General features: G+C 38.0%; 2 protein-coding genes across 2 annotated transcripts; one reads left to right on the top strand and one right to left on the bottom strand.

The window, feature by feature from the left end:
- Positions 1-3033: 3033 nt before the first annotated feature.
- On the top strand, positions 3034-18763 carry LOC106096377 (pre-mRNA-splicing regulator female-lethal(2)D). The gene is made up of 5 exons (XM_013264088.2): positions 3034-3143; positions 3601-4122; positions 13414-13538; positions 13603-13936; positions 16881-18763. Exons 2-5 carry the CDS (start codon positions 3657-3659, stop codon positions 17780-17782), a joined length of 1827 nt encoding a protein of 608 aa, XP_013119542.2. The 5' UTR covers positions 3034-3143; positions 3601-3656; the 3' UTR covers positions 17783-18763.
- A 10870-nt stretch (positions 18764-29633) lies between these two features.
- On the bottom strand, positions 29634-107830 carry LOC106096359 (pro-resilin). Its single transcript, XM_013264062.2, has 4 exons — positions 107285-107830; positions 51202-51315; positions 32257-32334; positions 29634-30207 (listed from the first exon to the last, which is right to left on the bottom strand). Exons 1-4 carry the CDS (start codon positions 107312-107314, stop codon positions 29947-29949), a joined length of 483 nt encoding a protein of 160 aa, XP_013119516.1. The 5' UTR covers positions 107315-107830; the 3' UTR covers positions 29634-29946.
- Between the last annotated feature and the right edge of the window lie 36349 nt (positions 107831-144179).

The following is a 144179-nucleotide window of genomic DNA, read 5'->3' as shown; positions in this document are numbered from 1 at the left end:
AATTGCACATGTGTTCTTCTTCTTCTTGATTGTCATTCAGTTAGAACTGATTACAAAAGTCAGTCAAAAAGTACTAAAACTTTAAATATATAACGCATAACGACTCTACCTTGTTTTTATTGGGTTGCCCAAAAAGTAATAAAGTAAATGCAAATTTAATAAAACTTAGAATGAACTTTAATCAAATATACTTTTTTTACACTTTTTTTCTAAAGCAATCTAAAAGTAACAGCTGATAACTGACAGAAGAATGAATGCAATTACAGAGTCACAAGCTGTGAAAAAATTTGTCAACGCCGACTATATGAAAAATCCGCAATTACTTTTTGCGCAACCCAATACATTATGGCCGGTACGTAGTTCTAGAGACATTCATCTTATTCTCAAAAGCTTAATGCAGATTTGAAATAGATTCATTTTTTTCTAAGAAATGTAGTTATTTATGCATTTGGCTCTCAAATGCTAGTTACCGAACTAGTAACAGGTTCTGCTGATAGGGGACAGTTTAAAAAAAAAAAAAATATTGCTTCTTGGCTGAGAGAAGAAATTTGCACCACCAAAAATTAACATGTCACAGATAGATTCGCAGGATTCACTGAATAAGGTTAAGTCAAGTGATCAGCCGATAAAAATTTTTTTTTAATCTTTTGGCAGTAATTGGTATTAAAGATGTCAACTTGTTCTCTTTTTACATTCATTCTTTGTTTACGTTTTCTCCTATTTGATGACATTTTCAATCGGCAGATTTGGCATCCTTAACGATGTTCATGGAGCCTATCCACTTTATGTTTCCGCAAAAGACCTAACCTTCTATTAGTGAATCCTCATAGATTCGCAAGCCCAGGTTCGAGTCCCCCGGCCAACAATTTTTTTTGATATTTTTTTAGAAAATTCGTCGTTGTTAGTATTAGTATTTTATGTATTTCTCATTTACAAATTTTTTTAAAGGTAATTTTTAAATTTAGTTTGAGAACTTAATGCGTTATTCCATCAAAGTGATGTCGGTAGGCGAGAGGATACTTGGAAGACTGCCAAACATAAGATGATGAGTTCAAATCTCATCACCGACCAATGACAAAATTACAAAATTGTTTAAGTAGAGAGTGACAAAGAAAAAACCGAGAGCAAGCACTGAAAGTAAACAAAAGTGGAATGAGTCCTGATTACTTTAGAGCTAGTGAATAAACAGGTTTAGAACTAGTGGCCTGGACTACTGGCTAGCCATAATGCACACACACAATCAAAATACGTTGACAGAGAATGTTCCTTGCGAGATTAAAATGTACTCAGCTGTTTGCTGTATACCCGAGCGGTATTCAAACTTTGCATTGATACAAGGCGGATATGAAAAGTTGGTCTCACGCGAACAACCGTTAAGAGCCGGCCAGGTTTGACGGTATTCAGATGTCAGACTTTTGTTTGTATTCTCTTTGTTATTATCTTCTTTCTCGCATATTCTTTGGTCACATAGGCACAATTTTTGCAAACACGCTAATTAATTTCTTTGTGTGTGTCGGCAAAACGTCGATGATGCATGATGACAAGATGGCGGATTGCACAATATGATTTGTGGTTGCTGTACAAATGAGACCACCTTTAATTGTTTCACCATGGCATTGATACATTTTGGAAGTCTGCCATAGTTGTGTAGACTACAAGATTGCGACAATCATCGATTTATAATTGTGTTATCAAGCCCTTGGCATTTAGATGTACAGTAAAATCAAATCACAAAAAAAAATTGTGCTTAGCTGTTCGCATGACCTCACCTTATAAGTGCATCCTGGTTTAAATATGGATTTAAACCGGGGTGAAAAAATTTGTAAAAGTATTAGTTTTCTTTCAATGAAACCGAAAAATATGCAAAAAAAATGGTACTCAGCTGTTTGCATGACCTTACCTTCTAAGTGCATCCTCACTAATGGCTGGTACTATGTTAGTTTTTCACCGTTGAAACCCCATTTTTCCGCGATTACTTTTTGAAATACTACACAAACACCAATGATAAATAAACAATTTTATTTAAATTTTACCATTAGTAATGAGGGAATGTCCTACTAAATGAAATCAGGAAATTGTTTTGATTTAAAATCTATTATCTAAAACAAGCAATCGGTGAAAAATGGCAATGGAAAAGTATGGCACACAGGTCAAGCAAATGTATCGTTTTTTTTTACCATGTAAAGGTAGGTATTCAGATCTTTCACTATTGTAGAAAACCTAAAAAAGCGTTTTCCAATAAAAGGATATATAGGTAACACCTCCCATCACATGATTTATTAAAATCATTTTTTGGAAAAATTTGTATTATCACGGAAAATAAAAATGAGAGAGCTATATTTACTAACAATTGTTATTTATATAAAAGAAAATGAACGAAAATGCAAAGCGAATTCGACGAAATTTCCTTTTTTCATGTTGGCCCAAGTTGAAAAACGTTTTATTCACGCTTTTAACGAGTGCTAAATTTTTACTCAATAAAAAACTTAGTACCACAAAAGAAATTGTTTTCACAGATTTTTTTTTCAATATTTGTTTTATATGGAGTTTCACTATAAAAACTGAATTTAATACCCACCTTGTTTGCTAAAGAAATTTCGCTCGTGCTGTGTGCGGGGCTTTATTCCTCAACTCTATTATTTCTCTAATTTTGATAATCGAATACTGAATACTGAATACTTGTTACTTATATCTCCATTTCACTTTGGGTTAACAGTCCAGTGTGAATGTTTCTTTTAAACAACTCTGGTTGCATTTCTATATCACGTACATTATACATATTTTAGCAACCAACAAAATCGTGTGTGTTTCCAATCCAGCCAAGCGAACGTGTATTTCTAACCAGCAGACATCCTAGGAACCCAGGAACCAAATGCCAGGGATCTCTTACTGCAGGAACTGCTGCTCATTATCGGTTTTACTAGGAAATTTGTCAATTTACCAACAAAAAAACTGGTAAAGGCGAAAAGGCCAAATCAGCAAATCACGTAACCTACACACCTACAAATAAAAGCTAAAAGTGAAGTGTATATAACTATATAACGCGTTATTGTGCATAAATCCTTGGGAAATCAGCATAAAAAGTGCCCAACACAAACATTTTAAGAAAAGGTGAAAGAAAATTTTGAAGAATTAAACCAAACGTAAGTGAAAATTGCGATTGAAAAAGTTGAGTGTTACTGTGTGTGTGTCTTGTTAACTCAACGAAAAAAAGACGAAGCATACATAGATATATGCACGAAACGAAAAAGAAGAAGAAGCAGGCAGATCAATAAATTAAAGAAAAAGTGGCTGACGACAACGAGAAAAAAAATCATTATACATATAATTTTTCCCAAAAAATAATATAAATGCAATACAAAGGCGTAATTGTATAAGGAAAGAAAGGCAATATCGAAAGAATATCGGCATCGACTTTTTCATGGAATATATATCTTCCAACGTCTTTGTTTGAGGGTTATAACATTTATATATAAATATATATATATACACATACATACATACACAAGAGAACGTACGTCGTCGCACGCACGCACGTACATACGTGCCCAAGAGAAAAAACAATCGAATCAAGCTAACAAGAAACTGTATTTTTTCAAGGCTTTTTGAATAAAACAAAATTTGGCCTTTATTAGAGAAAATTATTTCTTATTCTAATGAGTGTCGCTGCAATGACTATGGACGATCAGAGACCCTTGATGAATAATTACGATAAAATGTCCACAAAATATGAACAAAATTTGCATAATACCTCGTCGTCGGTTGGAGGCGTTGTTGGTGGTTTAGGTTCTTCAACATCGGGCGGCGGTGGTGGTCTGTTATCAGGTCCCGCCTCCCCCACCCCCTCAGTCAATGAGGAACCAACATCTTCACACCACACTGGAGGCCACCATCTCCATCACTCTAGTTATTCGCATCATCATCATCACCATCATCATCATCCGCATCACGTACATCATGCGGGCAATCAGCAGCAGCAACAACAGTTATCGGCCTCCTCAAGGCCCTCATCGCCGCCGATGTCGTCGGGCATATTACCACAATCCTCAGCACTTCACCAGGATGCAGTTGCTGCTGCTGCCATCATAGCCGCTGCTGAACAGCGCCAACGTCAACTCGAAGGTACTGAACTATTTTTATAATATAACTCGAAAAACAAGTTTTTCTTTTCAAAGCATAAAAAAGCAAATGTTCTTTTTTGTTTCATAAATTTAAAGTTACAAAGAAAAAAATTTATACAAAAACTATTAAGAGAAAAAAATTAAATTATGAACTGTGTTTTACTACTACCACTACTACTTACCACCTACCTACCATATATTTATGTGTGTGTTTTGTGCGCCGATTTCGAAATAAACGTAAACAGAAAATGCTTTTCAAATTGAAAAGAGTTCTTTGCCCCCCTTTCAGACTATCGGTATTAACGATTTTTAAGTCTAATGTACTTTTTTTTACAAACCATTGCAATAACAATTCTTAATCCTATGGGTGTTGTGGTTTTGTTTACTTTTTTAGTACTTTACTTTGTTTAGACTTTCATTTCAAAAATAATTATAAACACAACGATTTCATCGAAATATGAGACTCTCGAAAAAATGCAGTCAGCGAACACTCGAACGAACGAACACTCTCTTATTGACTCTTTAAGAACTTTCCTTAAAAACACAGAAATAAAGTTCAAAACTTTTAGGGCAACGAAGTTATCCTGGCCTTTAAAACACTACTCGTCTGAAAAAAAATCTAAAATAACAATAAAATAAAAAAACCCAGAAATAAAATAAAAATGTAAATACTTATTTTAAGTTTATATAATTCGGAAAGTGAAAAAGTGGCATTTAAGTGGAAGTAAATAAAAAATGGTACAAATCTCTATATGTTCTGAGCATAAAAAATCTTGTAAATGATTACCAAAAACGTTGAGAAAATTGAGCCCAAAAAATTTTAGTGCAAAGGACTTAAAAAATATAATCAAAATAAATAAAAAAAGTGTTCTAAGGACTAGCTACCTATATAAAATGTGTTGTTTAAAAACATTCAAAATGTTAAAAATAGTGAAAAAATCGATTTATTAAAAAAGACATTTAATATGTCAACCAGTGGAAAATGCTAAGAATTAGAGAAAAAAACTGAAAATAGAAAAATTAAAAAAATCATAGAAAGTGATAAATAAAAACATTAAAAACATTTTTCAGAAATAATAAATAAGTGAATGTTGAATAGAAAAAGAAAAGAAATCCACTGAACTTTCTCAGTTTTTCTTTCATATAAATGCCAGAAATTAAAAATGTATCTATTATCTTTAAACGATACAAAAATCTTAACCATTAACGGTATTTGTAATACGAAAAAAAGCCAAATATCACAAATAATAACAACAACACCACAATATATCATAATCTCGTCGTGTAATCATCCGCTGTCAACCACGCTCTCTCTCACTCTCTATATTAACTACTCCGTATCTCTTAAGTTCACACCATTCACAATGGTTTGTGTTTTGTCTGCGGTCTTTATTTCGTCGCCGTTACTGTTATTGTTTCTTATTTTTCTTTTTGCGCGCCCTATATATACACTCGCCCAGTAGTCTATCTACCGACTCCTCCGCCCCCCACTGGTCGTCGTATCGTACAAACGCGTTTAGTGCCCTCCCCTCACTCGACAAACGCCATAATGTTGTGTGTATAACAAGTTTTTACTACCATTTTGTTATTGTTTTTATTTTGATTTTCGACGTAAAAGAAAAATATACCGAAATGAGAATGAAATACACAAAATCCACAATAAAATAAATTGAAGAAATCTTGTCGAAGAAAAAGAAGATGAAGAAAAATATGTTGAAAATATGTATAACAAGCAAAAATACATAAAATAAAATAGTGCCACATACGTGATTTTTTCTGTTTCTTTTGTCGCTTTTTTTTTGTTGCCACAAAAATATGTTTTGTTATATTATATTATTATTAAATACATAATACATATTGGTTCAGTGATAATCACTTTATATAAGCACAGATCATTATCTATCATTTTACATGAACTGTGTACTGTACGACTATAACTTAAAAGGACGTTTTCTCAATGCACATAATTTTGTGCCATAAATAAGTGGGGGACACCAACAACGAATGTAAATAAGCAAAACAATTGAAATATTTGAATAACAGACATATGCATGTGTGATTGAATGTTGAGAGATTATCGAATAATATTTTTTTCAAATAGGTATTATTTTAATAATACTTAGTACGAATAATGTTATGCCGAGGTGTGTAGATCAGTATTCCCTTTTTTGTTATAATTTTTTTGTACTGGTAATTGATAGGTTTTATCAATATACAAATACCAATCGCAAGGGCTGCCGTCTCAGTGTACAAAAACACTAACAACAACAACAAGCAAGTTAATTTGTATAGGAATTTATTAAATTTTTTGAGAACGATCTGCAAAATTACTTCTGAATGCAATCCTATTCAAGTTTTATTTCAATGATATACATTTTTATGCTGAGCCCGAAAGCTTAGCGAAACCACTTGTTAGAGAAGTTTAATATTGCTGGATACACATATGCCAGCATTTTGTAAGTGAATAACCACCGATTAAAATTTTTTTCCGATGTTCGCGCTGGGATTTGAGCATATGCGAATATGCTAACAACTGCTCCTCTGTGTCCTCAGGTAGTACGTCCTATAAAATAGATATAGCCCTATCATAAACCGAGCTTCTTGGTCCCTGGTCCGCTCATTTTCCAAAACATTTAGCTGAATTTAGTAAGCCAACGGATATAGAATTTATAAAAATTTTATGGAAATCATACCATGCTCTGTGCAACAGACAATAGATTCTTATAGATGAAATTTCCCTCTCTGAAAAAATGGTAACTACGAACAACGATTGCCTTAATAATCCCATGGCAGCCGGTTGTACGTACCGAATTGACCCGATGGAGTTCTTCATTGGCAAGGGCTGCCGCTTCAATGTATAGCACTAAAAGATGAGTAAAAGGAATTGGGGGAACATAAAAACTGTAAAAGAACAAGTGAATTAAAAAAAATTAATCGAATATTGTTTTAGATACATTAACAAAAAAGGATTTTTTTAAAGTGTTTTTGTACCAGTAGTCTGCACCATTTTCCAATGTTCGGCCATATAATTTAAAAAATTAGATTTTTATATGTTCAAAACGTTAAATTGCGAGATCGATCTTTGTGCCAGCTTTACCAAAATATGATAAGATACAGACAAAAATTCAAATTTTGTCCATGAACATTCCACGAAGTAACAGGGGCAAACTTCTCACTTATCAATGAGTGCAGTCCGATTCAAGTATAAGCTCAATGATAAGAGGCCTCCTTTTTATAGCCGAGTCCGAACGGCGTGCCGCAGTGCGACACCTCTTTGGAGAGAAGTTTTACATGGCATAGTACCTCAAAAATGTTGTCAGCATTAGGAGGGGAAAACCAAATCTGAAAATTTTTTCTGATGGTCTCGCCAGGATTCGAACTCAGGCGTTCAGCGTCATAGGCGAACATGCTAACGTCTGCACTACGGTGGCCTCCAAGACCATTTTCGAAAAAAAGAAGATCAATACAAATTCCAACAGATGCACAAAAACGTGTGTAGTACGGAAGAAGTGTAATTTGACACAGAAAGAATGTCTGTCATTACACAAAAAATACATGCATTGGGAAAAAGTACTGCTAATAGGCAGGGTTGTCAAGCGTCCCATAGTGGTTGGTGTGTGTTGCTATCTTTGGCTTTCCATCTCTGATCATTGAGCTGGCTCGAACGAAAAACAAACGAAAATTGTAAAATTTAATGATATTGGCCCTAACAGGCAAAAAACTTGAAAAATGAAAAGTATTCGGCAGAGCCCGGCTGGGATTCGAACCTGGGCATACGGAGCAACAGCGAGAGCCGTTGTCTATTGTTCGAAGCCATCAATACAACTTCCAACAGATGCACAAAATCATATGTAGTACGGAAGAAGTGTAATTTGCCACAGAAAGAATGTCTGTCATTACACAAAAATACATGCATTGGGAAAAAGTACAGCTAATAGACAGGGTTGTTGATCGTGGTTAATGTGGTAATTGTATCAAAGATGCGTTTTCGCTATTAATACGATTCAAATACAACATACCAACGCACGACCCTTGAAGCCATCACACCTAGTATGGTTGAAAGACGAAACGCGTCCCATAGTGGTTGGTGTGGGTTGCTATCTTTGGCTTTCCTTTTCCATTTGCGTCTCTGATCATTGAGCTCGCCTCGAAAGAGAAACATACAAAAATTGTAAAATTTAATGATCTTCGCCCTAACATGCAAAAAACTTAAAAAATAAAAAGATCTAAAAAAATATTTCTTTTCTGAGCTGAAGACGATAAACAGGGTGATCATTTATATAGGGACTGCATAAAGATGTAGTTCGAAAATGGGCCTCTATAATCGAACTGAAACACACACGGGGTAAAAAAATAATCTTTACCAAATTTCAGCTCTTCATTTTTAGAGGCTGCAGCGTGCTTATATTTTTTAAGGGAAATATTTTCGTATTTTCTCGCCAGGATTCGAATCCGGAGTAACTTATGTGCCACGGAGGCCTCCAACTTAGCATAGATTACTAATTCGTCCAAGTTATTTCGAAGATAGGATACATCGGACAATATGTTGATACATCTTCCTCATATATCGATCTACCAATTAGATTTTTGAAGGGCGCAAAAGAACCGTTTTCCACAAGGAACTCAAATGCCGACCAGTAAAAAATGGAAAATTTTATGGCCTTTAATGGCGGCATCAAATAAAAAAAAAAAAAAACAAAAAAATATTTTTTATGACTAAAATTCCTTTGATTGCCCTTTCCTCGCTAAAAACTCTCCTTTTTTAATATCGTGTATCACATATACTCAATATTTAAGCAAGGACCTCTGCCGGCCGGCCCTCGCAGACTTTCCACTCGATATCACAGATTGTCCGCGACTGTAGTTACAGATACTCCAAATACAGATCCTTTGGGCTCAATAGTCCGACTTCGACTCCGGCCTCAAAAACCTGAATCCGCATCCCTGGTCCTTGCCCCATAGATCAGCACCCCTGCGGAAGTCTGTACCTTCTTGATCATCCTGCTGAGGGGACCGCTGTCCAGAGCCGTTTTCATATCAGATATCCATACGTGGGAATCTCCCGAACAACCGTAAACATTCAGTGCACCGTCCTTGGCCTAAGAACCCAACTCTTTCCTATCGAGTTTTGACAGTAGTAGATCGCATTCCATCCTCTTTTGACCCTCTTGACTTTCATTCTCCAGCCTAGTCTCTGGTCAAGGGTCACATCTGAGTACTTGGCCTCCGGAGAGGGCTGCAGTTCAATACTATCAAGGACTGCTCCTTCGGCACGGCATTACAGCATTACACCGGCTGGAACTTTGAGCTCTATTCTGTGGCGTCATATTCTCGCCTTTTTTCCTCATAGGACACGATGTTCGGAAAATCACCACCGACTCAGAGCAATAGTCAAGGCAAAAGTTGGTTATATCGAGTAAAAGTGAATAGATTCTGGAATTTAGATTACTTCCAAACGTATTTGTCTTTTGACTCATTTAAAATAGTCTTGGCAGTTTCTTCTAGTCTGGGAGCGTCTCAGGCCTCTTCCGTACTCCGGTATGACGAAAGGACAGTTTGTTTGCGGAAAATCTAGGCGCGAAAAATGTTCACGCGGCGGAGGTGGCTGAAATGATGTCCAACAGTCTCTAACTCTTTCCAACAATTTCAAGGGGCTGGGCAAAATCTTACGAAAGTTACAGTATTAAAGACAAATGGAAAGACATTGTTTGATCGACTTAGAATGTCTGATATCTATGGATATACAGTATCGGCCAAAACCTAAGCACCCCCTCAGCACATTTGTTTTTTAATAATAAAAGAAGTTAAAGTTAAAAAAACTATTTTAACTATAAGAGATATCCCATACATTGGGGCATTCTTTTGTAGGACTTCGTAGCCACTTTCAAACAGGATAGGTTGGTTTAGGTTTAAGTGACAGTCTGCCATCAGACTCACTTAGACGTTTTCGTCCATTGTGATACCACAAGAACAAAAGAAGGAAGATGCCTTCTAGTTCCTACCGTTGAACCACACAGATCGTTATAAAAATCCAAGAACTTGAGAATGTTCAAATCCACTGAATCGGACAGATTCTCATAGAAATCAGGATAGGTTGGTTTAGGTTTAAGTGACAGTCTGCCATCAGACTCACTTAGACGTTTTCGTCCATTGTGATACCACAAGAACAAAAGAAGGAAGATGCCTTCTAGTTCCTACCGTTGAACCACACAGATCGTTATAAAAATCCAAGAACTTGAGAAAGTTCAAATCCACTGAATCGGACAGATTCTCATAGAAATGAGAACCTAAAGAGGAACTCCTTCTGACTGCTAGTGCGGCACACACACACAGGTGTTCTATAGTCTCTTCTTCTTCGATGCCCTCACAGCCTCTGCAAAATTCGTTGCAGTCTGTCAGCATGTTTTCCGATTAGACAGTGACCTGTCATGACGGACACAATGACTGAGACATCTGTTCTAGCCATTGACAGCAAAGCGGTAGACCTCTTCAAGTCTAGATTAGGACACATAGTTTTGGAATGCTGACAGCCCCCTCTTTGTGACCATCTATCATTCGTTGTCCTTCGGGCAAGTTCCTGAAAACTTAGCTTACATGTCGCTAGAGGTGTAAGGTTTTTCCAGACTCGCAAGCTCGTCCGCTTTACAATTCCCTGGGATATTTCTGTGGTCCGGCACCCAAAACAGTTGGATTTTGAACAAATCAGCCATCACGATCAGAGATCTGCGACAGTCGAGGGCGGTTTTTGCAATAGTCGAGTGACCTTTTCGATATAACCAGTTCTAGATCTTAAGAGTACACCCCAAAGCCCACCTGGTCGTCTAGTTTGAAACCATCCGCATAGAAGTTTATGTAACTTCTAACGGTATGTAACGGTTGTATCAGGAATAGTGGTACAGTACTTTTTATTAAAAACTGTCTGGAACATCGGACATTGTATTATTGTTTTCAAACAGGGTATCGAAATTAAAAATCGGACAACAAATGCGCTTTTCGCAGCCCGAACAATTCTTATAGGAGTCAATGTGAAGGCTCCTGGTCATCCTAAGACATTGAAATTTTGGTTTACGGAAAAATCAATAATTTAGTGCAATGGCCATCCCAAACCACGAACATTAATTCTATTGGAACCGTTGAAAAATGGGAAATATTAAACGAGAAAATAGCAAAACTATAGAAAATTTAATTGATGCCTCAAAAATAGCAGGAAACTAAAATCACATAATATAATTAATAATTTTATATTTTTATACCCTCCACCATAGGATGGGGGTATACTAATTTCATCATTCTGTTTGTAACTTCTCGAAATATTCGTCTATAACCCCATTAAGTGTATATATTCTTGATTGTCATAAAATTTTAAATCGATCTAGCCATGCCCGTGCGTCTGTCAGTCCGTCCGTCTGTCGAAAGCACGCTAACTTTCCTGAGCCACTAGAGGGCACAATTCTTATTCGATTTCGCGGACATTTTGTATGAAGTGTTTTATTATGTCTTCCAATAACTGTGCTGAGTATGGTTGAAATCGGTCCATAACCGGATATAACTGTCATATAAACCTATCTGGGGTCTTAACTCCTTGAGCCTCCAGAGGGCGTAATTATTATCCTATTGGGCTGAAATTTTGTACAACGGCTTCTCCCATGACAATAAACATACGTGTTATATTTTGTCTGAATTGGTCTATAACACGATACAGATCCCATATAAACCTATCTCTCTATTTTACTTCTTGAGGAATTCCTACTCGAATTGGCTGAAATTTGTTGTTGAATGTTTTAGTTTTGTTCGCTTATATTTCCGACTTAATTTGATTTTTTTATTAAATACTAAATTATTTAGGTTTTATATTTCAATAATAAAGATATAGATAAAAAAATATGTAAAAAAATTTTAATAACTTAGACTTCTTAAAAAAATGATCATTTTACAAAATGTGCTGAGGAGGTGTCTAGGTTTTGGCCGATACTGTACATAAATTTACATAGTTAATGACATTGCATACGACTCCAGCATACGACATTTAATTTTCAACACTAGCTGTGCGGGTATGATTTAAATAGTTTGACTTTCGATATACTATTTTACTATAAAGACATACATTTATTATGATGTTAGATTTTATCTGTGTAAAACTAAAGTAAAATCCTGAACCAAAGTGTGTATTTTGTTATTTAATACTTTAGTAAAGTGTATGTTGGCAAAGCAATGTGTGAAAATAATAAAAATGTCAATAAAATGGTGTTTCATAATTATAAAACGAAAAAGTTCTAAAAGCGTCAATAAGAAGTGTTGTTTGCAAAAAATTACCCAAAAATATTTATATATTTTTTCTCTTTAAAATGAAATCAATGTGTTTTTTATGAAAATTGATGTTATAATAAATAATGATGCTATAAAAGGAAAAATCTGTTTCCTATACAAGAATGAAATCTACTAAATAAAGCAAAAAGTGTTTGATGGCATAAGAAAAGTTTGTTTATCCAAAGCATCATTGTATAGAAAAATCTCTCATATATAGAGAGTGTTATGAAAAAAGTGCGATATTACGGGAGAGTTGCTAAAAGTTCAAATAAGTGTAAAATTGTACATAAATAGCCAAAATGTCTAAACATACCTCGTCTTAAATTTGCAAAGACTCTCTCGTACGCAAAGTATAATTTTACCAAAAGTTGTAACGAAACGTATACGTCGTCAACGTAACACTTGTGTTGCGTTTTTTGTTTTACGTACATCAATCTGCTCCTTCACAACAACAATTGCTGACCGAGCTCCCCGACGACGACGACGACGTTTTGTAGAAATCGCACAAAATGACACGATCTAACATCAGCAACAACAACAACACGAATGCGAATGATTGCAAAGTATTGGTATGATTTCGTATTTTGTTTTTAACCCACATTAAAAGAAAAAAAAATATATGAAAAAAACAAACACTCATCAAAAACAAAAAAGAAAGCAAATAATAAACATAAAATTGCGTCTGTCCTCCACAACACAATATGTTTATTATTTATCTACTATGTATTTGTTTATAACAACCACTATGCTACCTTGTCTATACTGATAGAAAAAAACACAGCAAGAAAAAATATAGTATTTCTTTCTCTATTAAGCTTTTTGTGTTTACATTCTATTCTATATATGTATATGTTTGTGTGTAAGCGGTACAGCTGAGCTTGTATCCATTTTCCTATTTGTTTAAAAAATTAACCCGAACGTGAATATTACTAATCTATTGTTTTTTATTTTAAATTCTGCAACCCTTCTTAACCGCTGGCCACAGATGATATCGAAAATCTCAAACTGGAGCAAACACGACTCACTATGCAATACACAGATGCCCAGAGGCGCGAGAAAATACTCATGCGCCGTTTGGCCAATAAGGAACAAGAATTTCAGGATTACGTGGTAAGTTTGTCCCCGCACCAACCCAGCTCATTTTTTGCTAAATTGACTTTTAAACATTTTTCAGAGCCAAATTGCCGAATATAAAGCTGCTCAGGCACCCTCTGCTCTTGCTTTGAGATCTGCTCTCCTGGATCCTGCTGTTAATTTACTATTTCAGAAACTCAAAAAAGAACTTAAAGCCACCAAGGCTAAGTTGGAAGAGACACAAAATGAATTGTCTGCTTGGAAATTTACTCCAGATTCGAATACTGGCAAACGTTTAATGGCCAAATGTCGCCTTTTATATCAGGAAAATGAAGAGCTGGGCAAAATGACCTCAAATGGCCGTTTGGCCAAATTGGAAACTGAGCTTTCTATGCAAAAAAGTTTCAGCGAAGAAGTTAAAAAATCACAATCAGGTAAGGAAAGAATTAAAGGCTAAGGAAGTATCATAAAATAGTTTAAAAGAGTTGATAATAGCTACGACAATAACACAAACAGCACTGCTGCTTGCGGTTGTTGTTGTAGTAGTGTGTTGTACACTGAGGCGGCAGCCCTTGCCGATGAAGGAATACATCGGGTCAATCCGGTAAGTACAACCGACTGGCTGAAGGCGATATAACAATATTGCAATATTGAAATATCAATGCGCGATCCCATAAAGTTATTCATTCGAAGTCCAGGGCTGCCACCTCAGTGTGTTGTACACTGAGGCGGCAGCCCTTACCGATGAAGGAATACATCGGGTCAATCCGTTACGTACAACCGGCTGAAGGCGATATAAAAATATTGCCATTCCGTTTGTAACACCTCGAAATATCAATGTGCCATAGATTTAACCATGTCCGTCCGTCCATCTGTGAAAATCACGACAGCGGTCGAATAAATAAAGATATCCGATTGAAATTTTGAACAGATACTTCTTATTGACGTTGGTCATTGGAGATTGCAAACCAAACCGATTCATATTTGGATATATCTCCCTCAAAGTCGAAATTGTTATACGATTTGTTCATTTCTGTCTCCGATCTCCTGATTTGATGTCCTAAGCCCTTGGAAGCCGCAATCGCTATCCGATTTGTCTGAAATTTTGCATGTAGTGTTTTGTTACGACTTCCAACAACCTTTGCAGGTAGGTAGAAATCGGTGTTTAACGTGATATAGCTCCCATATTAGCCGATCTCCCGATATGTCTTTAACGACCCTGGAAAATTCAATTTTTGCCTGATTTGGCTGAAATTTGCTTAGTTTATACAAGTCTTTTAGCTAAGTTAATTTGTGTATATTTTAGCAGTATCCATGGCGTTGGGTTCTCAAGACACGGCCAGTTCGAAATAGAACGATTTTATTTGTGAGTCTTAAATTAACACCATCCAAACACCGCGCTACGGTGGCTTTAGCTTACACAAAATACGAGGGTTACCTTTTATATATGGAGATTAGAGAACACAAAAACAAATATTAATCATCGAAAATCCCTTAATCTTTTTCAAAATATTCCCCGTCAAGATTTATACACCTTTGCATGCGTTTGAACCAATTGTCGAAGCACTTTTGCCAAAACAAGCGTTCTGCACCCATTAACCGCTTCTTCAGTTGTCGAAAAACGTTGACTTCTCATTTCATTTTTTACCTACGGTAATAAAAAGAAGTCATTCGGTGCCAAGTCAGGACTATATGGCGGATGACTCATCAAATCGATGTTTTAAGTGCTCAATATGCAGTTATTTCGTATTTTTGGAACATTTCTTGCGACCAATCGACTCGAGCCTTTTTTTGAGCGGTTGACAAATTGTGTGGGATCCAACGCGAACAATTTTTTTATGGCCAAATGTTCATGCAATATTGAATGTATGCTGGTCCCACTAATGCCTAAGGTTGTCTCAATCTCACGATAGGTCACATGACGATCTTGCAATATCAGTTGGAGCACAGCATCAAGGGTTTGTGGAACAACAACTGATTTTGGACTACCTTCAAGAAATTGGTCTTGGAATGAACTACGACCTCGGTTGAATTCACCACACCATCGATAAACACTGGTCCTTGATGGACCTTCATCGCCTTCATGAATCTTTTAAGTTACTGTAAAAAACACAAATAGCGCTCGTATGTCAAAACGTTCTGAGAACGTTTAACTTCAAAAATGTCAAGCTTTACGATAGAGATGTCAGTTGGCAGACTACAACACAAGGGTTGTCCAATCCCGAATAATAAAAGGAACCCTCGTACAAATGTGTCCGCACAGGAAGGATCATTGTGTCCTCATGAAGTGCCCACATGAGCATTTGTAATTCGTTGTGCTATTGACGGAATTTCGTTAGCTAATGGAATAATAACCCATAAACAGGGATTCGCAGCCGAGTAGATATACTCTGGGCGGAGCTGGAGCGAATTTTTTACATCCCGCATTGAAATGGTTTACAATCTGAAAACCACTCCCGTCATCTCTGCCTATCCCGGAACGGGATAGCTGTGAACACCACACATTAAGGTCCGATCTGTGTGGTGTTTATTGCTGTCAAGAGAAACTTAGCTGCGAGCTTCCGGGTTGCGGATAGTAGAATTCTCCATACGGAGTAGGGGCAACGGCGGACAATCAGCGTATCGAACGGAGAGTCTCCGTGAGAGGCCGTGCGGCGCCGTCTCTTGCACAAATGCTGAGTGCCTATGATGGTTGATATGACATGGCGAGTTATTGGCGACTTTAAATAAAAAATGGTCGCCCTGTTTCCACGGCGATATGTCCTTTGGACCGGAACATGCTTAGTCACCCACAAGAGCTTGGCGAGGATCGCCAACAAAAACAACACCTCTGCCTATAAAAAAAATATCCATAATGTTCTTATTATCATAGCTTATTACCATAATCACTACTTGTATTCAGGGAGAATATTATCATCGCCAACAAATCCCTGTCATTGAAGGTCACCGAATTGCAGACATTAGCATGTCTGCCTATAACGCTGAACGCCTGGTTCGAATCCTGGCGAGAACACCAGCAAAAATGTTCAGCAGTGGTTATCCCCTCCAAATGCTGGCGAGATTTATGAGATACTTTACCATGTCGCACTGCGGTACGCCATTCGGACTCGGCTATCGAAAGGATGTCTCCTATCATTGAGCTTAAACTAGAATCGGACAGTACTCATTGATATGTGAGAAGTTTGCCCCTTGTTACTTACTGGAATGTTCATACGCTACTATGTATTTGCAACAATTTTCAGTTTTCGATGGCATAAATTAGGATTTTGCTTGATCTTGATTTCCCCACCTTTCCTCTATCCGTATTAAGTAGCATTCAGCGTTTTTTTTGGTGGTTTTATTTTTAATTTATTTTTTTTACAATTCTTTTTCTTACAGAACTTGACGATTTTCTTCAGGAATTAGACGAAGATGTTGAAGGCATGCAGAGTACAATTTTATTTTTGCAACAGGAATTAAAAACCACTCGAGATCGCATACAAGTGTTGGAGAAGGAAAATTTTCAATTGAAGACAGGAGTAAGTCCAAATCAAGATGATCCGGATATGATTAAAAACGAACAGGATATGTGCTCATCAGACGTAGTGCGCGAGGATGATGCATCGACTGTTATTAATGGCAATATTTATGGAAATGATGTACAAATACAACAAATGGCAGCGGCAGAACAGATGTACAAACAAACGTTACCACCTACCTCGAATATGCCCATGGCCATGCCGCTCGAGACAATTGAAGAAAATGTTACTGTGCGACCCACATCATATTACAATGGCAACGAGGATGCCACAATGACCGAACTCATACACGAGGGCAATGGCGGAGGAGCGATAGGGGCAAAAATGAGGACAGTGGCTTCAAGAAAGCGCAACTATGAATGTGATGCTCCTTTGGAAAGTATACCGATGGCAGCAGCTATGACGACGACGACGGCACCCATTACCATGGTCTCTTCACCGCGTACATTGCCACCCAAAAAATCCAAACTTAGAGTAGTGCCTCCAACCCGCAGATCCTCAATTCAATCAATCGATGAAAACGAAATGCTGATCAATGCTTCGACAGTAACCAGCAGCATTGTAGACAATGCTATGGATGGCATGGCCAATGAAGAGTCGACGACGGCGTGCATTGGTGGTGATCCTCTGGCGAATGATGCGACGATAAATGCAATGGAACAAGTTGGAGCAGGTATGGCTCAACGCATTATGACACGACGAAGATCGGTGCGATTAAATGGTGCAAGTAACGGCGGAGGAGGGGGTGATAGCAATCACTGATTTGACTAAAACAAATCGAAAAGCATTCTCACACACCTACTTTTTGCCCCCCCTCTCTTTGTCTCTCATCTGTCTTTGATATACACAATCCTCACTTCAACTCCTCGTCCTCGTTCTCGTTCTGTCTGTCGTGTCGTCGCCCCTTCTTCACAATGGCAACAAACAATAATAACTTCATTATTATGATTATAATATTGTATATCATTAACCATAAATTAAACTACAAATCACAACAACAAATTATGCAAATATTGTTAAAAATTATATAGATTTATGTTTTCTTTTTTTTTTATATCAATTCGTTTGTTCTTATTATTAAGAATATATTATTTTACAATTATTTTCTGAATTTTTCAATTGCCCACAAAGCGTAACTATATGTCATGAAATATTCTAAAAATCGACTACTCAGGACTTTTGCCATATACGATGAACAAACAAGTAAAGAACTTGTACAAATGTATAGAAATTCTCTACTAATCTTATAAGGCAAAGGTCCCTTTAAATAGTTTTTATTTTATTCCCTTGTCTACGGTTAGTGAAATTTTCTAGCACTTCACAATATTGTCATAGCCTATTTGATTAAAATTTCCGTTTTGTTTTGCTACTCATATAAAGATTAATGTAACATATATTCAGATTTTAGCAGCTTGGCATATTTTTAAACATTGAGTTTAGTTTTTTTTACTTTTATTTCAAAATTTTCATTTGCACTTTTAATCTATAGTTGTTAGGCTTGAATTGATTTTAACATGATAATATATACGACAAGAACTCTACTCTATTGCAAAAATAAGAAACAAAAATCAAACAATTTATTTTATTAATTGTGAAAAGCTTTTTTTAAACACATTTTTAAAAAACAAACTACAATAACAACAAACAAAAGAAGCAACCAACAACAACAAAAGATCAATTTTAAATTGATTACATTTTCTTTAGTTTAGTTAATAATTAATTTTTATATAGGAATTATATTTATAGTGTTTTCATGAGAAAAATGAAAATTATACAAAGATAAGATATTATAAAACAAAAATATTAATTATAATAATAACAAATAATGCAAAGAATAAAAAAAAACAAAAACAATCAATAAAAAAAATTACAAAATACCAATTAAATTGCAATGCGTTTTTATTAAGAATTCGGAAGGGGAGGTTAGATGTTGTTGTTGTAGCAGTTTATTACGTTCTATCTTTCGTCTGCTTGATTCTGTTGTGTGCGTTCACAGGGATCTGGGTCTGAGTTGAGTGGGTCTGGCCGGGCAATTAAACAGGTGATGTGTATCGTGCGGTCCCTGGTTACAATCGGGACATACATCTTGCACGTCGGCATCAATCCTGTAGGATCTGTAGGAATTGAGGCGGCTGCATCTGCCGGAACGTAATTGAGCCAGAACTACTCTGGTTTGCCGGGGGAGGTCGATTTTTTCAGGTGCAATGGGAGGCGATCGTTCTCCAAGGACTACATTCACAAGGTTGCCAATAACCGCAACTGCTACCGTGTTCGCGCGTAAAAGTTGGTAGTATATTCGTTTTTCGCAATATTTTTCGCTGTTTACTTCTTTTTTATGATAGATTTTAAAGTAAAAAAACTTGCTGATTTCATTCAGTATTTAATAAAATTAATATTTTTCATTGTTATTTGCGTAGTATTCAAACGAAGGTTTTCAACGAAGAAAGAGAAAACTGGACCCCCTCATGTTGGCGACCAGTAAACTGTTAAGGGACCTTGATTTGTTAATCTGTTCCAGGAATTCCGAAGATTTTACAGAGTAAGTACATCAACATGCGGAGCAGCTGCTGCAACATTTTAAAGAAGCGGTAAAAGAAGTAAGTTGAAGTCTGGCAGTAAATAAGAGGTAAAACAAGTTGATTGTATCAACGAAACGAAGAAAGAGAAAATTGGACCCCCTCATGTTGACGACCCGTAAACTGTTAAGGGACCTTGATTTGTTAATCTGTTCCTGGAATGCCGAACTTTTTATAGAGTAAGTACAACAACATGCGGAGCAGCTGCTGCAACATTTTAAAGAAGCGGCAAAAGAGGAAGTTGAAGTCTGGCATTTAATAAGAGGTAAAACAAAGTTGATTGTATCAACGCTCGGAACACTGAGAAAGCGATTGCATCTCGCCGCCGCCTTTAAATAAACGAACGACAAAAAAATTGAAATAAAGTGAATAATTGAAAAAATTTAGTACCGTTGTTTGTCTCCATGTGTTCAGTTTAGTGTTGTCAGAGCTAACCAATATTAAAGGGTGGCGATTGTGTTCAGAGTGTTTATGTAAACCCTTGGTCTTTGGACCACAACGCAATGTGATCAATAGCATAGATAAATTATATATAGATAAAGAATTTTAACTTCGCACATAAACTGGTTGGTGGCGCTTGTGAATATAGATAAATGAGAGTTATCGAAACACGTGCCTGAAGCAGAATGCTACTCTCAATGGTATGCAGTTTGCTTTATTTGCATTTTCTAAATATGCATTATTTCTTTTCACGTGAATGAAACTATGGCGTAATGCACATATATATGGTTTCGGCAGTCGTAGCTTCCAATATGTGTATATTTATTTCTCTCATTTCTTTTCTTTTTACTGTATATTTTATTTTTTTAATTTTTTCGGTAGAGCTGTTTGCTTTGTAGAAGAATAAAATAATTAAAGACACCTATAAGCTTGACATTTGCTGTATAATTTTGAGAGGACAACAATTTTTCCGTTATTTTCATTCTCTTTGCAATAGTACATACTTACAGGGTGTCTAGGAACAAAATACATTGAGGCCTGCCAACAAATAACATAAATTATTAAGCATACTTTCAGGATGAAATAAATGGCCGTCTACCATATTTTTAGCTCAGTACCGGTTTTTAAGTACAATCGATAACTGTACTCAATTAAGGAATAGTTAGTAACGGCACCAATAGGTTCAAGGCTGAACTAAATACAGTTGAGTGTTGCCAAAACCAACCGATATAACAGGGTGGTGGTTGTAGTCAGAGTGTGTATAGGATACTCTGTGGTTTTGGACCACACTATGTGAAAAAATAGTAAATGCTTACAGGGTGTGTATGAATAAAATACATTGAGTGACACCTATATGTGACGTGTTAAATGAATGAGTTAACTTCACGAGACATCACAAAAATTAACCATGCATGTTTTCAGGATGAAAATAAAACTGGAGGTTTACAATTGAATAAACCATGTCCGCAAATAACCGAGGCATACGTTTAGAATGAAGAAAGAAATTACACTCTGATTGGAGAGAGAGGTCTTCGTTCTTGAAAAAACTAAAATTTGAAAGTACAATTCTTAAATCTCAAAGTTCAAATGTACGTTTTTTTAAAAGAAGATATAAACGTAATATTGCGTATTGACAATCTTGTTTCTATACTATAAGCATTCACAAATATCTTCATATTTGGTGTATTAGTTTCACATTTTGATTTGACTTCGAATATCTATGCCAAGTGTGGTCCAAATCATGCTACAGCTCCCTTTGACAGCTCTTGCCCTTGCATGGTAATTTTGATTTGACTTTTAATACCCATGCCAGGTGTGGTCCAAATTGTGCTACAGCTCCTTTTTGGGCCTTTGAAAGCGCAATTTCATTTTGATTTGTCCTGCTTGTATTTTCATTTGTTTTAATCTGAATAATATTTACTAAGCCTTACCTTGGCTTGAATTGTATTTTTTCCCATCAAATACCAATGATAGAGAACACACTTAATTGCTTTGAGTCCTTTTCTTGGCCCACATTCAAAGACTGCAAACTACTTCCCCGTTAAAACCGATCGACCAATAACGCATTTCAGCCAAAAAAATATGATTTTCTAATAAATTACAATTTACGCATTCAAAAGGCAATTATTTCTTTCACGTCATAAGTAATTTTCTTATTTTACTTTCAACCGTATGTTTAAAAAAAAGAGAAAAAAAATATCGTAAATCGATAAAGCGGATTTCAACATATTGCAGGCCATCCCATAAATCAGTCGTACGCCATCTCTTCTTTTATACTTTTTGACGTATAATTCTATATATACCCTTTGGTTTTAGACCACACTATGTGTAACAATAGTAAATGCTTACAGGGTGTGTATGAATCAATATATTGAGCGCAACCTATATGTGACGTGTTAAACGACTTCACAATACATAACAAATATAATCAAGTATACTTTCAGGATGATATAAAAAATGAGACCTGCATGCGTGCAAATAACCGAAGCATACGCTTGAAATAACACTCTCCGATTGGAGAGTGTTTTTGATCTTGAAAAAAAACTAAAATTTGAAAGTACAAATCTCGAAGGTACGTTCTTTAAAAGAAGATATAAACGTAATATTGTGTATTGGTAATCTTATTTTTATTAAATAAGCATTCTCAAATATCTTTATTACACTGTTGCAACTTATAAATTGACTGGTTCATGAGAGGTCAATTTAATTTTTATAAATATATTAACTTTGCAACCACATGGGACTTTATGTCCATATATTTACTTCAATTATTTAACAAAAGTAAAAAATGAAAAACCGCAAACAGGTGTTACTTCCGATTGCTTCAATGACACTTAGCACATTAGCATTCAATGGTCATGACTATTGACAAGTTTTCTAGACACAAGCGAACATAATTGATAATATCTATTACATACCAGTATAGTTTGTCAATAATTCGCCAATTTACGCAAATAATTAATTTTGCAATAAGTTTTTTTTCTATTACATAGAATAATTATGTCTAAAATAAAAAAGTCACTTATTGTGGAGTAACTGCAGCGATCAAAAACTATTAAAATGTTGTCCTTATAGAAAATTTAATTGAAATTTTGTCCACAGAGGAAAATAGAAGTTTGATCTGGATATTTGCCTTTAGAAAACATTTCTTTGGAATTATGTCGCCAGCGAAAAATTTCTGTCTATAGAGTAAATTTCATCAAAATTTTGCCTTTAGATAAATTTCATTGAAATTTTGTCTTTACAAAAAATTTTTAGTTTAAATTTTTTAAAAAGCGTTGCCATTTTGTTGTGTTGTTTATTTGTGTGTAAAGATATTATGGATAAATAACGCCACCCTTTCAGAAGTCTATGTGACTCTCTAATCCCTAGGAATTTAACAAAAACCCCTGCTCCAGTGCCCCCATTCAACTCCAGGTCGCCATCGACGAAAGATCCGCTTGTCACGCAGTCCGTCGCGTCGCCCATGCCACAAAGGCCTCTTATCGGCCTTCCGTAGAAAAAACGAGTGCCCGAAATCCGAAGAGCGCCATGTCCCTGAATCCCTAAGTCAGAAGGCAGTCCTCAATGACACCCGCTGCACGTACAAGTGCGAAGTTCTCAGATCAAACATCGCATTCATTGCTGCTCTCGGATATCGCTCCCGATAACAGCACTGCCACAATACACTGTACCTTCTCCATCATATCGCGTAAACTCACCCTCTCCAGGGCCTGGTGACACACTAAACACCCATATGTGAGGGTTGGGCAAACCACAGCAGTGTTCATCCAGTGGACTGTCCCTGGTCTTAGTCCCCAACTCTTGCCTATCGAGTATGTGACATTAGTAGAATGTATTCAGCCACTGTTCTACTCTCTTCTCGACATTCCTTTTCCAATTCAAATTCTGGTCAAAAATTTCGCCCAAGAATTTAGCCTCACGAAAAAGCGCTAGCTCACTTCTTCCAGGACCGGTTCCCTAAATTCACCATACGTCCTATTTCTGGTGAACAACACCAGCTCTGCCTTTCTGGGGTTTAGGCCAAACCCATTGGCCATCGCCTATTTAGCAGGACGTCCTTCCTTGTTGACAGTATGAATGTCGTTTTCCCGAAAAGGAAACTCGGGGATGGAGCAACCTCGCCTACGGAAAACTTCTATTGTAAATTATGTGGCATATGCCAATTTTCACAAAATTTCGTTGCTTTAAGGTTACTGGTACTATGCTCGTTTTTTTACCGTTGGTAAACTAGGCACGGTTACTGGACGTCGTAACAGATCACATACAAAATTTTACCCCAATCGGATATCAATTGCGGCTTCTACGACTTGGCCCATTTGCAATCCCAAACGACCCACATCATTAAGATGTATCTGTACATTTGTATTCTGGTCGACGCGCGATAATGGTAAACACCACGCGGGCTGGAACTTTGAGCACTGACTTGTGTGGTGTTCATCGCTATAACGGGAAGCTAAGCTGAAAGTTACCTTGAAGGAAGCACTCCTTTTCCCGATGATATAACGGCGCAGTGGCAATCCATTGCCCACTCCAAGAAAAATGCAGCGATATCCGTACTTGGGCACAGGAAGCCTCCCCCAAAGAACCCATGGTACGACCAAGAGTGTCAAATGCTACTGAAGTCTAGAATGCGGCGTACAGAGCAACACTGCACCAGATAAAGGAGAGATATCGGGTAACGTCTATGACGCAGAAAGAAAAAGGAAAGGCGTGAGTGTGAGCGAATTGAGATTTACAGGAGTCAGAATGAAGTACGGGAATTCTACCAAAGAATTAAAAATCAAACCGATGGTTTTGGTGCAGATATATCCATTTTACCCAACGGCTGGTGTCCGACGATGTCGAAGAGGATACCGCAAAACCAATCCCTAATGATGGTATACACTGATAGAAAAATTACGGTACTTTGCCAAAACCGCCCGGTGTTATTTTGTTTGCGTCATTGGCAAAGATTTTTAATACCATTTGGTATCAATTCAATACCAGGCAAAGGAGGCTATTAAGAATTGACGGCGTCATATTTATATTCTTGTCATCGCGCCAGAAGTGTTGCTGAGCTTTGTACTTAAAAAAGTGTCGCCATTATAAAATAACTAGCCGAACCGGGCCCGCTCCGCTGCACCTTCTTCAACTCTCTAATATCTTTTCAGGGTGGGGACACTTCGCCCTGAATGCGAATATCGAATTCGTGCCATTGTTGCCAAGACGCTGAAAGCGTTTGAATCCTGGCGAGAACATCGAACAAAGCGGTTTTTATCCCCACTTAATGTTGGCGACATTTGCGAGGTAAGATGCCATGCATAGTCATTTAAAAAATTAAAAAAGAGCTGTCGCATGGGACGCCATTCGGACTCGGCTATAAAAAAAGGTCTCTTATCATTGAGTTTAAGCTTGAATCGGAAAGCACTCATTGCTGGGTACTTGAACCCAATTTTTAATACCATATTCTTGTTCCGGTCTTCAATACCATTCATTTGATACCCTTATAGTGCCCATCGGACCACTTTTGGATATAGGTGGCGTTTTTGCGGTAAAGGGGAGAGTCCGCCTCCACCCGATATCTAAAAAAATATAGCCTATGTTTCCTTCCAGTCAAACGCACACAATCTATGAAAATTTTAAGAAAATCGGTTTAGCCAAGTATCATATAGTCATAATGGGTCTAATAACGTTTTTGAGGGGTTACCCCCTATACTTCGATCTGATTTTGAATGCCAGATTCGAAATCTACTCCCGAATACCTTTCATTTGAGCCCCATATTGAAATGAACGTCCAATATGAGTGTTTGGGGCAGTTTTGGAGTTGGGGCGGTCAGACGGGTAAGTACCCATCTAAATAGACTCAAATTTTAACATCACATTCGTGTTTTACTCTCCTTTCATTTGATACCTATATTGTCCAGATTGGTCCACATTTGATTTTGGGTTGTGATTTTGGCATAAGGGGGAGGGTCCGTCCCCCTTCCGATACCGAAAAATTTTATAGCCTATGTTTCCTTCCCGACCATCTTACACAATATGCGAAAATTTCGAGAAAATCGGTTCCGTCGTTTTTCAGTTTATACGGAACAAACAAACCGAGTCCCATATATCCGTGATTGGGTAATGTGCCCATTTTGGGCATTTTTGTGGGGGTGTGGTAACTCTCTATACTTCTACTTGAATTTGTATTCTAGATTCGTTATCTATCCCCGCATACTTTTCATTTGATACCGATATTGTCCTTATCGGTCCTCTTTTGATTTTGAGTGGTTTTTTTGTGGTAACGTTGGAGGGTCCGCCCCCTTCCGTTATCAATAAACTATAAAGCTTATTCCTGCTTCCTGACCATATTCGTAATCTACTCCCGAATACCTATCATTTGTTGAGTATTATCATGATCGTCAAATAAACCTATTTTAAGGGGTTTGAGGGCTGGGGCGGCCCCCAGACTCTTGAATATCTTTCATTTGATTCCCATACTGTCCCGATCGGTCCACTTTTATTTTTGGGTAGTATTTTTGGGGTAAGGGGGAGGGTCCGCTCCCCTCCCAATATCAAAAAATTATATAGCCTATGTTTCCTTCCAGACCAACCTACACAATCTGTGAAAATTTCAAGGTAATCGGTTCAGCCGACCTTCTACATCAACAACATGATAGTTCATTGTGTGGAAAACGATACTGTGTTGGTGTATTCATATGAAAACGGCCTCTGGGAATCGATGGATATTGAATCAACTGCTGAATACAAAGAATTGAAGTTGGTCATAGTGAAACATAACTTTTTTTTATTAACTTTTTTAATTATTAACATAACTAATCGAAATAAAATTAGATGAAACATATTTTCAATGGTTTTTCTATGGTTCATTAGGGTGTGGAATAATCAATAATGGCTTGGTACTAAAACCAATAACAAATTGGTATTAAAACCAATACCAGTTCGATAATAAGGCTAGTACCAAACGGTACTAATCATTTTATGTATCTTATGGTACTGAAATGAGCACGTGCGGTATCAACTTTTCTCTGGGTGTAGAATGTTTACCTCCTAGTCAGAATAAGGTCCAAGTAGCTGTCACCCGACTGAAGAGCAACAAGGCACCAGGAGCCGACGGATTACCCGCTGAACTATTGAACGTATGCATCAGCTTGTGTGAGCTATCTGGCAAGAGGAACGCATACCCGATGATTGGAACCTCAGCATACCATGTCCCCTACACAAGAAAGGAGACAAGACGCAATGTGCAAACTACTGAGGAATAAGTCTCCTCCCGATCGCATACAAGATACTCACAAGCGTACTGTGTGAAAGATTAAAACCTAAAGTCAATGAGATAATTGGGCCCCATCAATGCTGCTGTAGACCAATTCCATCCACCATTGACCAGATATGCAGATTGCGCCAAATCCTGGGAAAAGACCCGAGAAGGACAAATCAACGCATATCATATCTTTGTTGACTACATAGCAGCTTTCGATAACCCTTTACGTTCAAAGGTATTTCAAGCCATGTCTGAGTTTGGTACCCTGCAAAATTAATAAGACTCTGCTGGATGACACTTGCTGATACACGTTCCTCAGTAAGAATAGGAAAGAATCTCTCCGAACCATTCAATGCCAAACGAGGTTTCAGACAAGGAGACAGCCTATCGTGTGAGCACTTTAATATCCTGCTGGAGAAGATTATACGAGATGCAGATGTGAATAAATATGGCACACTACTCACAAGACAACACATGCTGCTCGCCTATGCCGACGACATCGATATCGGAAGTAGTAACTGCAGCCTTTGAAAGAATTGAAAGAGAATCAGTGAAAATGCGACTGGCAGTAAATGGAGATAAGACGAAATAGATGGTTTCAGCTCCCATAAAGCCTTGCACAACCGAGCAAATAAAAAAAAATGGAGAAAGTTGAGAACCACAACTTTAATATAATTAGTAACTTTATTTACCACGCCACCGACGTAACCGAAACGAACGACACCAGTTTTGAAATAAAACGAAGAATAATACTGGCAAACATATGCTACTTTATATTAAGTATCCATTTTGGAAACAAGGCCACCTCTCGACAGGCAAAGATAACAATATAGAAGACACTGATGCTACCCGCGAGGTTATATGGTTCCAAGGCATTGATACTTGTGAAAGCAGACGAGGCAGTTCTTGGAGTATTTGAGAGAAAGATTCTTCGTAAAATATATGGACCAGTTTGGTGTTAATGGATAATATAAGCGTCGTATCTATCACGAGCTGTATGACGACGATAGCATAGTTAGATGTATCAAAATACAATATCCGACAATAATTTTGTCGGAATGGATGAAGAAGCTCCATCAAAAAAGTCTTTTGAACAAACACGATGGTACACGCAAACCGGGACGACCAAAAGCCCAATGGAAAGTTCAAGTGGTGGTAGACCCCTTGAAACTTGGTGTCAGAGATTTTAGAATAAGTACAGAAGATCGAGGAGCAAAGAACGTTATTCTACGTTCGTCTAATGGGACAAATGTTCTGTCATAGTCAATTAAAGTAAAGTAAAGTAAGTGCAAAATTTTAAGCGGCTAGCTTTATACGAACGACCGCACCTTCTTTCCAACGCAACGTAACCTAACCTTATTTAAGAAAACTATTTGGAAATAAAACAAGTAAACAGGAGTTAAGTTCGGATGGGCCGAACTTTGAACACCCACCACCTCGGGTATATATGTAAACCACCATGCATACCTTATGCCCCATAGCAGCTATATCGAGATATGTTCCGATTCGGACCAACTCACTGTCTCAAATTTCGGCGACATCGGACAACAAATACGCCTTTTATGAGTCTAAAACCTTTAATCGAGAGATTGGTCTATATGGCAGCTATGCCCAAATCTGGACCGATCTGAGCCAAATTGGAAAACAATGTCGAAGGGCCTCACACAACTCACTGTCCCACATTTCGGCGACATCGGACAATAAATGCGCCTTTTATGGGGCCAAGACCTTAAATCGAGAGATCGGTCATTATGGTAGCTACATATATCCAAATCTGCACCGATCTGTGCCATATTGCAAAAGTATGTCGAGGGGCTAAACTTAACTCACTGTCTCAAATTTCGGTGACATCGGACAATAAATGCGCCTTTTATGGGGCCAAAACATTAAATCGAGAGATCGGTCTATATGGCAGCTATATCCGAATCTGGACCGATCTGAGCCAAATTAAAGAAGGGTGTCGAAGGGCCTTACACAACTAATTGTCCCAAATTTCAGCAAAATCGGATAATAAATATGGCTTTAAGGGGCTTAAGACCCTAAATCGGCGGATCGGTCTTTACGGCAGCTATATCCAAATCTGGACCGATCGGCCCAAATTGAAGAAGAATGTCGAGGAGCCTAACATAACTCACTGTCTCAAAGTTCAGCAAATATCGGATAATAAATGTGGGTTTTATTGGCCTAAGACCCTAACTCGGCGGAACGGCCTATATTGGGGCTATATCCACATCTGGACCGATCTGAGCCAAATTGAGGAAAGATGTCGAAGGAGCTTACACAACTCAATGTCCCAAATTTCAGCAAAATCATTTAATAAATGTGGCTTTTATGGGCCTAAGACCCCATATCGGCCGATCGGTCTATATGGGGGCTATATACAGATATAGTCCGATATAGCCCATCTTCGAACTTAACCTGCTTATGGATAAAAAAAGAATCTGTGCAAAATTTCAGCTCAATATCTCTATTTTTAAAGACTGTAGCGTGATTTCAACAGACAGACGGACAGACATGGCTAGATCGTCTTAGATTTTTACGCTGATCAAGAATATATATACTTTATAGGGTCGGGAATGGATATTTCGATGTGTTGCAAACGGAATGACAAAATGAGTATACCCTCATCCTTCGGTGGTGGGTATAAAAACAGTAATTGCGAAAAAAGAAAACAATTCATTAATTTTTTATCTTAAGAGAAAATTTTAAGAACTACCACTTCAGAATCTGAAATCTTTTCAATATGCACTAGAAGGCCAGTTACTTTTAACAACCATCCTCTTGCCTAAAAGAATAGAAATAAAACAAATTTTTTGTTAAATTTATGTTGTTTTAAATTAGTTTTCCATTTTATTTATTTTAGTTCTTTATTATTTGGACAAATTTTCGAAAACAAAGAAAACATTTTATGAAATAGTGAAATTATAACCCGACAGCGAAGAGTACATAATCATAAATTTGTTTATATTTTAATGGTATTTTTGTTTTAAATATATTAGAAAGAAATAAAAAAAAAAATAATTAAAAAGTAGAAGAAAATTTCAACAAATCAACAAAGTTAGTTGGTAATCAGTTAAATTAATATCCTTAGCAAAGTTGTACGTGTCTATAATGTCTTAGCAAACCTCCTGGTAACACTGTGCCACAATCAATTGGAAATTTCAATATTTGTAACCAGGTCTACCACCGGGTCCCTGAGGATATTGAGGTTCACCTTCGTAGCTGACATCTGCATGATAACCAGTCTTCCAGTCGGCAGTGTAACGCACCACCTGCATACGGCCATCGGGTAATTGAACGCGATATTCACCGGTCACAACATCACCATCACTGGTGGCTTTATGGGCATAGTCGTTGGCAGTTTCTACATCATTGACGGCATATTCAAAATCGAATGGCATGCCGGGCATGTGAACATGATCCTGAAAGATGGAGGGATAGAGAGAGAGAGAGTGAGAGAAAAGGAAAATTAAAAAGATTATATGGAGAGAAGAATGTAAAACAGGAAATTAGAAAATAGTTGACATATAACAAGTTAAAAGGTGTTAAGTTCGGCCGGGCCGAACTTTGGATACCCACCAACACGGATATATATGTAAACCATCTTTCTTCAAAATTCGGTGAAAAATGCATACCTTATGCCCCATAGCAGCTATATCCGTTTGCAACACATCGAAATATCCGAAGTATATATATTCTTGATCAGCGTAAAAATCTAAGACGGTCAAGCCATGTCCGTCCGTCTGCCTGTCCGTCCGTCTGTCTGTTAAAATCACGCTACAGTCGTTAAAAATAGAGATATTGAGTTGAAACTTTGCACAGATTCTTTTTTTGTCCATAAGTTTGTTAAGTCCGAAGGTGGGCTATATCTTGATATAGCCCCCATATAGACCTGCCGATTTAGGGTCTTAGGCCAATAAAAGCCACATTTATTATCCGAGTTTGCTGAAATTCGGGACAGTGAGTTGTGTAAGGCCCATCGAAATCTTTCCGCAATTTGGCCCAGATCCAGATTTGGATATAACCCCCATATATACCGATCCGACGATTGGGGTCTTAGGCCTATAAAAACCACATTTATAATCTGATTTTGCTGAAATTTAGGACAGTGAGTTGTGTTAGGCCAGTTGACATCCTTCTTCAATTTGGCCCAGATCGGTTCAGATTTGGATATAGCTCCCATATAGACCGATCTACCGATTTCGGGTCTAAGGCCCATAAAAGGACCATTTATTGTTCGATTTCGCTGAAATTTGGGACAGTGTGTTATATTAGGCCCCTTAACATTCTTCTTCAATTTGGGTCATATCGGTTCAGATTTGGATATAGCTGCCATATAGACCTATCCGCCCATTTAAGGTCTTGGGCCCATAAAAGGCGCATTTATTGTTCGATTTCGCCGAAATTTGGGACAGTGAGTTGCGTTAGGCCAGTCGACATCCTTCTTCAATTTGGCTTAGACCGATCCGCCGATTTCAGCTCTAAGGCCCATAAAAGGAGCATTTATCGTTCGATTTCGCTGAAATTTGGTACAGTGTGTTATGTTGGGCCCTTCAACATTCTTCTTCAATTTGGTCCAGATCGGTCCAGAATTGGATATAGCTGCCATATAGACCGATCTGTCGATTTAAGGTTTTGGGCCCATAAAAGTCGCATTTATTGTACGATGTCGTCGAAATTTGGTACAGTAAGTTGTGTTAGGACCTTCGACAGCCCTCTTCAATTTGGCCCAGATTGTTTCAGATTTGAATATAGCTGCATTATAGACCGATCTCCCGATTTTATGTCTCGGCGCCATAAAAGGCACATTTATAACCCGATTTCGCTGAAATTTGACACAGGGACTTAAGTTAGGCTTTTTCGACATCAGTGTCGTATGTGGTTCAGATCGGTCTAAAAAGTCCAATATTTCGTTTTACATAATTGAACAATGACTTGTACATTTTATCCGTGTCATATGAGGTCCAAATCCGACCATATTTCGTTAAAGCTGCTATGGGGGCATAAAATTTTCACCGCATTATGACGAAAGGTGCTTTACATATATACTCGGATGGTGGGTATCCAAAGTTCGGCCCGGCCGAACTTAATGCCTTTTTACTTGTTTTTTCCAAACATCGAAATTTGGATAAGACATTTGTTCGAGGTTGTGGGTATCCAAAGTTCAGCCCGTGGGGACTTAAGGCGCCTTTCCTATATACATATACAGGGTGGCTGATGAATATTGCTACAATGATGAATATTGCTACATTTTTTTTTCGGTGTATGGAATACATTTTTCTTTTATTCATGTTAAATTAAATTATTAAATTAATTATTAAATTATTATTAATTAAATTAATTAATTAATTAATTAAATTAATTATTAAATTATTATTATTAAATAGAAAAAAAGTTATTACATTTTTTTTTGGTAGCGGCTTTCATCAGCCACCCTGTATGTGTGTTTTAAATCTATCTAAAATACTTACTGGTCCTGGTTCACCTCGTGGTGGAGGACGTGCTGGACCGCCACCTGGAGGACGTGCTGGTCCATTGCCTGGGGGTTGCTGCAGACAAAAGACAAAATAAAATATAAAGTTATTAACATTTTCCAAAATATATATCAAGTAATTAAAGTTTATAAAAAAATTAAGGTGACCCATTATGATGTCTTCCCCTCACTTCCTCACTCTTTTTCCGTATAAGGTGACGATATTTATGTTAATGTCAATTTAATGCTGTCAAAATGAGGTGCGGCCAAGAATGCATCTAAGCGCTTCTGGCACAAGTGGGTAGAGAAACATGTTTGCTGGCAACAAATGTTGCTGCTCTGCCACTGCCTGATACCACCATCACCATCTATCTTTATCTAGTCAATGGCCCAGAGAATCATCATCCATCCCAAGAAAACCCCATCCATGAGTCTTTTGATGCATTCGTTGTTTGGCGTTTTGTGGATTGTTTTCGTTTCGTCTCTCTTTTAAAGTTCAAGTTGTTTGAAAAGTTTAGTAGTTTTTTTGGGTTTATCGTGCAAAATCAATTGGTTGCCATTCGTTTCGCCCGTTTCGTTTTTCGTTTAAATAATTTTTTGAATTTTAAATCTAGTAAAATTAAGACAAATCTTTGGCAAATAAAACAATAACTTCAAATTGTCTGAGCTGGAGCTTAAATGGTAAATTGATGTCTGTCTGCTGCCAGCATTTGGCAACATTGTATTTGAAGGTGATCAATATCATGTGGTTTGATCCATTTTCGTATTTGGGGGAGACTGGGCCCGATTGCCCATGTGCTATTGATATATTGGCCTGAATTATAGTTGGTTTTGGTGATTGTTTTGTAATTGTGTCTCTTTGAAATTGAGTATGATTTTGTAATTAAATTTATTTGCTCCAAATGTGGTTTGTTGAAGACTAATGATGACATTAGTTGAGTCTCGTCTCAATGATATACGTGATATGTTTGTTTGTATTTATATTCGCCATGAATTGTTGCCACATGTGTATCATGTAGCCTGGCTATCGTATGTTTATAATGTAAATCAACGATGAAGATAACACGAAAATACACAATTAAAGCACAATTATTTTAGAAACCAGTACATATGTCACATCATCCCATTATATTGCTTTAAAGGGTGTGTTCATAGGGGTATGACGAAATGTTGCTATAGAAGTAATGTACTTGTATATGAACTGGAAAATGGAGGCCATCGTAGCACACAGGATGTCTGCCTATGACACCGAATGCCTCGCAATCCTGACGAGAACAACCTTTCCTAATGCCGACGAAATTTGTGAGGTACTATGCCATGCATAGAAGCCATGTAAAAATTTCTGCCCAAAGAGGTGTCGCACAGCGGCTGAACTGGAGATGCTATAGCAGCAATGCGTATTGACAGAATGTGGGCCAGAGAGACCACTTCTCCAAAACATGCTGTGCCCTTTGAACAAAAAAGAAGATTAATGAGTCATAACAGATCACTGTGTGCTGTGTCTTCATCCATTATTTGCTTGCTGAATTCGGTTAAATATCCAGATCTACGAAGTCGGCAACCAGCGTAATCTGGTAGTAAATCGATAGGATTGGTGGACATATGAACAGGTGTCATGCCTCGTATAGTCTTTGGTAACTAATATAGCGGCAGATAAGCCGAAGACCAGAATAATATGGTACAAATTGCAGTAGGATAGGTGGACAGTTATACAGGTGCACGTGTCGCGTGCACATCATGCACGTTGACATCAATCCTAGCCTTATAGAACTAGATTTCACTAGGCCTGTATTTAAAGATAACACAATATATAATTGAGTCTCCTGCTGGGGGTGGTCCACAGGAGAGCAGGGAAACAGCCCACTGAAGCCCGTAGCGCTGCGTTCTGGCAGATCAGGATCAAAATCAACTGCATGATATTCAGCTGGTGAATCCAAATTGGAGCAGCAAAGTTTGTCACTGTCCGGCCAATTGTCTTATTCACAGTTAAAAAGGTATCTTTTTCAGCACACCAAGTGACATGAAGACCTTACACCACCACAGCAATACAGGATATTATAACTTTGTGCATTTGTTTGCAACGCTAAGAAGGAGAAGAGCTAGACTCATCGATAAGTATACCGATAGGCTTAGAATAACTTTCTGATTCGATTTAGCTGTGTCCGTCTGTCTGTCTGTCCTTGTATTCTTGGGATCAAAGTACAGGTCGCATTTATTGTCCGATTGTCATGAAATTATTCTTCACTTCTTTGGCCTTTGGCACAAGGTTTAAATCGGTTCAGATTTAGATATAGCTCCCATACATATCTTTCATCCGATATGTCTTCTAAGGCTGTAGAACCCAAAGTTTTGGTCCGATCTTTACAAAATTGCATGAAATGTTTTATTTGACGTCTTAATACATGTGAAAAATTTCAAAAAAATCTGTACAAATTTAGATATAACACCGATATATGACTTTCATCAAATATGGCCTTTTGAGGTTGTAGAAGAATTTTAGTCCGATCTTAACAAGATTTTGCACAAGATGTTTTATTCGATGTCCCAATAATTGGCCAAAATTTCACTAAGATCGCTCCTGATTTAGATGTAGCAAACTTATACATATATATGTATGTTCCGTATGTTCTATTTAACATCCCAGTATTTCATAAAATCGGCACAGATTTAGATATTGCTCCCATATATATATATTTTATGCAATATGGCCTTTTAAGACTGCAGAAATCCACAATTTCTATCGTAAGAAAATCTTACAAAGTTCTATTCGGTACCTCAATAGGTATGCAAATTAAAGTCTGACTGGATTTGAATATGAGTTCTATTTAATAAAAGTAGCACATAGACGAGATGGTGTAGGGTATTATACAGTCGGCTCCGTCCGACTTTTGCCTTTCCTTACTGGTTTACTTCTTACTTTGTCTGAATTTGCAGTAACATATGCGGAGGATATATAAAGGCTATCAAATTTGACACAAAGTGTTTGGGATAGTTGATGTTCGGAAATCTTATCGGTTTTCGCATTCAGCTCTCGACGGACGTGTTTCCGTTGTCCATGTAGTGAACATGGTATGGCGTATCATATCGACAGTCTCCCAGAGGTCAAAAGCCATTGGGACCGACCTTTGGCACCTGGTTGTAACCTCGGCTAATATTTGTAGTGTTGACGTGTAAGCAATTTACGAAATTCATGGAAATTCTGCAACAAAGCTCGGTTGAAGTATTGCCTTAAGCGTTTTAGGAACTGGTGAGAGAAGGGAAATCGGTTATGCTAGAATCCTTTCATAGATTCATCGAAACTCTTCAATAGGGATCGTCCTATGGCACGGTTTGACTTTGGCTGAAAACTTTGGCTAACAAGCGCAGTGATGACGACTTGTTATCATGCCATACAATTTACGAGTAGAAGAGCATCAAGGGCCCTTAGCTGCCCATTTTCAGACATAGTGAACTAAAAATGTAAACAGAGGATCTTCTACCGATATCCTAATCGCGGTATATCCAGGTTCTTCAGTATCAGTGTTCTTGTTCGTTAGCTTGGGAACTACGAATGCGACAAATCGGCTCTCTGCTTTAACGACATTGCACATCTCTTAGGATCAGTCAAGGCTATGTCGTCAAAAGTGACAGAGATCCTGTGATCCCTTCTACAGGGGTTCAAGAGAAACCTGACCGTAGATCACAGTTTATCAATTTAAGTTTCAGGTGATCTAGCAATAAATTCCGCTTACGTTTAAATACCAGCGATGTCACTCTGCCCATTTTCCATACATCGGTGCCTATAAAAAGTATCCAGAAGGCCTTCGTCAGGTACTCCACTGGCGATGTAATCAGGTTCTTTAGCATCATTGTTATTGTTCCTTGGCTTGGAAATCGCGTATGCAACGAATCAACTTTCTCTGCCTTAATCTGACGCATCTCTTAGGATTAGTCACTGCTTCGTAACCAAAAGTGACTGAGGTCCTATTATCTCCTCTGCCGGGGTTCAAAGCAGACTCGACAGTAGATCACAGTTAAGCAATACCTGCACTTGGTCTAACAATCAATTCCTCTTATGTTCAATGACCGACCCATTGATTTCCACATTCAGTTCCCTGATTCTGGGTACAATAGGATTGAAGCCAAGAATTCCAATAACTTTCTGTTCGAGTTACACTCTCTGGAGCAAGAAAATGGGCGGGTATTGACCGACTAGCATAAAATAAACGGCCAGGATATGTCATTTACCCCACCAGGCGACAAAAAGTCTGCCAAACTGTTGCTACAACTATATTGAGGTATACAATATCACCACTGGTTTCTGGGATAAAGGAGTTTTAATTTTTATATGTTGAAATTTTGGTCGAGATTGGCTTTGTAGTTTACAATTTTCGAGGTTGTTTGTGGTTAGATTTTCATTTTTATGCACGATTTGGATTTGTGACAAAATTGACAATGACTTAATGCCAAATCTTCACTTTTAGTCTGATTTTCAAAATTCTTTTTTGCTGAATAGTGCCAAAAAATCCGTACAAAAAAGTCCTCTTGAGGTATACAAAATCTTTGGATAGGGGCCTGCAAAGAGGAGCCGGGACCACTTAGAGCCTTGAAATTGCACCCGATCTCGATAACACCTCAGCTCTAACTACTCCAAATTTCTACCCGTTCTCACACGGTTTTTACTAGTTTTTTTCGATTTTCTCCCACTGTGCAACGTAGTCAGTTTGACTATACATCCGTAAGTCGCTAAGTCAGAGCGAATCACTGTAAACAGAACAGAACCTAGCCAATGAGGTCTCCATATGGTCAAACCGATGCATATAATCGATTGCCATGGGATTGCTGTCTGTCTGACTGGCAGGCACTTTGGAACACAACCACGGTGTGCATTTGTTTGTAACACCCAGAGGAAAGAGAGATAGACCCATCCATAAGTAAACCGATCGATTCAGATTAATTTTCTGATTCGATTTAGCCATGTCCGTCTGTCCATGTAAATTTGTGTACAAACTACAAGTCGTAATTTTCATCCGATCGTCCTCAAATTTGGCACGTAAATTTATTTTGCGTAGAGACAAAGTCTATTGAAATTGGAAAAAATCGGTTCCGATTTCGGTTCCGATCGCTTCAGATTATATATAGCTGCCATATATGTATTTAGGCTTCTATTTAAAGTCATACTATTTATTCCACTGCCACAATAAGACCCTTTAGTTTGAATGTTCTTTTGTGAAAAAATTACAATAGATTTATAGTTGACATATGTAAATAATTTCCCTTGGGAAAAATCTCAAAGAAAATTAAAACAAACACCATACATACAGGCAACCAGCCAGGCAGACAGACAGCCAGTCACCAAAAAAAAAAGCTTCATACAACACCGAATCGCATAAAATACATGAAAAAACATGCTAAAACATCCAAAGTCCCTCAACTCGACTCAGCCAGGCAAAAATAAATGCACTTCATTAACAGACACACTTTTGGGGCAATAACAACAACAAAAACTCAAACCAATGCATGCAACAAAAAAAAATTGAAAAAAAATAAATACAAAATCGGATGCATCCAAAAATGTTACTAAGCCGACTGGGGGAGATTTTTTGGCCTGAGGGGTGTTTTTTAGTCAGAAAATGCAGCATCATACATGAACTGCATTTGATATTAATGCTGAATGTTAATTTTGGTTGATGTTGTTGCTGCTGCTGCAGCTTTTTGCTGTGGGTAATAGTTGTTGCAGCAGGCCATCCAACAGTCTAACAAGCGGGTGAGCAGGCAACCTACCAAGCGCTAAATGCAAATGTTGGTTGCATGTTTATGGTTGCATGCTTGCAACTCTGCGATATGTTAAGCAGTAAAATAATGTCATGTGCTTGGCAGGGGTGGCTAGACTTGACTACACACAACTAAGAGTCCAAATAGCAGTTGAAGTTGGTGGTAATATTTCTGTTCTTTTGGCTCTTCTTTTATTTTAGTGTTGTTAGTGCTAAGTAAGTCAGCTGTTGAACATTGTCATTTGCCACATGCAACCAACCGCATGTCAACTTAATAAATTTTTCATGTTGTGCCGCAATAAGTATTATACTATACTTTACATCACCATCGTCAACATCATCGTCATCGTCACTATTGTGGTTATCATCTACAGCTATAGCACACTATAATACTGTGCTAGAAGTTACCCTCTTTCTAAACCTTGCCAGTCATCCTTAGTCTTCAGCTGTGAAATGAAAGAAAAAATGCTAAAAATCTCAAATTTCGCACACTTGACTTTTTGTGATGATCTTCTTTTTCTTTTTTATTGCATTCTTATTGTCTATGGGAAGACAATTGTACAATTGTCTTGTTTTTCTTGTTATTAAGAAACTTTTTTGTCATTAATAATTAGAAGCATACATCCTCGTAAGAGCTCAATATTTCAAAGCAAAATGTCAGCCTAACCGTATGAAAAATGGGGTGGAATAATTATAAAGGAGGAATATAATTATAAATATCTACCAAACTAAATCTACTTTTGTTTTTGGACAGATTTGGATTTCGTTGGAGTAAGAAATCTGATATATTATTTGCTTATGAAATATATATTCAAATAAGACTCGATTTCGATGGTGGGTAATTTTTGAAATTTTTGCACATCTTGTAGTAGTTTTTATATCATATACCGCTATTGTGGTACTTGATACTATAACTTACTGCAATAGCTGCAACATCCAGAGGGAAGAGGGATAGAGCCATTGATAAGTATACCGATCGACTCAAAATCACTTTCTGATTCGATTTAGCTATGTCTGTCTGTCCGTGTTATCGCCATGCGAACGTCTTAAAATTTGGTACAGGCATGTTTTTCAGCCTAAAGCCGAAGCTTATTGAAAAAATCGGAAATAATCGGTTCAATAAAATGGTCATTTGATAACCGATTCAATCGAAGTTTGGCAGAAAGCAGTTTCTTTTATCTCTCGACATTTTTGGTGAATTTCATTGAAATCGATTCAGATATAGATATAGTCGCCATATGCCATGTATATCGCCCGGTTTTAACTTCTAGAGCCACAGCAAGCCTAACGTCTTCTTCGACGACTACTACAATATCTAAGAAGTTTGCTCCAAATCGGTTCAGATTTCGATATAGCTCTCATATATATGCTTGTCAGATTTTGAATAATTTGCAATAATGTTGTCATTTGCCAACCGTAGTTATTACCTTTTGAACACATTTGCTCGAAATTTGATACGGATAGTTGAATAACCCATCTGAAAACATCAGCCGAGGCCCTTCAAAATTTGTTCAGAATTGGAAATAGCTCCTACATTGTACTTATAGGGTAGGTGTAGGGTATTATACAGTCAGCACCGCCCGACTTTTGCCTTTCCTTACTGGTTTTTACCAGATTTTTTCGGTTCTATCCCACTGTGCGAAGTTAAATTGGCCCATTTTCGTCTTCCTCGGCATACTTCAGTCTTTTCTGGGACTAGTCCAGTCATATGCCATATGCAAGACCCTTTCGTTCCTTCTGCATAGCAGGTTTGTATCCTTACCCCTTAAAAGTATTGTAACATCGTCTGAGTAGCAGTCCGTCTCAAATCACTCCTCAGTCAGCATCCGTAATAGTGTCGATTAAATGCTCCCCTGTGGCGTGCCTTGTGCCACTTTCTCATTTATATTTATGTCATGGGACAATTTATCCACCTCTTCCTTAGCATATGGTCTCCAGTCTCTAAGAACCCGATCCGACCGGTACTGGTCTTAGGATTGGATCAGTTAAACGCGATGAGGAATATGATGTTAGATATGGATCTCATATAATAAGTATGAGACACAAAGTAGCACAGAGCACTCCACTACTACGAGTAACCACCATAAATGTTCTACTGCAGTATTTTAGGAGGGTTTCATTATAATATTTCTCATAGATAGTCAGCTATTCGAGTCATCTATTCAGAAGGGCCGAAAGGGGTTTAAAGATGGCACACGACTGGGTTAGACTTTGGGGTCTGAATGCAATACCAAAGAATACTGAGATCTGCTGTTTATTAGGAATACGAAGGTGAGCTAATCTGAGGGACCACATTTCCTAAACATCACGAGATTTCGATATCCAACAAGGTAAAGTACGTGGGAGTGATTTTGGATAGAAAATTGAAATGGAAGTGCCACATCTAGGAGCATACTGAGAAGGTTCACTTCTGTTGGCATTATGCAACGGCCGTGGGCTCGGAATGGGGCCTGATAGCCGGATAGACCACCGGCTCGATCGGAGCGTGACAAGATCGAGGATATGAGCAGGTCATACTGTCGCGATATAATCAAGGCGTCGAGGAGACCTGTATGGAATGGAAACGACACTGGTACTCGCGGCAGGGTCTTGGATTGATGGAACTCTGGTATTGCCATCTGGAAATCCATGACACACGGATGGATCAAAGCTAGAAGACTGAGTGGGCCTGGGGTCTTCATTGAGAACTGATAGCCCACTGGGTCTGTAAGAGCGTGACTGCATAAAGGATATGATTATAACATCGCCGTATAATCAAGGAATGGTAGAGGTTTCGTATCAGAATTTTGAGACGATATTTAAGGTGGAGTGCGAAGCACTGTTACCAGCGACAGGATCTTGGATTGACGGAGCGCTGGCATTGTCATCTGGAAATTCATTCTACACGAATGGATCAAAGGTTGATGACAGACTGAGCCTGGGGTCTACATTCAGGACTGGGGAACTGAGATCTGTTTCCGTCTGCCTGACCGTAATACGATTCTGAAGGCGAAGATTTCGGGCGGATCACGGAATGCGTTGATGTTGTTGTAGCCATATTTGCATGCGGAGGTAGCGATCTTCATCAAGTTCTTATAGGTGAGCAAGCAAGGTCGTTCCGGTCTATAAGACCAAACGCCAAGAGACTGAGATGATCGTTGGAATGGGAAATGCTTGAGTTGGTATGGTGTCAACCCGAGGAATTGTAGTGTGACAATATTTACGTACAGTTAACTGGACATCAGGGGCTATAACAACCAGAATGGTAAGGTCACGAACAGTTTTTGTACTATCCGCATTGTTTGGATGGGTGCCTGGTCACAGCGAAGTAGAGAAAGGGCAGAAGAATTGGCTGTAGGTGAGTATCTGTGCTCTCAAAGAGCACAGTATGGTCTGCGGGACTTTAAAAATACTGCTTCTATGGTTTCGTGCCATGTATTTAAATTATATTAGATCGTACTTGGCAGGGTTGTTGGGAGTCTTAACAGAATACTACGTACAAAGTTTCAGCCAAATCAGATAATAATTCCAGCTTCCAGGGGCTCAAGATCTAAAATCGGGAGATACGTTTATATGGGGGATATGTCAGTTTATAGATCGATTTGAACCGTACTTGGCACGGTTGTTGGAGGTCATAATTAAACACTGCGTGCAAAATGTCAGCCAAATCGAACAGTAATTTAGGTTTCCAGGGGCTAAAGATGTAAAATCAATAGGTAGGCTTATATACATACCGATTTGAATTGTACTTGGTACGGTTATTGGATGTTATAATAGAACATTACATGCATTTCAATCAAATTGAATTACAATTGCTGCTTTTAGGGGCTCAAGATTGCAATTTTAAGGACCACCTTATATGAGAGCTATATCCAAATCTTAACTTCATGGAATCTCTGATTGAAAGATGTGAAGTCTAGGCTCTTCCGCAACCTATAGACTTCGAACGTATCTTTCGCAGTGATGAGAAAGATTAATTTAGTCCCAATTCAAAATTTAAAAAGATCGTGGAATTTGCTTGATCTTCAATTAGTAATTGCTGCTTATTTCCCTTTTTGTTATACCTAAAAAACTCCATACTATGGAGGTGAGTATAATTGGCGCCGGTAACAAATATCTGATATCAAGAGTAGTTTCAAAATAAGCTAATCATATTGTTGCAAGCTACAATGTTGCAATACAAAAATCCCATGGTAAGATTATCATTAAATTCAGGTAAATTTGTTAACACCAAATCTACAATAAATTTCAGAAACAAAGCAAATGGCAAGCAAGTCATGCTCCTTGTTAAACACCAATAAGTTTTTCAGTTTAAGAAAATTCCTAAACCCTACTCTGAGGCAAACAAAAGTACGATTTAAGGATCAAAATCATGTCTACAGTTCATATCACAATCGATATGCATTGAAGAGCTTCAAATTTTAAAAATTTGCCAAACCAAATTTTAAATTCAATTGTTTCAGTGAATTCGTTATTGCAGAGCTAGGGATACTCTTTTGCTTCGACATGAATTTAATGAAGTTGCATGACCCATAAAACTACAAATGACTTTGCAACACCTTAAACAGCAGTCAGTCAGCCAGCCATTGAGTTGAGCCAGACATGATGTGAGTCAGCCAAATGTTGATTGCAGCTTCCATTTCAGCTGCAAGCAACCTGGAAAAAATTGCAACAATCATCCATGGTAAAGCAAATAAAATGCTTTCGCTTGCTATGAGGATGAGGTTGGAGATGATGATGATCATGATGTCGGTGGCGACGACTACCAGGAGTATAGTTTTTATTGTTTCTACTATTTGCTTTTTATTATAACTTCGTTCCTTTCGTCTGGTGTTTTTACAATTGTTCGTTATTTAATATTTGTTGTTTTTCCATTCCGCTCAGGCACTTCTATTGCAATTGCTTCCACATTCACATCCACACCTATTAAAGTTGGCAACCTTTTGGCTCCTCCTGCTGTACTCTTTATAAAACCCTTGGGCTATTGTACCACCCTATTTCAGTGTGGTCTTAAGTAGAAAAAAAGTTCAACCAGATATTCACTTTTCGTTTCATTAACCTATTCCAGGTATTGGCCCTCAAAAAGGTAAAGAAATTTAGTGTTGGTGCTAGATATGTACATGCTGAAAAATGAGGATAGATTAGGTTGGAAGTCTGCTGTCAGACTGACTTAGAACTTTTAGTTCTTTGTGATACCACCTATTGTTGAACCAGTCACAGTAGTGGTCGCAACAATTTCTCTACCCACTATATCCAGAGGCATTAACTGTAGCATTAAATTCAGGACATTGGAAGGTGATATCGTTAGTGCGGCTGTAATGCATAGACAAGTCTAGCTGCGTATCGAACAATAGTTGGCCATAGATCATAGTACCATATAGCATTATAAGTCTAACAACTGCTGTATACAATCAGTGCATGGCACACGATTTAAGATGTATTAAGATGTTAGATGTATAGGGCAAGAGTATATTTTTCTTCCAAAATTTTGGATTAAAAGTTCAATCAATCTATATTTCATGAGAGAAAGAATGAAAGAGAGTTTTATATGTTACCGACTAGATCATGAATAAATGTTTGTGGAGTTGCCCTTGCTGCGGCACACCAATTGTACAGTATTGTACGTTAGTTTCAGGATAGGTCAACAAGTCTTAAACATTTGAATTTAGTATGTATACCAATTAGATAAGGGATGTTCATAATAACAACATAGATCGTAAAATGAGTACATATAGGTACACTAATGTAGAAGTAAACATTGAAATGTATTGTTTATCTTTAAGTGATTTTCAATGTCCTTAAGAGTGCATGTGATTCATCTAATGCAGGTAGTTAGTTGACTGTGTGAAATACCCTGTGTGTAGAGGCTACATCCCAACAGGCCGCGTCATCAAGACGTCTTTAAAGAAGGGTGCAAGACATTGTTAAATCGTTGAAGACATATAGCCGACAGACCATACAAATCGTTGATGACATTGTCATATAGTCGTCGCGAAAATCATGCATGACATTTTATGCGATATTGTGAATGAACATGTCATCTTGCCTCATGATATGTCACTTACAGTTCTGTTATGATGTATTTTAGAGAGCGTCCGTTTTCCGAAGAAAAAATAAATAGAACTTTAAATTTCTCAAAAAAATGTGCTGACTTGTTCATGAACACGGTTAGGGAATTCGTGGAGAATTAAATTGTTTAACAAACAATCTGTAAGACAAGTCAGCAGATATGCTATATCGGTGACAAAGTCGTCGCGAAACTCATGCATGACATTTTAAGCGATATTGTGAACGAACATGTCATCTTGCCTCATGTCATTTTTACAAAAAATTTACGAGTAAAATGGCGATAAATTCGGCCGGGCCGAACTTTAGATAAACACTACATCGGGTATATATGTAAACCACCTTTCTTCATAATCAGTTGGAAAATGCATTATTTATGCATTTATGCATGCACGATTTGGATCAAATTCGGCACGGATAGTCCAATAAACACAAGTCACTGTTCAATTTTGGTGCAATATTGGTTTTTTGACAGCTATATCCAAATATAGACAGATCTGAATCATATAGGACGCGGGTGCCGGTTTACATGGAGCTATATCAGGCTATAGACTGAATTGGACCGTATTTGACACAGTTGTTGAAATTCATAACAAAGAACATGCAAAATTTCAGCCAAATCGGCCAAAAATTGCGGCAGGTGATCAAGAAGTCAAATCGGGAGATCGGTTTATATGGGAGCTATATCAGGTTATGGACTGATTCGGACCGTACTTGGCACAGTTATTGGAAGTCATAACAAAACACCACACGCAGGATTTCAGCTAAATCAGACAAAAATTGCTGCTTGTAAGGGCTCAAGAAGTCAAATGGGGAGATCGGTTTATATGGGAGCAATATCTGAATCTGAACCAATATGGCCCATTTGCAATCCCCAAATGACCTACATCAATATTAAGTATCTGTGCAAAATTTCAAGCGGTTAGCTTTTCGCGTTCGACCGCTATCGTGATTTCGACAAACGGATGGACATGACTAGATCGACTCAGAACGTTGAGACGATCAAGAATATATGTACTTTATTAAGGGGTTTAACTCAACTCACTGTGCCAAATTTTAGCAAAATCGGAAAATAAATGCGCCTTTTATGGGCCCAAGACCTTAAATCGAAAGATCGATCTATATGGCAGCTATATCGAAATCTGGATCAAATTGAAAAAGGATATCGAGTGGCCTAACACAACTCAGTGTCTCAAATTTCAGCAAAATCGGATAATAAATGCGGCTTTTATGGGCCTAAATCCTCAAATCGGCCGATCGGTCTATATGGGGGTTATATCAAGATATAGTTTAATATAGCCCATATTCGAACTTAACCTGCCTATGGACAAAAAAGAATCTGTGCAAAGTTTCAGCTCAATCTCTCTATTTTTAAAGACTGTAGCATGATTTTAACAGACAAACGGACGGAAGGACATGACTAGATGTTCTTAAATTTTTACGACGATCAAGAATATATTTACTTTATAGGGTCGGAAATGGATATTTTGATGTGTTGCAAATGGAATGATAAAATAAATATAACCCCATCCTTCGGTGGTGGTTATAAAAACGAAAAATTGATAGATGATTTGCAGCTAGCCGAAAATACTGTATTGCGTCTCGAAGTCAATGCGCAAGCGATGCGCTCGCAATTCCAACAAGATCTGCTGGAAGGAAGAGCATGCTGAAGAGAAAAGTCGCGGCTTGAGGACCCAATTGAGAGATTTGAAAGACGAGTTGAAAAAGGAGCGCAAACAGCGTACTGCTGCTGTGACAGCCAAAGAGAATTTGGAAATGCTTCTCTTTCTCTTTTAAATATGCCAAGACATTCCAAATTCAAGCCAAGGATGCGTTGTGTGAAGCCGAAGAAACCAAAGCCGTCAAGGAAGCAGTCAGTAAAGATGCAGAATGAGAAGTCAAAGCCTTGAAGAACGAAGTTATAATGCTACTATATATGTACTACTGCATTTAATTTAAGATATTAAAATAATATAATATTAGTTAAGGTTACATTTAAGATAGCATTCAACGTATTATGGTTACATTCAACTAACGAAGGGATGGTTGCCAGATGCCTGCTGTGTCGTTTTCGAAATTAGTATTAAGGACGTTTGGGGTAGCCTGACCAGCTACTATGTTCTGGTCCCGATTTAGGAAGTTTTTCTTCTTGGCGGGAGTGGAAGGATCGCCCCAGATCGCCCCGCCTGCACACCACTTCGACGAGCATATGGCAAATCGTAGACATGTGAAGATGAGATGGGATCGGTTTTGTAGTCAACACACAAACTAGATATCTTCGTCAGAAGCCTCTGCAGACCAGTTGCTTGCCGACAAGCAGAGACTGGCTCATCGACTCCACTAATAGTGGATTTAGTAGCAGACATCAAGTTAGACAAGATGTAACAGCCTGATACCTCCACTGCAGCTTTTGGGGCTTTGGATTCCCTAATAAGCCTACTTCCGAGCTATAGTTTTGACGCTCCATTGCAGAACAAAAATAGAAAATCAACCATTTAAAGGAATTGTAATTAATCTGTATGACAGGAAAAAGTATAACGAAAAATTTACCTATTACGAGATGAAGAAATATTCTTCAACAATAATTCCAGACGAAATTGGACAGGGCCACCTAATTCTTTTGTATAGCGAACACACCTGCAGTCTTCAATTCCAACTCATTTCGATGCAAGCCTTTATTTTCTATCTCTCTGTGTAGGAAGATACATAGCAATATTTATTTTACATCTACTTGGTTCGAAATGGCATGTAAAGCTTCGTTTCCTTTTCGCTTGAATTGGATTTTTGAATTTAGCTTTCTATGGGCCATTGTAATGCATTCAACTTCAATTGTAGTTGGCCATACACACTACAGTAGTCAGAAGCTCTGTTGTATTTCTCATTTCTTATTCATTCTATCTCATCATAGGCATCAGCTTCATCATTATCATCACCATCATCGTCATCATCACATCATTAATATTTAGCTCAAGCATGAACCACAGGAACAAGTAGAGAGTAGGTAAAGAGGTACCAGCCAAACAAGAAATAGGGCCAAATACAATTCTTGTGTTTTATAGGTTACTGGGGTGTTGTGGCATTTTCAATTTTGGGTGTTTTCCGTTTTTCGTTCCGCCTGGCACACCTGAATGAATCATTCACTCAAGAGCTCTAGAAGAAGAGCATGCAGAAGTGGTTTTCAAAAATGACCCTTTAAGTCATTTAAGACGAATTTGAGAGTTTTAGAATTTTTGATCCATTAAAATATCAGTACGGATTTTTTAAAGGCTTATGTTTGCTTGGGACTTTGAAAAATGCTGATGCCATAACATAACTTTAGGAAGATGTAGGGTGCAAATAATGAGGGTTAGTAATTTCATGCAGCAACCTATATTTACTCGAAACTCTGTTGAAATTTGTTGCTGCTACAATTGCTGACTTACAATAAACAAATAGGTTAACAGTAAAACACGAAAGTCGTTCAGTCAGCAACATCAACTGCAACAGCAGCACTGTAGTACTGCAGCAACATCATAACCATCTGCGATAGCAATACATTTTATTCACTTCGTTTATTTGTGGTATGGTGTGTGGTTATGCTTTTGGCCAAAAAGTTATTCCATGGTGTTGTTGAACATGGTGTTTATCTTCATTTGTGATTTTCACTCTTTCATTCTGGCTCCCTGGCACCCTGGCTCAGTATAGTGTTTTATGGTTATTTAAGTAATTGCAATAAAATGCCAAAAAAGGGGGGTCCATTCATACTACAATTCACAGGAGCAAAAAGGTATTGATGCCACATTTAGGGTTTTGTATTTTGGCTGTCTCTTCAACAAAGATATTGATTTATGATTGTTGGATAGTTTTCACGATATTTAGAAAATATTCAAGCGACATGGGGTTAAAATTGTCTGGAAAACAACCTAATTGGTAATTAGGATATCTGAAGAATGAAGTTATTTCACGAGATTCGTGACAAGTCAAAATTTGTTTGACTTCAATATGAGAATAAAAGAAACATAAGGTTTATAAGCAGCTCAAGAGTTTTTTTAGGATTTGAAAGGTAATGAAAGTGAAAAGGCGAAACAAGCTACTTTTGCCTTATATACCTGCAAGAGGGCTATTGGAGACTAATATCAGTGGTAAAATATATGACGGTGAAGTCTTGGATGACTTTAATTTCATTGTTCATTGTTACAATAGCTACAACCGTGGTGTAAATACTTAGGATTGAAGGATTGGGCACTCCTCTGAACAGAGGGAATGTGGATTGGGATAAACTTTGGCACGCATTCCACAGTAAAGTCCTTTGTAGGCCTAAGAAGAATATCCTGAAAGGCTTGCTTATGTCTGAATGCCCCAGAACCAAACCAAGGTGGAAACAACGATGGCGGTCGACAAAACTAGTGGATCTTAGGAAGGTTTACAGAAAACTCTACAATAAGGCACATGCCAGTTGAGCTTAGAAGATACAACGGCGAGCTGAGGAAATCTCAGAACAAATTGTGGCCGTGGAAGATACATCCTCCCCACCAATTATGGTTGGGTACACTCAGAAGTCAGAGCATGTATTTACAATGTTTACTGACGAAACTCTCGAACTTCTCGTGAATTAATGTTAACCGGGAAACATTCAAAGTTGAAGCCGGAGAAGGTTGTCAAGAATATGAGTTCTTCGAAAATTGTGGGAAAATTGTGAATGAGCCAAAAGTCCTTTTTGGAGATAAAAAGGATTTTGATCTGAAAGCTGTGTCCGATGGACTGGCTTCTTGGCTTAGGGGATACACTCTGCTTGTATCGGAATATCTTAAATACCTGTAGGATGGAGAGACACAGAGTTCATTTTAATTCCAAAAGCAGGGAAACCGTGCCATATGAAGGAGAAAGATTTTAAACCTACTACTTTCCTGATACTTTTAAGAATTTAATAGGAACTTATCTTAGGGCGAAGTTTCCTAAAGATAGCCTGTCTCGAAGTTTCCTAAAGAAAGCCTGTATAGAGTAGGGGCAAGTCTACTGTAAAAGCCTTTCACGACCTAGTCGCTTTCATAAAGGGTTCGCTCATTGTCAAGGAATATACAATGGTAGCATTTCTTGTCATTGAAGGTTCTTTCAATAAAGTACTTGTAAAGGTTAGGTTAGATTAGATTGAAAAGAGGGGGTAGATATTAATCTCATCCTAGTACGGATGTACACCCAAGTCAGTAATCGGTTTTTGTGCGCTCTAATTACTAAAAAATAATTTCGGAAAAAAATCTAAGTTAGGAATTTCGTGCTACTTACAAAATCCTTAAATGTTTTGCATACCACGCCCCTAAGTTGGTTCATGTCTGGTATTGTATCCCCACCTAAGTGATGGTGTCTGTTAGCCGCGAAAGCCAGGCAATGACATAGGAAATGATACCGTAAGCTATACTGACCTCATTTTTATTTCATTTCAGTAATAGCCTCATCTTCTCATGATCTGGATCTTTCCATAAGATTTTCGACGTCCTACCGACCTTTTCGCTCTTGCATATGCGTATTTGTTGCCCACGCCTTTAACTCGAACTACGTCGACCTGAAAGGCTTTGGGGTAAAGATGCTATCACACGTTATGTGCTTTCACTTTCTGTGTTCATAAGACTTTGCTTATGTACGTCAAATACGAATAGAGCGAGCTCTAATCGGTATGTATTGTACTTTTCTAAATATATGTTCGATGAAATAAAAGCTCGCCTTAATCGCAAGGGTTGCATATTTATTCGAATATCCATTTTACATATTAAATTGTTGGTATGTATCACGCGATGTGTTCAACTTTCAGAGTTCCTATATTTGAAAATACTTATGACAATACATATCGTGTGAGAATAAATTAGTTTATTGACGGCAGTTCCCAGACCTCCACTGCCCGATCTCCGCCTGCACGACCGTAATATAGTCAGGCAGTCGAACACAGATCTCAGTCCCTGGCTTATAGGTTATTTATGGTGGAGTGGCTATAAAATGCCCCGTAGCGCATAAAATGGTCATATGTTAACCCATTCTCTCGAAATTTGGCAGGAAGGATTTTCTCTTGACTCTTTAGATTCAGATATAGCTTTCACACATCCGATTTCTTTTGCATGACCACCACGGGCTCGGTTGCAGAAGTCCAGACGATTTTCAAGCATAAATCGGCCGATACAGATGCAATTTCGCTTTTGGTTTCGTACAAAGTTCATCAATCGTAGCTGGATTGTTGGCATAGACCATAAACTTGACGTAGCCCGACAGGAAAGAGTCTAACGGCTTCAAATCTCACGACCGAGTCGGCCAATCGAATGGACCTTTTCCAATAAATTGATTGTGACTTTCGCTGTATGGCTTGTAGCGCCGTCCTGTTGGACCATATCATCCAATTGGGGCCAAAAATATCCTGTTTTCACTAAACGGTAGGGATTCTTATTCACAGTAACGTACCGGACTTGATCATCACGGAAGAAGTACGGCCGAATGAGGCCGCCGGCAAATAAATAGCAACAAACCGTAATTTTTCGGTATGCAATGGTGACTCATGGAGTACGTGTGGATCGCTATCTGACCAATAACGCATGTTCTGCTTATTAACGAAGCCAATCAGCCATAAATAAGCATAATCGCTAAATTGGACCACTGACTCCGAATTTCGGTAGCAAATTCGAACAATTTCGACTTGCTGTTGGCTCGTATCATCATGAAATTGCAAACCTTGCTGAAGAGAAATGTCAAAAGAGCGACAAAAAATATGGCGTCGTTTGCTGTCTCTATCGGTCTACTTTTGTAGCGTCGCTGAAAAAAATCCTGTACTACATTCAACTTTTTTTGAATGAATTGTAAATGGGCTACATCGGTCCATGTTCTGATATAGCTGCCATATAAATCGATCTTGGATACTTTTTTTGACATGCTAACCTCCGCATCAAGGTGGCCTCCTGGATCACCACCACTGAAAAAAGTATTTAATTTCTCTGCGGGTTACGGCGATTAGATAGGCCGAAGGACAAAATCAGTGATTTCATTTGAAGACTGAACTATTGATTTGCATTGGCTGCTTTTCAATATGATAAAATTATACATAGTCGACATGCTAATTAAATTGTTGCGTACTAATGGGCCACCTTTTCGATTCCCTAAAAAACTATTCCCCATTTACTAATACTTACGAAAGGCTTTTGTGGTCCAGGATAATCATATCCATTCTGTTTGGGGGGTAAATATTGATTTGATCCAGGTGCTATTTGAGCGTACACGCAGGCCAAACCCATGACACATATGCTCTGAAATTATAAGAAAGAATAAATAAAAAATTACTAGGTGTTCGCACTTTTTATTCCTAATAATAATATTCTATATACATAGCAAGCTATAATGAACTGTTGTTAAACTGTTAAAATTCAGTTACACTGTTAAATTCAGTTACACTGCTGATCATGCATTTAATGAATAATCGCTTAGCGAAATCTGAAAATAACATTAATCACAGCATGGAATGTTACCTTCAATTGATGATTTCCGTCGCTTCTTTATGTAAATGTTGATGTGTTGTAGAACATGAAGTTGCAAATCATTTAAACATTATTTTAATGGGTAAAATTGCTTTTGCTGATGTGAACAAGTGATATTCTTAGGGTACTCTACACAAGATTTTGGTGACTTGCTAAGTGAAAATCTTAAAGGAATTCGTTGAGTGTTGGTGAGGTTCAAGGGGTAGGTTTGCATCAAAACTAAATAAGAATTGTCGGCCGATGTACATATATGTTGCACAATACTTTCATTTCTATATCATCCATCATAATATTTCGTTTGCAACACATCGCGAATTAATAATTTCTCGGCCTACATATTATAAACGTGTATCATTAATTCACTTATATATCCAAGACGATTTAAGAATGTCCGTGTGTCTACCCGTTCTATTTCGGACTTTATGGATGTAGCTGACATATGGAGTGTTTACCAACTAGTGAGTTTTATCGGTTTAGTGCTAATATAGCCTGATCTCCTGAATAAGTTTCTAGAGTTCGGAAACACACATTTTTTCCATGCAACTTTGACGTTTTAATATGGTGCTGGGCATTCAAAGCTCATCCCTGCTAAACTTTATGCTGTTTTTTGTTAATTTTAAAAATTCCTAATTTTCACTATGAAATTTTCTTCTTCCTATAGGAAAATATACCTCTACATTGAGTAGGGTATCATTTCTAATGTTATCATTTTATCATCATCATCTGCATATCACCATCGACTATCAGCATAAATAAATGAATGGAGGGATGAATCAAAGGCAATACTTCAATTATCATCATCAGCACCAGCCTCACTAAATCATTGATTGATGAGCTCAACTGGCAAAGTTTAATTTTTGCATGGTGGGTATGAATGCAACCGAATGAATGTGAACAACAAAATGTTGTCAATTAAAACAGCAAAACGTGAATGATTATCGTGGATGCATTGATGAATTGGTAAATTCCAATCTTGTTATTTGCGTTTAAAGCGTTCCAAAGGTATTGATGGCTGATTTAAATGTCTTTTTTTGTCATTTGTAGCTTATAATTTAAACTTAGCCAAGACGCTGAGGCTGAGCTTCATTAAATTTCTAATAATTTAAAACGTTTTAGTTCGACAAAATCGTTCTTCTTGTTGTCAATGCTTTGGGTTCTGGCATTCTGGCCAACATCTCTCGTGTTGTTGTTCTCACTCTGAATTATTGCCATTTGAAATGCCCTTTAAAAAATAAAGTTTTTTTTTCCAGCAATTTTGTTGGCTGAGTGGTTGTTTTAGTTGCTTTGCTTTTCATTTGTTTCAACAAAAGCTTGGGAGCACATAGACGATTGAGTAAAAACCAAAACCAAACGCGAGACAACCAACAACAAACAAAATAATATAAAAACTCTAAAATCAGACAAAAATTCTAATAAAAGCTTGCACCTGCAAGCGATTTTTAGCAGTTATCCCCTATCCTTCCGATCGTCTGTCTTTCTGTCTGTTGAGCGTCTGTCTAGTTTGTTTTTTAAAGTTTGTCGCTGTTTTTGTTGGATTCGGTTTCAATTTCAGTTCTTGTGTTCGATATTGTTTAGCATTGTAAATGATTTTGTTATTGTTGTCAGGGGTTTTTTGTTGTTATTTTAAAAGCACCATTTAGTTTTTAATGTCAATTGCGATTTTAATCATTTTCTGCTGAGTATTTTTATTCTGTTTTAATTTTTTGTTTTTGGCATTCGTTATTATTTGGCAAATTTTAATGGCTAGAGGACTTTTTTCTATGTTTTTTTTTGGCTGTAGCTTATGTGGGAGAACAATAGCTTGGCAAGGTGGTAACAGATAAACTTTTGGTAGATGCTTGTTATTTTTTAAATTTCTAAATTTCAGTTCATATTTTTTTGTTTCGTAGGAAGTGGTGATTTTGGCCAAAGTGAATATACATATTGCCAATGTATTGCTTTTTAATAAAATCATTTGATATAAAGGGTTTTCCAACAGGACAACTTTAAATTTAATTTGTGAATGCACCCCTACACTAATCATTGAATTGTCACTGTCAACTTATTCAGTTAACTTCACATTTTCATCATGGCAAAGTATACTAATGAATAACTTCTGAAAATAATAAAAATTTAGTACCGTAATTTGAAGTCGGTTACGATCGTTAATCATCTTCAGTGACGAAGCTCATTTCGGTTCAATGGGTACGTCAATAATCAAAATTTGCGTTATTGGTCAGGTGAAAATCCACATATATCGGGAGGCTTTCATTAACTCACTGTTTCAAATTACAGCGAAATCGGATAATAATTGCTGCTTTTATGGGCCTCAAACCCTAAATCAGCATAACGGTCTATATGACAGCTATATCTAAATATGGTCCGATCTGATCAATATTTGAGTCGGATATCGGGAGACTTAAAAAAACTCAGTGTTTTTAATTTCATCGAAATCGGATAATAAATGCGCCTGTTACGTGCTAAAGACCCTAAACCGGCACATCGGTCTATATGGCAGCTATATGTTAAAATGGTCCGATATAGGCCATATTCGATTTGAATATCGGGGCTCTTAGTACAACTTCCTGTTTCGAGTTTCAGCGAAATCGGACGATGCAAGATCTCCTATCGATTGACTATACTCATTGATATCAGAAAAGTATCCCTTGTTTCATAATGAAATGATCATGAGAAATTTAGTAGTAGTACTATTAATCACACTGTATGTGTTACAATATTTATTTCAAAATTATGCCCAAGATATTATCCTCATAAAAGTTTCTTAAACTATTTTAATTGTTCACTGATTTAACAATTAATATACACCATTGCCTAGACCATAAACTAACATTAACAAAACTTTTAATTAATGTCATAAACCACAAATATGAACAATGTAAAGAACCATAAATATTTGCAAATAACTTGTCATCATATAGTATTTTGCATGCCTAATCAGATGCATTCAATCAATGATTTACGATCATCGACAAAGTTAGTCAATACCCATCATATTATAATTAAGCAGCCAATTATATGTGATCGATAATCTCTAAACTTTAAATAAACACGCACAATATCACATGATGTTCAATTAAAGCTGAATGTTTATAAGATGATCACTGAATATTTACAAGATCTCATAGCAAAAATGTATGAACAATTGAAATGGTTTAGAATATGCAAATGCAAATTTTGCCCATGAACACTAAGGAACAGGGTTTAGAATATAATGATGTATAATATAAAGGACAATTGAATGGAAACATAATTTTTTAATTAAAGTAATCTATTGCAAATTGTTCTATAGTTTAAATAGATTTTAATAATTAAAATTGCTTTAATTTTGCTATAAAATTTGTAAGGGTTATTGTGTAGTTATGTCATGTTTTCTACTTGTGTTCATTCTTCCTTATTTCTTCGTTATCAGTAAATCTGGAAGGGTGTTCAATTTATAATTGCTACTTGTGTTCAGTGTCTTTAAAGTGACTTATTAATCTGAATGACTAGAACTATCAACCGCAAATGAGTGGATTGGACTGCAATTACTGAAGCTGATTGAATTTAGTGACCAAAATTACAAAGAGTTTCAAGGCTTTTGCATAATATTTTACAGGATGTGAAGTTGTGAAAAATTCAAGAATATTATTTTAATGTTCATTCTCTAGTTGCATCAATTCATTGGCCCTCCGGATTTGTAGAAAAAGTTATGGACAGGGATCCGGAGCGGGCACATATTTTCCGCTCCGCTTTACTCCCGCTACGGCAAAACTTTTTACGCTCCGCTCCGGCAATTTTTTGTTCACTGCGTTCCGCCCGCTCTTTGCTTTAAATTGACTTTTTATTTTAAAATTTTCTTCTTACGTTTACAACAACAAGCAATATTCAAAATGTCTGCAATATTCCGATTGTATGTATTTTTGATTGCCGTCTATATCAGGCTACATCCTTATAAAGCCCCCACATAAAATGATCTCCTGAATTGATTTCTTGAGTCTCTTGAGGGAGCAATTCTTATGCGATTTGGCTGAAAAGTTGCAAACCGGTTTCTTTTATGACCTCCAACATTTTTGTAAAGTAAAATCTTAATCGTTCCATTACCGTTTATAGCCCCCATATAAACCGATCTTCCGATTGTACTTTTTGTATCTCTAGAGGGCGCATTTCTTATAAAATTTGGGTGAAATTTTGTATAATTTCTTCTAACCCCACCAACTTCCGCAAAAACCTGGCCTCCCGGTTTTACTCCCTAAGCGTCTAGATGGCGCAATTATTATTTGGTTTGAAATTGCTCAGTGATTACTTCTACAACCTACAACATGGATGCTAATTATGGTCCGAATTCTTGTATATTGCTCCTATATAAACAAATCATCAGGCCTTTTTCATATATCGGTAGCAATTCCTAAAACAGGTAAAAGCTAGCTAAGTTCGGCCAAACCAAATCTTGGGAACCCACCACCATGGATTCTGCTACCAATTTATACAAAACAAATTTAGTTGAAGGGCATAATTAAATTCTACATACCAAACTACTGACATACCAGCAAAAATTAAAGCTTCTAGGAACCTAACAAGACCGGTTTTCATGGGAGCTATATAAAGTTATAGACGGATTTGGATCGTATTTGGCACAGTTATTGGAAGTCGTAACAGAACAACGCATACTAAATTTCAGCCAAATCGGACAAAAATTGCGGCTTGTAACGACTCAAGAAGACAAATTGGGAGATCGGTTTATATGGGAGCTATATCAGGTTATAGACCGATTTGAACCTCACATAATACAGTTGTTGGCCGTCTTAACAGACCACTACATGCAAAATTTCTACCAAATCGGACAAAAATTACGTTTTCCAGGGGCTCAAGAAGTCAAACCGGCAGATCGCTTCTAAGGACTCAAGAAGTCAAAATGGGAGATCGGTTTATATATGAGCTATATAAGGTTATAGACCGATTTGGACCGTACTTAGCACAGTTGATGGAAGTCGTAACAGAACATTACATGCAAAATTGCAGCCAAATGGAGCAACAATTGCGTCTTCCAGAGGCTCAAGAAGTCAGATCGGGAGATCGGTTCATATAGAAGCTATATCTAAATCTAAACCGATATGGCCCGTTTCTAATCCCCAACGACCTACATCAATATTAAGTAGCTGCGCAAAATTTCAAGCGGATAGCTTTATGCGTTCGACCGCTATCGTGAATTCGACGAACGGACGGACGGACATTTCTAGTTCGACTCAAAACGTGTAGACGATCAAGAAAATATATACTTTATGGGGTCTTCGACGAATAATTCGAGGTGTTACAAACGGAATGACTAGATTAGTATATTCCTATCCTATGGTGGCGGGTACAAAAATAAGTAAAACGCATAAAACGCACCATGGATATATTTATTATACTATTTATTTAAAGCCTATTTTTATACCCACCACCGAAGGATGGGGGTATATTCATTTTGTCATTCCGTTTGCAACACATCGAAATATCCATTTCCGACCCTATAAAGTATATATATTCTTGATCAGCGTAAAAATCTAAGACGATCTAGCCATGTCCGTCCGTCTGTCCGTCTGTCTGTTGAAATCACGCTACAGTCTTTAAAAATTGAGATATTGAGCTGAAATTTTGCACAGATTCTTTTTTTGTCCATAAGCAGGTTAAGTTCGAAGATGGGCTATATCGGACTATATCTTCATATAGCCCCCATATAGACCGATCCGCCGATTTAGGGTCTTAGGCCCATAAAAGCCACATTTATTATCCGATTTTGCTGAAATTCGGGACAGTGAGTTTTATTAGGCCCTTCGACATCCTTTGTCAATTTGGCTCAGATCGGTCCAGATTTAGATATAGCTGCCATATAGACCGACCCTCCGATTTAGGGTCTAAGGGCCATAAAAGCCACATCTTTTATCCGATTCCACTGAAATTCGGGACAGTGAGTTGTGTTAGGCCCTTCGACATCCTTTGTCAATTTGACCCAGATCGGTTCAGATTTGTATATAGCTGCCATATAGACCGATCCTCCGATTTATGGTGTTAGGCCCATAAAAGCCACATTTATTATCCGAATTTGCTGAAATTTGGGATAGTGAGTTGTGTTAGGCCCTTCGACATCCTTCGTCAATTTGGCTCAGATCGGTTCATATTTGGATATAGCTGCCATATAGACCGACCCTTCGATTTAGGGTCTAAGGACCATAAAAGCTACATCTTTTATCCGATTTTGATGAAATTCGGGGCAGTGAATTGTGTAAGGCCCATCGACATCCCTCGTTAATTTGGCTCAGATCGGTTCAGATTTGGATATAGCTGCCATATAGATCGATCCTCCGATTTATGGTGTAAGGCCCATAATAGCCACATTCATTATCCGATTTTGCTGAAATTTGGGACAGTGAGTTGTGTAAGGCCCTTTGACATATTTCTTCAATTTGGTCCAGATCGGTTCAGATTTGGATATAGCTGCTATATAGACCGATTTCTTGATTTAAGGTTTTGGGCCCATAAAATGCTCATTTATTGTCCGATGTCGCCGAAATTTGGGACAGTGAGTTAAGTTAAGTTCCTTGACATACATCTGCAATATCGCACAGATCGGTCCAAATTTAGATATAGCTGCCATATAGACCGATATCTAGGTTTTAGGTTTTGGGGCCATAAAGACGCATTTATTGTCCGATGTCGCTGAAATTTGAGACAGTGAGTTTAGTTAGGCTCTTCGACGTCCTTCTTCAATTTTGCCCAGATCGATCCAGATTTGAATATAGCTGCCATGTAGACCGATCTCTCGATTTAAAGTCTTTGCCCCATAAAAAGCGCATTTATAATCCAATTTCACTGAAATTTTACATAGTAACTTATGTTAGGCTTCTCAACATCCGTGTCGTATATGGTTCAGATCGGTTAATTTTTAGATATAGCTACTGTACTTATTAGTATTTGGTCCAAATCGGAACATGTTTTGATATAACTGATATGGGTCATAAGGTATGAAATTTTCACCGAATTTTGATGAAAGGCGGTTTACATATATACCCGAGGTGGTGGGTATCCAAAGTTCGGCCCAGCCGAACTTAACGCCTTTTTACTTGTTTATCTATATTAATGTCCATGAATGGGCCGATTTGGATCATATGCAGTTCAGGTAGCGAGAAAACTCAGAGTTTAAAACTTCAAAGGAATCGTGTTGTAAATGAGGATTTAAGGCTTCAGATCCCAGATTTGCAGATCGGTCCGTATAGCAGCTATTTCCAAACATGGTCTGATATGGACCATACGCGGATCGGATATCGGATGGCCTAGTATCACTCCATATTCAAAACTTATATCAAAGTGTGGTCTGACATGGACCAAATTTGGTTTGGTCAAAGGGAAATCTTGTCTAACTTACTGCTCTCAATTTCAGCGAAATAGCTTTTTATGGGCTTAATACCCTAAATCGGTCTATATAGGAGCTATATCCAAATTTAGTCCGATCTGGACTATGCTCAGTTCGGACAAAGAGAGGACTAGTGCAATTAACTGTTTAGAATTTCTGCGAATTCGGGTATTAAATCGGGCTTTTATGGAATTAAAACCCAAATTCGGCAGATCGGTCTATAATACAGCTGTATCTAAATATGGTCCGATAACGAGAGGCCTTGTGTAACTCATTGTTCCACATTTCAGCGAAATTGGGAAACAAATGGTCCATATAGCAACTATATATTAATATAATTCGATCTGGACCAAACGGATATCGATAGGATGTCACTGTTCTAAATTTCAACAAAATCGGATGATAAACTCACCCTTAAATCGGTCGGTCGGTATGGCTGCTATATCTAATTATGGCCCGATATGGACCATTTTCGGTTCGGATATCGGGGGTCTTAGTATAACTCGCTGCTTATAATTTCAACGAAATCGGATAAAAAATGCTGCTTTTATAGGCTTAACTCTCCGGCGGGTAAGAAAGTCCCTGGGGATCTTTTTCATTGAAAATTTAAAAAATTAATTTTCATATAAAATTCCCTGTGGATCTGGTACTTCGACAACGGATGACTCAACCGTCGGAGGGTTAAGACCCTAAACCGGGCGATCGGTCTATATGGCAGCTTTATCCTTTATTCTTTATTTAAGAACTTAACAGCTTTATCTAAATAGGATCCGATTTTGCTCGTTTAAGAACTTAACCTGCGTAGTATACTTTAGCTCAATAACTTTTGAAGGATGTAGCTTGATTACAGCTGAAGGACAAACACGAATACATCGTTAAATCATCATAGAATTTTACGACGATCCATACTTTATAGGGTCGGAAATGATTATTTCGATATGTTGCAAACGGAATGACTTAATGAATATACCACCTTTCCTATGGTGGTGGATATGAAAATCCATGGTGTTTTTTGCTTTATTCGTTTTGCTTCTGCCTATGAAAAGAACTTAAAAAATGCGATCAATGGTTGATGGTATACAATATTCGGCCCTATCGCACTTAGATCGTTTTCACTTGTTTGGACTTTTAAACAAAACTTTTTATAATTGGTACAAATCAGTTCTCTAATATGCTCTCGGTTACGATTTAACCAAAGTTAACTCTAAAGTTATGTCATGTTAATGTAATAATTTAAAATATTTGTTTTAATTCGCCAAAGTAAAAACTTCGTAAACAAAAAAATGTGTATTTTAAAGATTTTTAGTTTGTCGGAGTGGAGCGGATTTTGAGTTTGGAAATAGCTCCACTCCCGCTCCACTCTGGTTAAAAAAATTTCGTTCCCATTTCCGCTCCGGCAAAATTAGGTATCCGCTCCGCTCCCTGGTAGAGCTGGCAAATTATAGATAATCGCAACATTCGATATTTTCGATAGTTTTAATAACAAATATCGATAGTATCGATACTATCGTTATCTCCCATTTCCTATATTTCAAACGAAAATGAGAACTAAAAATCAGGAGATCGATTTATATAGAAATGATATTAATGCACAGACCAAAAAAAACCAAGAATTATAAATTCGGTTGGAAGTCATGAGAGAAATCATTATGCAAAATGTTAGCCTTATCGGATGAAAATTGCGCCGTCTATAGGCGCAATGTATCTTAAAGAATACATTTAGTGTCGCATCGCTTGTTTTTGTTTAACTTTGCAAAACATTTAACTTTTCCGATAGCTTCCATCGGAAAAATAAAAATCGATGTTAAGTGAAAAAATTAAATATCGATAGTACCATCGATATTTTGCCAGCTCTAATCCCTGGTTATGGATATTAAGAACCCAGCAACAATGATTTCCCAACCAGAAAATTCTTCTAATTTGTTCCTTGGAATTAGACTTGACGTTCTGTCAGATTCCATAACTTACTTACAAGGTCCTAATACAAATATTTCCAGGTGATACAAACGGAATAATGATTTCGGTATGCATACTCTCAATCTAAGGTGGATGCTTTAAAAAAAGTTATGTTTAAAAATCATATTTTCAAACAAAAAAATTGTAATTGTTCATCAGAAAACCTGTTATGTTCAATAAATTTAAATGTTAAAAATGATTACCTATTTAATCTGTTAACAATACGAATTTGAAATCGATATCATTGTTTTCTTAACAATTACTAAACAAACAATAGAAGTCAATGCTCTAATGACCCTTTTACTGATCATATCAGTCAAAATTATGTTATGGTAAATTAAAATTGTCTGTATGCTTAAATAAATGAACAATTTAAATTTTCACATTTAACTCCTAATTAAAACAGCTGGCTGATAGTTCAAAACGAAATCAAAACATTAACAGAAACCGGCTCTGAAACGTAACCCAAAGCGTAATCGCCAAATATCATATTTATAATTTTAACATTTCCACAGCGATAAACATCTTTATTATGTTTTCCGTTGGTGCTGTCTTCATTGCGCTCCTTTCGCATGCCATTCATTCATTAGTTTTGGCCAAAGTCAACATTTAAGACAATGAACAAAAACAAAAATAATATGAAAAAAACTACTGTATACAAATTCTTCATCATCTTCATCATCTTCTTCTGCTTTTTTGTGTTGTATTGTCTTAGCCAAGAGCAAGTGGTCCATAGCCATCATTTGCTTATCTGGTGTTTATTGTCAGCTGTTGTTAAGCCTCCCTCCTGGTGGTGCAGGTTCCATAAGTTCGATAATACCACTCAACGCGTTACTCCTCTTTGAGTGGTGATGTTGTTGGCAGAGCGTTAACATTCGTTGTATAAAAAATTACCCCAACTCACACAATTTACTTCAATTGTTTTTGCTTTTGCCTATCTATCTATCTTCTTTTGAAGCATCTTAGATTTTGCTTTTACTCTTTATGTTCTATGGTTCAGTGGGGCATGAAAATTGAATTTGAAGTTGGCTAAGGAATTTTATGATTTTTCAATGATGAAGCTTTAATTTTGAATTTTCTTAGACTAGTCGAACAGCTCAAAAGCAGTTGTTTGGCTTTTGGGCTTTTGTCTTGTTTAAAGGTGTGATTTATGTGAACTGATCTTTGGGAAGTTTTTGCATTTAATTGTCTTCTAGTAGGTTATGTTCAGCCATGTCAGTTGAGGCTGTTTTTGAATTCAGAAATACATTCTTCGGAGATTTAATTATTGTGTGAGAAGATATTTATGACAAACGTCATTAATAAATTATTTTTTAGTCACTCCATCTTCTTAACGGACACAGCTGACGTGCTTAGGGGCCTTAGATGGTCCATCCAAACTACTAAAAGACCAAAACGGCTGCAAGTCCTTCAATGGCAGCCTAATGAAGGCGGCAGTGGTGCAATATCAGGCACCGGACGTTCTACCAAAGGTGAACAGCAGTACACGGGTGGATGGAAGCGTTACAAAATACTAAAATTCTCACGATCCTTCCATTAAGGAACAGGGGATACTTCTCTCATTACAATGAGGGTCCGATTAAAGTTTAGGCTCAATGTTGACGGGCCTCCTTTTTATGCCGAGTGCGAACAGCGCACAGTGTATTTGTTGAGCAAAAATAGTTAGAGCTAACATTGAGCTCTAAAATTTTGCACAGAGGTATATTCGAGTGTATTACAGAAAAAAGTGGAGTATGGCCCAAATTGGTCTATAACCTGAAATAGCTTGAACCTCCAAAGGTCGAAATTGTAACACGATTTGTCTGAAATTTTGCATGATGTCACCTGTTAAGGGTTTTAACAAATATCACGTGTATGCTCCAAATCGGTGTATAAGCTGACATAGCTCCCATATAAACCTATCTTCCGATTTAACATCTTGAGCCTCCAGAAGGTGATATTATTGTCCGATTTGGCTGAAATTTTGCGCAATGACTTCTGCAATGATTCCCAAAAACTCCGCCAAGTATGGTCGAAATCGGTATATAACCTAATATAGCTCCCTTATAAACCAGTCTCTTGATTTGAGTTCTTAAGCCCGTAGAAGGCGGTTACTTTAATTAAAGAATTGTTTTCCATTTAACTGATTTCCGGTGTTCATCTTAAATTTTGGGTTTTGGTGTATTCGGGGGCCTATGGTTTCTTTTGTAGAATATTTTGTTGCACTAGAATCCCAATTTAAAGGAATTTTTAATCTAGTTTCCAAAAAAGGAGCCTAAAAATCATTTTTTACCAAATAATCCAAAATATTGAATTGGTGCGTGTGGGCAGCTAAATTTAAGTTTTTTTTTTGATTCAGGGTGTCCTGAAGAACACGGAAAAAGAATTAGGGAGGCCCAAGTCGGTCCTTTTTGCATCCGCCCTGCTGAAAATTTCAATTTCTGATGTTAACGACGGGATTTGAATCCAGGCGTTCGGCGGAAATGTTAACCTCTGCTCCACGGCATCACTAATAGCCTACCAACAGCATCAAACAAAGACGGAGATACACAAGAGGTCGCCGCAGGAGTGCGAGTGAGGCATAACATGCTGCATACAAGGAGGCAAAAAAGTTACTCACTGCCGTAATAGAAAGGTGCAATAAAGAAATGTGGGTGGAATTAAGAGAAGACATAAACCAAATTCTTTGGGGCCTGGGATATGGCTGTGATGGACGGGAGAACAATGGAAATATAGTCCACATATTCTTCACCCTACACGACCGTAGAAAAGATGAAGACTATTAACGGCCCTTTGACAACACAAGCCCTTTCTCAGACTCCAGAGAATAAAAGCCCCCAGAGCGATTTGAACCATACTTGGTACGCAAGCTGAAGGTCATTGGAGTAGTCATTGTGCAAAATTTCAGTAAAATTGGATAACATTTAAGCCCTCTAGAGGCTCAAGAAGTAAAATCTGGAGTTTATATGGGAGCTGTATATAAATATAGACCGATATGGCCCATTTACAATCGCAACCGACCTACACTAATAGAAATTATTTGTGCAAGTATGGGGTCTCAGATCAATATTTCAAGGTGTTACAAATGGAATAGCAAAGTTAGTATACCCTCATCCTATGGTGGAGGTTATAAAAAGGCTGGTGCTCATTACCAAGGGCAAAAGTGGTATCTCATCCCCATCCTCATACAGGCCACTCATACAACTAGGACTCCAGGACGTCATCAATGAGGGAAGTGAGCTCTCAATGAGATCGGATGTTATAGAGTTAGCAGAGAAGGCTGGCAAAGAAACCACTTCTACAGGCTAATTGTCCTCTTGGCTAAACTTTATGTGAAGAAAGCATTCAATTGCCTCAGATGGTGTGTTGAACTTCGGGCATTCAGAGAGATATATAGAGTATCGGCGTATCTGATGAGTATAATGAAGAGTTACCTTAAAAACAGGATACTGACTTATAAATTTCAAGATGGAACGAGCTAACACGAGATCATGGACCGAATTTCTTGAATGCCAGTTATGATGGACTACTGTGAAATGCCAGACTGAACCCTTTAGTAGAATATGGTGGGATTGATTGGACTTCCAATACTTTCAACTTGCTATGCAGAAGAAGAGGTTGCTGCTCCCAACGAAAAAAAAAATATCGCAGTGGAATTGGATATGCGCTTAGACGACAGTGTAGACCAAGAGATCGGTCAAATATCTAGGGATCCGACTGGATAGACAGTAAGCCTATGCATTGTAAAACAGGCATACGACGACAGAGGCCACAAAGATAACAGCCCATTTCAGTCCACTAATGGTAAATATAGTTAGGCCCCTCCCGAGCAGGCGCAAACTATGAATTGAAACATGCAATAGCATCCTCCTATATGGGAGCGTAATATGGGGTCAGACACAGAATACTTGGGCTTGCAGTATTCAGCAAAATCACTGCTTTTGATACAGAGAAGGGCGGCTGTTAGGCTCATCTCATTCTGCCGAACAATATACGAATCATACTAGAGGATGCTATCGGGAGATGGCAACAAAAGTGAAGGAATGAGAGTCGGGTAGGTGGAAGCGGCGACTTATTAACGATGAACCGGATGTTCAGAGATAAGAGATCAGGCGACGTCAATTATTACGTAATAAACATATTAACAGACCATGGATACTTCTGAAAATATTTACATAGAATAGGCTAGTTAGAAACCGGAAATTAGATTTTGATTTTAGAAACATTTTGGGCAAAACTTCTTTGAATTTGTCGTTATATGATTTTGATAACCGCTTATTGAGACCTTTCTTCTCCTTCTTTCTCCTTATCCTTATCCATCCTATTACACACGCTATCACTTGCATCACCTATTAGTATAAATGGTCCTAAGTCTTACATATGTTGGTATATGTATTTGCCTCGTTATGATGACGAAAGCCAAGGACTGGTTAGACTCACTCGGCTTTCAACTAGAGATGCAGAAGGTGGAGTTACCACTCCTAATGAGAAAAAAATACTACAGTGATATTTTGCTGATATCTTTTCTACTACTCTTCAGTATTTGCCTCGGCTTTTCTTGATCCAAGAACTACATGTATGCTTGTTACCCATGGCACTAACTACACTATATCTTTACTATTCGTAAAGATATTTACACTGAACCTCCTCTCGTTGATACTGAACAATCTCACGACTACTTCCGTGGTAGCTCGGATTTCAGATTGCGGGACCATGGTATGTCGGAATATTAGAAGTACGGGTCCTTAATGTAGATGCCCAGAACTGGGGTATACTAATGATCGTCATGACATTTTGCGTCGAAGTAGCTACAATTTGTCCATCCGTCTGTGGAAAGCACGTTAATTTTCGAAGGAGCAAAGTTAGGCGCTGAAATTTCGCACAAATACTTCCTATTGATGCAGGTCTGTTGGGATTGTAAATGGGCCATATCGGTCCATATTTATATACAGCTCCCAGATAAACCGATCTCCCGATTGCACTTCTTAGGCCTCTAAAGGGCGCAGTTCTTGTCTGATTTGGCTGAAATTTTGCATATCGAATTCTCCTATGACTTTTAACTTACGTGTATAATATGGTCTAAATCTATTTATAACCATATGAACCGATTTAATATTGTAGCATAGCAATTCTTATCCATTATCTTTTGTCCCATTAGCTGAACTTAGAATAGCGTTCCCAGAACCTAGTAAGCACTAATTTCACACTTCAGATCATCTACAGAGCTATTATAAACTTTCCAAGTGTTGTCCAGCTTGGGTGCCTTAATTTTCTGTTGGAAATAACAACTTTGGTCTTGGATGGACTTACGTCCTAACCACTTTCCGACGGACGTCTCCTCATCACGAAAGTGAATATAAGATTTTTACTCTACTCCCAAATATTTTTCACTTGATCCACACATTCCTATGGTCAGTAAATATGTCTGGCTTTGGGTTTTTTTATTTGGAGGTCGGGCTGCTCCCCAGATACTAAGTCCCAAAAGAGGATACCATATTCGTACTTTACTCTCAAATACTATTCATTTGAGTCCGATACTACGCTCATAGGCCTGTGTATCCATTTGGGCGATACGCAGGGTTTTTAGGAAGGGGAGATCCCCCTATATAATCCACCCCAATTTTGAATTTTAAATTCGTGTTTTTAGATAACGATAAGAATCCAAACAATAATTTGCTTCACTCTTTACGATCTGAAGTTTTTGAAATTGGGGCTAAAGATCTTTTTCCCTTCATATGTAGAAAAATTAAGTATCCTTTTTTCATCACAAGACCATTTTACGCCATCTGTGAAAATTTCAAGAAAATCGGTTGAGGCGTTTGTGAGTCTATGCGGAATACATAAATAAACAATCAAACTAACAAAAGTTAAGATGTTTGGATGCTTTTCATTAAAAATTAACGATTAGATATATATTAAATGCAATTTCTAGTAAGTAATTGAAAAATATGAAAATAGATTTTTTATACATTTTTTGCAAAATCTTCCCACTGTGTCTATAACCACGGCTCACGAAAAACCTATATCTTTGTCAACTGCAGGCATATCATCTAGAATATAAGCTTGTACTTGAAATGCTCATAAACTATTCACACAATGTTTAAAATGTATTTGTTTTATATAATTTTGTCAGATATCAAGGTTTAATTGCCGTCAAGGCTTTCCTCCCATCTTCACTTCCAATTTTTATAGAATTTTTTTACTCAATGTATAAGATGTTACTGTAGATTAGTTTATTAATTGTGTCTATTGAAAAAAATTATCGATATGCCAGCGCAAAAAAAAGAGATAATCGAATAATTTGTAACCCACTGAGCAGCAAAACAAAAGACTTAAGCAACGAACTCTGTGCATGATCGCCCAACACGCTAAACTAGCAAGTGCTGCTCAATAATGGTTATTGTCTGTTATTTTTAAAAATAACGGGAAAGCGAATGCTTCAAATATAAATAAATTTCATATATATTTAAATGAAAAAAAAAAACCAAGAACAAAAAAATATATGGAAATATTTCCAAGGCAGCCTGTATTAAAGTTTATGCAGTATTTGGTTGGAGATGGCAAATAATTGTCATGTTTTACTTTATCTGCCATTAATCACAATTACCTCTGTAACATAGACAAGAGTGTAATAAATAAATATTTCCTAAAAGCGCACACATTGTTCCTTTTTTTATTTGCCTTTGCTGTGGCCATTGTTATTTGGCGTAGAGTTGCTATGCATGTCTGTTAAGCTCTTAACATATTTGTTAACAATTGTTTTAGCAATTTGTTTTTTGATTTGCCTGTTGTTCTGGGAAAATGTATGCATGTTTTTGTAAAACAACACACATATTTATACATATGTACGTACATATTTTAAATACTCATTCGTTAACAAATCTCTTGGGATTATCTTAAGCTCCTTTGCAATCGTATAATTGATAATCAATTGTTTGTGTTGCTATATGTTTTTTTTCTTTCAATATAGACATGCTGTTTGGTTTTGTGCTTTTAGAAAATTTTGTATTTTTTCATGGTGTGCATTTTCTTGCGTGATTAAGTATTTGCTCTCGCCGTTTTGTTAATTATTTCCGTTATCGATTATTTGGTTTTTTATTTTGTTTTAAGTAGTAGCTGCTATGCTTCTAACATAGCACTGTCTGAAAGATGATATGCAAATCAATTATTCGCCAAAGATTTTGTTGCTTTGATAGTGCCCGATTTTAATGTACAATTATTTTTTTTATTGTTTCATTAGAATTGATGTTTTGTTATTCAATTAAATGTTGACTTAGGTCTGGCTGTGAAAAGCTTGGTAAATCGTTATGGGTATTCATTCAGCATTCGGGTGTTGAATATTGTAAGACAATTATATATAATTAAATTGTAATTTTATCTAATTGATTAGCGGAACAAGGTATATTTTGAGTTACAATAAACCTAAGTCGAACCCATTAACCGTTAAAGGCTAATTATGCATAATATATACATTTTATTCCTAACCGGAATACCCTTCTTCCGGTTGAAATATTCAATTAAATTTAAAGTTTAACTGGGGCAGTGCCGATAGGCTTAATACAACTCTCTGTGCAAAATACTGAGTTTGGGTAAAAAATACGCCTTTTATGATAAAGAAGTTAAAACTGGCGATTGGTATATGTGAAAGCTAGACCACGATATCCTCTAATATTTACCATCTTCATACATGTCCTGCCTAAGATTTCAGTTTTAAATCTTGATTTTTAAAAACTGTTCCGAGATAATAACCACCAGACGAATTGACAGACGGACATGGCTAGATCGTTTTAGAACTTGACGACAATTTGTGTATTGACGGATTCGAATGCTAGACAAAGGCAATGGCTCGAGTTGTTGGAATGCAAGTCCATCACTTCTACGAGAAAATGCGATGGTAAATAACAGCCAGTGTTTACATCGTAAACAAGTAAAACCTTGAAAATAAAAATGCGTCAGAGCCCAGCCGGGACTAGAACCTGGACACACGGTATGTTTATACCCTGGACGCAATTCTAGTCGTGTGGAAACCAACCAACGAGAAACACATGTGGTGAACAAGAACAGCTAGTGAGAAAGGTTTCAAACTTGATTAGTGTCGTACTTACATCGTAAACACGTGTCCGCGTTGTAGTCGATATAAGAACGACCTACCAAAGTATAAGCCTCCACACCAAATGTGGTTTGTTGTGATTCCTGGCTTTAATTTTTAAAATCTTTAAAATCCGTCTTGAAAGAAAATGAAACGAAAAATTATGAAATAAATGATCTTCGGCAAATAACTTGAAATTTTGTCTTCAGAGAAAAATGTTGGAGCCTTGTATTTGGAGAAAAAATCATTGAAATTCAATCTTTAACTACCTAATACGGACTTGGAGACAGTGTGGTCAGAAGGCTGGTGACAAGAGCAATGCCTCAGGAAGGGGTGCTCTCCCCGATTTTCTGGAACCTGGTGATAAACGAAGTCTTATTGGATGTCAACGGTGATGACGTGAAACTGATCACATATGAGGACAACGTCGTCCTTTTGATTCGAGGCAGATTTCTGTCGACGATTGCGAGCTTGAAATTTTGTCTTCGAGAAATTTTTTTGCAGATTTGTATTTGGAGAAAATTTTAGTGAAATTCAATCTATACCTACCTAATGAGGACTTGAGAGAAAGTGTGGTCAGAAGACTGGTCACAAGAGCAACGCCTCAGGAAGGGGTGCTCTTGCTGATTCTGTGGAACCTTGTGATAAACGAAGTCCTATTGGATCTTAAAGATAGTAAGCTGAAATGTGCCACTAGTTCACCTATAGAACGATAAAAAATAAGTCGGGGTGTCGGGTTAGTAGCCTATCACTAGGGAATTATTTTGAAAAAACAAATAAGAAAAAAACAACGGATCTCCCCCTTGTTGACGCCCCCGCAAACGTTTTGAGGACCATGATTTGTGTATCAGCACCTAGAATTTCCGCTCTCTTTATACAGAGGGTGCAGTGTACACACTGGAGGAGAGGTACAAGGCAGACATTACCGGCATACAGGAAGTGCATTGGCTGGGGAACCGAGTGGTAACGCCCTATATTATAGCTGCCATGTGACTAGGCATGAATTTGGCTATGAATTTGTGGTTAGTCGGAGAATAAAACACCTTGTCTCCTTGCCTAGCCACAATCCGCATAAAAGCTAAATTCTTCAATTCTTATTTGCGCCCATGCATCGACGGAAAACAAGGACTAACAGATCAACGGCATACTCCACTCGACTTGGTTGAAATGTTGCACGTAGTGTTCTGTTACTGATGTAGTCTATAACTTAATATAGTTTTCACATAATCTGATATTCCGATTAGCCTCCAACGGCTCCTAGAAGCTTCAATTTTCGCCAGATACGCAGAATTTAGGTACTTTATCTGGAATAAATACTGCGAGATATCACGGTTCATTAACACGTATTGCTCTCAGAATCCATGGTGGTGGGTTGCCAAGATTCGGCCGGGACTAGGTAAGAACACTTGTTTGTTTTATTACTGTTAATAAAAATTTATTTTAATTTTATTTTTGTAAATTTCCTAGATTTTTTTTTTGATTTGGAAAAATAAAAATAGTTTGGAATTTCTCTATAATTTTAACCACACCATACCATTTACACTACCCACAGCATAGTTTTCAAATATACATGCCATATACATCATCAGCATTATTACAACTCACTACCTAGAAAGCTTACTCATAAAAATATCTTTAAATGTTCACTAAGTGCTGCAGAGACACCCACCCATTTAACAGAAGGCGTGAGACTAAAACTAAATGCTGTAACACTTAAAATGAATCATTAAGGAAAACAAATGTATCTCTTCAACCATCTTTTAACTCCATTACCATCGTCATCATCATCACCATCGTTATTAGCAGCAGCATAACCAAATACTCGTATAAAAGCCATATCCATCTCAACACCTATCAACTTGGTAAATCTATACAGAAATTTATTTGTTGGTATTGCTAAGGCAATGTGTGTGCATAGGTACAAAAACAAGCAAAAAAAAAATACTGAAAAGCTATAAAAAAATAAATTCTGACAGGCAGTAGCTACAAGTGGGCGTTGCGCTTTACATGAAGAAAAACAATTGAAAAAGGCCGAATATGGCCAAAGAAGAATTTCTGTGATTTGTTTTTTTTTGTGCGAAACCAACAAAATTTGTGAAATGAAATTGAGAAAAAATGTAAACAAAACAGTTTAACAAGATGTTGAACATGAGATTGGATAGTCTACAAAATACAATTTCAATTTTGATATTGAAAACAGAAACAAAGAAACGATAACAACATTTCTGGAAATAAACAAAGCAATGAAACAAATATGAGAATTAAAAGCTTTTGCAATGTTAAATGAGATTATCCAAACAAAAAGTTGTTCTAAATGTTTTATTAATTTTGTAATTGTTCTCTCGCTTTAAGAAAATACGTGGGTAGGGGAAAAAGGCTCAGAACAAATCGCAGATTCGTTCGGGGGTCTCTGGGTATCGGAAGATTTTAGCACATACCTGCTACGGTAGGGTGCATAAAGTAGTCATAGGTTGTATGGATTATGTATAGTGAGGAAATACTCCGACTACTACTGGATACACATTTCCCGGAGAACTTATTTATGGACAAAGTGAAGGAAGAGGTTTCTACTGATATACATTCGTCAGGAATTATTGAGGAGTTTGTGATTGAGTCCATTCTCGTAATCCTATAGATAGGCATCTCAATTTACAGTGAACGAAGTTACGAATGTCATCGAAGGCGTTGAATGACAGATGTTGAAGAATCTGGATTTAGCTGGAGCACTTTAATAGAATCCGATATCTTAAAGATGGGCAGAATGAATACTGAAGCCTAAAAATTACCCCAGAAAGGGGGAGTGGTACAGACCGGTCTCCTTGTTTCACCAGTAGCCCAGACGATTGAGGAATTACTCCTCCCGAGCCTCGTTGGAGAATTTCCATTCGTCAAGCATCACAAAAAATTCTTTGCTTGTCATCACCACCGACATTTGCCGTGACTTTAATCACCTTAGTTCATTCTATGGGACTGTCTTCGTGACATTAGACCTATCGAAAGCATGCAATGTCAAACTATTTAAGGACTTCGCTAACCCTTCCCAGTCCAAAAACGTTGGGCCATAAATTAACTGTTTGGTCACCAGCAGTTTAAGAAATTTAGAGATAAGAAGTCGAAATTCCGTAGAGTGAAACAGTTGCCCAAAGCGGGGTGATACCTCCGGCACTGTTTAATCTTCACTTATCCTCAATTCCATCCCCTCCAGACCGAATTGAGATCCTATCATATGGGGACGATTGTACCATGGCATAAGGCCCCACCTATTTTAGGTATCGTCGAAGGGTTAAATATCTACCTCAATAATCCTGCCGCTTAATTCGCTGTAAGAGATTTGAAGAAATCTGCCACCAAATCTTCAGCCACATTATTCTCTGCAAATACGCCAGAGACGAATAATGAGCTAAATGTGGACGTGGATGAAGTAACGATTCCAACCGAAGAGCCCCAAAATGCTTGGTGTCGAATTTGAAAGCTTTTACGCATTCTTCTCAAATCCCACTGTAATTTGCGATATGGTCAGAAGTAGAAACGAGGTCCTCAAGTCACTTGCCAGCAGCACTTTTGATGCTGACAAAGAAACCTTGTTGACCATGTACAAAGCAATTGGCCGGTCTGTGGTAAGTTATGCAGCACCAACTATATGACACGCAGTGGAATAATATTCAGATCTGTCAGAATGCCGCGTGTCCTCAGTTCTCACATGCACCACCTCCATCAGGAGACAAAGATCTTACCCGTGAGAAGACATAACTACATGTTGTCTAAGTAAAACCTTCGGAGCAGTTATTAATACATGGACCACCAAAAATCATCATCTTATGGATAGGTATCCATCGCCCAGAAGCCTTAAGGCGAATCTGCATGAGCGAGAGGTTCCGCGCTACAAAACAGAAACTGCAGATCCAGCAGCATATCATGCGGGTCTAGACATCATTTATGCAGACACGGTGGCAGATGCGGTTGTTAGTTGAATGTGGTCCTTAGGGAGCACCTGAAGAAATTACCTCCCCCGGTAAACCATAGTAGTTCTCAATTGCGATCCGGTAGATGCAGTCGCCTCAATTCTTACAGAGCAAGGATTGATGCCAACGTGCAGGATGTGTGTCCAGATTGTGACCTGGCTTAACTGCGATTCGGTAGATGCAGTCGCCTCAACTCTTACAGAGCAAGGATTGATGCCAAGAAGCAGTTTGTGTGTCCAGATTGTGACCTGGCAGTGTCCATCCCGTCGGTCGCTTCGTTCCTCACCACCTCTGGCTCGGGCTCCAGCAGAGCCTGATAGTCTTTCCCGTGGTTCGAAAGAAGACAGTACCGACCGATTGTTAACATAAACCGTGATAGAATCAAGCCGTAACGACATCATCTCCAACGCCTTCATGACCTTGAAGACCTCCGCCTTAAATACGCTGCGCCCGTCCAAAATTCTATATGATACCCTGATTCCAAGAAATACAATAAAGACTCCTGCATCAGTGCCCCAATCCAATGCAGAACTATCCGTGTGTACAGACAGTGCCGAGAATGGCGGTGTACCCTCAGCTCAGAGATCCCTTTTCGGGATAACAAAGGCCTAGCCGTCAACAAGGAAGGACTGCCGTTCTGCCCCTTATAGCATCCCCCACGCCGCATGTATTGAGGAGGTACCACACTTATTCAATCTTAAGACGATATTCTATAATCAGGAATGACATTCCGCGCAGAGGAGTACTCCTCTTTGTTCCAGCTGGGCACTCCATTTTCATTTTGCAGAGACTGTACCTAAAAAAGACGCGTTTTTGGTTTTGTTCCATTCATTGAAGCCGAGTTTGCCATCAGTACGTTTTGGAAGGTTCGCGACCGTAACCGGATGTAATCTCAGAAAGTGAAAATTTGTCCAACTTTACTTTAGGTGAACAAATTCTCGTATTTACTAAACCACAAACAAACACTCTCCAACCAAACGGCGCCAGGCTGGAGGAAAATAACATTTATAGAACGCATAAATTGTTTTAAATTTTTTTGCGCCATAAAGAAATATAATTTTTTTTATTCCTCAAATAATCTTGCATTTCTTTGGTAATTAAAGTCCTAAAAGAGGTCTGCTGGTCAAAAAACTACTTTAAGGCAAATGAATAATTGTTTTGCGTGCAATATAGTCGGCGTTGACAAATTTTTTCACAGCTTGTGACTCTGTAATTGCCTTCTTTCTTCTGTCAGTTATCAGCTGTTACTTTTAGCTTGCCTTAGAAAAAAAGTGTAAAAAAAGTATATTTGATTAAAGTTCATTCTACGTTTTATTAAAAATGCATTTACTTTCTTTTAAAAAATCCGCAATTACATTTTGGGCAACCCAATATAAGTTGGGTTTGCTATAGGTTAGGAAGACATCCAGTGGTCGACTAAAGTCTACGTACGACTGCAAATTGTGGTAAATTGGGGTCGTACGTACTCTTTTGTCACCCAGTGTACTCTCGATCCGACTGTATTGAACACCGATATACATTTTCAAACGACTTGGCTTTGTTTTCATCAAGGAGATTGTTAGCACATCATTCATTTGCTAAATTTGGGTTAAATTGTCCCTTCACAGACATTTTTGCTAACCTCCCCTCTTGTCATTTCCGCCCATTAGAAAAGACACTTTTGAGTGCGCATAAATTTTTGAACTTAAATTTATTAGACAACTTTTAAGTCTTGTAATAACAGCTTATTAACTTGTTTAATATATTTACTTTAATACCAAATGTAATGTAAGAGGAAGCCCAAGAAGCTAAAGACTCTCTTAGCCATTCAGCTACCAAACCAACAGTGAGCCAGCCGGCAAGCCAGCAATTCACTCAGCCAGTTAAGTAACCAGGCAACTGGCAATCACTTAAACCCATCATTGTTGTGAAAAAAAGAAATAAAGTCAAAGGCAGTCAACATACAAAGCTTTAGTAAGCGAGAACATCATTTATGGTAATTCTATTTTATAAAATAATTGCTTGGCATAAATGTGATTTAATGCCTTTAATAGATGACAACCATGTGCAGTGTTCTCGGGACGGCTCAGAATACCAGATAATTTATTTTGTGGAGGCGTTCTTGGTAAGCGAGGAAAAAAGGAAAGTGTAGAAGTAAAGGTGGAGAAGATGATGGCAGGGAAGTGATGTAAACACTTTTAACGAGTTACATTATAATTCATATGAATGCGCATTTATGATCAGATTTAAAATGATGAAGAAGTTAAAGAGTTACCGACGCAGAGGGTTTGCCATCTCAAAATGTTGCTGTCACCATTCATCATTAATTGAAAGTTTTGTAATATTAATGACGTCTTGCATAAAATTCTTATTCTTTAAAAGGGTTATTAACACTAAGCCTTTAGCAAATACTTTTTCATTGCTGTAATGGCAAATTGATATTTGGGCTATTTAATTTTTTTTTAAGATAATGTAAATGTTATGCAAAATTAAAAGTAAAAAAATACATTAAAATATTATTTACTTAGAAAATTTTTTGCAGAATTCTGAAAACGAAAAATGCTGAATGTAATGAAAAGATTTCAAGGTAAAAATAAAGAGAAGGAATGTCTATTTGCTAGCAAAAGTCTTGACACTCAGATCAGATTCATATTCTACTCCTAAATGGATGTCATTGAAGTCCCATATCGTACCAATAGGAGTACAATATATGTCGTTTAGAGCGTTTCTGGGATTGGTCGATCCCTTAGGTACTTGACCCCAAATTTTAATATCTGATTGTTTTGGGTTACTACATATTACATACTTTACTCCTAAATAATAAAAATAAATGACTCTAAAAAAGTTTGGCCTGAGCAGTAAACCCTTCTGGAATTTTGTTTTACTGACCCAAGAACATCACCCTAACTTCCAAGCCCCAGTTTGGATGTCATGTTGCATACTTTTACATAAAAAAAATCCCCGGCGTTGGGAATAACAACAACCTGACTAATCAATGATAAGGCAGCAGGAACCGACGAAGTCTGATAAGAAGTATAGGCCCCACAAACCCACGAGACCAAAAGAAAAAGTTTGTCGTTTTAAACCGGAAGCTCGTTTACGAATTTGTCATAGGCTACGATTTCGATTACTTCTAGGTGAGTTTTATTTGGTTTTTATAAATTGACCCATCCTACTGAGCCAGGTGAACGACAAAAATAGGTTAGGTTAGGTTCATGTGGCAGTCTGCCATAAGACTCATTTAGATGTTTATGTCCATTGTGATACCACGAGGTCTTCTACTACCTAACGTTGAACAATCCAAATCGCCTTAAAAAAAGTTGCGAATGTCCACATCCGCTAAATCAGTCAGGTTCTTAAAGAAATGCGAACCTAAAGTGTTACCCCTTCTGACTGCCAGTGCGGAACACAAACACATCAGATGTCGTTACTTGCTAACTTCAGTCTGTCAGCAAGACTACCGATCAGACAGTGGCCAGTCATGATGAATAAAATAACTGAGATGCTTATTCAAGTCTAGATTAGTCCACATAATTTTGGAGTCTTAACGACCGCCAATTTGAGACCATCTGCCATTCGATAGCCTTCTGGCCACATCTTGAAAGCTTAGCTTACATTTCGCTAGGTACATATCCATAGATTGCAGTTCCCCTGGAATGTGTTAGGTAGCTCCTATCCTTACAAGCTCATCTGCTTTACAATTCTCAGTTAGGGTTATTAATTCCGTTTTTGAAAACCGGGTTTTCGGTTTTTGAGCTCAATATACTAATCGGTTTCTTCAAAATTGTCATTTTCGGGTTTTTGATAAACTGATTTCTTGGTAAAATTAACCGGTTTCTTACTATTGCTTCATTTCTTACCATATTTTTAATAATTGTTAACTAAATTTAACTGATTTTGCCTTAAAAACTAATTTACATCGATTTTTTTTGGACTTAAAAAATATGTAGTCTTTAAAAATTTAATTATCGAATTTTTGAAAATTTAAAAAAGTTTGTTCTTCGGCAAAAATGTGCCTTAAAAATTATTATCGTAGATTTTCAGATTTAACAATCTGTGTCTTTTGAAAAAAATTTTAAATGTTCACACATTTGAAAAAAATTTAGTTTTTAAATTTCATAAAATCTTTTTTCAGATACATTTTAGCGAAATGTTTCTCGATGTTGTCATGGCGCTGGTCGACTTTTCACTCCATCTAAGGTTTATTCATAATATTTTAAAAGGTTTTACTTTTGTAGGAAAAATAACCGGTTTTTTACAAATTCCAAAAACTCAAATCGGGTTTCTAAGAAACTTAAAACTTCCCTATAGCTCCTAAAAACTGACCCTTTATAGTAACTCGTATATGTCTCCATTTCTGACCGTTTGTCCCCATCAAAATTGAGGGGGATGCATCGCATCGAAATATTTAGCTCTGACCATAAATTTAGTAATACACGATATTGATTGCTGACAATTTTTAATCTAGTCATGTCCGTGTGTCAATTTTTTCTCCATCTGTCAATCTGCCCTCCCCGATCTGTGTGATCGCCTATATAGTGTTGGCAACTTGCGTCTTTTAAAATGTAGATATAAGGTCAAAGTTTCGTAAAATTATCTATACTGTCAATTAGCAGTTTAATTTCGAAGATGGGCTATATCGGAGAGGCAACCATGGCTCAGAGGTTAGCATGTCCACCTGGCCGCCTGACCAATTTTAACTGAAACATTTATACCCTGAAAATCTCCTTTCATAGCTCCTTGACATTTGAGTTATGCACTTTGATTATAACAATTTAACAAGATTATATGTTTACTTTGACCTGTGAACAAGTAAGATTGAACTTCGATATACTTTAACACCACTAACACTTGTAAGTGTCTTTTATCTATACTCATTTAAGTTTCAACTTCCGTTTCCTGAATTGCTTAATTTGTAGTTAGTTGCAAGCAAAGAATATCTTCTACGCATTATTATACAATTAAAGATAATTGCACAGATACTTTGATTGGAGAGATATCTCGATATGTACATATGTATATCTGTCTGTTTGAGTACTGTTATACCGCATTTACTTTTGTAATTGTACATAAATGTTTGCATGTTAAATTTACCATTTACCACCAAAAGAGTATCGGGCATTAGTGAGATAATTGGCATTGCCAATGTAGACATAGACATAGGGTAGGCATACAGACAAACAAAACAAATAAACAAACACACTCAATTAAACGCTGGGACAGACAAATAGATAATTGTAGGGCCGGACGGACAACAACCAATGTTTAGACCAAAATTATGCAATTATTGACCAAAATTGAGGTAATTTTTGAATGGAATTCTTACAATGAAATGAATACATTTGCAAAGATTCCGATAAATTTAGTTGGGTGTGTGTTATTTGAGTTGTAAGGAATACAAATTTATTATTGAAATTTCCGTTTAACATTATCAGCTACTAGAATTTTAATGGTTTTCAACACAAATTATTTTTATATTGCCAATCAGAAGGCAATTTCTCGTATCTCTCATGTAGACTTCAACACAGGACAACACCCTATGACGCAATGCAAATGCAAATTTTGCCCATGAACATTCCACTAAGGAACAGGGGCAAACTTCTCACATATCAATGAGTGCAGACCGATTTAAGTTTTAAGCCCTATGATGCGAGGGATAGAAAATTTGATTTTCGCGTGTATATTTAAAAAAATTATATATACATTTTAGCTTGGTTATTTTTTTATAATTTCCAAATTACAAACAAAGACAATGCAGATAATGTAAATTTTAAACAATTCACATAAGCTAACAAATACCAAATTACCTTATGATGTAGTAAACGTCTTATATAACTCCAAATTATTTATATTGTATAACCAGAAACTTACCTGTAAAGAAAAAGAAAGTAAATGGAGATTAGATTAAAAAAAATAATAAAACATTTAAGTTTAAACAAGTAAGGTTAGGGAAAAGGAGGGGTGGTTAGACAATTCGGGCGATACTATCATACCCAACACCATAGGATAGGGGGTATATTAATTTAGCCATTCCGTTTGCAGCACTTCAAAATATTAATTTCCGACCCTACAAAGTATATATATTTCATATCGTCGTAAAATTCTAAGACGATTTAACGATGTCCTTGTGTCTGTGCGAGGGTGCGGATATTAATCCGCCCCAAACAGTGATTCTGGGTTGATTCGTCCATCTACCAATGGTTATTCAGTGGTGCAGACAGTTGAATGAAAAAAGCATCTTGAGGCTCATTAAGTAAAATCGGTTGAACGGCTATAAAGCTATATCTATTTGTGGACCTATCCCAGTCTTTGGTTTGTATTAAAATGTGGGTTGATATTGACAAGTTTTTGTCTACTGAAAACCCTAAATGATGATGGTATAGAATGTTTACCTTCTAGTCAGAAAGAGATCCAAGTGATTAGAATGTTTATCTCCTAGTCAGAATGAAATTCAGTTACCAAACTGAAGAACAACAAGGCAGCAGGAGCCGGTGGGTTGCCCGTTGAACTATTTAAGACCAGAGACAACACGCTCTTAAGGGATATGCATCAGCTCGTCTAAGCGATCTGGCTAGAAGAGCGCTTATCCCATCATTGGGTATGCGCTCTTCACTCGCATATGCAAGATACCGGAGTTCAGACTCCCGTCCTTGGACGCGATTACCCTGTAGCTGTCGAACGAATCGAAGTACCTTGGCATAGTCCTCGATTCAAAGGTATCCTGCAAGAGGAGTATGGAGGAAAAAAGCCGTAAGGCACTGTTGGTTTTTTGCTCCTGCAAGAGGTTGTTCTGCAGAAAGTGGAGGTAACCCCCAAGATAATTTATTGAATGTATACGGCTATTGTGAGACTAGTACTGACCTACGACATTGGTAATGTGGAAGTCCGTGGTGAAGAGGACTCGTGCGAGGCAATTCGAGATGGAGCAGAGACTGGCCTGTATGGGAGTCACAGGGGCACTCAGATCACCACCGCAGGCAGGTATGCAGGAGATTTTGGATATACAGTCCATTCGGAGCTGCGCCGCAAAGGTCGCTCTTAGGCTGAGGGAGCTCAGCATGCTGAGGGAGGATAGGTTCAGCCAAAATTACATTTTGTATAATATTGATTCGAATGGTAGACCTCCTTTGTCTACTATCTCCGTCAAACGTGCACAGTCACCGATTGAGATATGGAAATTCAGGATACGTTTTCCCGGGAGGGACGAATGGAGGGTGAATGTTTTAAGGGGGATGAGATCTCAATCTTCAATAATGGCTCCAAGATGGAGTCAGTGACTGGATTGAGGGTCTTCTCCAAAGCACTCATCATCGGTATGTCTCTGAACCTATGGGATGAGTGTACGGCCTGCAGGCAGAGGTTTGTGCCATAACAGTAGCAGCAAGAGAAATTCTGGTAAGGGATCACTGCCCTCAAAACTCTGGATATATGCGGACAGTATGGCGGCACTCAAGCCCGTGGGTTTGAAGACGGTGAGGGCGAGGTGTGTGGTAGATGGTTCGGAGTCCTTGGATAGGCTCCGGGTCCACGATTTGACGCGGGTATGGGTTCCCAAACATGAAGGGATTCCAGAGAATCAAAGAGGTGACGAATGCGCCGGGAGGAGTTCGTCTGCGCCGAGCGAATCAGTCAACGGTCTTGTCTACATGTCATTTATCGAGCTACTGAAAATAATAAATAAGATGGTCAGATCAGGGTCGGTGGGGAGATGGGACTCAGCAGGTGGTTGCCGAACCACTAAGGCGCTCTGGCTTGTTATCGACCGGAGGAGGGCGATGGAGTTACTTGCGTTCGATAAGAGGTCGCTGAGAACATTGAGAGGACTCAAAACCGACCACAGGCCTCATGGCAGCGCGCATGGAAATACCGCACAATGACCTTCGCCGGAGTTGACTTGATGATCCGCTAATGCGAGGAGTGCTAATTCTTTATAAAGAGATCAAGGAATCCAGGAGCAGTTTTGAAAACTATGGCCTTCCTGGATCGTTTGCAGTTCTCTTCTATATTAAGGGGGTTCGCTTTTATATTTTTTGCTTTCATAGTAAGACCTTATTTAACTATCTTGAAATATTTAAAAGCGCACTTATTTTTCCCATCAAATGAAAATTATTTTATTATTTTTAAATATCTGCACTTCTTGATGCTTAAAATTTACCATAATTAATTGCTTCATAACAACCGACCATAAATTGTATGCAATGAAATGCATTAACAGTTTCGTTTTTTTTTTTTGCTTTGTTGCTGCGGCAACTTCTTCATTCTCTTTTCCCATTTCTTGCTTGGTTATGCAAACACTTTGTGAAATTTCGCGTATTTTCGAAAAGTAATTGGATGCCTTGCAAATAGTCCAGCCCGCAATGGGAGGCATTAAATAAATATTTAAATATAAACAATTTGCATTTCGCCCATAATGCCATCGCTCCCGCCTTCATACTGCCATGTTGTTGTTTGGTCGTTCTTTAAACTTTTAAGTAGAAGATGCAGTGAAATTTATTAAGCGTAACGTTATAAATTTCAAAATAAATTGAAACAGCAAAAGAAAAAAAAGGAGAAATTGTTTGCAAGTCAACAGGGGAAAAGACTATAAAATAGGGGTGTAAGAAACAGAAGAAGAAGAAAGCAAATTAAAAGGTATGAAGTTTCGTTTGGGCAAATTTTTTTCGTAACATTAACACAGGGCTTGCTTTAAACTTCTAATAAAGAAATATTTGGCGCAAAGGAATTTTAAAATGTGCTGAGAGAAATACAAACAGGGAGTTGCTGTGGTACCTTATACTAAAAAATAAAGTTCAATACTTTATAATGACCACAGGTCCTTTATATTTTTCAAGAATTTTCCATAAACACCATATACTCCCAAGTATCTTTCATGAAAGAAGCATATTACTGTGATCACAGAAGCATATTACTCTGATCAAGAGACATATCCGCTGGGTGGGTTCCGTTCTGTATTTTGACCATCTGTTTCAAGCAGAACTTATATTTTCCAATGTTTTTTTTAGCCCAGTAATATATTTTTATACTCTTACTCATTAAAATATCTTTGATTTTAAATATCTTTTCCAACAATTCTACCCTTAAAAGTTATTAATAAATGGTTCAATACTCTCTTCTGACCTTTTTTCCAAGAAATTCTCTTGAAAATATTTAACAAATTACTGCAAACATACTTAACATGGTACATTGCAAACAATGACTTGCCCTGTCTGGCCCCATATCTAGTGAAGCTATTTAAAATACAGCTGACTACGCAGACATCAGATATAAAAAATAGCAAACAATTACCCATGCAGCTTAAGAGCCAAAAAACACGCGTAAATTGTCTGAGGGTGATTGCAATTACAAAAAAAGATGCCAAACAAAGGAATTTTTTTATGCTTTTCTATGTGTAACAAAATAAATTGTTTTCAAACAGATAAAATGTTGAAAAGGTGACCAGATATTATTAATGTTCGTACATACAAGCAAGGAGAAAAAGAACGAAGGGAAAGGCAAAATTCAAATCGGGCGATTTTAGCCATATTTATTGAAAGTGTTAACAAACAAGTACGAATTAAAAGCTTGCCAAGTTCACCACCATGGATTCTGCTTAAAGTTTACACAAAATGAACTTAGTTTAAGAATATTTGTGTTTTTTATCAGCCAACAGGCAGGGGATGTCCCCTATGAATGGAGTGCATTGCGTTGGCGACAGGAAATTAGGTCTTGGAGGGGGGGAAAAGGATGTAGTTCTTATTGACATTTGTCTTAAATCTTTGGATGTTAAAGTGGGCGGGAAAAACATTAAACGGAAGTCGATTCCACATACGAACGGTTCGGGCTATATAAGAATTCTCTCTATAATGCATTGTGCGGTTCGCTGGCCAATTAATTTCAAACGGGTCTGACATACATTCTTACATCAGGAATAAAAAGACGAATATCAGACGAACACACCATAAAAGTGACGATAGAACAGCGCCAAACTACCCACATTGCGACGATGATGGAGGGAGGCAATAGAGTTGGATACCCAACAGTCCCCAATCAACGCCATCGCTCTCCTCGGTACACAGTCCAGTAGCTTCAGGGATGATTTTGAAGCTCCAGCCCATTCATGTGAGTTGTACTCCATTTTCGGTCTTATGAAAGTGGTGTAGATGTACCGCCTCTTGTCCTCCATGTGCAAAGCTTCAGCACAATCAGACAATAATTACTGCTTCTAGAGGTTAAAGAAGGCAAGTCGAAGAATCGCTTAATATGGGAGATTCATTCAAATCTGAACCGTTAAGGCCCATTTTGCAATCCTCAATGACAAAAATAAGTATATTATATTTCTTTGGTCTTTGCTATGATTTCAACGAACGGACGGACAAGCGTAGATCAACTTAGAATGTCAAAACGATCAAGAATGTATGGTCGTAAATGTTAGAGCAGTGCAGTCAATAAATGTGGCGAATGCGAAAACTTTTGGGTCGACGCAGTCCGAGTTAAGTCATGGGTGACGAAAGCATGTAGCTCTTTAGAAAGGCGTAACGTTCGGTAGGGGTCGTGAGAAGATGAGGATATTACTGAAAATAAGTAAGAAGGATATCAGTATAGCTTTTGGTGTCATAACGAGGTTTATTGGGAAACTTAAGCTAAGCAGATTAAGCTCGAAGTAGGGCTATATTGGACTACAGTTTGATATATAGACCGATCTTCCCATTTAAGGTTTTAGGCCCATAAAATCCGTACTTATTATCTTATTTTCCTGTCGTTCGTCCCGAGTATGCTTCAAATAGAGACACATTTGGATATAGCATTCATGTTTTGCTGAAAATTGGTACTTGGCGTTGTATTAAATCTCTACACATCATTCCCGATTAAGGTAGTGATCAGATTATATTTGAATATAGCTGCCATATAGACCGTTTTCACGATTTACGGTATTGAGCTATAAAAGGCGCATTTACTATCTGATTTTGCTGAAATTTGGAACAGTGAGTTATGTGAGACCCTTTAACGTCCCCGCCAAGTTTGATTCAGATTGGAATATATTTTGGCATAGCTGCTATATAAACCGTTTTCCTGATTTACTTCCCGATTTTGTTGGAATTGGCCCAGTGAGGTATGTAAGGTCCTTTGAATTCCATGCCGAGTACAGTTGAGATCGGACTTTATTTAAATGTAGCCCTCATGTCTGGATTAAAGGTATTTCATCCATATTTAAGACTCCATTTATATAAATATGGCATAGCTAGTTGTATTAGATCCCTACACAACCTTCCCGAATATGGATTTTCCGTTGTACGATCTTGGGCCCATATAAAGCCTCTATATAACATGAAATTCGGAACAGTGAATTGTGGTAGATCTCTCGACGTCCATGCCTAGTATGATCCAGATCAGACCATATTTCGATATAGCTGTTGTGGGTTCATTAATGTTGCATTTTCACCGAATTTTGACGAAATGTGTTGATATGATAGAAGTAACCTTTGTTCGGGATAAAATTTTTGATTTTTGGAAGGGAAACAATATAATGTTAGAAATCTAACAACGCAAAAAGTGCTTGCTTTTGCGAAGAGGCCACACGCACTCTAATGGGAGTCATAGCTGCGTACAGCACGATGGACGATAGAATCGAAAAAAAAACTAATAAAAAATCTGCATTTTGAGAACGGTTATAGAAATCTCTTTGGAATTTTAAGTGTTTAGAGCTGAAGTGTCAGCGAGGTTATATGCAAAATCTAAAGGCCCTAGGTGGTTCAAGAGCCTCTAGGCAGAAAGTTAAGTTGGTCACCTTGGCACTTAGGGCTTCTGGCTCGATTTCCAATTTTTTTTTAAATTTTGTTATACCCAACACCGAACATGAAGGTATATTCATTTTGTCATTCCGTTTGCAACGCATCGAAATATTCATTTCCGACCCTATAAAGTATATATATTCTTGGTTCTCGTAAAAATCTAAGACGAGCTAGCCATTTCCGTCCGTCCGTCCATCCGTCCATCTGTCCGTCCAACTGTCCGTCTTTAAAAACGAAGATATTGAACTGAAACTTTGCACAGATTCTTTTTTTCAGTTCGAAAATAGTCTATATCGGACTTCATCTTGTACGGCCCCTTATAAACCGATCTTCCGATTGTGGACTTAAAAGCTGTATTTATTATCCGATTTGGCACAATAATTTGTGATAAGATCACCGACATCTGTGCCAAATATGATCCAGATCGGTCTGTATCTTAAAATTGCACCTCATATATACCGATTTTCCGATTTCAGGTTCTAGGCACATTAAAGACACATTTATTGCCAGATTGTGTTAGGATCCTCGACATGCGTGCTGAATATGGTTCATATCAGTCTATGTCTTAATTTAGCCGACATATAGAGGGATATCCCATTGACATTGCAGACGTAGATCTTCCCAAAGATATCGACGGGACGAGATGGTCCCGAAAAGGAACACAATCAGATCTTTCACGCGGAATGTCTAAGCGCAGTGTTACTAATTAGCGCAACGAATGGACTGAAATGGACAGGGGCTTTTCATCTTGTATATATGGTTCTATTTAAATCACAGTGATCTTTCAAATAAACTTTGATAGGTCTTCTTCATAACATCGACAGGATGGAATGGTAGCGACAGATAAAATAAGATCCTTTATGAAGACATTTGTGCGTCAATCAGCCTGGTTAGTGTTTGGCACACATGGAGCGGACACTTCGATGGGCGAAGCAGTGCTCCTCCGCAGCGTGTATATACATGTAGGGATATAAGATACACCCTGTTCTCAAAAAATTTTACTTTACCCTTGAACTCTACATAAAGGAACAGCGAGAAAACATCTGTTATATCAATGAGTACTGTTCGATTCAAGTAAAGCTCAATGAAAAGTGACTTCCTTTTTATGGGCGAGTCCGTTAGGCTTGCTGCAGAGTGACACGACTTAGTAGAAACATTTAAACGGCTGATTACTTAAGGTATATATCTCACTAGTGTCGCCAGTACTAGGAGGGAATAACCACCACTGTTCTGATGGTCTTGCTGAGATTTGTAGCCTTGCGTTCAGCGTCAAAGACGGATATGCTAACTCCTGAGCTATGGTGGCTCCTGTGACTCCCTGTCCTCTGCTTTGCTTTATCTTTCTCTCTCTCTCTTCCACTTTCCTTTACATTTAATTTAAGGGTCCATACATATTTTCTGCCTTCTCACACACTCCTTCTCAAAACAATTGTCCAAATTTGGCCTCCGAGTAAGCTTCCTTTAGTTGGGCTACCTATTTATATATTTTTAAAACCCCTTCTGGATCATATTTGAGGTATGTACTGAGTGCAACTCAATTATTGCAATTATTATATTTGTTGGTATGTGGTCACCTTGAATAGAGGTTTCTTTCCGCAAGTACTCCGGCTTTAGTTGCTTGGGTGTCTATAACATTAAAATGTACAATTAAACCACAAAAAGTTGTGAAAACATGAAAAGAAAACAGACAAAGTCAATTTCGATGTGCGACTTCAAATGCAAAATATTTATGATGATGGTAACAGTGAAGGAGATTGCAGACAAACGAAGAAACGGTAGTAGGATATACAACACGTTTTGTTGCATTTCCTTTAGAAAAGACCTTCTATTTTTTGTTGTTAAAATAGAAGAAAGAAGAACCTGCCATTACACCAGCAGACGACTGCAAAACACTTGCCAAATATTCTGCTTATTTGGGGATAAATACGTTTTGGAAGGCTGTGACTAGAATACCGCAAAAGATCAAAATCTAATAGAGTGATTGTTGGGTATGCTAAAAAAAACGGAAACTAGATATGGATGGAGGTAGAAATTCACCAGACATAAATAGAACAACTTAGTAGAAAGGAAAGTTTCTAACTAAAGTAAAGAAGAGGTTGATTTTTAAGTCTAAGGGAAAGTTAAGTGGAATTGACGTAATAGGGTACAGAATGTCTTTAGTTTGTATTATGTCATAGAGTTATTTCTAATTCTAAGTAAAAGTTTTATTTACTTTAAAATTTCATGAAAATTTATGAAAATAATCTGAAAATGAATAGAATGGATGCCGTGGGGCAAAACAAAAAAATTAGAATACAGCCTTAGGTAAAATCGTAAACAACTTGTGTTCCTTGTGGTCTTTGAGTTCCACAAGGCTCAACTTTCTTAATCTTTTTTTGTTGCAACCATTTTGTTCGGAATTTTTTGTGACGCTTTTAACAAAACAATTTTAAGCAACTCCTTTGTAACTAGATCTTGACAGACAGATGGCCAATTCAGTTTCTTTCGCACATATATTAAGCATTGCCCTACCTTTAGTATTACTTTGAAACAGTAATGGTTTCATTGATCGAATCTGATTTCATTTGATATCAACTAACTTTTTTCCTTTTAGCCATTGTCACTGGTCTACCAGAGACAACTAAAGGAGGCATCCTGTTGTTTTGTTTGCTCTCAAGTAAAAAATATTCCCCAAAGACTCACCTATTCGACACCACTTAAAGCCCTTTGGGCTTTTTTTTGTCTACCCAAACACCTTGGCCAAAAATGTGTGTGGTACCCCTCCCAAAAAAAAGGAAAGAAAAATCTTGGTAAACCAGCTTGCAGACTTGGATGGTGGTTTCTTTTTTATATGAGATTTCCTTTAGAGGGGTGTAAGCATTTCGTTTTTTTCATTCTTTCCAAAAGCCACCATCGAAATGTTGGTATTTTAGTTTTTTTCTTTGTGGAAAACCAGAACTCGTTCATTTCGTGTTTGTTTGATTTTCTAGCCGACATTTGGTTGCTTTTGCATGGCCTGGCTGCTGTTGTAACTTTGGCATTTAGTTTGCGGAAGTTGGCAATTCATTGCTTTATGCGAATAGTGGACAAATGCAAAAGAAATATGAATGAGAGGTTGTACGCATTTGGTGGCGCTCCACTCTATGGTAGTGTGCCTATGCCAGCGAGGGGTTGTACAAAAGTGTTCAAAAAAAAATTAAACAACTTCTGACCAATCATACCTAAGAAGAAATACTCAAATGCTGAATTATTATTCTATACAGCCCAACAGAGGTACAGTGGTTAAAAATTTGTTACCCTTTATTTAGCTACAACTTAGTTTCATTGAAAAAAAATTATTCAGAAAATTTTGCGAAATCAGGTTTTATTCTATGGAAATTCTGTGATTTTCAGACATAACTGCCCTTATAACTCTCAACCAGACCCCTTTTACTTATTTTTTTACTCTTTAACTTCTTCCTTGATGTCTTCCTTATCCCCCTTACACTGTCCTTTTGCCTTTTCCTGCAATGTTCGCGCCTTTCCCTCATTGCTCTAAGCTTGTTAAATGTCAGCCGAATGTGACTTGCATATCTTGTCTTTCGCACTTTGCAACTGTGAGTCGAGACGAAGCTAGCGACAGATAAACGGAAATGAAGATGGGAGATGGGTGTTCGCGAAATGCAAAACAATAAAATGTCACATTGTTGTATGTCTGTGGCAAAGAACAAGATAAAATTTAAATGACATCCAGATTTTATGCAATGTTGGCGGCATTTGTATCTTAAATGAAATTTTGTGGATTTTTTTCAACTGTCAGGCACTCTAGGAGGGACAAGTAAGATTTTTTTTATATGAAAGATTAAGACAGATAATTTGACTAAAATATGAACATAATTTTTTGATATTTTCAAAATGAAATGCATTTAACTATTAAAATCTAAAAGTTGGACCGTTATAATAATAGGAAATATATTTATACCCTACACCACTACTGTGGTACAGGGTATTATAACTTAGTACATTTGCTTGCAACACCCAAAAGGAAGAGAGATAGACCCATTGATAAGTATACCGTTCGACTCAGAATCACTTTCTGATTCGATTTATCTATGTCCGTCTGTCTGTCTGTCCGTCTGGCCATGTTAATTTGTGTAGAAACTACAGGTCCCAGTCTTCAATTTTGGTACAGGCATGTTTTTCGGCCTAGAAACAAAGCCTATTGAGTTTGGAAAAAATCGGTTAAGATTTGGATATAGCTCCCATATATATTTTCGTCCAATTTGCAGTAATAATTCAATAAAATAGTCATTTGTTAACCGATTCTCTTGAAATTTGACAGAAAGGTTTTTTTATGACTCTGTATATTACTGGCCAATTTCATAGAAATCGGTTCAGATTTAGATATAACTCTCATATATATATATCGCCTGATTTTCACTCTTAGAGCCACTGCAAGCGCATTTAATGACCAATCTTCTCAAAACTTAGTACAACATATTCCTCGACGACATCCTCAATGTCTATAAAGTTTGCTCGAAATCAGATTCAGATTTATATATAGCTCCCATATATATGTTCGGCCAATTTGCAGTAATAATGCAATAAAATGATCATTTGTTAAACGATTCTCTCGAAATTTGGCAGAAAGGATTTTCTTATGGCTCTCGACATATGAATTTCAAAGAAATCGGTTGAAATTTAGATATAGCTCTCAAATATATATATACATCACCCTATTTTAACTTCTAGAGCCATTGCAAGCGCATTTATTGACCTATCTTGCCAAAATTTTGCAAAACGCTTTCCTCGACGACTGCCACAATATCTGAGAAGTTTGCTCGAAATCGGTTCAGGTTCAGGTATAGATTCCATGTACATGTTCGTTTGATTTTGAGAAATATTTCACAAATTGCTCATTTTTAAACCGATTCTCTCTAAGTTTGACCGGAAGGATATTGTTATGACTCTAGGCATTACTGGGGAATTTAATAGAATTCGGCCCAGATTTAGATAAAGCTGTCATATATGTATATCGCCCGATTTTCACTTCTAGGATCACTGCAAGCGCATTTATTGACCAATATGGCCAAAATTTTGCACAACGCTTTCTCAGCACATACCACAATATCTATGAAGTTTCTTCGAAATCGGTTCAGAATTAGATAAAGCTCCCATATATATGTTAGTCATATTTGGGTCATTTTCAATAATGTTGTAATATTTTTTATCATAAATTTATTGGCATATAGTGCGTATGATTGTTATAAATTATAATTTTGTTCAGCTAATGGAGCGTATGATTGTTGCCAATTCTAATTGAGGTGCTTGTAGGCGTATACTCGATAGTTGTTTTGTAGCTAGTCTCCAGAATTTCATTTTCTGCTCTTCTAGCACTACGAATATTTTATTTATTATAGGTTACAATTATAGCAATTAATTTAAATTTTGAAAGAAAATGCTTTAACTTCGGTTAAGCATTGGATACTCTCAAAAACCATTAAACTACGTGCCATATATGGTCTGAATCGCTTCATAGCGTGAAACGGATGGGAACATATCATACCATCGCGGTATAATAGGAGGAGGCATAAGGAAATCTGGAAAGAATGGAAGAGGTTTCCGAATGGATTCCTGAGACGACATTTGAGGTTGAGTGCGATGCACTGCTGACAGTGGCACAGTCTTGGCGTGATGGAACTCTGGTATTGCCACCTGGAAGCTCATGCTATACGGACGAATCAAAGCTAGAGGCGGGTCTACATTGAGAATTCAGCGACTGGGATCTGTGTTTGACTGCCTGATCATAATACAGTCCTGTAGGCGGAGATCGCGGTGATCATGGAAAGCGTGATGTGGTGTTGTGTTGACGCGAGGACGTAGAATGTAAAAATCTTTACGGATAGTAAACTGGCCATCAGGGCAATAACAATCAGGACGGCAAGGTCACGAAAAGTCTTGGGGATTAACGCCTTATCTAATGATGGCACGATCCTCATTGTTTGGGCTATAGCGGAGTAAGGCCAACTTAAAGAGCACACGATTTGGCAGTGAAAGTCAGAGGACTGTCGTCAATAAACTTAGTTTACCCGAAGCCATTCGGGTCGACGCAGTATGAGTTAAGGGCGTGGGCGACGAACGCTCATGTATCACTGTGGAGCAGCGAAACGGTCGCTAGAACGACAAAAATCCTGTGCGGAGATCTGGATCGTGAGAAGACGAGGCTATTACTGAAATGAAGAAAGAATGATATCTGTATAGCTTTCGGCATCATAACGAGACACACAGGACTACCAGCTCACTTTTGCAAAATCGGTGCGGCAAGTGATAGCATTTGTAGGGCATTTGGGGAAGATAATGAGATAATGAGGGGTTTTTTAAGAAGCATAGAATTCCCGACTGCCCGAGTGCCGGCTTAGGTGTAGGTCCATAGTGCGGCGAATTAATTTCCACACCTTTGTATACCTTCCACCAAAGGATGGGGGTATACTAATTTCGTCATTCTGTTTGTAACTCCTCGAAATATTCGTCTAAGACCCCGTGAAGTAAATATAATCTTGATCGTCATGACATTTAAAGGTGGTCTAGCCATGTCCGTCCGTCTATCCGTTCGTCCGTCCGCCTGTCTGTCTGTCGAAAGCACGCTAACTATGAGATATTGGGTTGAAGTTTGGCATTGATCAGTAGGCATTGTTTCTATACGCAGGTTCAGGTTTTGTACGGGTCAAATTGGACTTGGCATGAATATCGCTGCCATATAGACCGATTTGCCGATTTGGGGTCTTAAGCCCATAAAAGTCCCATTTTTTATCCAATTTTATTATCCAGTGAGTTGTTTTAAGACTCCCACCATCCGATCCAAGTATGGTCTAAATTAGACTTATAATAGATATAGCTGCCATAAAGACCGATCTGCCGATTTAGGGTCTTAAGACCATAAAGGCTGGTATTTATTAATCTATTTCGCTGATATTTAAAACTGAGAGTTATTTTATGCCTTCCCCTCCGACGCAATTAAGGTTTAGATCGGATCATATTTTGGTATAGCTGCCATACAGACCAATTAGCTGATTTATTACTCGATTTCGCTGAAATTTTAAACAGAAAGTTTTTTTAAGCCTCCCACTATCCGACTGGAATATGGTTCAGTTGGGGTCATATTTAGATGTAGCTGACATAAAGACCTATCTGCCGATTGAATAGTCTTAAGGCCCATTAAAGCAGCATTTATTACCCGATTTCGCTGAATTTTGAAACAATGACTGGTTTTAAGACTCACGTCATCCTGCCAATATATGGCGCAAGTTGGGCAAGAAATATATATAGTTGGCATATAGACCGATCTTCTGATCTAGGGTCTTTATCCCATAGAAAGCGGATTTGTTGCCCGATTTCGCTGAAACTGTGGCTTTTAAAAGAGTTCTCAGCACCTTAATTAAATATTATTCAGACCAGCCCTTATTTGCATAAAACTATGCATATGGTAGTGGAGCTGGGTCGAATCTTGGGAACCCATCACTATGGATTCAGCTAAAAATGTACACAAAATAAAATTAGTTGAATAGCATAATTTTATTCTACATATCAAACTTCTGTCAAACCTGCAAAAATTTAAGCTTCTGGAAACCGAACAAGGATGATCGAGAGACCGGTTTGCATGGGAGCTATATCAGGTTATGGACTGATTTCGACCGTATTTGGCACAGTTGTTGAAAGTCTCAACGCACCACTACATGCAAATTGTTATCCAAATCGGACAAAAATTGCGACTTGTAAGGGCTCAAGAAGTCAAATCGGCGGATCGGTTAAATGGGAGCTCTATCAGGTTAAAGACCGATTTGGACCGTTTTTAGCACAGGTTTTGGAAGTCATTACAGAGTACCACATGCCGAATTTAAGCCAAATCGGAAGAAAATTGCGGCTTCCAGGGGCTCAATAAGTCAATTCGGAAGATCGGTTTATATGGGAGATATATCTAAATCTGAACCGATATGGTCCATTTGCAAGCTCCGACGATCTACATCAATAGTAAGTATCTGTACAAAATTTTAAGCGGCTAGCTGTATGTGTTCGATCGCTATCGTGATTTCGACAGACGGACGGACGGACCTGGCTGGATCGACTCAGGACGTCGAGGCGATGAAGAATATATATACTTTATGGGATCTTAGGCGAATATTTCGAGGTGTTACAAACGGAATGACTAGTTTAGTATACCCCCTATGGTGGTGGGTATTAATAGGATGGTTAATATGTCCATGGTGGTTTATATACCTAGGGTGGTTATATTTATACATCCATATTTCGGGGAGGGACACATGAAATACGTTACTAGATTGTCTTAGAAATTTAGAACGACCAAAAACATATTGAATTTACGACATCTGGAGAGGGCCTCGATGATATTGCTGACGATGATATTGAACGGCTCGGTTCATTATCATCGTAACTGCCTACATTTCCATAATGCAAAAAATCCAAGTTTGGGACCCTGTTCCCTTTCAATTGGAGTGTTTCTACTTCTGATTGTCTTTTCAAATCATACACGAATTATGATCGCTGCATTCTTTTTTATTGTACATGCGAATAGGTAAAGTTAACTATAATTACTATTTCGTAGATTTTCCTTTTGATTTTTTTGCCATTATAGCGTCAGTTTTCAATTTAAATGCAAAATTTTCAAAACAATTTCTATTTGTTCTTTTTTTTTAATTTTCCCAAATTTATGCTAAAAATGAGAGCAAAATGCCACCTTTGAATATTGCGTTGTGCAATTTAGCAATACATATTCAAACCCTAAAAGTATACTTTGAATTTTCTTTTAATAAGCTCCTTAAAGTTGATTTTTAATTTAAATGCTAACCCATTATTGTTATTGCTGCTGCGCTGAACTTTATTTTTTTTTCTCTTCAAATTCAGTTTTTGCTTAAATGGTGTTTAACAGTCCTGCACTTTGTGGAATGCACAACAAATTTCCATACTTTGAAGTGGTCTTGGAAAAATATTTATTTTATTTTTTGCTATTGTTGTATATTTTAGAGCCCATTCCTCAAAAATAGTTTAAAACTTTCATTATACACGAAGGCTACTTATCAACACTTTTTCAAATGAATAAGTGAATGAATGAATTTGTTAGAGAATAAACAATTTGACCTCTTCCCCTTTGAACATTCATGTGCATACACACACACACGCAGGTATTTGCCTTTGCTCTAAAGTATGCCACATGTATTTGCACAAAATTTTTGATAAATATTTTTAAAAGCCTGAAAATGAAACTGAGTGAAATGTGATGTGTGTTGTAGTTTTTTTGTTCCAAGTTGTTTTATTGTATTTTTATATGGTAAATAGTTTTAGAAGTTTTGTGTGCTAAACAAAGGAGAAGCATATGTTTAGGCAGTTGTCAAAATAAATTCACACAGCAAAACTGTAGCATATCTTAGGGGTCTGAAGCTGCATTTAGATTAAAGTAAAACAAGCTTTCACCTCTGATTGTAAATTTCAATTAAAATCTATTCCTTATTTTCATTTGATTTCTAAATTATGTCCTCCTACAAATTGCCCATTGTATGTACCTCTAAGTTAGGAGTTTTTCTTTGGCATTTTTTTACTTCTCGTCCTTCTTTTGCTAAACAGCGTTATAACACAATTATCCTTGACCATAAATTTATCATTTCTTTCATTAGGATAATAGGAACATTCAAGTGGGTGTGAAATTGAATTTCTATGCTTTTTTCGCCGCAAAACATCAAAAGCCTGAAAGTATGCTCCCTGGAACCCTTGAAATTATAACAACAATGAAAGGATGTGCCATAATAATGTCAGAAAAAAGCAACGAAAAAAAAAAGAAACAGCAACAACACAAAGTGACAAAAACATTTGGGCTCATAGACTCTGGTGAAAGGGAAAACCGACACATAATGAAACACTTGACGTTTAAGAACCCTTGCATTCCGCCCCTCTAGGCCAAGAAAATCATAAAGGGCTGAACAACGCTTTGGTATTATTAATATCAAAAAGCAGCGGAAAGGCAAAAAAAAAAAAAAAACACAGAAATGCTTGCTTAACTCTTCAAGTGTTTAGAAAGCAGAACAAATACTACACCAAATCTAATATTTTTTCATTTATTTCTTCAATACCATGTACCAAGTACTTGATGCCATTGCCAGGGTTATGGAGGTATGTAGTTGAAAAGGTTACAGGGTGTAATATATATAGGGGTATGACACATAGCAAGGGTAGGGGTGGGAGACGAGAGGGTTAGTAGTCCTTGGGTAATAATATGACCGGCTTCTATAAATAACAGCGACAGCTGTGAATTGCCAAAAAAATAAAGTTAATCAACTTACAAATGGCCAAGGGATTCTACCATGACCTTAAATTACGAAAAAATATGAAAAAAAAACAAAAACAAGGAGACTGGATCAAATAGAATTTTGCTCACAATAAAGCTAAATTTAAATCGAATGAAAACTGCCACCGTTGCACTGTGGGATAAAATCAAAAAAAAAAATAAAAATAAAAAATCTACCATTTATGAACGGGTATGAATAACTCTTAGAAATTTTAAATGGATAGAGCTGAGGTGCAAACGAGATCATGTGTAAAAGGTCCGGCCGCATCTTGGAAGGGTCCTAAAGTTAGTCTCCTCGTCATTTCGAAGACTTGTTCGGGCTGCCAAAACTTCATTTGTGGTCCGATTTCCAAAATTGTTTTTTTTTACTGGATAGTGCTCAAAAGTTCCTACAAAAAAGTTTGCTTTATTCTGATCTCGGGATTTTCAACTTTTAATTCTAATATTTTGAAAATTTTGCCAAGATTGACGTTGTGTTTAGTAATTCACGATTTCCATTTTCATGCATGATTTAAATTGGTGACAAAATTTACAATGACTTCGCCGCTAAGAGCCCGCAAACCCGGACAATCGGGTGGGTGAAAATCTCTACAGTTTAAAAGTTAAAAAATGTAGAAAAATAGATTTTTTGCATTCAAAAAAAGTATTTTCATGTATGAATCCACATGAAAATACTTTTTTGATAAAAAAATGCAAAAAATATTTCATGTGTGGATATTAATCTGCCTCATGCCACTTTAGACATACACCTAAGCCAGTAATCGGCTTGTTGAGCGCTATAAATACGGGTATAATGTATTACAAAATAGCCAATTTTTGGGTGGAAAATTGCTTTGCGTTATCAAAACACAAAATTCAGACTCTCATTTGGGTTTATGTTTAAGCCCTACATCACTACTATGGTACAGGGTATTTTAACCATTTACAGAAAGCGCAGAATACCTGGGTGTTTTGCTGGACAGCAAATTGAACTTCAAATCCAACATTTTGGAAAGGGCAAGGAAGGCAATTCATGCCCTATACTCCTGCAAGAGAACCATTGGCAAAAGTTGGGGGTTTAGATCGCGTATCATGCATTGGGTATATACTGCAGTTGTCAGACCTATAATGCTATATGGTGTTGTGGTTTGGTGGACGACGCTTCAAAAGACCACTTACTGTTACTTAATCGGATCCAAAGGATTGCTTGTTTGTGCATCGCAGCCGCATTGAGGACGACACCATCTGATGTACTGAATTTAATAGTACATCTCATGCCACTGGACATTGTGGCCAGACAAATTGCAGAGATAACTGACTTGAGGCTAAGGGAGCTTTCTCATTGGCCATGTGGCGGCTACGGACATTGCGATATCCTTGATACAATATACGATGTTCCAGGCAGATTACAACGTACCTGACCCGTTTTTTGATAAAAAGTACTGTTCCTGATAGAACCGTTTGAAACTACGATATCCCTGGTAACAGAAGTTGCATAGACTTTGTGGTGTACTCTAAAGTTCTAGAAGTGGTCATATCGTAGAGGTTACCCGACCACTGCAGTGTGTATCAAGCGGAGATCCTTGCAATTAAGTTAGTGGTGGAATGGCTAAGATATAATGTCAATACGATGATTGGCATAAATATCTTCTCAGACAGCCAGTTAGCCATTAAATCATTGGAGAAGTTGTTTCTGAACAAAAAAACCGCCCTCGACTGCCGCAGATTTCTCAAAGAGATGGCTGAACAGTTCAAAATTCACCTGTTCTGGGTGCCGGGCCACAGAGATATCCCAGGGAATTCTAAAGAAGACGAGCTTGCGAGACTAGGAACTACCTTACACACTTCAGGAACGCTGGAATCTGTGAGTATGCCTCTAGCGACATGTAAGCTAAGTTTTCAGGACCAGGCCCGAATGCACAACGAATAATAAATGGTCACAAAGAGGGGGCTGTGAGCATTCCAAAACTATGTGGCCTAATCTAGACTTGAAGAGTTTTACTACTTTGCTGCCATTGGCTAGACGTCTTAGTTATTGTGTCCCTCAGGACAGGTCACTGACTAATGGGAAAATATGCTGACAGACTGAAGGTTGCCAGCAAAGACTTTTGCAGATGCTGTGAGGGCATCGAAGAAGAAGAGACTATAGAACACCTTCTGTGTGTGTCCCGCACAAGCAGTCAGAAGGAGTTCCACTTTAGGTTTTAATTTCTTTGAAAACCTGTCTGATTTAGTGGATGTGAACATTTGCAACTTATTGGGCTTTTTAAAGCAATCTGGATGGTTCAACGGTGGGAACTAAAAGTCATCTTCCTTCTTCTGTTCCTGTGGTATCACAATGGACGAAAACGACTAAGTGAGTCTGATGGCAGACTGCCACTTAAACCTAACCAAACCTAACCTAATGATCCGAATTTGTCTATAAACAAATATAGCCCCCATATAAACCGATCCCCGGATTTGTCTTCTTTAGCCCTTATGAAGCCTAAATTTTGCCTTTTAGGGGCATCTTTATTGAATCTAGATTAGATATGGACCATACTCGGCACGTATGTCGAGTCTTCTAATACATCCCAATGTAATTTTCAGCGAATTTGGGTAACAAATGCTGGCCAATATCCTGAATCAGGAGATCGGTCTCTATGGTAGCTATATTCAATTACCGTATGATCTGAAACATTTTCGACAAGGATGTGTAGGGATCGAATAAATTCCCAATTCTAGATTTCATCAAATATAATAAAAATCACCTTTTGCGAAGTTGGCTAGGTTAGGTTGAAAAGAGGGTGCGAATAATAATGCTCCCCATGCCACTATGGGCTTACACTTAAGCGAGTTATCGGATTGTTATGCGTTCTACATTAAATAATTGCGAACTGCTATATGACGAACGTGCTATATGCCAGCTATATCCAAATATTGTCCGATCTACAAAATTCTCAGCTTTCATATGAAAGGGTCTAAAAATAAAATTGCGTTTTTTGTAGCGCCAATACCTTTAGCCGAAAGATCGATATATAAGGAAGCAATTTTCATGTACGGCCTGATGAAGACCATATTCAGAAATTTTGCAAGGGGTTTAAAAAACCTTACTGATCTAAATTTCAGCAAAATTCGGTAAAAAATGCATCTTTTATGGTCTCAAGGCCCTATCGCGAGATCATTCTATATGACAGTAATGTCCAGCTCCATATCTTTAGTTTTGCGGCGTGAAGCTTGGAAGGTGTCCAGTCTTTTCAGGTTTATTCATCATCAAATCACGTCTTCAGCTTTTAGCCTCATGTTTTAGTATCCTTTCGAGCCGTTTTTTGTCTTTTAAGCTACCACATTTATCGCGTTGATATTGCCCAAACTACTGAAATGAGTTTTCTGCAATACTTTAAAACCAATTCCCATTAAAGCTGTGAATTCGCCATTCCCTTTATGAACAAGAAGCAATGATTTCGGAAAATCTTAGAACATAAATTAAGCCTACTACACATGCAATACAATTTAATGACTCCCCAAAGTATGCTACAATTTATGAAATCTCATTTAGTGCCCCCAACAACTGGCCACCATTAACAGCGCTACGAGCACTCACCCATCCACTTGCCCACTCGCTCACCACTCTACACTCCAAAAAGTAGACACTAAAGCAACTTTTAAACAATTCACACATTGTTATTCCAATAAGTTTGTTTGGGTCCTTATGAGTAGGTGTATGTGGGAGTGTATGCTGCAGCTGTATTTGTGTTGTACTTTTAGCAGGCATGGTCGTTGTTCTAGTTGTTGCTTTTACGATTCTAAACTATCATTTTCTAGCTACAAAGGACATAAAGTATAAGCCATAAAAATTACATTGACAACATATGGGAGAGAGAAAGAGCGTACATGAATGTGTTTGACTATGTATTTCAGGACACTCTTGCTTGCTGACAACAACATTTGTTATTTTTCCCAACTTCACGACAATTGTCTAAAAGCAATAATGCCAAATAATGCTAAGGCAAAACGAAAAAAAAAACGCAAACGCTTACAAAGGCTACAAGTATTGCGAAACGCATTGGGAAAACGTACCATAAAAATGTTGCACAACATAAACAAATATGTTATGGCACATCAATGACAGAACATTCCGACTGAACAGCAAAAGAACGGAGGGAGTAGAGAAGCCACAGCCTCCCTTCTTTCGCAGAAAGTTCAAATACAAGTTGAAAATGCACAACTGTGCAAAACAATCGGTGTCATATATGTTAAAGTCAGCTAAAAAACGTGATTTTCCAAGAAATTTCCTCTAAGCTGTTTTTTCGTGGAGAGGCGAAAGTTTAGTATTTTTTGCCTCTATTCTTTCTGTTTGTACCATGTAAAAAGTGGGTAACTAAACCGTTTTTTAGAAACATGTGTTACCATTTTATGTTCTTCATATGCTTCCACCCTTTAAGCATTTTAAATTGGATCCTAATGATCTTTCCGTTTACGTTTTGCAACCTTTTTTGGTTTTATTAGTTATGAGCATAATGATGACAATATGTATGATGTCTCAAGGGTGAATATGGAGGTAAAAAATAGCAATGGAAAGTTGTGGGAATTTATTTTTATTTGCAGGAATTTAAGATTTAAAGCATTGGAAATGTAGAAAAAGATGTAGTTTTTCATTAAAATTCGGTAAACATGGTTGCATACTTTGGGGCTTTTATGACTTAAGAAGATGAAGTATATATTCAGTGAAGAAATCAAAGCTTTCAGAAAGAGCTCTTTTTATGCCTAAAACTAACATGGCAGAGTCGAACCGCGTGTCATGCAATGGCCGTATACTTAAGGTGTCAGACCTATTATGCTATATTGTAATGTGGTGTGTTCCACGGCGCATTCAAAAATCCACCTATTTGTCAATAGTTAGTCGTATCCACAGTACCACCAATATTCAATCTGACCCTACAAAGCCCATTTGCAATCGCCAACTACTCAGCTACTTACATTAATAAAAAGTATCTGTGCAAAATTTTTGGCACATAGCTTCGACAGACGGACGGACACTAGGTCATGGATGGATCCACTTGAATATCAAAACGATCGAAGAAAAAATATATAAACATACTTTATGGGGTCCCAGTTCAATATTTTCAGGTGTAACAAAGAGATGGAATTGATAAATTAAATGTTTTCCCTTAATAAATAGGAGATACGTCTCTAATGTCAATGTGTGCAGTGTAGTCCCATTAAAGTTTAACCTAAATGACATGAGTTCTCCTTTTTATGCCGAGTCCGAACGGCGTGGCGCATTGGGATGCCACTTGTAAAGAAGGTTTAGCGTGGCAGGAGACCTCACCCGCTGAACATTTTTTTAACTGTTCCTGCCGAGATTTGAACCCAGGCGTTCGGCGGACATGCTAGCCTCTGCGCCATGGTGGCTTATTTCGACAAACTAGATAAGTATACCCCTAATTCTAATGTGGTAGGAATGAAAATCAACAATCTTTGTGCTTACTTAAAAACATTGAATACTTATAGGAAGACATCTCTTAGTACAAAACATTGTTGTTAGAGAGACAAATATTATGAAATGTTTTAACAATAGATAAAGTTCAAAATGAATGAAAATGAAATGAAAATGTAAAAAATCATTTTCAGCGCAAATTCAGTAAATAATGACATTTTCAAAAAACATTGCATACTCGTGGGCTGGCATCATTTGTTTACCCAAAGCTTCCAAAACATTTATCCATTTGTTGTCTCATACAAAAGTTTTAAGTTTTTGTTACACAAATCGATATACAGCATTGTTTTGTATCCTTGACCATTTATGATTTTCCAATTTCTCAAAACCATTGCATACTTTGTGTATGACAACTCTTTTCGAACAGTTTCTTTAGAAAGGCCTTAAACAAAAGCATTGCCAAATGTGTGACAACAATAAGTTTGAAACTTATTGTGAGAAATAACTGAATCAATAGGTTCTTGTTCAAAAAGCTTAAATTTGCCAAGCTATTACTTAACTGCGGCTTTTGAACAATATGCTTTTTAAGAATTTTGAGCTGTTATATAAAGCTAAAGTTCTTGCAATTCATTTCCTAATATGAGATGTTTTCATTGCAAGTAAAAATCAACGCAATTTGTAAGTTCTTAAAAGTATTGCATACTTATAGGATGACATGTGGCAATATCTGTATAAAATCTTGAAGCTGAAAACCATGTAATGGTATTGGTTGAAAACTTCATTAAAATGTTTCATAATGCATTTGAGTCCAGTAATTATGTATATTTGTAAAAATCATTGCATACTTATGAGCTGATAACCTTCATGCTTTAAAATTCATAACTGCAGATTTCTTTTTTTCTTGTATAAATTATTTAAATCCTTGTTATGTAAATCCTAATATAGCATGGCATTATTTTCGTGATATTTTTATACCCTCCACCATAAGATGGGGGGTATACTAATTTCGTCATTCTGTTTGTAACTACTCGAAATATTCGTCTGAGACCCCATAAAGTATATATATTCTTGATCGTCGTGACATTTTATGTTGATCTAGCCATGTCCGTCCGTCTGTCCGTCCGTCCGTCCGTCCGTCCGTCTGTCTGTCGAAAGCACGCTAACTTCCGAAGGAGTAAAGCTAGCCGCTTGAAATTTTGCACAAATACTTCTTATTAGTGTAGGTGGGTAGGTATTGTAAATGGGCCATATCGGTCCATGTTTTGATATAGCTGCCATATAAACCGATCTTGGGTCTTGACTTCTTGAGCCTCTAGAGTGCGCAATTCTTATCCGATTGGAATGAAATTTTGCACGACGTGTTTTGTTATGATATCCAACAACTGTGCCAAGTATGGTTAAAATCGGTTCATAACCTGATATAGCTGCCATATAAACCGATCTTGGGTCTTGACTTCTTGAGCCTCTAGCGTGCGCAATTCTTATCCGATCAGAATGAAATTTTGCACGACGTGTTTTGTTATGATATCCAACAACTGCGCCAAGTGTGGTTAAAATCGGCCCATAACCTGATATAGCTGCCGTATAAACCGATCTGGGGTCTTGACTTCTTGAGCCTCTAGAGTGCGCAATTTTTATCCGATTGAAATGAAATTTTGCACGACGTGTTTTGTTATTATATCCAACAACTGTGCTAAGTATGGTTCAAATCGGCCCATAACCTGATATAGCTGCCGTATAAACCGATCTGGGGTCTTGACTTCTTGAGCCTCTAGAGGGCGCAATTCTTATCCGAATGGAATGGAATTTCGCACGACGTGTTTTGTTATGATATCCAACAACTGTGCCAAGTATGGTTGAAATCGGTCCATAACCTGATATAGCTATCATATAAACAGATCTGGGGATTTGACTTCTTGAGCTTTTAGAGGGCGCAATTCCTATCCGATTTGGCTGAAATTTTGCATGACGTATTTTATTTTTACTTTCAACAACTGTGTCAAATAAGGTTCAAATCGGTTCATAACCTGATATAGCTCCCATATAAACCGATCTGGGATTTTGACTTCTTGACCCCTAGAGGTCGCAATTATTATCCGATATGCCTGAAATTTTGTACGACGGATCCTCTCATGACCATCAACAAACGTGTTTATTATGGTCTGAATCGGTCTATATCCCGATACAGATCCCATATAAATCGTTCTCTCTATTTTACTTCGTGAGCCCCAATGGGCGCAATTCTTATACGAATTGGCTGAAATTTTACACAGGTCTCCAACATATAATTTAATTGTGGTCCGAACCGGACCATATCTTGATATCGTTTTAATAGCAGAGCAACTCTTTTCTTATATCCTTTTTTGCCTAAGAAGAGATGCCGGGAAAAGAACTCGATTCGGCCCGGCCGAACTTAGCACGCTTTTACTTGTTTAATTTATATTTTAATTTAAAAAAATCATTGCATACCTTGGGGAGTTTTTGGATAAAGATGCAAGTAAATTAATATTTTAAAAACATTTTTATAAAACTAGAGTCCTCATATCACATTTCATAATAGAAAATGTTGCATTTCGAAATACAAATCAATTTATATTTTTTAATTTCGTTAATAATTGCATACTTTTAGGATAACTTGTGTCATTTAATGTTGCTTACCATACTTATGTAAATCAAAAATTTAAAAAAAAATAATTTAAGCAAAAATGAAAGCGACATCAGAAACTCGTTGTATTCCTCGAGGCCAACACCAAGTTTACTCAGAATAAAAGAAAATCCTTGGAGCAATTAGTTCATTTGTCCTTTTTGATACCAATTTCCCAGTATATCTAATGGTTATCTAACTAACAATGCCCAAATAAACTTCATTAAAATATTTGCATAGCAAAAATTTACATTTTTTTTGGCTTTCTATGAAATTGTCATGCTGTCATGTGACTTTTGCATATAGGATGTCCTAACTAGTGATATCCTTTTGGACAAAGGACACTTAACATTAAGCTATGACATTTTATATCTTTGGTCATGATTTGTTTAGAAGATTTATGTTGATCTTTTTTTTTTTGTATTCATCGTTTTTTTTTTGTTTTGAGGGGGATAGAGCCATACTTTATGATTATGTGCTCAACAAAAATGTGAACAAAAAAAGAAGCACTTCAACAAAAAGGCCACAATAATTGTATGTGGGTATGTGGCTATGTAAAATTTATATATGTATGTATACTTTTATGGAAAATGTTACCTACACCAAAACTATTTCTATGGCAAAATATTCATAAATTCAAGTGGCCACATATATATGTAAATGTTAGTATTTTTGTATGCAGATTTTTGCCATAGTATATCATTGTTATTATTTTTATTATGATTATTATTATCATAGTATACAATGTAAATGTTGGTATATATATTACATACTTAAATTAAATACTAATATATTCTTTGGATATGCATAATTCTAAAATATGCACAAGTTATTATAGGTGTTTTGTATTATTTTATTTATTTGCTTATTACGACTTGCATACACTTAAGTTCAGGTAATGAAATTATAAGGGCGTTATTGTAAGGGAAACATAGCATTTCAGTTTATTGATATGATTTTATAAAAGAAGAAATGTTCTGAAGGGAAAGCTAAAGAAAAGGTTTTATAATTTTTTGATTGATTTTGGAAGGATTATCCCTTAAGAAATATAACAAATGAATAACGACCATATTCACAAAACTTAATGAAGCCTTAAATTTGGATGTTGATAACTTTCCCGTTCTTGGCAGCAAAATAACAAAGGACGCTTGATAGCAACAATGCTAGAAGCGCCTTTCTTAAACTCAACAAAGTTGGGAGATACAGTGACATCTCACATAATACAAGAGTCAGAATCTTCAATTGTAGTGTGAAATTTATTTTATTATATGGTTGTACAACTTGGAGCTTGACAGAAGAGACTACAGTAGTTTTCGCTTATAATCCACACCTGTAGTTGCAGAACATTTTTGGACACTAAGCGAAATTTAACAGTTAAACAAATTGGTTAATATGCAACTTTTGCCATTTAACTGTTTTCACATTTTCAGCAATTTTCTTACATATATAAAAATCAATTTGTGTTTGTTTGTTAGTTTGATTGTGTGTTCCTTATAGACTTGCAAACGGCTGAACCGAGTTTCTTGATATTTCCACAGATGGTGCATAATGATCTCGTGAAAATAGGGTACTAAATTTTTTGATATCTGAAGGGGGAGCGGACCCCCCCCCTTATCCTAATTTTTAGAAACGCCAGATCTCGGAGATGTTGAAATTTTGTGTGCTCTCTCATAGTAACCTAAAGACAAAAATTTGGTATCCAAATTTTGGATGGGGCACCTGGGGGTCGCCCCACCCCAAAACCTACAAAATATATGTACAGACCATTTCCAACAATATGAGACTCAAATGAAAGATATTTAAGATTAGAAAACGTAACTGATATCCAATTGTCGGACCAAGTGTTTGGGGGACCACCCTAACCCTCAAAACACCCCTAAATCGGATATATCTCCCCATCACGGAAGTATGGGTCTCAAATAAGAGGTTTTTACGAGTAAAATGCGAATTTGTTATTCAAATGTAGGATTAAGTTTTTGGGGGTCCACCCCTTCCCCGATACCCCCCCAAACATGACTTATTTGCTGACCATTGAAAAATGAGCTTAAATGAAAGCTATTTGAGTGTATAATAAGAATTTGATATCCAAATGTGGGACCAAGTGTTACGCGGGCCGTCTCTCCCCGAAAACATCCCCCAAAGGGGACAAATTTACGACCATAGCTATATTGGGCTCAAATGAAACATCTTTGGGAGTAAAGCACGAATCTGATATCAATATTCGGGGAAAGTGTCTATGGGGCCACCCTACCCCCATAACACCACCCATATAGGAAGTATTTGCTGACCATTGCAATATGGGGCTCAAATAAGAGGTAATTTAAAGTCGAACACGAATATAATATATTCTTTTGAGGCCATGTCAATGAGTGGCCGGCACATCTCCCAAAACACCCCCAAACCGGTAATTTTTGCCGACTATGGAAATACTGGGCTAATATGAAAGGTATTTGGGAGCAGACCACGAATCTTATATCAACATTCGAGGCCAACTGCCTAGGGGACGTCCGACCCCATAATAACCTCTATATAGAATGTAGAATGTGAATCGGACATATTTGCCGACTTTTGCAATAAGGGGTTTAAATGAAAGGTATTTGAGATTAAAAAATGAATTTGATATCCAATTTTCAGGCCAATGGCAATATGGGGTCCAAATAAACGATATTTGAGAGTAGAGCACGATGCTGATATATATTCTAAGCTAAGCGTTTGGGGGACCACCCCATTCTCCAAAAACACCCCAAAATCGGGAATATTTATCGACCATGTCAATGTGGGGCTCATATGAAAGGTATGGGGGACAAAAGTGCGAAAATGGTACCCATATTCGGGACCAATTTTTTGGGATCTACCCCTTTCCCAAAAGCAGCAATAATTTGCTGACCATCGCAGTATGGGGCTCAAATAAAGGAGAGTAGAATACGAATCTGATATCCAAATGTGGGACCATGTATTTAAGGCACCGCCGCTTTACCAAAGAACCCTTCAAAGAGTAAAAATTTTGGGGCCAAGTGTTTGAGGACGCCTTAATCCATAAACATTAAAGAATTTATTCGTGAGATACCGGCCGGAAATGGAGCTACATCTAAATCTGAACCGATTTAGACCAAACTTCTTACATATTATGGTAAGAATCAAGGAAAGCGTTGTGCACAATTTTGGCAAGATTGGTGAATAAATGCTCTTGCAGTGGAAGTGAAAATCGGTCGATATATCTAAATGTGAACCAGTAATATTAACAGTCATAAGAAAATCTTTTCTGACAAATTTCGAGAGAATCGGTTAACAAATGGTGCAATATTTCTCAAAATCGGACGAACTTATATATCGGAGCTATATCTAAATCTGAACCGACTTCGACCAAACTTTAAAGATATCGTCTAAGAAGGCGTTTTGCAAAATTTTGGCAGGATTGGTTAATAAATTTGCTTGCAGTGGCTCTAGGAGTAAAAATTGGCGATATATATATGAGAGCTATATCTAAATCTAAAACGATTTCTATGAAATTCATAAGAAATGGTGGGTGTAACAAGTTCGTGGGCTTCCAAATTTTTGATACGTGCAAAATGATATCATATTTGGGTTGGTTTATGTATGTGTAATACCAGGTTGTGGACCTATTTGAATTATATTTAACATGGATAGTTGAATTTACAAAATATCAGCCAAAACGGATAAGGTGCTCAATAAAGGCGTTAAAAGTCATAACAGATTATTTGCAGGTGTTACAAACGGAATGACGGCTGTTTCCCCCATCGTACCGAAAAAGGTATAAAAGTGCCAATGCAAAGTTTTGATATGTATTATGAAATTAAACTGTCGTAGTTCTTTTGCTAGAAGATAATTGCTTCTTGAAAGTTAAAGAAGTCTGAAGTGGTCAATCTTAATACCATGTATTATATGGTGTATTCCAAATAGGGGTCAACATATAAAGTCCTTTATCCTTTTTGGGAAATGGCTGGAACATTTCTTTGGCTGTTCGGTTTAAAAGATACAAAATTTTTTATTTTGTGTGTTTGGGCACCTTTTTAGTGTAATTTTTTTTCAAATCTTACAGCCTTTAACCGTTTGTATGTCCTTTTCAAAATCGTTAAGGTCTATTTTTAGATTTTTTATTTTTGCTTTAAGCTATATAAGAATTAATATCACTTTTTATATGTTATCATATTGTGGTATAAAACCTTTCTTTAGACTTGATACATCAATTTGAAGTCCTTTTTCGAATATTCATATTTTTTTTATTTCTGTTCATTTGTTGGTGTTTTATTAAACAAATACTCACAATTAAAATGAAATGCTTTAGGGACATCATAATTTCTGCTTTGAAAAATCAGCAACAACAACAGCAAAGCTTTACAATCAAATTAATCCCAGTAACGCTATTGCAAACACACACACACACTCGCACAATAATCCACTAATGTATTAATATTTTATTTATTCGATGAATTAATATAAATTTTAAATCACGTTTTTTTCGACCGAACAAAATATTCACACAATTTGGTTATAAGCCACACAAAAAAGGGTAGAGTAATCCTATTTTGTTAAGTAATCCTTTTGCGGTGGGTAAAGGCCTTTTATGAGCTTTGGGGGTTTTGCTTGATTTTCAACACTTTGTTGGAATATCTTTTCCCTCTGTTTATTTGCAACACTTTTGATTTACGAAGTTTTTGTTTTCGTTTTTTGTTTCGATTTGATTCGAAAATCAATGAAATGTTCTTTTTTGTTTTTTAGGAGGGAATATTCAACAAAATTCACCGCATTAGTTTCTGTTTTGTGTTTTTAGGTGTGTGTTGGTGGTAACCGTTTTGTACAGCACGTTAGATTTGAATTAGGGTTTGAAACAGCGATGCATTGCTTTTTATAACAATTACAGATGATGCTGTTTTCAGAGCTGCCGTCAAACGTTGCTGCTCATAGGGGGCAGCTATTGAGCCCGGCAGGCAGCCAGCCAAGTCAGTCAGTTTGGAAGTAAGCGTATCGTACCTCAAGAGCATCAACAGCAACGGTAGCAGCACAGCATCGCAGCTTTATCAATGCGTCTTAGCATCGCAACATCATCCGCCTAGCGAACAACAACATTTGGTTTGCTGCTGCAGTAGCAGCAACCGAGGCAGCAACAACAGAATGCTGGCAATATTTAAACTGGAGTTGCCAACATTTCGTTCAGCGTTTATTCGCGCAGAGTATTGTAAACTCACATTATTTTCAAATCAAATCATCTCCATTGAAACCCACAGCTGATGAGGTGCTCCTCTCCACAGATATGAAAATGAAAACGAACGAGGCAAAAAAAAAAGATCGTTGCTACATCAAAGTGGAAACAATGCATTCTCTGGCACTATGGGATGAAATAAGACTACAATAGAAGATATATTAGTTCATCAAAATTGGACTAATTTTCACAGAATCAGAGAACTTTCATGTCTTGGCATAGGCGGGGCGATGGGGACCAAAACCACTAGGGCACTGATTACTATTTTGTTCAGATTTAGGCTATGTGAGATGCGATAGAGGACGAGCAAGATACAACATGGCGGTATAATCGAGGCGCCGAAAGGAAACCTGGAATCAATGGAAGAGGTTTCGGATTTGATGCCTCAGAGTACACTTGAGACACTGCTGCCAGTGGCAGGCACTGAAATCTGTTTCCGACTTGCAAATTGGCCCATGTACATTCCATTAAGGATCAGGGGCAAAGTTCTCACATAACAATGAGTGCTGTCAAATTCAAGTTTAAGCTCAATGATAAGCGGCCTCCTTTTTATAGCCGAGTCTGAACGGCGTGCCGCAGTGCCACACCTCTTAGTGGAGAAGTTTTTAAATGGCTGCCATATCAAAGGGTACAGTACCTCACCAATGTCGCCGGCATTAGAGGGGTATAACCACAGCTGACAATTTTTATACTCTCCACCATAGAATGGGGGTATACTAATTTCTTCATTCTGTTTGTAACACCTCGAAATATACATTTTAGACCCCATAAAGTATATATATTCTTGATCGACATGACATTTTAAGTCAATCAAGCCATGTCCGCCCGTCCGTCCGTCTGTCGGTCGAAAGCACGCAAACTTTCGAAGGAGTTAAGCTAGATGCTTGAAATTTTGCAAAAATACTTCTTTTTAGTGTAGTTCAGGTGGGATTGTAAATGGGCCATATCGGTCCATGTTTTGATATAGCTGCCATATAAACCGATCTTGGATCTTGACTTCTTAAGGGCTAAATTCTTATCCGATTTGGCTAAAATTTGGCGTGACGTGTTTCGGTATGACTTCCAAAAAATTGGTTAAGTATAGTGGAAATCCATCCATAACCTGATATAGCTGTCGTATGAACCGATCTAGGGTCTTGACTTCTTGAGCCTCTAGAGGGCGCAATTCCTATTCGATTTGGCTGAAACTTCCAAAAACTGCGCTAAGTATGGTTTAAATCGGTTCATAACCTGATATAGATGTCATACAAACCGATCTGGAATCTTGACTTCTTGAGCCTCTAAAAGGCGTAATTATTATCTAATTTGGCTGAAATTTTAAACGATGGCTTCTCCCATAACCCCCAACATACGTGTCAAATGGGGTCCGAATCGGTCTATAGTCTGATACAGCTCCTATATAAACCGATCTCCCCATTTTACTTCTTGAGACTCTAGAGGGCGCAATTCCTATCCGATTTGTCTGCAATTTGGCATGACGTGTTTTGTTGTGATTTCCAACAACTGTGCCAAGTATGGTTCAAATCGGTCCATAACCTGATATAGCTGTCATATAAACCGATCTGGGATCTTGTCTTCTTGAGCCTCTAGAGGGCGCAATTATTATCCGATTTGGCTGAAATTTTGTACAACAGTTTCTCTCATGACTTTCAACATACATATCAAATATGGTCTAAATCGGTTTATAGCTTAAAAGAGCATCAGTTTATAGCCTGAAAAAGCACAACAGGGATACCGGGAAAATAACTAGATTCGGCCCGGCCGTACTTAGCACGCTTTTACCTGTTTCTTATGTTCTCGCCAGGATTCGAACGCAGGCGGCCAGCGTCATAGGCGGACATGCTAACCTTAGCGCTACGGTGGTCTCCTCTGTTTCCTTCTGCCTGACTAACATAGGGTCCTGCAGGTGGAGTCCGGGCTATAAGTCGGTATGGTGTTAATGCAAAGACAACAAGTGTGAAAGGTTTAAGTTTTCTCTTAATTTACTGCAATTGGCTTTGACAGAACATTTGTCCGTTTAGCCAAACTTAGAATAGCTCTCCAAGCGCCATGATCTTCTACGCTCTTTGTCCAATCTCGGAGACCAAATTTCGAAAAGGCTTGTACCAAATGATTTTTCCATCGGAGTTTTGGTCATTCCGGTTTGAGTGTACAACAGTGCTCACTTTCAAACGATTTCTTCGCTGTAGCTTCTTCATTGATTCTGACAACATGACCTAGCTAACGCAATCGATGTATTTTAATACTTTTAACTATGATAACGTTGTCATACAGCTCATGCAGTTGGTGGTTCATCCCACGCCAATACTCTGCATCAATGTGAACTGGTTCAAATATTTTGCATAGAATATTTCTTTCAAACACTCAAAGTACAGCCTCGTACAAATATCCATACCTCGGAACCATGTAACAACAAGGATAGTATCAGTGTCTTTTATAGTGTAATCTTCGTCCGTCGAGAGATGTCTTTATTTCAAAACTGCTTGCTTAATCCAAAGTAGTATCTGTTTGCCAATATTGCAAATGCAAATTTTGTCCATGAACATTCCACTAAGGAACAGGGACTAACTTCTCACATATCAATGAGTGCGTTCGATTGAAGACAAGGGGTCTCCTTTTAATAGCCAAGTTCGAACCGCGTGCCCAGTGCGACACCTCTTTGGAGAGATGTTTTTACATGGCATAGTACCTCACAAATGTTGCCAGCATTAGGAGGGGAAAACCACCGCTGAAAAATGTTTTTTCTGATGGCCTCGCCAGGAATCGAACCCAGTCGTTCAGCGTCATAGGCGGACATGCTAAACCCTGCGCTACGGTGTCCTCCAAGTAGTCTACGTTTTATTTTATTTTATCTCAAAGTTCTTGTTTTAACCACATTGGTATGTGGAGGCAGCGATCCTCGACAAGCTCCATATGTGAGAAAGCTCGTCCGATTCATAGGACCGTGGGAACATTATGGCCATTGGCTATTAATTTCGCCTTGTCATATCAAGTATCAGAAGCACTCAGTATTTAAGCAACAGCCGGAGCCGCCCGGCCTCTAAATAATACTCTTCACTCGATATCGCTGGTTGTCCGCGACTGCTATTGCAGCTACTGCGTATACGAAGCATTCCACTATCCGTAACCTGTGAACGGCGCCTTCAGCTCTCAGCTGAGCTTCTCGATGACGATGTACACTATACAATTCGGAGCTCAGAGTTCCAACCGGTGATGTTTGTATAGTCATCCTGAACCGGTATCTCATTGTTTCGGTTCCCCACTTTCTCCATTTTCTTTATCTGCACCGGTGTACGGTGTACAAGACTTTGTGGGAGTTGATACCATCCATTTTGTCTTAACTGCATTTAGTGCCATACCAATTTCAATGCTTCTCTTTCAATTCCTTCAGAGGCTGTAGTTACTATTTCCGGTGACCGACCCGATGATACCAATGTCGTCAGCACAGGCGAGTAGCTTGTGTTTTCTTGTGACTAGTGTGCTACATCTATTCACATCTGAATCACGTATAATCTTCTCCAGCAGGATATTAATGAGGTCTACCGATATGCTGTACCCTTGTCTGAAGCGTCATCCTACAGAGTCTTATTAATTTTGCAGGGATACCATGGCTTTAAGTACGTTTGAACGTAGAAGTGTCGAAAGCGGCTTTGTAGTCAACAAAGAGATGGTAGGTCTTGATTTGTCCTTCTCGGGTCTTTTCCAGGATTTGGCGCAGTGTGAATATCTGTCCTATGGGGGATTTACCAGGTCTAAAGCCGCATTGATAGGGACCAATTATCTCTTGATTTTATCTGCGATGGGGAGGAGAGTTATTCGTCTGAAGTTGCGCCCCATAAAGTCCAGTTTACTTCTTGGTTTAGTATCCTTACCTTCTTTTCAACCTACCTTAACTTCACCTAATTCTTCTATTTTATACCCACCACCAAAGGATGGGGGTACAATGATTTTGTCATTCCGTTTGCAACACATCGAAATATCCATTTCTGACCCAATAAAGTATTTATACTCTTGATCATCGTAAAAATCTAAGATGATGTAGCCATATTAGGCCTTTCTACATCCTTCATCAATTGGGCCCAGATCGGTCCAGATTTGAATATATCCGCGATTTGAGGTTTTGGTCCCATTAATGCCACATTTATTGTCCAGTTTCACTAAAATTTAAGAAAGTTAGTTGTGTTAGGCCCCTCTAAATCTTTTTTCAATTTGGCCCAGATGGGTCCAGATTTGGATATAGCTGTCATATAGACCGATCTCTCGAGTTAAGGTCTTGGGCCCATAAAAGGCCCATTTATTATTCGATTTGGTTGAAATTTGGGAAAGTGAGTTGTGTTAGACCATTTGACATATTTTTCCAATTTGGCCCATATCAGTCCAGATTTGGATATAGCCCCATATAGACCAATATGCCGATTTAAGGTTTTGGAATCATAAAAGGCGCATTTATTATCCGATTTCCATGAAATTTCACATAGTCACTTTTGTCAAGATTTTCGACATCCGTATTCTATGTGGTTCAGATCGACCTATATTTGGATATAGCTGTCATGTGGTCCGATCACTCCATTTAAGGTCCCATAAACGGCGCATTTATTGTTCAATTTCGCTGTAATTTGAGACAGCTAGTTGTGTTAGGCCCTTATACATCTTTTTTTCAATTTGACTTAAATCGGTGCAGATTTAGAATAACCCCATTAAGTATATTCATTTATAATCCATATTTATTATGCGATTTTGCTGAAACTTGAGATTTCGCTGAAATTTAGGACAGTGAGTTAGTTGGGCCCTTCGACATCCTTTTTCAATTTGGCCCAGCTTGATCCAGATTTGGATATAGCTGCCAAATAGACCGATTTCTCGATTTAATATATAGGGCCCATAAATGGCGCATTTATTGTCCTAAATGTCGCTAAAATTTGGGACAGTGAGTTGTTTTAGGCCCTTTGACATATTTTTTTAATTTGGCTCAGATCGGTCTGGATTTGAATATAGCTACCATATAGACCGATCTCTTGATTTTAGGCCCAAACGAACTTAACGCCTTTTTATTTGTTTTACAATCCAACTGTGCATTATAGGCCATTCTTTAGAATCTTTTTCTAATCGAAGAAGGCCAGATTAAAAATATGTTAGACTACTGTTTTCCTGCTTTTGGAAAGAAAATTACCTCTTTAATAGTTTACCCCCATGTTGGTGTTCATCACTTTTGTGGGTAACAAACTTGACTGTTTTGGCATCAGTCTGGGAAACTTTTCCAACATGTATCATCGTTTTTTACCCCATGGTGCAATACTCTGGTGAAGATCTTCTAGATTATTACTTAACATATGGCCAATGGCAATAATGATGTTGCCTCTACTCATTATTATCTTCAATTGTATGGATGGATGGGTAGAGTGCTGGCACCTTATGCCTGCTACCAACCCATCTCAATTTTCTATGCCAAACTCAATTTAAACTTAACGCTCACTTTCAGTTTCTAATGTGAGTTTGGGGGTATTTTGCTTATAATGAAAAATTCAAGAGCACTATACTCTCAATTGCTCTTTGAAGAGCAATTGTTTTATAATGTAGTTGAAAAAACACAAAATGGAAACATGTAAAATTCAAAACAAAGGCAAAATAGCAAAATCAGACAAGTGATCATCAAAATCATCATCGACAATATGATCATGATTCAAGACTTGATCATCATTTCCATCGTCATCGTTATTTTTATGGTAAAAGCAAAAGTTCCACAATAATATTTCAAATGGCTTAAAGTGGAAGAGTTATGAACATTACCTTATGAACAATGAGATGATGATCATAATCATTATTAACCTGCCGATGATGTTGATGATGATGACGACGTAGTTCTTCATGTGTCTTAGCCTCAGAAACACCTTTAATTGTATCTCTTCATTGTTACTGCTGCGAATTGTGAGGAGTATTTGTGTCGGTCGTCTGCCTTTTGGCCAACATTCATTCACCTAACAATTGTTTTTTTTTTTTGCTCTTTATATTCCTGTTGAGTTGGTCTTGTCTACCAGCTTGGCCTCTTTGGTATTTGATATTGTAGCTTTTTTTATCATTTCTTCTTTTAACAAGCCAATTCTCAATTGTTGCGTTTATCACCTTAAAGTTAAGCAAAAATTGTATTGTGGTGTTTGGTTGTTGGATAATTTTGGTTATCAAATTTTTGGCTTTAGTAATTTTCAATTTGAAAGTCAACGCTGCCTCAATGATTCTTTGTGGCCATATGGAGTAATTATATCGAAGTAGAATTGTTTGTACGGCGCTGATGTATGTGGTTAATTGAAGCGGAAATAGTTGAGCATTTGATTTTTATATTTCAAATTCCTAAGTACCCATCAAATGCTTGAATTATTCAATAGGATTGTTAGTTGAAGATGATGAGAGCCAGAACGAATGTGTTAAAAACGGATGTTAATTCGATCAAGACGAAAATGTTGTACTCTTCATCATTTATCGATTTCCTTAACATAAAGAAGTTGAAAGCCACTATTACGAATTCTTTTATAACTATACACAAGAGAAACACACGCAGAACTTAGTTGTTATCTGGATTTTCTTGAAGAAATCAAATTGGGATATGATTAGGGCTTACAAGGCCTAGAGACATAAACTTGAGAGCAACATATCGAGTTTTAGATCCATGTGGGAGGCATATTGTATTAATATTTGTTCAATAAGTGTACCTTCCTTACAGGCTTCTATGGGCTCAGTCAATAAATTCGGTAGAACGGTTTTTAAGGAGGCTATATCTATTCTTGGTCCTATAAAGGCGAACATTCAGCTTCAACCACAACCACAAGTTATCCACATCCCTATGTAAGAGAATGTTATTTACGAAACCGCACTGTAGGTGATCAACGGTAAACTACAGGGTATCCGAAAGAAGCGTCAGTTCTGCCAGAGATGCAATATCTGGCAAGTTTTAATATCATGCGATATACACTTGGAAGTTGGAACTATTCAGCTATATAAAACGGATAAAGAGGACATCCATATGGTGTATAAACCAATTCAAACCTAATGGAGATACGAGCACCCTATAAGGAGATAAGCTGTTAGGGAAAATGTGCTATAAAAATAAAACTTATCAATCCGAGACAAGCATTAAATGCGTATGCAGTGATTCTACATCAGGACGTACAAATCTTTGATAAATACACCACTGTTACATAAAACAATTCTTAAGGCACCAAACGACAAGACATAGTCAGTGCTAAGATAAGATCGCAATGAACAAAAACATATAAACTGCACCAGGCCAGAAACGGGTTCAACCTCAACTAAGTTTGCGTACCTTTAAAATCAGAAGCGGTAGTCAGACTAGTCTGCCCTCAACAAGGGAATCTCATTCTAATGATAAGACGTCTGCTAATGGAGCCCGATAGCAAAAGAAAAATTAGTATGCACTTAATGGGGAACAGGGACCCGACGACGGAACCATCAACGACTTTCTCGAGATTAGGAAAACTAGGATAAAGATCCTAATGCTGAAACATCAGGCAGTGCAGTGACAGAGAACTCCATGCTAGTTAACGCACAGGGAGCCGACCACGAGACCATAACCTACTCCCAAGAAGCCCATTTACTCAAGATTTGGAAGACTGGTATAGGTAAAGATCCTAATATTGAAACATCAGGCAGTGCAGGGACGATAAACTCAATGCAGCCATTTACTCAAGATTTGGAAGACTGGTATAGGCAAAGACCCTATTATTGGAACATCAGGCAGTGTAGTGACGGGAAACTCAATGCAGCCTTATGAACTGGGACCCGATGATGGAACCATTATCGACTTTCTAAGGATTCAGAAGACTATGATAGGCAAAGATCCTAATTTTAAAACATCAGACAGTGCAGTGACGGGAAACTCAATGCAGCCTAAGGAACAGGAATCAGATGTTGAGACCATCACCCACTCCCAAGAAGCCCATACTAATGGAGGATGAATGAAGGTCATCCACCTCCACCGGAGCGAGACAGTCACTCACGCTCTGATGGAGAAAATTGGCAAGGGCATGATTCATATTTCCTTATTTCAGGAGTCATAGAGGACCCGGAACAAAGTTTCTGGACTGAACCATATAAACTACCAATTATTCTATGCTAACACTGGTGCTCGGCCAAGAACCTGCGTTATTTGTCATAAAAATTTAAATTATTGATTTTTCCCAGAGTTGTCACCGTCGGATGCAAAAATGATAAACAGGGAAACGGTGGAGAATACGTGGCATCACTTTATCTTTATCGGAGCTGCAATGGTTGGTGAGGGAAGCAAAACAGACAGGAAATGAGGTACTAATAGGGTGCGAAGCGAACTCTCACTACTTTTCGTGGGGTAGTACCAGCATTAATAAGCGGGGCCAAGCCCTGGCAGAATTCATGAATACCAATGATCTAATAACACTTAATATTGGTAACACCGCTACCTATGTTAATAAGATTAGGGAGGAAGTTTTAGATGTGACAATATGTTCGGAAAATCGAGTCGATGAGGTTCCGGATTGGAGGGACTCCATAGAGCATTATTTCTCAGACCTTCACTACAATAGGTTTAGAATAGCACATCCAGCGACGAATCCGATAAGCTTCCATAATAAGTTGAAAACCAACTGTCCAAAATTCCTAAGACTACTTAGAAGAAGACTTGGGCAAGATAATTTAGATTGTTCAAGCATAGCAGACATTGACGACAATGTCAACAGGCTTACGACTGCACTTGTGGAGTCTTTCGAAGATAGTTGTCTTCTCTCAGAAGGAAATCAGCCCAAGACAAACCCTGTATGACCGGGGAGATTCGCAACATTGTGAAAGAGGTCCAAAGGCTTTATAACAGAGCACATGCCTAGGACTTGCAGATAGTCCGAAAGCCTGACAGGAAGCAAGGATGGCATTTATACCCAAGCCTGGAAAGGCATGTTATGCTACACCAATGGTCTACAGACCTATAAGCCTTACGTCCTTTCTACTCAAACCCATGGAACGTACTGTGGATACCATGATAAATAGTTGGACATACAGCGAACTGCAAAAATACAAACAGCATGCCTATTCAAGGGAAGGTTGGTGGAGACTGCCCTGCACGAGTTTATGCATAAAATAAAAGAATCATTAGATGCCAAGACGTACATATTGGCATTGACATCGAGGGGGTTTTTAACAATGTGCGGACCGACACATTCATCCAATATTTAGACCAGCACCGGGTGGACCGGGTCTTTAGAGACTTGATTATCCACATGCTAAGGAACGGGTGGATAAATTGCGGGTCTCTTGGCATAAATATCAGGGAGAAAGTGGCACAGGGCATGCCTCAGGGGGTCATTTTACCGCCGCTTCTATGGGTGATCACCATAAATAACCTATTACGGATGTTGACTGTGGAGGTCGAGTGCCAGCCATCGAGTGCACTGTCTTGGACTGATGGAAACCTAGTATTGCCATCTGGAAGATCATGTTATATGGAAGGATCAGAGCTAGTGTGGGCCTGGGCATCTACATTAAGAACCCAAGGACTGAGATCTGTTTTAGACTGCCTGACCTTAATCCAGTCCTGCAGGCGGAGATCGGAGCGATCAGGTAATGTGTGAGGTGGTGTAGTGCTACCGACAATAAGGGCAACAACAACCAGAACGGTAAGATCATGAACAGTCTTGTAGTGTAAGAAGGACATTAACGCCTTCTCTGAGAATGGTAGAATCCGCATCGTTTGGGTGTAAGGGTGAAGGAAAGCGCAGTTAGGGGGAAAGGACAGACGATAAGGCAGTGAGGGCCATATATCCTGAAGCTTTTCGGGTCGGCTCAGTCCGAGTTAAGGGAGTGGGCGAACAGTGAAACAGTCAGTACGGCGACGAAAGTATATGGGGTGATCCGGATCGTGAGATGATGAGGCTATTACTAAAAGGATGTAAGCAGGAAGTCAGTATAACTTTTGGTATCATAACGGGGCACATAGGACTACGAGCTCACTTATGCAAAATCGGTGTGGCAAGTGATAGCATGTTGAGGACATGAGGGGAAGATGATTAGGCGTTGGAACAGCCCCTATGTCATTGCCCGGCTGCATGTAACATTGTGGAACATCGAAACAGTCGGTAGGACGATGAAAGTCCGATGGGTTGATCCGGGTTGTGAGAGAACGAGGCTCTTAGTGAATGGATGTAAGAATGGGGTCAGTAAAGCTTTTGGTATCATAACTACGAGCTCCCTTATGCAAAATCGGTACGGCAAGTGATAACGTGTGTAGAGCATGTGGGGAAGATGATGAGCCGTTGGAGCAGTTCCTATGCCATTGCCCGGCTTTCGCGGCTAAAAGACACCGGTACTTAGGTGAGGACTCAATACCAGACATAAACCAACTTAGGGGAGTGTAATGGAAAACAATTAGAGATTTTGTAAGCAGCACGGAATTCCTAACTTAAAATTTTCTTTTTCGAGGTTACTTTTAAGTTTTTAGAGCTCACAACTGGCCGACTACTGTATTAGGTGGAGGTCCATAGTGGCATGGATTAATATCCGTACCGTCTTTTCAACCTAACCTGACCTAAACCTTATTCGGCACGGTCGTCAAAGAGCAGAACACAGCTCACTGTATCAAATTACGCAATTGATGCAACTTATGCGGGCCTAAGACCTAAAATTTTTATGGGCTTAAGCCTGCCTTCTCTTAGCATGCCAAGTTCCCTCAGTCTAAGCGCCATCTTCGCGGCTAATTCGAATTGCCCATGAACATTCCATTAGGAAACAGGGGCAAACTTCTAGTATATCAATGAGTGCTGACCGATTCAAGTTTAAGCTCAATGATAAGGGGCCTCCTTTCTATTTCCGAACGGCGAGCCGCAGTGCAAGACCTCTTTGGGGAGAAGTTTTTACATGGCTGCCATACAATGTTTTCAAATAGTCGATAGCATTAGGTGGGGATAACTAATGCTCAAAATTATTTTCTGATGCTCTTGCCAGGAATCGATCCCAGGCGTTTAGCTTCTTAGGCGGTCATGTTAACCTCGGCGCTATGGTGGCCATCTTAGCGGCACTGATCCTAATATAAAACTAAACAGGTTTTATATTAGAGGCGACTCTGAATGTAAAACCTGTGGAGGTCTACATTGGGGCTACGACGCTTAGGCTGAAGGAACTTGGCATGTTGAGTGAAAGCGTACACGAGCTCTGCTTCGTTCTGGATGCCATATATGAAGGTGATAGGATGAGGAGGGTCTCATTGGAGAGGGGTTGTTCCTCATTTACTTTCCTGGAAGAGAGAAGTGGGAGGCGGATCCTGTGTTTGAGGTCTGATCCAACCTAGGTCTTCACTGACGGCTTGAGTCAGGGTCAGGGGACTCGACCTTGGTATGTCAGTGAGAGAGTATGGCCGAATAAGTGCTGTACGTTCTTTCAGGCAGAGGTCCGCACCATTACGTTGGCGGCGAAGGAAATCCGGAGGATGGACCCGCCATCTTCGAAACTTTGGGTATAGGTTGACTGTACGGCAGCCCCCAATGTCTTGAATTCGAGGACGATGAGGTCGAAGTGCGTTGCGGAGTGTTTGGGGACCCCGAACGGGCTCCGGGAATACCGGCGACTACTACAGCTGACGTTGTTTTAATGAGTATGAGGAGGAGATGATCGAACCCCTGCTCTGTACATGCCTGGGTCTACAGAGGCACTGGCTTTCCATACTAGGAAGGCGATTTTCTCCGATCTCAGCGAACTTACAAATTTGTCTCTGGGGAGTCTCTTAAGGGATGCGCTCGTGTGGTGGAGTAATGGATAGGCGCTTGCTTGCTTTTCTGTTCTTATATTTCCTATATTTTCTTTTAATATATCATCATCTCCCTTTCTCCTCTTCGGGTCGGAACAGGGGCTTCGGTATTTAATCATAATTTTTCACCTGGTCTCCTTTTTATACCCTCCACCATAGGATGGGGCTATACTAACTTGGCCATTCCGTTTGAAACACATGGAAATATTGGTCTAATACCCTATTAAGTATGTATATCTTGATCGCCATGAGACTTTATGTGGATCCAGCCATGTCCGTTTGTCTGTCCGTATGGCTGTGGAAAGCACGACTTTCCGATCATGCTTCTGGAGCCTATAGAGGGCGCAATTTTTATCCGATTTGGCTGAATTCCGAATCTTGCACAATGACTTCTACTATGGTCTCGAACATCCAAACCAAGTATAGTCCGAATCGGTGCATAACTTGATATGGCTTCAATAGCTTGGCAATTTTTATTTATTATCCTTTGTTTGCCTATAAAGAGAGCCTATATTGGGCAAAGAAGCTGACAAACCTAAAACCTAAAATCATTGATCGGTCTAATGAGGGCTAAATCAAAACATAGTCCTTTATAGTCCATCTTTGACGTGTATATGGACAAAAGAAGAATCTGTGTAAAGTTTCAGTATCCAGGACTACCAGCTTATGTGACTAGAGGAAGTTGAAGCAGTTGGCTTCGACCCCATAAAGAATTTTATGGGAAATCTGGATCTAGAAACGCGTAGGGAGGGAGGGCGAGAGAAAAGGAGACAGGAGAAACGTCTATTCCGCAGAAAGTAAAAGGAAATGGAAAGACGTGAGTGTGAGCGAATTGAGATGTACAGGAGTCAGAATGAAGTCCGGTAATTCTACCAAAGAATTTAACATCAAACCGATGGCTTTGGTGCAGGCACATCCTCCTGCAGAGACAAAGAAGGAAATCTGGTAACTGACACAGATAACATGCTGAGGTTATGGAAAGAACATTTTACCCAACTGCTAGTGTCCGATGTTGGCGGCGAAGAGGATACCGCAGAACCAATCCCCGATGATGGTATAGAATGTTTACATCCTAGTCAGAATGAAGTCCAAGTAGCAGTGACCCGACTAAAGAACAACAAGGCAGCAGGAGCCGACGGGTTACCCGCTGAACTATTTAAGACCGGAGGCGACTCGCTGATAAGGCGTATGCTTCAGCTTAGCTGCACAATCTGGCTAGAAGAACGCATACCCTATGATTGAAACCTCAGCATACTATGTCCCCTACACAAGAAAAGAGACAAGACGGAATGTGCCAAATACAGAGGAATAAGTCTCCTCCCCATTGCATACAAGACACTCTCGAGCGTACTGTGTGAAAGATTAAAACCTAAAGTCAATGAGATAATTGGGCCCTATCAATTCGGCTTTAGACCTGGTAAATCCACCCTAGACCAGATATTCACACTGCGCCAAATCCCGGAAAAGACTCGAGAAGGACTAATCAACACCTACCATCTCTTTGTTGACTACAAAGCCGCCTTCGATACTCCTTTACGTTTAAAGGTATTTGAAGCCATGTCCGAGTTTGGTATTCCTGCAAAATTTATAAGACTCTGCAGGATGACACTTGCTGATACGCGTTCCTCAGTAAGAATAGGAAAGAATCTCTCCGAACCATTTAACACCAAGAAGACACTTTGGTAGATATGGACTCGTGATTCTCCTTGGAAGGCCCACATATGTGGGCGTATCGAATAAGTGCTTAATTCCTTCTTATTTAAAATTCATCCAAAACAAGTGGTCTCCATATTATGCTATATATCCGAGATGCATCAAAGAAAGTTAGACTAATTTAGACGTATTTTAGTTTTTACCTATTAATAATCAAAAAAAAGGAAATCAGATATTTAAATTGTTGGTTAAGTACCTAGGGGGAATGCTCCACCCCTAAAACGGACATATGTACCGATTTGTAGAATATGGCTCTTAATGAATGAATCTGATACAAAAGTTAGGGACAAGTGTTGGAGGCTTAAATGTTCCGAAATAAATATACAGATCGAACTGTATGGTGTACATCCCATTATGGACCAGCGGGGAGACCCAATGAGTGCGTCGCTGTGGCTTTCTATATCTTGACATTAAATTTAAAACACGCTGAAAGCTGGATTATCTTAAAGTCCATATGTAACAAACTAATTTTCTTAGGCAGCCATTGAGAACACTTGTTTCACTAGATGAACATAGCCCCTCGATCTTCTGCGCTCTTTTTTTGACCACTGATTTTGGTTTTATCCCTTTGAGTATACCATTATGGTTGCCTTTCAAAGACTAATCTGGAGCTTCTTCATTCATTCTGACATCATGCCACTATGTTACAAACGGGAAACTTTTTTCAGCATACCCCTTTCTTGGGTAGAGGATGTAATAAGGTATATATTTAGTGAATCTTTATTACATGTGTCTGAGAACAGGTTAACTGGTCTTCCGGCATATTCTTCAAAAACAAAGACGACTCAAGAATTATGTTCTATTTACATTTATTTTAAAACCTCAAATATTTGTTAGGCTTTACAATTTCATCATTTAATTCGACACTTTAACACCACTTAGCAGTCGATAGCTGATAGCAAGCAAAAATCCAACATCACCAGCGTTAGCATCCACATCAGCACTACGACTCACTACGACCACCATCAGCAGAAGCATTGAAAGTCATCAATTTAGCAAAATTGTCAGTCAAATGTCAAAATATTTTTTTTTTGTTCCATGCTGTTGGCCAAAATCATTACTGTCAAATGTGTTATTTGTTGTGATGAATCAGTGATGAAATGAAATCATGTCTCCCAGAGACAGAGATTGATTAATAGGGGCTAAATTCAATGCTGCCACTGCCAACCGGAGCTAAGTTGCCCTTCCATTTCGCATTGGAGACAAATTAATCTGACTCGAATCATTAGAATTAGCCAAAATGTACTCGTAACTTGTGTCTCGCTGGTATTTTGATAAGAAAATTTTGGCAATTAATGCAGAATTAATAGAATTATTTAAACAAATTTTTGCTAAGTAATAGGAAATAATTATTCTTTCAACAGATTTATTATTTGATTATAATCTTTTTAACATGAACAATGTATGGCGCTGAGGTTTGCTTGCAAAAAATTAAATTAATTAATAAAATTGTTTATCTAAGAACGTATGGATTACACATTTGTGCATATTTTTATAATTTAAATTTCAGTCATACATCATTCTTAGCGCTGTAATTGAAAAAATATTGAAATACTGGGGAGGAGGCTTGAATAGAAGTCTTAAAATTTCTTATAGTTTAGGTGGCAGATACGTTTTGAGGGCAAACAAGTAAAAGACTTCTAAGTTCGGTCGGGCCGAACCTTATATACCCTCCACCATGGATCGCATTTGTTGAGTTCTTTTCCCGGCATCTCTTCTCAGGGAAAAAGATGATATAAGAAAAGATTTGCTCTGCTATTAGAGCGATATCAAGATATGGTCCGGTTTGGACCACAATTAAATTATATGTTGGAGACCTGTGTAAAATGTCAGTCAATTCGAATAAGAATTGCGCCTTTTGGGGGCTCAAGAAGTAAAATAGAGAGATAGATTTATATGGGAGCTGTATCAGGCTATAGACCGATTCAGACCATAAAAAAACACGTATGTTGATGGTCATGAGAGGATCCTTCGTACTAAATTTCAGGCAAATTGGATAATAATTGCGACCTCTAGAGGCTAAAGAAGTCAAGACCCCTGATCAGTTTATATGGCAGCTATGCCAGGTTATGGACCGATTTGAACCATACTTGGCACAGTTATTGGAAGTCATAGCAAAACATGTCGTGCAAAATTTCATACCAATCGGATAAGAATTGCGCCCTCTAGAGACTCAAGAAGTCAAGACCCAAGATCGGTTTATGTGGCAGCTATATCAGGTTATGAACCGATTTGAACCATACTTGGCACAGTTGTTGGAAGTCATAGCAAAACATGTCGTGCAAAATTTCATACCAATCGGATAAGAATTGCGCTCTCTAGAGGCTCAAGAAGTCAAGATCCAAGATCGGTTAATATGGCAGCTATAACAGGTTATAGACCGATTTGAACCATACTTTGCACATTTGTTGGATTTTCTGTTTGTAACTACTCGAAATATTCGTCTGAGACCCCATAAAGTACATATATATTCTTGATCGTCGTGACATTTTATGTCAATCTAGCCATGTCCGTCAGTCTGTCCGTCCGTCCGTCTGTCTGTCGAAAGTACGTTAACTTTCGAAGTAGTAAAGCTAGCCGCTTGAAATTTTGCACAAATACTTCTTATTAGTGTAGGTCAGTTTGGATTGTAAATGAGCCATATCGGTCCATGTTTTAATATAGCTGCCATATAAACCGATCTTGGGTCTTGACTTCTTGAGCCTCTACAGTGCGCAATTCTTATCCGATTGGAATGAAATTTTGCACGACGTGTATTTTTATGATATCCAATAGCTGTGCCAAGTATGGTTCAAATCGGTCCTTAACCTGATATAGCTGCCATATAAACCGATCTTGGGTCTTGGCTTCTTGAGCCTCTAGAGGGTGCAATTCTCATACGATTTGGAAGAGATTTTGTACAACGGCTTCTCTCATGACCTTCAACATACTTGGCTAATATGGTCTGAATCGATCAATAGCTTGATACAGCTCCCATATAAACCGATCTCCCGATTTTGCCTTTTGAGCCCTTACAAGGCGCAATTCTTATCCGAATGAGCTGAAATATTACACAATAGCATATTCTTATTGAATATTCTTTGTTTGCCTAAAAAGAGATACTGCGCATAGAATTCGACAAATGCGATCCATGGTGGAGGGTATATAAGATTCGTCCCGGCCGAATTTAGCACACTCTTACTTGTTTCAAAATAATCTCGTCAGGTTTTCCTGGTGATGGGCTACTAATCCGACGCCCCAACCTATCTTTTTATCCGTTAAACGGATGTTAAAGGTAGCTACCCAGGCGACACCGCGTGGAGGTTTGCGTCCACATTTGAGAGGAAGGAAGACCAAGATAAGCCCGGATTTTGCCAAGTCAAAACCAATCAGAACCGATGTTTGGTTTCCAACGTCCCCAGGTCACCCAGTCAGACCATATATTCATATTACGCCGAATCTTCGAAAAGACTAAAAAGATCGACCATTTTTTTTTTTTGGAAACACCGACTGTAACTCCCTTTTTTGAATGAGTCGAAACGGTGTATCTGGTGTTAAAGTGGGCTTTAAAGTAGTCTTTAAAGTAAGTCTGGCGGTAAATGAAAACAAAACAAAGACGAGGCAATACTTTGCGTGTTCGAAAAAAGGACGCTTAGGAAAGTTGCTGGATCGATATGAATTGATGGAGAATATCGGTGTCGTATGAACTACAAGTTCTATCAGCTGTATGACGAATATGCCCCAGCTAAAAAGTCATTTGAATACGAATAATTCTGGGAAAGAAGTGAACCCAGAATTATGATGGAATGACCAAGTGGAGAAAGATATGTCGTGTTTGTCTCTTTTATTATATAATGTTTAATTAATAAGAAAAGGTTTTTTTAACATTATGAAGTTTCATGTGTACTTATGATTATATATTTGCGTTACACCCTTAGGTTTATTGCAATGACTGATCAAATGTTTGTTGTACTCTCAACACTTGTACCATATGTATGTATGACTACATTTGCTTGCACTTGTATATGGAAGCCGTTTAATAGTTTTAAATTGTTAATGCTGTTGTCTCTTTAAATTGTTTGTTTGTTTTTTCACTTACCAATGTTTTTAATTCCTACTCAATAGCAATTGAATGATGCTGGCTGCTGCTGTCTCCGGCAATGATTGGGATGAGCATGGCGGTGGTGGTGGTGGTGGTGTTGTTGCAGGTGATGGTCGCTTTCTTAATGGTTGGATACCCCTACATATGGTATCAGCCAGTCAGCCAGCCATATGGGATAATGATGATGAGTATGAGGATGACGCTGCACTTCATTGTTTTTACAAGTGTATCAAAAAGTGATGGTTAGTGTTGTTGTTGTCGCATCTTTACCGTCATCTACAACGTCGCCATGGAAGGTGTTTGCCAACATTGCTCTGCAACAATATCAATTGCCAAGTACTAGCATTGACTGGCTGCAGATTGGTTTGTTTTGTTGATTTTCCAATTGGACTGGTGGTGTTGTCATCTACGCTCAAATAGGGTTTGAAGTACCATTTGATTATTGGGTAATAAAAACGCAATTATTGGGTAATACTTAAAATCACAATTAAAATTGTGTTTCATTGGTTTTTTTGAGCATGGCAACCGCTGCGGCTATATACAAAGTCAATGAATATTCGATCAATGAATGATGAAATCTTAACAATCCCTTTATGTGATCGAAAGCAAGTGCATCGTTTTGTTTGCTTTAGTTGGCCAATATTACAATGCATGTGTATGCCGCTACAAATTTTGAAAAAGGCTTAACTTAAGCTGTATATTCATTAAATTTTGTGTTGTTTTTGGTGAGCAGCACCTCATATATCACATTGATGTATTGCTTTGTTCTTAGACATGGCATTTGAAGACCTTGACTTTTTTCCAATACTACACAATAAGTGTCATTTAAGCCATATTAGATGAGTAAGTTGCATTAAAAAGGTAATTGCATCAAATAGGAAAAGCTGGGGGGAAAACCATTAAACAGAAGCTATTTAAACTTAGCTTATTATAAAATTAAATATAATTGTTGCTTTTAAAATTTTCTACATGGTTCTATGTGAAGAAGTATACGGATATAGCCTCCATATAAACTGATTTGAACAGATTTGATTTCTTAAGCCTGCAGATGAAGCAATTCTCAATAGATTTAGCAGAAATTTTACACAATAATATTTGTTATGATTTTAGTTTGTTTCCCTTTCGAGACGAGCTCAATGATCGAAGATTTTTTTGCAATTGAAAAGGAAAGCCAGATATCCCTACACACACCGTACGTTGCAATGTTGAACTTATATCGTATTTATTGCGAAAACGCCTCTGTGTTATAAATACCACATCATCCTCGCAACCCTGTCTGCTAACTGTTCCTTTCCTAGTGCATGTGCTTGTGTAATGGCAGATTTGTTGTTTACACAACTACACTACTCCCATGGCATACACATAATTCTCTTCATCTTTTGGAAGTTGTATTGATGGCTTCGAGCGCTAGGCAACGGCAAAGGCTTTTGTTGTTGCTTTGAGTGCCCAGGCCGGGCTCTGACAAATTTTAATTTTTAATTTTTTCTGCCTGTTTTGGTGAAGATAATTTATTTTTACAATTTTCGTTTGTTTCTCTTACGAGGCGAGCTCAATGATCGGAGATATTTTTTTGCAATGAAAAAGGAAAGCCAGAGATCACTACACACACCAACCATTATGGGACGCGTTTCGTCATTTGGTTAGAATAACTCATCGGCCATATTAGGAGTGAAGACTATCTTATGACTTTCAAAATACAGGTATAAAGTGTTAGCAAGTTACAACTGCCATATCTGTCAAACTAGAAATAAGACCTACATGATACAGTATTTGTTTTATTGATAGCTCATATACTCGTATTGTTTATAAGCTACCGAAAACCATTTGCTTCTGAGTTTATTTAAGAAGAGAGTTATTCGACCTATATCCGGTTATAGACCGATTTGGACCGTACTTGGCATAGTTGTTGGAAGTCATAACAGAACACTATCTGAAAAGCCAAATCGGAGGAAAATTGTGGCTTCCAGGGGCTCAACAAATCAAATCTGAACCGATATGGCCCAATTGCAATCCCCGTCAACCTACAATAATAAGTATCTGTGCAAAATTTCAAGCGGCTAGATTTACGTGTTCTACCGCTATCGTGATTTCAACAGTCGGACATGACTAGATCGATTCAGAATGTCGAGACGATTCAGAATATATATACTTTATAGGGTCCTAGGGTGTTTCAAACGGAATGACTAGACTAGTATACCCCCATCCTATGGTGGTGGGTATAAAAATATATGGGTGCAATATCTAAATCTGGACCGATTCCGACCAAATCGGTAGGTTGAATCGGTAAGTTCAAATGGCAGTCGGCCATCAGACTCACTTATACATTTTCGTTTATTGTGATACCATAGGAATAGGGATAGGAAGAATAATCCGAACCGTTGAACCATCTAGATAGCTTTAGAAAAGTCGTTGCATACAACCTTCAGTCTGTCAGCATGTTTTCCGATCAGGGAGTAACCTGTCACAATGACTAAGACGTCTGTTCTAGCCAGCGAAAGAGGATTTTTGGATTCAGAAATATACTCCCAGGTGATTTAATGGCTGCCTAAGAAGATATGCCAATCGTCATTGCAAATGCAAATTTTGCCCATGAACATTGCACTAAGGAACAGGGGCAAACTTCTCACATATCAATGAGCGCAGTCCGATTCAATGATAAGGGGCCTCCTTTTTATAGCCGAGTCCGAACAGCGCACCGCAGTGCAACACCTCTTTGGAGAGAAGTTTTAAATGGCATAGAACCTCACAAATGTTGCCAGCATTAGGAGGGGAAAACCAACGCTGAACATTTTTTTTTCTGATGGTCTCGCCAGGATTCGAACCCAGGCGTTCAGCGTCATAGGCGGACATGCTAAACTCTGCGCTACGGTGGCCTCCAATCGTCATTATGACTTTATAACTTAGCCATTCTACAACTTATTTAGTTGCAAGGATTTCGGCTTGATACACACTTTAGTTGTCTGATAACCTTCTCGATATCACCAGCCCTAGTTCTTCAAAGTACACCCTAAAGACCACCTGTAGTCTAACTTGGAACCATCGTTATAGAAGTCTATGCAACTTCTTTTGCAAGGGACATTGTAGTTCCAATCGGTTCCAATATAATTCGTGGAAAGCGGCTCAGGCAATGTGTAATCCACACTGCCTGGAACATCGAACTTTGTATCAAAAATAATAGTGTCCGCAGCCGCCACATGACCAAAGAAAGAGTTCCCTTAGCCTCACAACAGTGGTTGCAGCTATTTGTCTAGCCACAATATCCAGAGGTATTAGGTATAGAATTAAATTCAGTGCATAATGTGTTGTCATCAGTGCGGCGGTGATGCACAAACAACACATCCTTTGGATCCGGCTGAGTATTGAACAGTAGGTGAACTTTTGAAGTTGGGTCCACTATACTACAACAGCACATTGCATTATAAGTCTGACCAATGCAGTATATACCTAATGTATGACACGCGGTTCAATCAACTAACTTTTGCCAATGGCTCTCTCGCAGGCAAAAGTTGGCTTTCGTGCCGTTTCCAAACGTTAGGTTTGAAGTTCAATTTCCTGCCCAGTATAACACCCAGGTATTTTGCGCTATCAGCAAATTGAACATTCTTACCTCCCAAGGAGACAGTTGCGACTATAGGTAACTTATACCTCCTGTTGAAAATAACTATTTCTGTTCTTTTCAGTAGGAGATTTAAGCCTAGACCACTTACGGTAGGCTATTTCGCAGTCGTACGAAAATCTTCCTGGGGTATATCTCTCGGAGTGCTAGGAAACTTTTCCCTAACCGCAATAGCCACGTCATCAGCATAAGCGGCCACTTTTACGCCTCTTTCTTCTAGAGACTTAAATATATTGTTAATGGCTATATTCTAGAGTAAAGGAAACAGCACACCTCATTGAGGTTCATCTACTGATCCATATTTTTGGAACTACAGATCCGAAGCCTGCCGTGATGCATCTTTCAGTAAGAACGTTATTAATGAACTTTTCTATGGTAGTGTTGATGTGTAGAAACTCCAGCTCCTTCATGATTGACGTCGGTTTTTCATTATTAAAAGCACCTTCAATATCAAAAAATGCTACCAAGCGACTAGGTCGTGAAGCGCTGTTTCAGTGAACTTGACCTTGGTTTTAACCACTATGTGCATGCTGTTGCCGAGAGTAATGGGAAGAAAATCTTTCGTATTCGTGTGGTAAGGTTTTCCGCTTTTGTAATGAAAATATCTTTTATGGCCCTCCATCCAACAGGTATATACGAAATGCTGATACAGGCGGATTATATCTCCCTAAGCCAAGGAGTCAGTCTATCGTACACAACTTGTAATTAAACCGGTGATACATCATCAGGGCCTGGCGACTTAAGGCGTCGAAATAATTTATCGCTCAAAGGATTTTCGATTCAGATACAATTTCCCCAATAACCTCTGCTGAGTGCATATCAGCGACAACCTCTTTTAACGCCATGCTGTCCGTTGGAGAGTTTTCTGGAAAATGTGTATCATCAAGTAGTTCTAGAATTTCCTCACTGGATATTGTCCATACTATCTCTGACTTCTGAATGTATCCCACCATATTAGGTCTCGAAGATAGGATCTTTCTTAGCCTAGAGGCCTCATATGAATCCTCCTCCGTGCTGCACAAATCCACCCAGGATTTGTTCTGAGCCTTTCACAGCTCGCCTTGGCATTTTCTTAGTTCAGCCTTATACACGTCCCAGTCGTGTGTTTTCTTTGTGGCTTTCGCCCTGTTGAAGAGTTTTCTGCTGCCCTTTCAAAAACTAAACGGTCACTGTTTGCCCCTTGGCTTGGCTCTAGGACATGCTGACACAAGCGAGTCATTCAGGGTCTAAGTGATCCCCTTGACCATTATGTATTTATCCTATATAGGTGCCACTTCCTTTTCTGATCTAGAAGGGTAGAAGTACAAAATGTGTGGCGAAATTTATCCCAATCCGTCTTTTTTCTTAGATACTAAGGTAACATCTAGGACCTTCTGCCTATTCCTGGCAATAAGAGTCGGTTTCTTTTAGTGCTAATCGCCAAAAAGCAACTTATAATACATTTTATGAGCAACTCACTCCTTTCGTTGATATCCGAATTTCCCCATATCTTGTGATGTGCATAAGCATCACTTCCCACAATAATGCTCCTTTTTCCTGCATCAAAGGCTTCAACCAGCAACTTTAGGCTGGAAGTCGGCATTTATGAATCGAGTGTCATATAGGATCTCGTGCAGGCGGAGATCCGGACGATCATGGAATGCGTGAAAAGGGGTGGTGCTAATGCGAGGACGTCGAGTGTAAACATCTTTACGGATAGTAAAATGGCCATAAGGGTAAGTATAACCGGGAGGGTAAGGTCACGAAGAGTCTTGATGTGTAAGAAGGAGATTAACGCCTTCTCTGAAGATGGCACAATCCGCATCGGTTGGGTGCCGGGCCATAACGGAGTAAGGGGTAATGAAATGGCAGACGACAAGGCCCGAAGCCTTTTGGGACGACGCAGTCCGATTTAAGGGTGTGGGCGAAAAACGCGCATGTAACACTGTGGAACAGCGAAACAGTCGGTAAGACGGTGAAAATACTATGGGGTGATGAAAGGACGAGACTATTATAAGAAGGAAGCAAGAAGGAGGTCAGAATAGCTTTTGGTGTCATAACGGGACACATAGGACTTCTAGCTCACTTATACAAAATCGGTGCGGCAAGTGATATCATGTGTAGGGCATTTGGGAAAGATGATGAGATGTTGGAGCATTTTCTTCGTCATTGCCCGGCTGTCGCTGCTGAAAGATACCGGTACTTAGGTGGGGACACTATTCCAGACATGAACCAACTTAGGGAAATGGTATTGAAAACAATTAAGGATTTTGTAAGCAGCACGGAATTCATAACTTAAAATTTTCTTTTTAGTGGTTACTTTATAGTTTCTTGGGGCGCACAACAAGCCGATTACTGGCTTAGGTGTATGTCTATTGTGGCATGGGGCGGATTAATATCTGCACCCTCTTTTCAACCTAATCTAATCATATACGTATAAGTTAGCATATGTGTATGTGTAGGTCAATCCGATGTGCAACAATTTTGTGATTAATTTTTAATTTCCTTCCTTTAACCTTTCAATTTTGTCTAAAAGCACAAGCAACATTTTTAAATGGCTCTTGGCTTAAAGACGATATTCTTCTAATTACTTACAAGTATGTAAAGTAGAAAATATCCCAATATACATATATAACAATAATTGCTTTATATACACAAAGGGAAATGCCATTGTAATATGTATGTTATCATAAACTGGAATTTATGCTAACCTTAATTACCCTTAATAACTTTGACTTTTATTCGATTTTCATGAGGCAAGGCAATTATCATTGAACTTCAGAAACTTGGCCATTTACAATGGAAATTACATTTGAGTTAGATCCGTGCATAAAAATTCCTTGCATAACACAAAGCTCTTGCTGAAGTACATAATTTTTTTTTATTTGCCAAGTGCACATATAATTATTAAATCATTTATTATCATTTAAGAGGAGTGTAACTTTTTATAAAACATAATTTTTTAACTCTATAAATTCAAGTTCATTTGTAGACAAAGTAGGATGTCAAACAAGAGTAATCGTTTATGACGACTTGTGCTTCCATATTCCATAACAATAACAAATATTTGCATTTTTTTTTAAGAAAAGCCACCATTTGCTGCTATGCAATTGAAAAAAGTTCATTTATTGAAGTTGATTTTGTTTTCTTAAAAATTGCAAACAATTGTTTGCATCTTGTTAGAGATGGGCATAGACTATGGACTGTTAAGAAATTGCCTTCTGTGAGTATATTGCCAAGAAGCATGAGTAATTCCTATTTAATGGAATTTGTTTTACCACTTTGCTTGTTGGCGCTTTTGATTTCTTGGAAATGTTATTTGTTTTTGTTTTGTTTAACGTTTGTTAAGTGCTTTTATGTGATTTTTATAGAAGAGACTGATTATATTTCCTGACCATCTCTAAAGGTCACCATTTGGATATGATATTTTAAAAATATTTTGGGAATTTTAAGCTTAAATAAATTTTAAAAATCTGTAAGGAAAGGCAATAGTCGGGTCGAGCCGACTATATATAGTACCCTACACCACCGAGTCTACATAATACTTTTAAAACATAGAACCTATGTTCAATTATTGAATAGTACATTGTAAGATTTTCTTATGATAGAACATAAATTTTGGCTACTATAGTCTTAAAGGGCCATATCCGATGAATGGTATATATGAGAGCTACATCTATATCTGGACCGACTTTAATGAAATTTAGCACACGTACAAGGACTACAAATAACACACCTCACGCCAAATTTTATAAAGATCGAACCATAATTGTAGCTTCTGTAGCCTTAGAAGTCCATATTGAATGAGAGATATATATGGGAGCTATATCTAAATCTGATCCGATTTTAATCGAATTTTGTACAAGAATTTGGACGTTAAATAGAACATCTCTAGCAAAATTCTGTAAAGATCGGACAAAAATGGTGGCTACTAAAGCATTAAAAGGCCATATTGAATAAAATATATATATGGGAGCTATGACTAAATCTGATCTGATCTGATCACGTACAAAATTTTTTAAAGATCGGACTAAAATTGTGGCGACTACGGCCTTCGAAGTCCATATCGGATGAAATATATACCTAGGAGCTATATCTAAATCTAATCTGATTTCTTTCAAAGTCAATAGCCTTCGTCCTTGAACCATAAAAGAGACTTGTGCAAAATTTCATGACAATCGGGCAACAAATGCGACCTATACCTTGATAATAAGACATAGATCAAACGGGTCTAAACAAAAATAGTTTCCGGATGAATATGGTCCTTGGAGAACGACCTGAAAAAATTGACCTCCCCCGGCTAACCAGAGTAGTTCTAGCTCAACTTCGATCCGGCAGATGCAGCCGGATTGTTGCCGACGTGCTGGATGTATATCCCGATTGTGACCAGGGACCACACAGCAGATGTCCCCTGTTTTACCGCCCAGCCAGATCTAGACGACTCAGACCCAGAACCCTCTGGACTCACCCCATCTTAGTCGCAGAGTTCTTGGATTTGAATACTCAAAAGAATCAAGCATACGAAAGTTGGAACACAACACACTGCTACAACAACATCAACATTACTGGTTTAGGTGTATGTCCATAGTGACATAGGGCGGATTGATATCCGCACCCTCTTTTCAATCAAACCTAACCTAATGATTACCCTTGCTGACTGAAAGTCCAAAGATAGATGTACATAGTACTCTCTAAGGAATCCAGTGGAGGACTTAATTCGAAATGAAGAACGAAGTTTTTAAACAAAAAGTTCGGAGATGGGCTATGTCGGACTATATCTAGATATACCCCTCATATTAATCGAATTGCCGATTTAAGGTATTGTGTCCATAAAAGGCGCATTTAGTACCTGATTTTGCTTAAAATTTTGCACAGTGGTTTAGATTCCTCCCCAATCGTATCGTGCTGTTATATATACCTATCTTCCGATTTTAGTTCTTGGCCTTATAAAATGCATATTTATAACCAGAGTTCGCTGAAATTTGGTGCAGTGGGATGTGTTAGCTTTTTCTATTTACGTGTCGGATGTGGTTCAAGTTGGACAATAATGGGATACAGCCACACTTAGACCAATCTCGTGCTTGTTTGAACCGTTGAGTGGAGCGGACATTTTGTTATTTCACTCCGCAATAATTTTTCTGTAGCTCGTAATAGGTCATTATTTAAGTCACTCAAGGATAGCTGCGATAGAGGTATTCATTAGACGGTTAATGATCTGCGTCTGTTTCGAGTGAAGCGGTAGATCTAGAGCCCGGGAATAGGCTTAGAATAGACTCCAAAGAACCAATAGCTGCGATGGTGGTATCAGGCCGTAGCATATTGTCTGCTACTGAAACCTCGACCAGGCAGCACAAGCCCCCACTAGCCGACAGACGACTGGTCAGCAAAGGCTTTGAGTCTTAAGGACAAGGCTGAACCTATTCTTTCCTTGCATGCCAATAATTTGCTTAGTCCATCCGCCTTCTCCGGAAAAGCAACGCTCTCAGTTTTATTGAGAGGCTTGATGCGAATGATCCTTAGAATCTCACTAATAGGTAGAGGGGATACCTAGATTGGGCTCGAGAATTCGCTGCACAGGCTACCCGAAAGACTACACGTCTTTGCACCACAGTTAGTCAAAAGGCTGCGGTCACCTGGAGGGCATCCCATGCCTAATAGAACTAGGGCGAACAACAGTAAGATGGGTCCAAGAACCTTTGCTTATGTTGCTAGGGACAGTTTGGTGATAACATTTATCGACAAGGGAGAAGAACGGGGCTGCAGACCTAGGAATAACTGGAGTGGTATAGTTAATGGACTGTCATTAGTATACTGCGATGTCTGTCAGAATTTCCTGGGTCTCCTCCAGTTTGTGACGATGCAGACGTCAACAAGTCTGAAGGGGTTGTATTCAACAAGTTGAAACTGAAGGTCTATAAAAGTGGTGGGGTTGGGAAATCAGGAGACGACTCAGCAGTTGTTGCTGAACACTTGCCTAAGGAACTATCGACCACATCGCTAAAGTCTGGCGGATTGCAGAAGACTGAAAATCCCCCTGCCACAATCGATTCAGAAGGGGATGGCCTGTGTGGGTGGGTCACAAAGTTGGACTGGGCTCAAAGTGCGCGCCAGCGGGGATGCACGGAACTCAGAAAGTACTTCGACAGCAGCAGTTAGTGAATAATCTAAGGAGAAATCGTCCACACCATGGGTGTGTTTAGGAATGGTTCGTGGACAAAGAAATCTGGGATTTGAACTTCTCAAGGGTACCGCCGTACCCTGGGAGACACAGAGCCTGTATTCTTGCAAAGAGTAGTCTAAATGTTTTTCTTCTTATGTCGCTAAGCACTGAAGATTTAGTAGTAGCTAACCTTGAAATAAACAAGTCTCATTACTGGCTGGCTTCCCCATACATGGCACACGATTTAGAGATGCCGCTTCTGTAGGGAAAAAAGCCTCATTGTAGGAAGTGATACTAATGCACATCACCAGATATGGGGAAGTTTGGATGTCAACGACAGGGGTGGACTGCTTATTGAATATATTATAAGTTTCAATCTGGCGATTTGTAATAAAGGGGATAAACCGACCTTTATTACCAGGAACAGGCAGGAGGTACTAGATATTACCTTTGCATCGGAAGATATAAGTAGAAGTATATGCGACTGGGAAGTACTGGGATGACCACAGCTTCTTTGATCTTTATTATTAGTTTCAGCCTTCGAGAAAATACAGTCACTGTCATTCGTCGGATGTTATTAGGAAAATTGTGTCTGAGCCGAAAATCATTTGGGCGATATGAAATTTCGACTCTTTTTAGTCGCCAGGCCCTGATGATGTATCACCGGTTGAGTTACAAGCTGTGTCCGACTGACTGGTTCATTGGCTAAAGGACATATACTCTGCTTGTATCAGCATGTCATATATACCTGTGGGATAGAGAGACACGAAGCTCATTTTTATTCCAAAAGCAGGTACACCTTACTACACGAAGGCGAAAGAATTTCGTCCTATTAGTCTGTCATCCTTTATGCTGAATACTCTTGAGAGGTTGATAGAAACATATCTTCGGACAAATATCCCTGGAGATCGCCTGTCCAGTCAGCAGCATGCATATAGTAAAGGCAAATCCACTGAAACAGCCCTTCACGACCTAATCAGCTATATAGAGGATTCTCTCGCTGTCAAAGAATATACGATGGTAGCATTTCTTGACATTGAAGGTGCTTTCAATAATGTAAAACTGACGTCAATCATGAAGGAGTTGGAGTTTCAGCAAAGGAACTCCTCAAGAAGGTGTATTGTCTCCTCTAATTTGTAATATAGGCATTCAAAATATATTATTGTCTCTGGAAGAAAAAGGCGTAAAAGTGGTCGCGTACGCTGATGACGTGGCGATTGCGGTTAGGGGAAAGTTTCCCACCACTCTAAGAGATATACTTCAGGAAGCTCTACGTGAAACCTGATATAGCTCCCACATAAAACGATCTCGGATCTTAACTTCTTGAACCGCTAGGCGGCGCAATTATTACTATGCCAAGTATGCTCTAAATTAATTCATAACCCAGCATCATATAAACCGATTATACTTCTTAAGCCTTTAGAGGGCGGAATTTCAATCCGCTTTAGCTCAAATTTTGCATAATGACTTCTACTATGGTCTCCAACATCCAAACCAAGTACGATCTGAATCGGTCCATAACCTGATATAGCTTCAATGGCATAGCAGTTCTTATCCATTATCCTTTGTTTGCCTATAAAGAGATATCAGGCAAAAGACTTGACAAATGCGATCCATGGATAAGGGTATATAAGATTCGGCCCGGCTGAACTTAGCACGCTTCTACTTTTTTTTAATTTTCTATTCAAACAAACAATAAATCGAATTGGATGTCCATATTTTGCTTTTGCCAAATTTTGCCATAATTTGTGGAAAATTTGTTTGTAAATGTTATATAAAGATTTATGGTTGCCTGGGTCGAAAGTTGTAATTGAGGAATATTTGTTTTACAGGGAAACAGAAAAAATTTTAATGCAAAACTGAAGTGGCAAGATTTCACAGCACAATGTTTCTGATTGCTTCAAATATTCATAAACCCCCAAAAACTCAATTTACGGCATGAGACAATTGGCTTATGTTGGCATAATGCAACTCCATTGCTTTTGCCATAAAATGAAGCTGTAGCAAATATGAATGCGAAGATTATGAACAAGAGTAAATTAAATCTTTTAGATAATATTAAAAAAAGCCAACAAAAAACCACAAAAAACCGCAAAAAATCCAAGAACGAAATGATTGCAAAAACCATGGAGATGAAAAAAAAAAATAACAAAAGACCAAAGCAAAGGCCCCAGCATCATTTTCATATCTATCATATGATGATAAAACAATATATTAATAATGATGTGGTAATCTTTACATGGTTACACAGACAGACATGAACCGAGTTCCCTCTTCTCCTCGCCTTTTCAAGGGGGAGGGTGCAAAACACCAGCAAAATTATTTCATATATGACGTTTGGCATGCACATCAAGCGAGGGCCATTCTATAAATCGAGCGAAAATTCATTCATTTCAAGCGAATCATTAATTGATGTATCTTTTAAGGTAAATGAAGTTTAATTTATTGGTATTAAACTCAAATTGGCTCCCAAAGTGTTTGCACAGCGGGTTATTATGCTCATCTTTTATTTGCTATATAAATGATAAATTATATTGGATATTAGTGTGGTATTTTAACACCTTGAATTTAGGAATTTGCAAGGTGGGTGTAGTTCTTTGTTAAAAAGATGAACTGATCATACATAACTTGGAATAATGAAAAGTGTTTGGTGTTATATAAGCGCCAAAAAGGTCATAAATACGTCATTAAGACGAGACCAATATAATTAAAATATTTTAAGTCATTGCATGATGGATGGACAGACACTTAATTCTTATAACGCTGAACAACACCTAGCCTTAGGGTAGGAAATTTCAAGTTAGAGCAATGGGTTCAGGTCAGTAGAAATGAAATTTAAAAAGGGTAAAGAGTTCTCAGAACAAATTTATGTTTTTGCCCACCATTATATATGGAAAGGTTTAAGTGCCAGACGCAATTGGACGTTTTCGTTCACTGTGTTACCAGAGGAACGGGAAAAGGAAAATGCCTTCTTGTTCCTACCGTTGAATCATCCAGATCGGTATAGAAGAGCTCAACAGCTAGCCAATTTTCACATCCGCTAATTCAGACAAGTTCCCAAAGATATGAGAACCTTAAGTGGAATTCCTTCTGACTACCGGTGCGGAACACACACACAGCAGATGTTTTAAAGTTTCTTCTTCCTCAACGTCCTCACCGCTTTTGCAGAAGTCGTTACTGGCAACCTTCAGTCTGTCATCGGATCAGTTATGGCGGATACAATGTCTGAGACGTTCAAGCCAGTGATAGCAAGATGGTAGACCTTATCAAGTTTGGATAATACCACATACTTTTGGAGAGTTTACGACTCTCATTCATTGCCAATTTGCCCTGATCCTGAAGACTTAGCATACATGTCGCTAGAGGCATACCCACAGATTCCAGCTTCAGAACTGTCCACCCATCTCGTTGAAAGATCTGCGACAGTCCATGGCGGTTTTTGAATTCTCAAATATGTTCCTCCGAGATTTAGTTGTTGCCTGGCTGCTGAGAAGATATTTATGGCAATCTTCATTATGGCCAGTACTAGCTATTCAGAGTACATCTCAAAGCTCCCCTGGCTCACCTGAAACCATCTGTATATGTTACTTCTTTTGCCAGGGATATTGTAGTTCTAATCTGTTCTATCAGGAATAGTGGTACTTTTATCCAAAAGCGACTCAGGCAATATATAGCCATACTAACTGAAACTGGGCATTGCATCAAGGATGACACAGTGTTAATAGCCGCTGCATAAACAAAGAGAAAGCTCCCTTAGCCTCACATCAATGGTAGCAGCAATTTGCCTAGACAAATTGTCCAGAGGCATTAGGCGTAACCTTGAGTTCAGTACTACAGATGGGGACGTCCTAAGTGCATAAAACAAGCCATCATTAGGATCCGATTGAGTATTGAATAGTAGGTGGTCTTTTGAAGCGCTGTCCACCGGATCACTACGCCATATAGAATTATAGGCTTAAACCCCCAACCTTTCTCTCTCTTTCAAGTGTATAGGACAAAAGTAGTCTTTCATATATTTGTAGTTCAATTTCCTGTCCAGCAAAACGCCCAAGTATTTTACGCTTTCAATAAATGGACCATTCTCATCCCCCCAGGAGACAAGTGCCATCGCCGGTAGCTTGTATCTGCTGCTGAAAAAACAACTTCCCTCTTACAAGTATTTACATTTAGATTACTTTCGGTAGCCCACTTCCATGTCGTACGTAGAACTTCCTGAATTATATTTCTAAGAGTGTCGGGAAACTTTCCCTAAACTGCAATAGCCAAGTCATCAGAATACCAACACTTTTACACCTTCCTCTTCCAGAGACAATAATATATTGATAACGGCTATATTCCCAAGTAGAGGAGACAGTGCACTTCCTTCAGGATTCTTTCTTCTGACCCATCATTACAAATCTACAGATCCCAAAACTGCCGTAATGCATCTTTTAGTAAGAAAGTTATTACTATTGATGCATCGGAACTCCAGCTCCCTTACGATTAACGTCAGTTTTACATTATTAGAGGCACCCTCAATGTCAAGATCATTGCCCCAAGATATATTTCTATCAACCTCTCTAGAGTCTTCGGCATAAAGGATGATACACTAATAGGACGAAAATCGTTCGCTTTGTGTAGTAAGGTTTCCCTGTTTTCGGAATGAAAATTACCCTCCATCCCACAGGCATACGCCATGTTTATATATACAATCAGAGTACATCTCCCTAAGCCAAGGAGCCAGTCTATAGCACACAGCAAATAACGCTGGTTGTTGTTGTAGCTACATTTGCATGTGTAGGTGGCGATGCTCCTCAATCTCTAATAGGAGAGCAAGTTCGTTCCGGTCTATACGACTGATCGCCGCTGGAATATGATGACCTTTGGTTACTTATAGACGCCAATAACCCATCTAGTCATATCGAGCAGCACAGGCACTCAGTGTTTAAGCAACAGCCAGTGTCGTGCGGCCTCTCACTAAGACTCTTCACTCGATACGGCTGATTGTCCGCGACTGCAGTTGCAGCTTCTCCGTATGGAGCATTACACTATCCGCAACCTGTGGACGCGCCAGGTAGCTCCCAGATAAGCATCTCGTAATAACGAAGAACACCACACAAATTGGAGCTCATGAGGGTCTGGTGATTTAAAGCAGTCAAAAAATTGTATCGTCCAAAGGATTCTCCACTTTTGAATATATACTGTAATAAGTTTCGAGGATTGGATCTTCCCTAGGATAAAGACCTCATACATATCCTCCACAGATCTGCAGAATTTCATCCTGAATTTGTTGAGCCTTTTTAAGCTCGCTCTTGTTTTTTATAAGCTCTGCCCAATCGTGTTGTGTCCTTTTGGTTTTCGTGCTGTTAAAGAGTTTTCTGCAACTCTTCCTAAGCCCAACCACCGCGACGGCCGCTGTTTGCCCATGGTTTGGCATTAGGAAATGCCAATCGTGTTGTGTCCTTTTGGTTTTCGTGCTGTTAAAGAGTTTTCTGCAACTCTTCCTAAGCCCAACCACCGCGACGGCCGCTGTTTGCCCATGGTTTGGCATTAGGAAATGCTAACATAAGCGGAAATGTAGACATAGGCTTTCTTGATCCGCTTGGCCATTTTGCCTATATCCTCTACAGTATCCACTTCCATTTCAGAATTAGACATAGCTCCCACTCTGTGCCTATAGAGTAGGTGTAGGGTATTATAAAGTCGGCGCCGCCTAATTGCTCTCTCTCTCTCTCTCTGTCTGTCTCTGTCGATGATGAGACCTGAATTAGTTACATGTTATTCCCGGGAATATCTCCACCTCCTTACATAAACCGGGCCGAATCTTATATACCCTCCACCATGGATCGTATTTGTCGAATTCTATGCGCGGTATCTCTTTTTAGGCAAACAAAGAATATTGATAAATGAATGCTGAACATTGTAGAAGTCAATGTGTAATATTTCAGTTCGTTCGGATAAGAATTGCGCCTTTTAGGGGCTCGAGAAGCAAAATCGGGAAGTTTTTATGGGAGCTGTATCAAGCTATTGATCGATTCAGATCATATTAGACAATAGTACAAAATTTCTGCCAAATCGGATGAGAATTGCGCCCACTAGAGCCTCAAGAAGTCAAGATCCCAGTTCCGATTTGCGCCATACCTATCACGGTTATTGGAAGAGATAACAAAATACCTCATGCAAAATTTCAGGCAAATCGGATGAGGATTGCGCGCTCTATTGGCTCAAGAAGTCAAGATCCCAGATCTGTTTATATGACAGCTATACCAGATTTTGAACCGATTTGAATCATACTTAACACAGTTATTGGAAGTCATAACGAAAAACTACGTACCTCTAGAGACTCAAGAAGTCAAGACCCAAGATCGGTTTATATGGCAGCTATTGGTTGCCCAAAAAGTAATTGTGGATTTTTTAAAAGAAAGTAAATGCATTTTTAATAAAAGTTAGAATGAACTTTAATCAAATGTACATTTTTTACACTTTTTTTCTAAAGCAAGCTAAAAGTAACAGCTGATAACTGACAGAAGAAAGAATGCAATTACAGAGTCACAAGCTGTGAAAAAATAAAATTTGTCAACGCCGACTATATGAAAAATCCGCAATTACTTTTTGGGCATCCCAATATATCAAAACATGGACCGATTTGGTTTGCAATCCCCCACGACCTACACTTATAAAAAGTATTCGTGCAAAATTTCAAGCGGCTAGCTTTACTCCTTCGAAAGTTAGCGTGCTTTCGACAGACAGACGGACTTAAAATGACGTGATGATCAAGAATATATATACTTTATGGGGTCTAAGACGCATATTTCGAGGTGTTACAAACAGAGTGACGAAATTAGTATACCCCCATCCTATGGTGGAGGGTATAAAAATGGGTTTCCATTCCCTTAGTTGAATTATACATCGTCTGCATAGCAGATTGGCTCAAATTCCTTATCGGCGAGGTTCCTCAGCATAACATAGAAGTCACCCAACTTAATATTAAATTAAAGCTATGTGGCTCGATTATAAAGAATAAATTAAATATACATTTTTTTGAAAACTCTTAATTGTTATAACAAAAAGAATGTTATTTAATTACCTTTTAAAACTCGTTGGGCCCTCGTAGTTGATACAAAAACTTAAAGAGTTCGTTTTTGTTTTGGATCACACAGTGCGAAGAGAGGATTCTGCCAAAGTAGAAGAATTTCCATGGCATACCATTCCATTATATTGTTGATTTTGCTATTCTGCTCATTTTTAAACTTATAAATAATTAAAAAAAAGTTAATAATTATTGCAATAGAGAAAAAACCTCTCAACAGAATTGCATAGCAAATTCTTCGTTTAAGTATGGCTTTGGGTAGGGGAGATATCTTTTTTTTCAAATCAACTTGTTACTACTGTCTGATGGTTGGTGTAGGTAGCTACTTGTTACAGCTGACGAAGACGAGAACAATAATGATGATTATGGGAATGATGGTATTGGTTTTGGTTTCTAATATTTGACGTTAGAAGAAAAGTTGCTCAAAGTGTTAGGAATTACCTTGCTATAGTGTCGTTCAGCGATTCGAATGTTAGCCTTTCAGCCAGTCAGCCAGTCATTTGGCCTGTGCGATTTTACAATTAAAAGAAGAACAAACCTCTATAGGCCATGATGTGACTAATGGACCAAGCAATAAGACCAGTCATAGTTTCCACCATGTTACAGATTGTCTAAGACATTGGCATGAAACAATGTACGAAGCAGTCTAGCGTTTTCTGATCTCTTTGATTCTTCACTGGCTAATGTTATTGTTTGTGTTGTTACAATGAAGCCTTTTGGTTTCATTAGAAGAAGTCTTTAAGAAATAATGGCAATATCTACGATTTAGAAGATCAGAATGAAAACAAAGAACTATAAAATTGTAAGGTGTATATAAGAAATGAATATGCATGTGTTTGTTATACGCTCAGAGAATAATTGTATTTGATGTTAGATGTTGCAAAAATCTTCTCAATTAAATCTCTGGTGAATGTGTTTCTGAATTCGAAAGCCAGTCTTTGTTAGGTAGAAAAGAAGTTTCGCCCATAGTGTCCGTCATGACAGGTGGTTTCAAGCAAAGATTTTTGCAGAAGCTGTGAAGACGTTGAAGTGTGCCTGTCCTACGCTGGCAAGAACAAAACGCAGGTATATTTTTTTTATTTTAGATCAGGAATATTCGGCTTATTGAGATTATTTACGGTCCATAGTTCTATACTATTTGCAGCGGCCGGATACGCTCGTCCTCGGTCACATCAACCATATGCAATGGTTGGATAGGTTAGTTTAGGTTGAAAAGAGGGTGCGGATATTAATCCGCCTCATGCCACTATGGATATACACCTAAGGGAGTAGTCGGCTTATTATGGGCTCTTAATACAAAAAAGTTAACAGTCAGAAAAATAAAATCAGGAATTCCGTGCTACTTACAAACCATAACACGCCCCTCTTACTGGTCCCCAACTAAGTGCCAGTGTTTGTTAGCCGCGAAAGCTGGGAAATGACATAGGAAATGATCCAATGTCTTATCATCATCCCCACATGCTCTACACATACTATCACTTGCGGCATCTATTCTAGATAAGTGAACTCGTAGTCCCATGTTTCTCGTTATGATACCGAAATCTATACTGACCTCCTTTTTACTT

The sequence above is a fragment of the Stomoxys calcitrans genome, chromosome 5 (genome assembly GCF_963082655.1).
Source record: "Stomoxys calcitrans chromosome 5, idStoCalc2.1, whole genome shotgun sequence".
In the NCBI taxonomy this organism is placed as follows: Eukaryota; Metazoa; Arthropoda; class Insecta; order Diptera; family Muscidae; genus Stomoxys; species Stomoxys calcitrans.
This window is presented reverse-complemented; position numbering and strand designations above follow the sequence as displayed.

What these genes read in the sequence shown, in the direction of transcription:
- LOC106096377 (XM_013264088.2), top strand. Translation starts at nt 3,657, where the DNA reads ATGAGTGTCGCTGCAATGACTATGGACGATCAGAGACCCTTGATGAAT. An exon ending in GCGCCAACGTCAACTCGAAG is followed by an intron (nt 4,123 to 13,413) that starts GTACTGAACTAT and finishes CGCTGGCCACAG; the next exon opens with ATGATATCGAAAATCTCAAA. An exon ending in AGTTAAAAAATCACAATCAG is followed by an intron (nt 13,937 to 16,880) that starts GTAAGGAAAGAA and finishes TTTTTCTTACAG; the next exon opens with AACTTGACGATTTTCTTCAG.
- LOC106096359 (XM_013264062.2), bottom strand. Translation starts at nt 107,314, where the DNA reads ATGATGTCCCTAAAGCATTTCATTTTAATT. An exon ending in TAAAGCATTTCATTTTAATT is followed by an intron (nt 51,316 to 107,284) that starts GTGAGTATTTGT and finishes TTATAATTTCAG; the next exon opens with AGCATATGTGTCATGGGTTT. An exon ending in CACGAGGTGAACCAGGACCA is followed by an intron (nt 30,208 to 32,256) that starts GTAAGTATTTTA and finishes TCCATCTTTCAG; the next exon opens with GATCATGTTCACATGCCCGG.